Source organism: Colius striatus, chromosome 1 (genome assembly GCF_028858725.1).
Source record: "Colius striatus isolate bColStr4 chromosome 1, bColStr4.1.hap1, whole genome shotgun sequence".
Classification (NCBI taxonomy): domain Eukaryota; kingdom Metazoa; phylum Chordata; class Aves; order Coliiformes; family Coliidae; genus Colius; species Colius striatus.
The window spans coordinates 121,105,159-121,248,781 of record NC_084759.1 but is presented as its reverse complement, the minus strand read 5'-3'; the positions used below and the strand labels follow the sequence as shown (position 1 = coordinate 121,248,781).

Genomic DNA, 143,623 nt, shown 5'->3' with positions numbered 1-143,623 from the left:
GGTAGGGTAGCTTTCTGTTGCAATCTGTATGCAATTTATTCCCACAATTTGCTTTTCTTGCTTTTACACTCCCATGCCCTAAGGGGCTTGATGCTGTGTCAGCCTTGAGGCAGACCCGCAGACCACATCCCTGAGTATTGCAGCAGTAAGTCAGAGGAGAGGAAACGCTGTGGGAAAGGTTGACTGCCTCATGCTGCAAAGGAGTAAGCTGTGCCTCAGTGCTGCAAGCCTCCTGAGGTCCTGCTCCATCTGGGCTGAGTGGCTGCAGCTGCTCCTCACTCTCCTGATTCACTCCTCCTACTGCTGCTCCTACAAGCAAAGCACAGCTCACTGAGTGTTTGAGGCATCTTGGAGAACTGGGGAAGTGAGTTGCTCACGTTTCCTACCTCCCTTTTGCCAAAAGATTCAGCTACAGGGTAGCAGGGACCTTGATGATGTCCTCGTCTGTAAGCAGGTGTGTAATGCTGTGCTGTGAGTACCCATCTGTTAGCAACTGCGCTGAGAACTTGCCTCATTGTTACACTTAAGGCAGAGGAGGAGTCCGTAGAGCTGTTGCTGGTTCCCAGCTGGTATGGTGTATTTCACAAGCAAAAGGTGAGGAAGAGCTGCCAGCAGCCCTGGAGGAGAGGCAGAGAGGGGATGTGGAGGCAGGAGGGCAACCTACTGAAAAGGGTAGTCAAGAGTCATGCCAACAGCTGTCATGGTAAATGCTGTAAAGCATTGCTAGGAACTGGCATCACACTGCCTTGGAAAATACACATCTTGCGTGTCTAAGTACAAGCTAAATACAAACACCACACATGCCAAAGCAAGTGAAACCTTTCCTGTGAGCTGAGGCACTCCTTTTCTGCTGAGAGTGGGGGTGCATCCTGGAACAAGTGGTTCCCTCAAAGTCACCCCTGAAATCTGTGTCTGAGGTGTGCGATGAGGTGCCAGTGGTCTCGCTTGCCAAGCCCCTGGTCAGGGGCTCCAGCCTGGTTATATTTTCAGAAAACTTTCTGAGCTATCTTCTGCCCAGCCACTCCTCTGTCCCCAGGACAGGCCCCTTTCTCAACTCTTTTTTTTTTCCCCCCAGCCTTCTGGATGTGGTGAAGGAGTGAAGGCAGGAGGTGGGGGGAGGGGTCAGGTGTACCTCTCCCAGGATCCCAAGCTGCAGCAGTGCCTCTCTCCTCATTGTAAATTTGCCTTGGAAGCTGCATGACTGAATGAGCAGTCCTTGATCTAAAACCTGCCATCCTTTGAAAAGCCTGTGCTTCGGTGAAGCAGCCAGCAGTTGCTGCCTGAAGAAAGCTGAAAAGCCACTCTGCAAGCTCTGCAGTTTCATTTCTCTCCCCCTTGAAGCACCATCACTGTACACTAATCAAGCTATTTCTGCTACAAGCCAGGGAAGAAAGAAAAAGAGATTGTTAGTGTTAATGCTATTTTTAAATACTTTGCAGGCTCTTGAATAGAATGATGATGGGGGCTGTGTGAGGACCCAGACAGACACAGATTGATGTGTGGCAAATACATATGTTATTCTTCAATGGGGAAGCAGCTCCTTCAGCAGCACAGCTCCAAAGGCGTGTCAAGGAGCCCCTGTGAGGGCTCAGCTCCCAGCCTCTGTCAAGGCTTTGGCTTGGAGCTTCCAGGGTTCTCTGCCTCTTCCTTAGCCTGCTACAAGGCACTGCTACTGTGGGAGGGCTCCGAGCTTCCAAAAGAAAAGCCCTGGGAACTGGCTTATGGTTATGCAGTGTGTGCAACAGTCACTGTGTGTGTGAAGCCATTGCCTGCCTCTACATATACCTTGTACCCTGGGGATGGGGTCTACCCGTGAAAGGCTAGAGAGATCCCGAGTGACTGCCTTTCCCCAGATCCTACAAAACAGAATTGCCTCTACCCACCAGCTAAAGAAACGCAGAACAAAAGTGAGCCTCGAGCTGCCATCTCACCTCAGCAGCAGGGGATATTCCCATGTGATGAGGGAAGGACAGAGAGCGGGGGTTAGAAGGAGCGCTGTGCTAATGGAGAAGTTTAAAGAAACCTAAGCTCAAGTGACAAATTCAGATTGAATTTTCCCTAGCCCTAACAGTAGGTGAGAAACTTGAAGATCCATAGCTATCACCTGAAGGCAGCCAGCCCTTCTGTCTCCCTGAACTATTGAGCTTCTTTGGGAGATGGCACTTGTGGAAAATTTTTTTGCAGGGGGAAAATATGTGTTTACCTTTCAATCGATTTATGAGCCATCCTTTACTGTCGAGCAGAGAGTTATATGCTGACAGTTGATTTCTATAGGATGGCTTAAAAAAGAAAGTCGCTCTCTATTAAAATGTCAACTTTAAGAATAATTTCTATTCTATTCTGTCAGACTCATCTCTGCTAAGTTCAGTAAGGCTTTTCCTTAAAGGTAAGTAACTGCTTTTATAAGAAACTACATCTCGGGCTATCTGTTGAAAGCATGGGTGAGATCCTCCGTGCCATCACATGGAATTGATGCAGGAGTAGCTTTTGAAAGCAATGCTATGCAGACCTCATTCTCACCAAAACGATGCTGCCACTCAACACACACCAACCACAGAAGATATCTCTGTGCCACTGTTCCTAGCAGCCAATATTAATCTCGCATCCAGAAGGATGCTTAGGGCCCTGCTTTCCACAACTGCTCTACTGACAGCAACGTCAAGTCCTCCTTTTTCTAAAGGCAGATCATGACACATCCTTTGTCTGTTCCCTTTGGGGGGCGAAGGGAGGCTGGGGGTGGAGAACAGAGGGCAGTTGTCACCCAGCTCCTCGGCTATATGAGAAAGTGGCCTCTGTTTCCGAGCTTCTCTCCGCTTCGCGTCTTTCATCGACATCGAATTAAACAAGACTTTCTTTTGTACCAGGGGAATGAATGGTCTGCGTAAGGGTCAAATAGCACTGCCTGCACAGGCTGGAACCTGCCTCACACAGTATGGGCTTGTCCCAGAGACACACAATCACCGTCAGTTGTGTGTGCCCCCGAGGCTGGCTCCCCTCCTGGCACTGGACACATGGGGGCAGAGTCCTTACATCCAGGCGGGGAAGGAGGCAGATGCCAGGGCAGTGCTGCCCTCTGAGACAGCCAGTGCTGCGTCTGTGCAACATCTCGTGTCTGAGCAGGGCTGTTCTGCGCTCGGAACACCCTCCCCCCAGCTCTCTTGGGTTAGTGCTTGGATGTGAATCTGAACATGCCTGCAGTTTGGTGGAGTCACAGCCATGAAGTCCTGTATGAAAGACTTAATGCTTGGAGGTCAAATGGGAAATTTCCCTTGATGTGATGGTGTTCTGCTCCGAGCGACAGCTCCAGTTGTGATTTTTGGTCTTTAAATGAGAGGCAGCCATGAATCCCTATGGGTTCTCCGAGTCAGTTCCATGCCTCCTCCAATACAAGCATGCAAACAGAGCTCACAAATGTGACAGGAGCTTTTGATCATCCTCTGCTTAGAACAGAATCTGCTTCCTGTCATGGGTTATGGGCACACAGAAAGATGCATGCTGGTCTTTGCTGGTATGCAATGAGATGTTTGTTCATCTATTCTTATTGTGTATATGAGTCCCTCTGACTGTATCAGCTACTGACACAAGCCATATGAGTCTAGGGAGCTGAGTCTGGGCAGAGCTTTACCCTGTGGGTGATCTGAATCTGTTGATGACAGAGCAGAATTTGTCAAAGCAGAGAACTACACGGTGTGTAGTTTGCTTTGCAGCGTAGTTTCTTCTAAGCTTGCAATCCCTTCCTCAACGTGGACAGCTTCTACCACTCCAGTGTACTCCTGCTTAGGATTTTGCTTGGGAGATTGGATGTTACTGATTTAGTGCATTTAACATTCCTCGCTTGCTTTCCCAAACTCTCCTGAGCACTGTTAAGGCCAAGGTGGATTACAGCTGTGCTGAGTGGCATGGCCAAAACAAAAAGAGCCGAATGCCAAGATATGCAGTTTCTTTGTCAATCAGCAGTGAAGACATACACGTTCATGGGTAAAACCAGGAACTGAACAGGACAACAGACTGTAAATGTAAGGGTTTGCAGAAGAACTAAGGACCCTTGGTGATTGCTATATTGTGCTACGCTAGCAAATGGAAAGGCCACTGTGCCAGGCTTTTTGTTAAGGGCATCTCAGCCTTTAAGCTGTCACTTTTGAGTGCTTGTAATGCATGGCCACTTAAGTAATTTTTGCAACATGAAAATCTCCAGCCTGAAATACGGCTTTACAAAATGGTACTGGGACAATGTGACGTGACAATGCCGTAAGAGGGCTCAGAACACCTTCAGGACAATCCTCTGCACGTTTTTTGCTCGTGCTGACCAGCTGCTTTGAAGAGCAAAAGGAAGTCCCACCCAACCTGAAACAGATGTAAATACTCTACACAAAGAAATGGGATGAGCTCATGAGCACTGATATGGAATTCCCTTCCGCTCCATCCTCCTCCGTCTGTTGACCTAATCTCAGCACTGAAGAGGCCACTCTGTGTGGGAGACTCAAACGGCAGTTCAGACTTCGGGCTTGTTTGGCTCTCAGCACCTCACCCACACAAATCCTGCCAATAGTCATTATTGTGATACCTTCAGAGCTGCTTCCACTGAGAAATGTGGGGAGAAAAATGCTGGATGAGTGTAACACAATATGCTGACACTATACGCACCTTGTATCCCCTCCTTATTTCAGTCTCATCTGTGATGAAAGGCTCCCTTGTTATTTGTGTGCTTCCCATCTCAGAATCAGCCAAGGATCGAGGATTTCATGTCACAGATATGAAACAAGCATTGATGTACAAAGGCTTCACATATGTGTGCACACATGTGTGTCCAGTCATGAATCTGTGTGCACGTTGATATACCGCACAGCAGTGCTGCTCGAGAGATAAAGTCAATATAGACTCCTTGAACAGGTCATGGTTCATCCTTCACCTGTCTTTGCAGGTCTAATTTTGTCAGGCAAGATTAATTTTGTCAATAGGGCAGCTATATGTAACGTTGACCTAAGGAGAGCTAGTACTCCCACTAAGAAAAAGAGTGCACATGTACTTTTTTATCCTTTAAGACTTGAATATACTGGGAAATTGGGTAGTGTGGCAATAGAATAACAGTTATTGCTTTAGCTATGTTATTTTAACTCACTCATGTGCATAATCTATTCTGGAATAAGAGTAATTACTACAATGTAAGAGAATGCTTTTATTCTAGAACAGCATCTCCCTGAGGGTGAGTTATACTAAGAGCAGGGAATGAACTAGTTTTTCCTGCCTTACCAAACTTCAGGATGCGAAAATTGTTTTCTGATCTGCACCAGAATGAAAATCAGATTCTTTTGAGATTATTCAGGGAAAATAAATCACAGAAGTCAGGAACAGCTCCTTAGCAGCCCCCGATCAGTGTCTGCTATGGTTAGAACCACAATTTGAGGTCCTTTGACTGTGTGATTCATGGATGGATGTCTACTTCGAAATCTTGCTTAGAGAAAAATGTCCTGGAAACACTTCACTATATTGTATGTTCTGACTCCTATTGCCTTTTTCCTTTTTTTAAAAATTTTTCAGTTGAAAAGTGCTTGTCCTTGAGAAAAGTTTCATCTTTGATAAAATCAGTTGGTATTTTCCAATAAAATGCTGGTTTGTTAAAAAATTAATGACCAGCCTTAGTAGTATTAACATAGATTTAATGGTATAATTATCTAACTATAGTTATGCTGGTCAGTTCCCTGAGGTACCAAAGCTCTAAGCTCATTTTTTTGTGTGCATGCAAGCTCAGATGATAATAAAAGTCAAGTAATCCTCTCCCCTGAACATCAACATCTCATCTCTTCCCTGAAACTACCCTTGCTAGCGGTGCTCAGTCGCATCTATGTGATCCTGCCTGTGACTCCTCCTGCCCTGCAGTCCCTACTCTGCCCTTGCTGGGCTCCCCATGTGTATTCTAACGTCTATTGCAAGGTGGGATCCTCCTCCTGAGGCTTCAGCAGCATTTTCCCTTTCTAACATGCAAAATCCTTTTGCCTTGCCTCTCTTGCTCTCCCTTTACAGCATTGCTAACACCCAGGACTGCGTTCAGGCTGTTGACCTTGAAGCAGCAAGCTCTGTTATCTCATCACCAGCCTGCCTGCCCGCCAGCTTGCCTTTGCCTTCCCACTGCATCCTCCCCCTCCACCGGCACGCTTTGAGCTTGTTGTAGCATCTGCTGCCCTCTCATTTGGAGTCTCACAGTGAAACACTGCTGCCCTCAGCTAACTGTCAGTATTTATCATGACATCCCATTAGCACAATCCACACTAATGACTGTGAGAGATGCATCCATTTCCATTTTCTAAAGGGCTTCCGCTGGTTGAAATCCAGCCCCAGGGTGAGGCTGGGGAGGGTAGCAGGGGGACAAATCTTCGTGTTGACAGAGCAGAGCATACACATCATTACCAAGTGCTCTTCTCTCTAAAGGCTTGGCAGCTGTCAGGGGTGAGTGAAGGATTCCTCTCTTGGCAGCTCAGGCAAGGTGTGAGCCAGCTGGGAGGGACTGAAGAATCACCTCTTTGGACAGGATAGTTTTCCAGTTGACCAGACTGCAATTACCTAAAGCTGCCATTTTTCTCTGAAGCGTGAGTAAAGAGCTAAATCTGCAGTCATAGGCCCAATGTGGAAGAGCCAGGAGATCTGGATGAAAAAAATTAGTAGACAGCCCCTTGGGAATCACAGAAACACAGAATCTTAAGGGTTGGAAGAGAACTCAAAAGATCATCTAGTCCAACCCCGCTGCCAGAGCTGGACCACCTAAGTCACACAGGAATGGAGTGTATGTGGCGAGGAGAAGGGTCAGCATTAGGGAACCACAATGAAGCCTCTCCCTATCCTATATAGCACTCAGTTCACTTCAGATGTGCAGGTCCCTACTCCTGGGGTCTACGTCTATTTTGACTTACTGTGATTTTTCTTCTTCAAATGGCCACTGATGAGGAAGAATTCACCTCTCCCAATACCCTTCTCCCAACCTCTTTCCAATACCTTCTTAATCCAAATCCCGTTGTGGTCCCTTTCATCTGACTGAATGAGACTTTGCTGCAAAGAAACTGAGTGACTTGACTAACACTGTCGCTTAGAGAGAGGAAATGGATCTGTGAAAGACACTTGCAGCTCCTGCTGTGCTGTGTCATTCTAAGTAGAGATAAGTCAGTTCTGTTACAATGAGACTAAAAGATATGTGCCACAAGAAATCAGGTTTGTATTCTGAGCCAAACCTTGATCTCTTGCAGCAGTCATTGGTGAATGTTTTGATTCAGGGTAAGGTGGAAGAGCATATGCCAGGCAGCAACACTGGGCAATCAAACATAGTGACACTATTATTTTCTCCTTTCTCCTCTCATGTCCTGACTCCAAAAACTCCCACCCACTGCTGACACACATCACTCTTGTTTTATGCAGCACAGAGACCACCGTGTATGTGAAATGAAGTAGAGAGAGCTTCCATCTTTGACCACAGGAAACTTTTGCATGATCTAGTGCAGCTTTGGCCATGTAACTTCCCTGACACCAAGTTGGAAATATCTTCTTTTAATCCTGCTTATACCAGCTTGTCTCCCTGCCTCCTTAGCAGCCTTGCCCTTTAGCTACTGATATATAGTTGTGTTTGCTTTTGGTCATCTGTTATTCCACAGACATAGATTTAACTTCTGTAATACTTGCTGTAAATTTGACCTTCTAGCCCTCTGACTCGTCTGATCATTTTTTATGTGATCTCCAGATCCAGAAATACAAGCAAACAAGGGTTACAAGTAAACATCTGATATAAACTCCTGCTGGAGTCAGATGTTCCCCCATTTTGTTAGATGCCCAAAGCATCAAGGACCATTTTCAACACATTTTTATATTAATACCTTCTGTTTAGTTGGTGCTTCCTGTCTCAAGGAACTATGCTGTTACCAGAAACATTTCACATATCTTCTATTTGCTGAGTATGTGCTAGCAATATTTTAGCTTTGACTTTTTAAAATGAATTCCATCTGGACATTTGTTGCTGAGGTTTCCAATCTCTCTCGTTCTGTTCCTTTTTTGCTTTGGTATTCATTATTTCATCCCCAAGGATCCAAGAAATGGTTCTATGCTCCTCCTTTGATGTTTATCCTTGTCTCCACTGCCTGTATGCTATCCTTTTGCATTTTAATTCATTGAGAAGTTCCTTGTTTGTCTAAATGGGCCTTATGCTGAAATACCCAGTCTTCCTGCCCAATAAGGCTGACTGTTCCTAAGCTCTCAATAATTTTGATTTAAGAATCAATCAGCCCTCCTGCGTATCTTAACCCCTCATGGCAGCTTCTCAAGTGATTCTGTCTAGAAAGTGTCTACAAAAATGTAGTGTTTACTCTGTGAAAGTCCAGAGTATTAACTACTGTTTACCTTCCCAGCCATCCTCTACATTTTAAACTCAATTATTGTATGATTACTGTGGTTCAAACTACTCTCTGTGATCACATTCACCACCATTTTCCCCTGTTTACGAGCAGGAGGAAGAGCATTGCTTTGTCCCTGTAGCTTCTGAGCTTCCTAGGAAATAACTGGGTTTCCTGTTGCCCTCCCAGCAGATGTGGTTGATATCCTCTGTAAGGATCAGGGCCTGCAGTAAGGAGGCTTCTCTTAGCTATTTTCAGAAAGCTGGATTCCCTCCCTCTTCTCGATTGGGTGGGTTTTGGTGGAACCCTCGTACAACGTCTTCATGATTCTTTCTCTGCTGACCTTGATTCAGAGACTGACCACTTCTTTGCGGTTCTGTGTAGTCAAGGAGCTTCTTCACATTGGACTGAACTCCTCTTCTCCTCTGCCTATCCTTCCTAAGCAACCCATAACTCATCCATGACCATGGCTCCAGTTGTGCATAAGCATCCCACCACATCTCTGTGATCCTACATAATCCTTTCATGCTCACTGCAGTCTGAAAGATGAAGCTGGATCCAGGTTCACCCCATTCCTCCACATGACTTCCCTTTGGGCAAGAAGCTTCTGGTTCCTAGACATGTTTCCTTACTTTGTGATCATCAGTGTTGTGGCACACCGGTTCCTCCCCTGCTACAGTCTGAAAAGCTGTGCTGACTGACATTACTGAGCACCAGGAAGAGTTTTCTGAGGCATGGCAGTGAAAATCCCCTAAAACAAATACAGAAACATAGATATTGAGTTGTTCAGATTCAGAATAAGGATGAAAAGCATAACTAGGCCTTAGCAACAAAACATTTTACATCTATAACCTGATTTTATTTGCTACCCTGTAAGATGGGTACTATACATTATATACTGTGACAGGGTGGTCTTGCTAAAAGCAAATTGATACGCGATGTGAGAGAGGGATTCATAGTGCGTTGGAGACTGTCTTGTCTTGCTTGTCTAACTGAGCTTTGTGTGAAACTGATGCGTTCTGATTATCTGTGATAATATGACCTGATGGCCAGAGGGAGCTCAGTTACACAGCACTACAGCAGAGAGTGAGCTACAAGACTTGATTAAACATTTCTGGGTAGCATGAGAAACTCTGATGGAGTAGAGACTACTTTCAGGCTTTTCTCCCCCAAGAAGAGCTGTTTGAATGTCTTTTGATCAGCACGGCCACATCTGTAGAGAGGATGAATCAGACCCTAAGAAGAAACCTAAGCAGGTGATTTTTTGTCCTACCTTTTTTTTTTGTCCAGCAGGACCTTTTCCCTTTGATGTATTGAATGGCTGACAGCCTAAAGCCCCATGGAATCTCAGTCCAAAGCTAGATCCCAAACACTTCCATCATGGTTTAGAGATAAGAGATTGAAGCTTGTAGGGGAAAACCCCAGACAAAAGCAGTAAGGCAGGCTGGCTGATAAAAATAATTGGGCTGGCAATGAGGAAGAGCTTTGTTGTTACTACCTGCAACTGAAGGTAAGTGGCAAAGAATTGTTTAGGCTGGGCAGGGAAGGGAAATGTGAAGATTATGGAATGGAACAGTCTGAGGAGAATCTTTGAAGCTGATTTACTACGGCTCTGGCTTAAATGAAGCCAAAGGAACCTCTGAACTGGGAAAAAAAAAAAAAAGACCTTCATGGATTTATTTCTACAGCTGCAAGCGGAGGATATGAAACCCTGGTTAGAGGACATGATCTCTTATAGACCAATTGAAGCAATGTTCAACTCCAGTGAAATGAGTTCAAAAACTAAATAATCTAAGTGGGAATGACTATCAGCCATTTTCTTGTTTACATTCTCTGCTAAATGTACATTGTCTGTTTCTGAGAGCCAATACTTAAAGTATCTGATGGGCACTGGAAAAATCAAAACCAAACGGTTTCTGAAGTTGAAATTGTAGGGGAAGTGCTGAATTCCTAGCTTCACAAAGCAAGATGGTTTTAAGGATAGAGGGTTATTATCAAAGATCTATTTTTGAATTTTTGCTTATTACCATGTCCCTCTGACCAACTTGCTGAAAAAAAGCCATAAGAGGAGAGAAGTAAATTAGATGGAAGAATGTCAATGCACCTTTGATGCAATAAAAGAAGCCCGAAGCCCAGAGCCAATGTTGATAAGCTCCGATTTTAGAGGTTCATTTATAGCACAAATGTATATGACCAAAATAGGAGTGGGAGCATTAGGAAAGAGAAGGACATGAAGAATAGTGTATTTTATATTAGGAAGAAAATGTGCCCTTGGGAGCCATGGTACAGTACTGTAGAGAGTCTATCTGGCAATAACTCAGTTCTGCAGAGCCTTCAGGACTGTGCTTACTGTAGTGGGAGGCCAGCATCCTCTTAAATGCTTGCTTAAATACACAGAGAGATGAGGCTGCACATATAACAAGGTGCCACTCAGTTTTGCAGTCCTGAAAAAGCCAAAGCAGCAGACATGGAACAAATGGTTAATCATGAGGAGGATGTAATGCACACAGAGAGCAACTGTGCATGTGCACTGTTAGTAGAGTGATGGAAGTAGGACTGTCTGTCCATGGTGGCTGTGGTTTTTGCATCCCCAAAAGTATAACGGTTCTGCTGAGGAACCGGTGGGTTAACTGTACTGGCAGGCAGCCTGGTAAAAGTAAGCTAATTGCCTACCAGCTCCTGTGTAGCCTGCAGTGAACGAGTGAGAAGGAAGCACTAGTTCTGGGGTGGAAAATATTTGTGTTCTTTCCATGAGGAAATTAAAAGGACTGAGAACTGGAAAGTTATTCTATTTTATTCTTGAGATAAAGCTGATCATTATTCCTAAGGAAAAAAACACACCCCTCCGCCCAACTGCATGAAGCAAGATGTAACACCAGATTCTGACAAACATTACACACAAATAGATGCCTAATTGCTCAACATCGACAAAGTTTTTGCTCATAGCAGTAGCTTTAGGCCTTTGTCTTGCACTTAGCTTTGTCGCTGCCATCAGCTCTAAAATCAGCAGCAAAACAAGCTCAGCAAAGGGAAGTGGCTTGCCTGCAAGGGTCACAAAGTGAATCAGCCTCCAGTTTAATAAGAGAATGTGTGACTTTCTCAGTGCGTGCCCAGATCTCTGGCTATACCACCTCCCCAAACCCACCCTCAGGCGCTGGATGGGATTCCTCTGCTCAGGCAATGTGCTGTGTTTTAATAGAGAGGGGCCACAGCGAGTCAGTCATTTTACTGACAGGACACTGCTTCACTTGAAGGATGCCAGAATTTCCCCTTCCTGGCATTGATCTTTTCCTAAATGACTCGGGAAAGAAGCGGCCATGGAGGAAATGTCGAGTAGCAGTCTGGCAGCCTTGATGCAAATGTCCAAAGCAGCCAGGTCTGGATGTCATTAATCCTTTCAGTGAAAGACTGTGACGATAAATCTGTGTAAGGGGCATTGAGGTCTGATGTATGAAGACAGTTTAAAACAACTAAATATGTGTACTGTAGCTTGCCTGAACAATTCACACCTGCCAAGTGACACCCACACATCTCTTTGTGATTGTCAGTCTGCCTAAGTCCAGAAGGGGAAAAAAAAAAAGATGTGCTTTATTTTCTTTTTCTCACTACTCCTGTTATTGCACTTTCTGGTTGGTTGTGAGTCAGGTAACTTCCCTTCTCCTGCTGCTCCATTCACTGAGGTGCCTCTCATGCTGAGATACTTCATTCTCAAGAAATGAACCCAGTCAGGTACAGTGTATTTGGCAAATGACTAGGTGAAAGGTAATAGACATAAAGTGAAGAGCTGGTGTGCTAGGGATTCTCTGGAGCAGAGTAGATGGGAACAGTAGCTAAAGAAGCAGATCCTAGCTTCTTTATTGCTCTGACATCTTGAGGTCAAAACTCCATGCCAGAGAAATCATTTTTTTCTCAAGCCTCATGGCTCCTGTCTGTCTGCATGTCCTGCAGCATTGATGTCTGTCTGAACATAAGCCATGCCTGTGGCATGAACGACTGATCTTTCCCAATCTTGCCTGCCTCCTGGGGCAGAAAAGGCAATGAGGGCTCCAGTAAGAGGTGAGTTTCACTTCTGCCCCCATTCCTTACTCCCTACCATCCCATCGTCTTCTCTTAGGAAAGAAGGAGATATTTTTCAAGGTAAAGGTAGGAGACAAATAAAAGAGGCATCCACCTTCTCTCCCACCCTTCCAAGTATGGAAAATATGATGAGATCAGAACATGCCAAGAGCTACCTCTCTTTTAGGCTTGGAAATAGAAGGAGGCTCTTGCTGGTGCCTTCTCAAGATGCAGGATTTCAGAAAGGCGACTCAGACAGGAGCCACAGGAGCAGATCTGGAAGAATGAGATTGCTTTGGAGCTGGGGGTCTCCAAATCATCTGCAGGAAAAGAAAAGGTACACATACATATTTTGGGGGTAATGTGGATGAAGCTCTAGGGGGAAAGCTGGAAACTCTTTGTCTTCAACAATGGCCAAATCATTTTGGCTTTGTGCATTTTGATTCAATGAGTGACAAGGGTTTTTTTTAATTCCCCCTGCTGTGGATGCAGAGAGAAGGTGAAGTCCCTCTGAGTATGTGTGTGACTGCGAGAGAGGGAGTAAAAAGTGTACAATCATCTTCTTTGCTTGATCTAGGGATCTGACTCAGCATTTGGGGTTAGGCACTCCACCACAGAAAGAAATAACTCAAGATAAAAGTTGGAGGATGACACAGTTTCAGGAAATTTTAGCCTAAGCAATACAGGGGCTTCATAAATGCTCTTCCTATGGTTCTTGGATTGACAGCAGGTTGTGCTCCATCTAAAACCAAGGCAGCTCAGAGAGGTCTGGCTGGAGGGGGTGGTCTGGCAGCCTGGTTTAGCACTATATCATTTAAACAGGTCTCTGCCTTTAATTCTTCTCGGGAGACTTGATGCATCTGATTTAGCATCCTAAATAAGATATCAAATATTAATACAAAATATTACCTCTACCTCAGGGACTCGCAAGCCGTTCTTGCCATATACTCAAGGCTTTCATTAAATAGGCTGAGGCTGCAGCTGTATTATTCTTGTAGGAACCGATCCCTTTTTCTGTGTCAGGGTACTGCTGTTGTAGAGCTATGGGGGAAGGAATAGGAGAGAAAATGGTGTGGAGCAAAAGAGATGGTGGAAGAGAAGGAAATAAAGGGAACAGAAACTGGAAAGTAGGAGCTGTGGAAAGAAATATGAGAGGAAGGAATGAAGTTGTATGATGATGGAGAGGGAAAAAGAGGCAAAGGAATGTAAAAAAAGATGTGTCAAAGAGAGAGGAAGAGAAAAGCTTATTTCTGATTTGTCAGGCTAAGGCACAGTCTTGAAGGGATCAAGGAACCACTCTGAAAATGCTGGGAAACAGCATATGATTAATAATTAACTGCAGTAGTTTTCTTCCCTTTGTTATTCTTTCCCCTTTCCTCAGGTTTCAGGGATAAAGTAGACAATTTGGCCTGCAGGAACCAACCCTGTCAGACAGAAAAAGAGTACACATGCTTTCATACCTCAAACAGGACATGAGGTGCAGTGTCCTCCAGCTAGTGGACACTAGTGCTTGGTCTGTCAGTGGTGGAGATCCCTCATGAACCCAGAAAATTCTTACCCTCCTATGGTCTGTGTTAAGCAACCAGTCTGACTTGATGACTAAAACAGCCTCAAACTGTTTTGGATATATTATCTTGGACTGCAGTGCTGTATTGTCCTGGGAATTAAAGATGTTTCGTGGCTTTACAGCTGCCTCTAGCTGGTCCTGCACTGCGCGAATTCTTTCCCCACTATGCTACATCACAATCCAATGTTACTGAGTAATACCAAAGGGTTTTGGTTCAAGACAGTCTTCCAGATCAGAGAAATGAGTTCAACACTCTCCACAATGCTATGCCACAGGTGATCTTGTCCTCCTGTTTTGCTGATTTTTAGGGATTACTACCCAAGGCAACAAAAAGGAAGACAGATGAAGAAGCTGCACAGTGTCAGTTTGGAATCTCCAAGCTCCCCATCTGCTTCCACAGCGGCTGATCAGTAGAGAGGAATAACACATTCGCAGGTGGCAGGAGCAGACTCTCTCTTTATTTCTTGGAGATAGATTTTTACAGCATGGCTCATTTGACCAAGCGAACGCTTATGCAATTCCCAGGTCAGCCGAATCACAGTTTGATCAAGCTATGTGACCTTTTGTGCACCACAGGTCTTTCACATTCTTATTCCATTGCTACTGTAATGACAGGAAGAACTTGTGTTTGATGAAAGCATCTTTTTTTCAGATGAGTGTTTAGTCTTGATTTAAGAACAGCAGGGGATGGGACGTCTGTATCTTATGCCAGTGGCTGCTTCCTGGTTAACCACCCACCCTGTTGAAATTCATGCTTTGTCTCCAGCACAAATTTCTCCAGCTTCAGCTTCCAGCCAGTGCCTCCTGCTCTGTTTTTTTTTTTTTTTTTTCCTGCTAAATTAGAGATCCTTTAGTAACTGGCATTTTCTCCCCACGAAGGTACTTGTACATTGCAATCAAGTCACTTCTCAGTCTTCTTTTTGATGAGCTAAACAAGCTAAGCACTGAATTTTCCACTGCAAGGCACTTTTTCCAGTCCTCTAAACATTTTAGTGGCTGTTGTGTTTTCTCTTTGATTTTTCATCCTGCTTTAAGAGATGGACACCAGAACTGAACATATTACTCTAGACTTAGTCTCACTAATTCTGTTATACAAACATAAAATAACCTCTCTACAGCAGGGAAGTAAAAAACACTGTTTTGTGGGTTTTGTTTTTTTTTCTACTGCATTGAAGGTTCTTATTAGCCCCCTTTATCACACAATGATACAAAATGATCATTACTTGTCTGGCATAACATCTACTTCCTCTTCAAAGTATATATACTGATGCACTTTTGGTAGGAATGGCTTGCACTCTTTCTTCTTAGCTTTGAATTGAACCACACCTAAATACATTTTGTCTGTAAGCACCTGCTTGCTATTGATTGCAATTCAGGGCCCACAACTGCTTCTTTTTTTTTTTTCTTGCATTTACTACTCTGTCAAACATTATGTCTCTATAAACTTTACTGGCTGTGATTTTTTATTTACTTCCAGATCATTAGCCATCAGGCACAGTTCTGATCATCGGGCTTTGTGAGACACCACCCCCACTTGAGAAGTTGCTCTGACAACTGTTTTTAGAGGTCTTACAGATGTTTATTCTTAATTCATTTATGATGTGCTTTATGCATGCTGTAAAATCATCACAGGTCTATTTTTTAATCAGAATATCATGTGCTACTAAGTGAACAGAAATCTCTGTTATCTTCGTCAGCTAAACTTACAAATCCAAGAAAATTGCGACAGGTTTGACGTGTTCTCTTTCAGTGAGAACGTGTTGATTGGCATTAATTATATTTCTGCTCTTTACTTTGTCAGTAGCTGACATCTGGCTATCCAGCCCACCATTAACTGGAACAAGACCTTTGCATCTTTTGCTATTTTAACACAGCATTAGTGTTTTCCTAGGCTTCTGAGATTTTCACCCCATGACAATATTTGTTTGCTGCGGATTACTCTCTCCAAACAAATGCAACAAACACTTTAGGAAGTGGGTATAAGTCATTCAGATCTGGAAACAGTAAAATATCTAACCTTAGTAGGTGATGCTTAATATCTTTGGACACTAATGGACTGGAAAGTACTTCTTCATCCTCTTACAGTGTGTCTTTTTTTTCCCTTTAATTCTGAACAGAAGAAGTACTTAAGCCAATCTCCTTTTTTTTTTTTTTCCAATATATAATAAAATATTATCTCCAATAATGATGAATCCATGCAATTTATTCAGTTCCTAGCACACTTCAACTCCTTTTTGTTCTTAGTTTTACCAGTCACTCATTTTCAACTTTAGTTTCCTTTCTCAATTTTCTGCACTCGTGACTTCTAATTTATATTGACTGCCATCTATTTCTTGATAGTGTATAACCCATTTATCATACATGCCTTTCCAGCTTCTGATTGCTGCTTTGATTTTGCAGCTGAATAAGGATGATGAGCTCTCAGCCAAAGCATGCCTTTTGTTGATTGCAAAGCCATGCTTTTTTTCTAACAAAGTCTTCTGTAAGACCTGCCAATTTTCATTCATCTTTCATGCCTAATTTTTCCCCCATCAATTTCTCTTGTATTTGTCTTCCACAGTTGAGAAATTAGCTCTTTGCAACTGCCCTCTGTTTGCCCACATTTAATGTTATCATCTCGCAGTTATTATCATCTGCAGTTTTAGAAACCTTTAAACTCTATCAGCTACAGCATGTATCCTTACAATCAAAGCTCCATAAAACAGTGCTTTCATTTTTTCTTTCTGCAGTAGGTACGAAGAAGAGACAGGTGCTTAAAGAATAACTCACCTTATTTTCTGGTTTGATTTAGCAGTCTGGAACGTCCCTGTACCAGCATGCCTCCTGAGTTTTATTAGGTAACACATTAATCCATATGCATTCAACATCCTTTGGTCCCGGATTATCAATAACTCTAAATCAAGTGATGATATCTTTAATGCAGACTGCCACCTCCACTTCTTTTATCTACTCACTTATTCCTAAACTGGTTAAACCCGTGGATTTTAACATTCTAGTCATGCGAACTGTCCCACCAGGTTTCAGCAATGCCAGTTACATCAATGAGAATTTCTAATTCCTTTTGCTTGCTACAGAGTCTCTTTGCACTGCACCACAAGCAGCTGAAACATTTCTTCCCATATTATACTGCCACATCAGTGGAATTTATCTGTGATGAGCTGAGTTCAACGTCAGTTTTTCACTCCTGTGCTCTGTGGCTAAATTCTCAGGGTGTGGAGTATGTGATCTGATATCAGTATTGTATCAGCATCCTTATTTTATGACAGTACTAGAGGCTAGCTTTAGAGACGTCTTTCTCTTTTGCCTACAAGAACCTTAAAAACTACTGCGTTAGAACTGGACACCTGTCAAGTCTGTCTTCAGTAAGCTCGTGATATGATATTTAATGCCAAGACATACTAAATACAGGAAGGCAAAAATGTCTTTGCTTCACATAGTCACAGCTGCAGGGAGCTAGCGCAAATGGTATCTCTTGTACTTTGGTCCAAAGATGATGAGATAAAGAGTCCAGGACACAGCTGAATCTGTGCAACTGCTCTGGAGAGCAAGGAGTCCCTTAGCAAGTAGCCATAAGGCAAGACAGAATATTTCCCTCTGTGCTTCAGCTAAATGTTTTTCTTGCCTGAGTTGCTCTCCCGCTAGTTAAATATTGCACGATTCACTGAAATTAGGCCAGTGGTGTTGGTCATGTCACATGCTTAGCTCTTTAGCAATACACTGGGAATCAGTGACATCTCTCCATTTTGTCAAGGGTTTTCAGAGGGTAGTGTTTTAAATTGTGCAGGCAGGAGCTTCTGAGGCAGATGAGTAAACTGTCCATCATAACAGGATGTCATCTCTGTAGCCTCCCTGAGGCACCAGTCACAAGGACCGTTTGCTGAGTAAGGGACAGACAGATGGGAGTAAAATCTTTGCAGTGGAGGACATCAAATAACAAATAAATTTGAGATGGGAGATATTGCAATACTGAAAGTCATACACATAAAGATAGAGTAACAATACACATTAAAATTTCAGTATAATCCCTTGAAAAATATTTTTATAAGGCCCAATCCAAGAGGTGTTGTGTTCTCACTCATCAATTTCCAATCCTTGGCATCACCAGGAAGGAGAAGTTGACTCAACTAACTGGTGGTTTCCCAACACATAGCAGGCTTGTGGGTTCTCTTGGAACAGGCTGGAGGGAGAGAGACAGGTTTGCTTCTTCCTGAAGCAAGATAGGCATCTACCTAGCCAGCGTTCTCACCTCCTCTGTAAGCAAAATAACTGTTGGTTACATCGTTTGGTGTTCCTCCAGCAGTGGCTAACAGGGAACAAATCAAAGCAAGAAAACACAAATCTCCCTAGCACAACACATGCCTTTATCAGAAACTTGCTCTTGGACCATGCTTATCATTATTTTAGGCTCTTAGCTACAAGCTCTGACACTTTTATCACTAAGTGCAACACCAGACAGAGATCTTGTTTGTTCATACCCCTCAGCTTGCTCTTGTACAGTAAAACCAAAGAAATAGTAAACACTCAAGAGGGCAACAAGCTGTTTATCTGGAAATGCAGTGTGTAAAATGACTTTAAGTCTGAAATCTGATTTCAGTGTATGCTCACAACAGAGTGTCTATGCAAAAACCTACCAGGTATTGTTGTCCAGCTTGCTGTAAGCTATAGTTTCTGTTGACATTGTACAGGGGTAGGGATAGGTACCTTATTCTTTTGCCCCAAATGGCAAGCAGTTTCTTTGCCTGCCTGTGATTCACCTCTTCCTCTGTCACATTCAATGCATTGCAAGCATTGTCACCAAGTACAAGCACTTGTGTCACTGGGGTAAGGAAAGGCTCAGGTGCCTGCTCCAATGCAAATCATTCAGGAGACGCCTGGTCACCTCTTAGCTGAGTCAAGCATTTAAAAAAGAATACATCAGAGGAAGGGGAAGATCAGCTGGTTTTTTTTCAGCTTTTCATACTGCTGCCTGCATGATAAAATGAAAGAGGAGTTCAGCTCCATCTCAACAATGTTAATCATGGCTGTATTGTCAGCAGTGCTACAGGCAAAAAGGTTTAACAGCAGTGTGGCTGAAAAGAAATGCATTTGTGAGAAAAGCTTAGGACTCCCTGATGGTGGAAGGGGATTTTGGAGTGAAACCCTGGGCTGATGGGGGTATGGTGTCAGGTGGCTGTTACCTTTCCTGGCCCTCACAGTTGTGGGGTCCTGATGTACTAGTGAAGGGCACAGACAGAAACATTGTGGTGTTGCATTGCAACAGGCCTTGGTGGTGTTTAAAGAGTGATTTTGCAGGCAGCCACCTCAGGACATGGACACCACAGGTCCCAAGCTCTGAGAGAATTACGATTTAGAGCCTAGGCCTCCCTGTGCAGATGTGCTCCATGCCTTCCGGACTGAAGTGTCAGGATTTATTCTACCAAACTCTGAAATAATATGACAAAGTTGCATTTACAACTAGGTCTCAGGAATTCCAGAACTTCCCACAGCATGTAGCTGTGCTTTGCTCCATTACTAGAGGCGCTCTCTATTTCAGTAGGACAGCTGAGGGAATAAGATTTTGTTCATTGTAAAATAAATTAAATAGCAGATAACACTTAAGGAAACTGGGATGAGCAAACAGTCCTACGGGTCAGATGTTCATCCTGCAGCAGAGAAACCCAGCAGTATAACCACAAGTTTAGTTTGCAATGGAACAAAATACTGCAGGCTTTCATATTGGACACACTAGGCTAGTTAGACTGCTGGAAAAGTCTTCAACTAGATGTGCAATTATTTAAGAACTTACGAATGCAAGACTTCTCCAAGGTGACTTAATGTATCCTTTGCTAAAAAAATCCCAACTGTACCACAATGCTGCTTATAAACTGCTCAAGTCTCAAGTAGCTCTATGTCTTGGCCCCTCTCTCCTTTGAACCCCACAGAATATAAGACCAAAGACTGAAAGACTTTGAAGCATCTACACAAAGAGAGGCAAAACCTGCCATAAGTAGCAGAGAAAGTTCGTCTGCTGAACACGGACACATTCAAAGGAATCATCTCCCTGAGCCCTACATGTTACAGGACCTAAATTAGCTGTCCCTGATGACCAGCATATTGAAAACTTGTGCTTCATTGCAGCATTAGTTGAAAACCAAACAGAGCAAGGAAGAAGGGTACAGCACATCTGCTAATGTTGGTAGAGATATTTATTGAAACTTTTTTGTTTGTGATTGCAGAATTTTCATTCTGTGGTGGCTTATGCTGGCTGAGAGTAGTTACAACTGTTCTGCAGGATGGTGAGTCTGAATGCCAAGTGGATGCTGCTTCTCTTTAAGTCTGCTTATAAAGCACACAGTTTTAAATGATGCTGTATTAAACAGTAGTTGTAATAATATATAATAAATCACTTGCAAAATGGATCCTGGCTGGGAATTTTCACAGTGTTTGTCTTAATGGAACGAGTCCCAAGAAATGCTTACTCTACTTTTCCTGTTCCATTTGCTGTTTTATATTCCCCTAACCTAACTATTCTTATTTGTCTCTCCTTTAAACTAAAGGACTGCATCCTTCTCAATCTTTCTTTAACAGCAACCTCCCAAGCAGATAATCATTCATGTCACTCGTCCCTGAACTTCTCCCATCTCTACTGCAGCCGCTTGATGGCTGGTGACTAGGGCTGAACGCAATATTCCAAGTGAAAGCACAGTATTGATTTATTGAATTGTTTTATATTTTCAGTAATCTCCTTTATGCACACTTTCTTGCTACTGATGCTGGAAGAGTAAATGGGTAAAAAAATGTCTCTCAAATGCACTAAAATGGAAAATCTCAAGTATAATCTCTTCCTTCCCCCTGGAAAAGTAACACATCTGATACTCTCTGTGTTGCAGAAAGTACACATCCATCTCGGCTTTTCAGAGAGGTGAACTTTTAACTTTCAGTGTGACTCTCAAAAAAGTTGGCATTTGTTGTGTTACTACACAGTTTCAAAGTACGTGTCCCTTAATTATAGAGGTAGGATTTGGTTATCTGAAAATGTGAATATCTTTTATTGGGCTGAGATATGTTAAAAAAGGGGATACCAAAGGGCTTCCCTTTGCCAGTAAACGTTTCTATAAGTGGATTTTAGCATTAGGCATCTGTAACTGTTTAACTAAGGATTCTTTTTTTTTTTTCATATGAAATAAATGGGTCATCCATAACATAATGTCTTATAAAAATGATGGCATAAAAATATATGCCAAAACTGAATTCCTGAAATCAGTCCCAGAATATGTACAGAACCACTGAGATTATCATGGAATCTTAAGTGCTGGAAAGGACTTCGAAAGATCATCTAGTCCAACCCCACTGCCAGAGCAGGCCACCTAGAGTAGGTCACACAGGAACTTGTCCAGATGAGTTTTGAATGTGTCCAGAGTGTTACTGTTTGTATCCTTGCTTTTGATGGAAAGCCTAATTCTTCTGGATCAGTCCTGCTGCTGGACCATTATTTCTTGCAAAGGAGAAATTCCTTGGGTATTAGAAGCTTCTTTGGCTTTAAGGCCATTGCTCTGAAATTTTTATCTGTTTAAGAATCACCCCTATGATATATATATATATAGCAGCCCTTCTGAATGAAACACATTAGAAGACTAAAAATTTGTAATGCCCTAAAAAGTAATTTTAAGGGAGGGAAAATGCACACACAGAATCACAGACTTGTAGAATGGGAGGGGTTGCAAAGGACCTTTAGAGATCATCTAGTCCAACCTCCCTGCCAAAGCAGGTCCACCTAGATCAGGTCACACAGGAACACATCCAGGTGAGTCTTGAAAATCTTCAGAGGAGACTCCACACCCTCCCTGGGCAGTCTGTGCCAGGGCTCTGTCACCCTCTCACACACACATGGAGCATATCCTGTGGGAAACAAAAACCAAGAACTTTCAGGAGGTCAGGAGTCACTCATTCCTTCTGGCCACCTCTTGGCATGCTCTTCTCTGTTGTTGTGGTTTAGGCCCATCAGGGGACAAAAGACCACGATTAGCCTCAAGTACCAAAGACCTGAGAATTGCCAAAGGGCAGGGAGAGCTTAATTGCTGCTTATGATCCAGGACAAAACAGACCAGGCTACTCGGCTTGGGGAAGAAAATAGAAAATAATTTAATGCAACATCAACTAAAGCATAACCATAAAACCCCAAAGCATAACAAACATAACACAACACAGAGTGGTACAACAATGAAGAGTCCAACCAGCCCTTTAAGAATACCTTCTCCCCACCCCTCCCCTCTTCCCAGGCTCAGAGTCCTGATCCTGGTGTTTTTACCTCTTCTCCCCCTGAATGGCCCAGGGGGGCAGGGAGTGGGGGTTTCAGTCAGTCTATTCCTGATAGCTTCTGTGGTTTGTCTCTCCTCAGGGCAGATGGACTCTGCACCAGTCCTCCCTGCAAGTCTGTGGGGTACCTCACACACACGGCAGCCCTGCAAGGGCTGCTCAGACGTGCATTTATCCCAAAGGCAGCAGCTCCTCTTTGCCTCTCGTGTGGGGCTGCTCTGTGGCCAGCAGGCTCTCCAGCACAGCCTGTGCCATGGCCATCTCCCTACACAGTCCCTCTCCCATCTGCATGCACTCACTCACAAGGAGCTGCTGGTGGCTCTCAGTCCTGCCATGGCCCTGCATGGGTTGCAGGGGTACAGCTTGTATTCTCATCATGGCTTGCAGAAGGGTCTCTGATCTGATACTCCTCCTTCCTTCCTCCTCTGACTGTGGGGTCTGTGTGGTTGCCTCCATCTTGTACCACTCTTACACCTCCTACCAGCACTTCAAATTCCCGTCCCTAAATAGTGACAGCAGAGGCGCCAGATTGGCCCAGCCGGGCCGGAGGTGGGTCTGAACCCAGGAGCCGGAGGAGAGTCCAAAAACTCTTTACTGGGTCTTCATTGCAACCCACTCCCCCTGTTACCAAGCAAAAGCTGCTCCTTGCTAAACCACGACATCTGTCATCTCCTGAATCCCTAAAAGGTGCAGTTGGACTTTAAGAGTAGGACAAGCAGACTTCTGTGTCCCTAAAACAGCAGTGCAGATACCTTCACAGGCAGCTTTGGACTGAGTACTGGCAGTCTTCCTGCTGACTCTGTGATTTTTTTGCTCCTGTAAGGACTTAAGGATGAAACTTCTAGACATACAGGCACTTAGACTCTATCTATCTTGGCATATGCCAGTGTAGATAAAAGAGTATATGGCTGTGTGCTGAAGCTGTCTGCTAAAGCCAATTGACAAGAAATAAAGGAAAAAATATAACTGTTATCATTATCACAGAGTGTATTCTACACAACAAGGATCAGTCTCACTAACCAGGAGCTCAGTCTTACAGAGCATATAATGAAACAGGCAGTAAGATGACTTTGCATCCACCATTTCTCCTCTCCAATGTCCAGTACTACAGTTTCTCAATGTACAGATGCACTGCACGGTCCACTAATTGGTTCAGGAGTTAGTCCTATTAAAAATAGGCAGCTATGTGCATAAGAACACACCTGATTTCCTTTTTTTTTGGCTATTGAAAACGACCTGAAGTTGTTGATATTAGTGCAGAACCAATTCAGTCCTGGAGAGTAACCCCAGCCTCCATTATAGCTACATGGCTGCAGAAATGAACATTAGGAATTTGCAGAACTTCACCATTCACTGTGACGCAGCATGTGTTAGGTCTCACGCACAAAAATCTTCCCTAGGTGCTTATAACAAGCATTGAGCTATTATTATGGACTTGGAAGTGTGAAGTATGAATCTTGAAGACTGAGTGTAAGAATACTTGTGTCTCTGAATTTAACACAGCAGGTATTTGACGTCAGCCTACCTAGCAGCAAGCAGCACAGGTGATTAACAGACACGGATCTAAAACAGAAATGTCTAAGGAGGTTAGGAGTCTATGGAAATATCTGTAGATTAAAGAGCATCTTGGGTATTTTGCTACACATGATGCACTTTAAAGTGAAATGGAGAGCTGCTCAGTCTGTTATTTGATCTTGCTTATGTTTATCACCAAAGAATCCGAATATTTAACAGTGAATGTATGCAAATCCTGCAGTGAGACAGCAGGGAAGTGGTGGTCCATCACCAGGGAAATTATCTGCTAGAGGCAATTCCTCTCTGGACGACTCTTGGTGTTACATTCTCCTACTATGATCAGATATATTGCCGTGGTGGGAAGATGAGTGGATAAACAGATGCATAAAATGGATGATGTGTTTCAGGATGATACAGTTCAGGTCATTAACTATTAGTTTGATGGGTCAAGTCTCCATTTTTGGACATTTTCAAGAATAGAGTGGACAAAGCCCTGAAAAACTCAATCTGGTCTCATAGTTCATTCTGTTTTGAGCAAGAAATTGAACCAGATGACCTCCTGAGGTCCCCTTCAACTGAAATTAAATTACACTATTTCCTTTCCTTTCCTTTCCTTTCCTTTCCTTGCCTTTCCTTTCCTTGCCTTTCCTTTCCTTGCCTTGCCTTTCCTTGCCTTGCCTTTCCTTGCCTTTCCTTGCCTTTCCTTTCCTTTCCTTTCCTTTCCTTTCCTTTCCTTGCCTTTCCTTTCCTTTCCTTTCCTTTCCTTTCCTTTCCTTTCCTTTCCTTTCCTTTCCTTTCCTTTCCTTTCCTTTCCTTGCCTTTCCTTTCCTTGCCTTTCCTTTCCTTGCCTTTCCTTTCCTTGCCTTTCCTTTCCTTGCCTTTCCTTTCCTTTCCTTGCCTTTCCTTTCCTTTCCTTGCCTTTCCTTGCCTTGCCTTCCCTTCCCTTCCCTTCCCTTCCCTTCCCTTCCCTTCCCTTCCCTTCCCTTCCCTTCCCTTCCCTTCCCTTCCCTCAACATGAGTAATCTGCATTATCTACGAGCCAACCACTCAGTAAGTGCTACCTGACAGGTCTTGTTGCCAAGGTCCTAAATCAGTGCTCTGATGCCAGAACATTGTCACAGTCTGGCATGTTTTCTTAGATTGCAGTTGTGCTATTAGTTTCACTCTCTGCAATGTACACTTTGAAAGCATTCTGCATTCAGTGATGCCAAAGGTCTAGAAAAAGAATACCAACAGGGAGTCTGTGGCTGTGAAATGCACAAGCAGGGGTCGGACTAAAATTGATGAACAGTAACTATAAACTGCCATCACTTTACCCGAACACATTTACCTTTCATTAGGCTTAGCAAAATATAGTGGCTGTTTTCCACACATGATGTCATCCCAGAAATATACAGCTTTCATTTTTTTCCAAAGTTTCCCCCACCCCCAACTTGGTTTCAATTAGGAATGAACAGTAAATCACAATTGTGTTTCATTTAATGTGGACCATCTTTCTTCAGTCATATCAAGCAATTTCATCAGTCATCTCATGCAATTTCATCCTTTTTCAGTTTTAACAGAAAAATATTTGTTTGTTTTAATACCTCTTCCTCAGCCTAAACAAATAAAAAATTGGAAAAGGATCAACTGATTTCTTTTTTCTAAAGAATTAAAATCTCTAAGGGAACAAACATTTCTCATGAGCATTCATTCCTTTGAAAACTCAGGTTTTGTCCAGAAAACAAACTCAACCAAGCCTTTGATGAACATATTAGCAGCTCACTCTAATCACAATAAAAAATAAGAAATCCTCTGGAAGCAAAAAGAGCCAAATAGTCTCAAAACAGATAGTTGCTTTTGATGGCTTTTCATAGACTGACGAACTTGGCAGGGCAAACTCCTATACTGCTTCTGCAAGATATCCTCCCACCTTCAACTTGGGGCTACTCTGTAATAGAAATCCCTATACAGTGGCAGAAATCTCTTTCTGAATGACTGAAATGCATATAGGATCTATATATAGTCTGAAATCAGGTTAATTGTCTATAATAGTGACCTTCACTCTCTTTGTCAGTTTATTGTTGCTGAAAGATGTCAGCTTGACAACTGCTAAGACTGAAATTCCCCATCTTCCTCGGGAGAGCAGAATATTCCAAATGTAGGACAGACTCCAGCAACTTTTCATCTTTTCTGGTGAGACTAGGTATAAGGGGAACAACCGTGGGGACACTTTTGTGACCTGGGTATTTCCTCAAGAGCAGCAGGACAGGACAATCCACATGAGGTAGCCACTTCTGGTTGCTTTTGAGTGGAAGAGATTTGAGGTAGTCGTTTTATTTTGAAGTCAGAGGCTTCACAGATTTTGGTTGGTGCTGGTAGGAAGGTTTCAGTTTTTATGACAATGGAACCTTCTTTGGGGACTGTAATTTGATAGGGAGGGACAGAATACATCTCTCTCATAAGGGCAATGGAATATTTGGGAATAGGCTGGCCAAGCTCATCATGAGAGCTTTAAACTGAAGGACTTAGGGGGTGGCGGGAGAAATAACAAAGAACAAGCCATAGTGTCTATCAGGGAAACAGGGCAGGGCAGGGATTGCAATGATAAGTGCCCCTCAGCTGCATACCATGATGAGATGCAGAAGGCTGACCACCCTGAGGGAGTATCAAATCATGGGAGGATCCTCTTGTAACCATCAGGGAAACCTATGTGTTTGAGTAAGCCCCTGCATTGCCTCTACACCAATGCACGTAGCCTGGGGAATAAGCAGGAGGAACTGGAGATATGAGTGTGGATGTGAGACTATGACCTCATTGCAGTCACTGAGATGTGGTAGGACAATTAAGGTGGCTGGAACACAGTCATGGGTGTATCGCTTAGGAAAGATAGGCCAACAAGGTGAGGAGGTGAAGTTATTCTCTATGTGTGAGAGCAATTAGTGTGCATTGAACTCTACCTGGGTGGGGAAGAGGGGTAGGCTGAGTGCTTATGGGTGAAAATTAAGGGGAAAGGTAAGGTAGATGATACTACTCTAGGAGTTTGCTACAGGATACCTGATCAGGAGGAGAAAGTGTATGAGGCCTTCTACAAACAGCTGAGAGCCTCACAGACACAATCCCTGGTCCTCATGGGGAACTTCAACCACCCTGATATTTGCTGGCAAAGCCACTTAGTGAAGCCCATATAGTCAAGGAGGTTTCCACAGAATGTTGATGACAAGTTCCTGTCACAGATGATTGAGGAAACAACGAGGAGGGGTGTGCTGATGGACCTGGTGCTAACAAAAAAGGAGAGTCTGGTTTGGGATGTGAAGATTGGAGGCAACCTTGGTTGCAGCAACCATGAGAGACAGGAGTTCAAGATCCTGTGTGGACGAGGCAGGACACCAAACACAGTTGCGACCCTGGACTTCAGGTGAGATGACTTTGGCCTCTTAAAGACATGCTTGGAGAAATCTCCGGGGATAGAATTCTAGATGGTAGAAGTGCCCAAGAGAGCTAGTTGATCTTCAAGCACCATTTCCTCCAAGCCCAGGATGAGTGTGTCCACATATGTAGAAAAGCAGGAAAAAGAGGCAGGAGGCCTCCATGGATGAACAGAGATCTGCTGGGATAACTCAGGCACAAAGCAGCCATCTATGAGAGGAAGAAACAGGGCCTGACTTCTTGGGAAGAGTATAGGAACTTTGACAGAGCATGCAGGGCTGCAACCAGGAAGGCTAAAGCACATTTGGAATTAAATCTGGCCAAGAAAGTAAAGGAAAACAAGAAGGAGTTTTTCAGGTACATCAGCAATAAAGGAAGATTAGGTGGAATGTGGGCCCGCTGCTAAACACAAGGTGCCCTGGTGACAAAAGATGCAGAAAAGGCTGAATCACTGAATGCCTTCTTTGCTTCATTCTTTACAGCCAAGGCTGGCCCTCGGGAAGCCCAGCAAGGATAACAGGACGGTCTGGACAGCAGAGGACTTGCCCTGGGTGGATGAGGAAGAGGTTAAAGATTTGTTGGGAAAGCTTAACACTCATAAGTCAATGAGACCTGATGGGATGCATCCAAGAGTGCTGAGAGAGTTGGTTGATGTGGTTGCTAAGCCTCTCTCCATCATTTTTGAAGAATCACGGAGGGCACGGAAGGTGCCTGAGGACTGGAGAAATGCCAATGTCACACCAGTCTTCAGAAAGGGCAGGAATGAAGACCTTGGAAACTACAGGCCAGTCAGCCTCACCTTCATCCCTGGAAAGGTGATGGAACAACTCATCCTGAATGTTGTTAATAAATATGTGAAGCAAACGATGGTTATCAGAGGGAGTCAACATGGATTTACCAAAGGGGAATCCTGTTTGACCAACCTGAGAGCCTTCTATGAGTGCATAACCGGCTGGCTAGATGAGGGGAGAGCAGTGGGTGTCATCTACTTTGACTTCAGCAAGGCTTTTGACAATGTCTCCCTTAACATCCTCATCAGAATGCTCAGATAGTGTGGCTTGGACGAGTGGATGGTGAGGTGGATCCGGCACTGTCTAAATGACAGAGCCCAGAGGGTGGTGATCAATGGCACAGAATCTAGTTGGAGGCTTGTGCCAGTGGAGTTCCACAGGGATTGGTTGTTCAACAACCAACTGACTTGTATCAAGGTCTAAGTGGATCACCATCAAAAAGGCATTTCTTTCCAAAGTATACATGAAAACATGAGATGTGTCATCAGCTATTTTACATCTTAAAACACATCTGTCTGATCATTTTTCAGGAGACAATACTATGATAGATGATGAACAGAGCTGCTCTAGCATGAAAACTTTTGTTACTCCTCCGGCTCCTTTGGGTATGTCAAGCAGCATGCCTCAGGGAGATCAGGCTGGTAGAGCCTAAAACATAAAATGTGAAAGTGAGGCAGCAATGGGGATTATAGTAATCATAAGGATCTTTATTTCTGTCTGGAAACATTAGTAAGACTTACTTGTTAACTTTTATGGACCAGCCCCTAGAAAAATGTGGCATACCACTGTCTCCTCACACTCCCTGCACACACTTCATGTGTTATTTGCAGATGAGGAGACTTAGCAGATGCTGCAGAAAAGGGAATCAATGAATGTTTATTCAGATTCTACACAGCTGCTCATCTTCACTCCTCCCCCAGCCTCCTTTGTTTATTATTCATGAGGGCTGGTGTGAATGGAGTTCTGCCTGGCATGTAATGTTTGTGACACAGCTGTGAAAGGGGTATTTTCTGCGTGATGGCGGAGGAATCTGGTAATTAAAAGCATTTTGATATGCAGTTTGAGAGCAGTAAAGTGCAGCACATCAGCAAGAGAGCCACTTACACAGCCTGAACAGGAGGAGGGAGAAACTACAGACACCTCCCACAGACTGAAGTTTATTTGCATGAACCATTCATGAAATAATTACCAAGAGCAACAAAAAGCAAAGTCTGTTTGCTAATGATTCATGAGCTGGATAAGCGGTTGAATTAGTTGGATAATTTATTTGTAAAAATAATCTAGCCAGTTGTAATTAGAAGTCTGGATTGAGTGATCTAGAAAGAGAAGGGAAACATTCCCAAGAGCCCATCACCTTCCAGAAGGTATTGTTGTTTTTGGAACAGAAGCATTCCCAAGAGCCTGTGAATTTAGCTGGGTGGATCTGGTGGAGGTCTAGGAACCAGGATGCTTTTTTTTTTTTTAGTGTAGGGATCCTTTCCTTTCCTGGGTTTGGCCTGTTTGAGCAGTTGGTGCTATTCCCAGTGGCTTTTGGGTGTAGATCAAAGTGTTGCTAAAATCACTTTCTAGTGAAGCAGAGAGCATTTGGAATTAGATCTGCAACTAGTTTAATTTTAAAAAAGTTAGAGATTTCTTGCTGAGAAAAAAAGCATTTTTTTGAATCATAGTAAGACATCAACTTTCCTGGAAGTCTCTACATACAGTTCAGGTCTTCTCTCCAAGGGATGCCCCTCATGTGAAGCATCATCCTCTTGGAACAGTGCATCTAGCCCATAATGGATATCTACAGGCCTGTATGTGATAGATCCCAGCACCACTCATTTATCTTGCCAAAGGGTTTTGCTCAAGTGATTCCTTGTCTGCCAACTGTCCCAACTCTGACACCAGCAGTGGAGGCTGACAATTCTGCATTGTCCTTGGCCTTGCTGCATGGCTGTTTTATTCTCAGCTGAGTGGGAAGAGAGGAGAACAAAGAATTTGGTTGAGCAACGTGAGGAGGGCAATGGGGTCAAAAGCAGGTAGAAAGCTCTTGGCAGTGTCATGATATTATGGAGATGAAGAGTAACTCACCTATTGCTTTGTTCAGAGCCTTGGCATGTCCTCCTCACAGCCATCACACCAGAATTTGAATCTTAGAATTATAGACTTGTTTGGTCGGAAAAGACCTTTAAGATCATCAGGTCCAACCACTAACCTCACACTGCCAAGTCCGTTGCTAAACCATGTCCCTCATTACCTCATCAACACAGCTTTTAAATACCCTCAGGGACAGTGACTCCACCACCTCCCTGGACAGCCTGTGCCAGTGTCTAACAGCCCTCTCGGTGGAAAAGTTCTTCCTAATTGCCACTCTAAACTTTTTCTGGCACAACTTGAGGCCATTTCCTCTTGTTCTATCACCCATCACTTGGGAGAAGACAACGAACCAAACCTCACTACAACCTCCTTTCAGGTAACTGTAAAGAGCAATAAGGTCTCCTCTCAGCCTCCTCCAGACTGAACACTCCCAGCTCCTTCAGCTGCTCCTCATCAGACTTGTTCTCCATACCCTTCATCAGCTTTGTCGCCCATCTCTGGACACACTTGAACACTTCAATGTCTCATAGTGAAGGACCCAAAACACAGTATTTGAAGTGCAGCCTCACTAGTGCCAAATACAGAGGCATAATCACTTCCTTGGTCCTGCTGGCCACACTATTTCTGATACAAACTAGGGTGTCGGCCTTCTTGGGCACACTGCTGACTCATATTTGGCTGACTGTTGATTGACACCCCCAAGATCTGACCTTCCCCTGGGCACACACCTCCATCCACATCCACACACTAACAACCATGAAAATGGTGGAGCAGCTGCTTTGGATGTTATCTGCCTCCCTTGGTCCACTGAGGATTTCTCATCTGAGCGTTGTCTCCCTGTTCCAGTTGTGTGACTGGAGGCAGGACCCGCCTCTGTCAGAGGGAAAAATCCTCTGGATGGAAGACAAGCACTAGTTAACCTGAACTTCAGCAGTTATGTCAAGCTCACCTCAGCTCGTCTGTAGTTTAATCATCCCTGCCTGTTTTTGTTGGCTTGCTCTGAAGCCCTTGGAACAACACTCAAAGAGGCTTTTCCTTAAAGCCACAATGAAATGTTAAAGGGACCGTTGCAGCCCTCCATTGCATGATGAAGCAACACAAAAAGTTAATACACTGGCTGTGCCACTGGTTTCTCAACAAAGAGTTCTCATAAGAGTTCTCCCTCTAAACTGTGCCGAGTCCTCCCTTCCAGCTGGACAGGCAACAAAACTCTCTTTCATGCTCATGAGATGCTGCAGATCAAGCCAAGCCCTTCCCGATCTACCCATTGCTGAAGGGAACTCCGTTCTGCAGCCAGGGAGGGCCAACATCCCGTTGGTGTCAGCCAAAACAGGGAGAAAGCTTCCTGTAGGGTTAAAAAGACCTCACATAGGGGAAGCCTATTTTTGAACAGCTATGCAAATTGATGTAATAACTTTAAGGATATTGGAGATTGCTTTTGTAAGGTTTATCTGGGAGATACAGAGTACTTTTCATCTGTCCCGGGGAAAGTCAGTAACATTCAAAGAGAAGCCCTTAGATACTCAAAAGCAACTGATTGTTGCCATCTATGTAACAAATCTATAAAGAGGGACTTAAGAAAAGGGTGAGTGGGAAGGGTTTCCACTAGAACAAAATAAGGCTGTGAATCATCAGTGTCATACTGTTGTGAAAATGTGTAAAAACACACTAAGATGCATGGCTAGACTCCTGTTAAGTCTTGGGAAGTAATCCATCGGCACTAGTGTTGGTAGAAATGCAGCTCAACAACTGGCATCACACTTCAAAACATCTGTGGATCAACTGGGCAGAGCCTAGGAGGAAGGTGCCAACAAAGGCCAACAGTCAAGAAAACAAGATCTGTGTGAAGAGACAGAAAGTGCCAGGCTAGATTAATCAAGGGAAGATGACATTGGCTGTGGAGGAGGATGTGATATGCAGTCTTCAATACACAAAAGATCACTGCAAAGAGTATCGGAATAATCCTTTTTTCATGTCTATGCTGTGGAAAGGACACATAACAAACTGCAGAAATTGAAATTCAAGCTGAACATGAAAGTTCTATGGGTAAGGTGACAGACACTGAAGTAGATTGTCTGGGATGGGTGAGTTTCCATCATGGCAAACTTAAATATTTGCCAGGAGTTGCCCAGATATAGGTAATTCTCTTTTGTGCAGGAGGTGGATAGAATGGAGGTTTGAGGTCTCTTTTAGCCCATATTTTTTTATTAGTCTACAATCCATATCACAAAGCCTCACACTAGTCACACACAAGGATAGGATTTTGGCACTGGAATATAGAATCGTAGAATGGTAGGGTTTAGAAGGGACCTTCAGAGATCATCTAGTCCAGAGAGCTGGCTGAATGACAGAGCCCAGAGGGTGGTGATCAGTGGCACAGAATTGAGTCAGAGGCCAGTGGCCAGTGGAGTTCCACAGGGATCAGTTCTGGGGCCAGTCTTGTTCAACATCTTCATCAATGACCTGGATGAGGGGACAGAGTGTACCCTCAGCAAGTTCCCCAATGACACCAAACTGGGAGGACTGGCTGATTCCCCAGAAGGCTGTGCTGCCATTCAGCAGGATCTCGACTGGCTTGAGAGTTGGGCAGAGAGGAACCTCATGGAGTTCAACAAGGACAAGTGCAGAGTCCTGCACCTGGCTGCTGAACCTTGAGAAAGGAATCAGAGAGTTTTGGAATCAGTACATGAGATCAGAAAGGATTCATTTAATGCATTAGTATGTCAAGCAGAATGCTGTCCACACATCAGCATCAGTGGATGCCTACTCTGTGTGGGCATGGAAAACAAAATTTGGCCCAGTAGCCAGAGTAAAAAAAATAAAAAATAAGCTTCTCCCTCATGCCCAGCTGCAATACACTGGCTACTGAACATGATTTGTTTGTCACTCTCCAGCCCAGTGATGGTTGCCTTCCAGCAACACTGCAAGTACAGCAGAAAGGTGAGGATGGAAGCAGAACTTCAGGATGGAAGTTTTTTCCTACAGCACCATATGGCCACAAGCAGATAACTCTGCGAGCAGCATTCATTAACAATTTCCAAATCTGCAGCAGCTGGAGCGTGGGATCATTTAAAACATGACTGATTTACTTCCTGCAGCCTTGAATAGGAGGGATCGGTTGAAACCCAAATGCACCACATATTTCTCTGGACTTATCAAACAAAGCCACATGCCTCTCATTACCATAACACACACACACTCACAGAAGTTACCTCTTGGGAAAGGTACTGGAGAGGCACACAGGACGGATGCTCAATGGAGTATTGGCAGGAGACCAGGTACCCCCAAATGCTGGTGTGGCTCCAGAAACTGAGCAGAATGGAGAGAGAGGAAAGAATATCTGTAATAGTCCTGGTGAAAACAAAGAGTTGGGCTACTTTTTTCTTTTAGTTGCAGTAAAAACAACAATAAAAGCTGTCAGAGGCCAGGACAGTTCTTTCAGCAAAACTGTTCCGTGAAGGCTTGTAATGAGCTGCACTCACCTAAAAATAGTGCTCAAGTTAAAACAGAGTGTACCTTCATTTATGGGACAGTGATCCATCTTTGCGCCCACCAGATGTTACTTCATTAATTATTGACAGCAACGTGGCATTTCTGTAGCACATCCTCGTGTCAGAATAGTTTTATAAATAGATAGATGAAAAAAAAAATCAATCAATTTTGTTAGACAATTAACTAGCATCCATCGTTTTAGCCAGAGAAGATGCCAAGATGATGTGTGTGTTGTTGTTTTGCAGAGTGCAAGAAAGGAGAAACTGAGCTTGCCAGAAAAGAAGAGGAACGCTTCCAACCTAAAAATGTGGAGTAATTGCTGAATGTTAAGCAATGGGGTTAAATGTTTAAAGCCTCCAAAAATTTTGAGCACTGTGATGGAATTCATCTCCCTCAGCTTGACTGAATGCAGACGTTCGCAGCTAGGCTCATCATCATGAACTCCCCTTGTAGTCAGCAAAAACAAATGAACCCTGCCCTTCAAGTGCCGTTCCTTTTGGTTGACCAGGAAAAGAGAAGTTGTAGATGACAAGCTCTGACGTAGACATCGCACAACTCAGGGAGAAGAATCCTCCCCTGACGACTTCTTTGAAAAATCTGTCAGGAAACATGTTTTGAGCTCCAGCCTTGGAGCTGCTGTGATTAGGTTCTTTAAAGATGAGGTAAGATGGGACCTGAGGGGAAGGACCACTAGGGACATGGTAGGCACAGGCCTTGGCCAGTGCAGTAATGACAATTCCTCTGCAAAGGCAATGCACAACGAGAGTAGTCAGTGCATTGCAGCTGGGCATGAGGGAGAAGCTTATTTTTTATTTTTTTTACTCTGGCTACTGGGCCAAATTTTGTTTTCCATGCCCACACAGAGTAGACTTTAAGGCCTCCACTGACGCTGAAGTGTGGACAGCATTCTGCTTGACATACTAATGCATTAAATGAATCCTTTCTGATCTCATGTACTGATTCCAAAACTCTCTGATTCCTTTCTCAAGGTTCAGCAGCCAGGTGCAGGACTCTGCACTTGTCCTTGTTGAACTCCATGAGGTTCCTCTCTGCCCAACTCTCAAGCCAGTCGAGATCCTGCTGAATGGCAACACAGCCTTCTGGGGAATCAGCCAGTCCTCCCAGTTTGGTGTCATCAGCCAACTTGCTCAGGTTACACTCTGTCCCCTCATCCAGGTCGTTGATGAAGATGTTGAACAAGACTGGCCCCAGAACCGATCCCTGTGGAACTTCACTGGCCACAGGCCTCCAACTCAATTCTGTGCCACTGATCACCACCCTCTGGGCTCTGTTGTTCAGCCAGCTCTCGATCCACCTCACTGTCCACTCATCCAAGCCACACTGCCTGAGCTTTCTGATGAGGATGTTGTGGGAGACAGTGTCAAAAGCATTGCTGACGTCAAGGTAGATGACATCTGCTGTTCTCCCCTCATCTAGCCAGACGGTTATGCACTCATAGAAGGCTATCAGGTTAGTCAAACAGGATTTCCCCTTGGTGAAGCCATGTTGACTCCCCCTGATAACCATCTAATCCTTCATATGTTCAGTGATAACATTCAGCATGAGTTGTTCCATCACTTTTCCAGGGATGGAGGTGAGGCTGACCGGCCTGTATTTTCCTGGGTCGTCCTTCTTGCCCTTTTTGAAGACTGGCATGACATTGGCCTTTCTCCAGTCCTCAGGCACCTCGCCTGCCCTTCATGATTGTTCAAAAATGATGGAGAGAGTCTTAGCAACCACATCAGCCAGCTCTCTCAGCACTCTAGGATGCATCCCATCAGGACCCATTGACTTATGAGCTTTCCCAACAAGTCTTTAACCTCTTCCTCTTCCACCCAGGGCAAGTCCTCTGCTGTCCTGGCCATCCTGTTATCCTTGCTGGACTGGGCTTCCCGAGCATCAGCCTTGGCTGTAAAGACTGAAGCAAAGAAGACATTCAGTACTTCAGCCTTCTCTGCATCCTCAGACACCAGGGCACCCTCAGCGTTTAGCAGCAGGCCTACATGTCCCCTCACCATCTTTCTACTGCTGATGTACTTGAAAAATGCCTTATTGCTGTCCTTAACATCGCTGGCTAAATTTAATTCTAGAAGGGCTTTAGCCTTCCTAGTTGCACCCCTGCATGCCCTGGCAATGTTCCTATACTCTTCCCAAGAAGCCAGCCCCTGTTTCCACCTCTCATAGATGGCTGCTTTCTGCCTGAGTTGCCCCAGCAGATCCTTGCTCATCCATGGAGGCCTCCTACCTCCTTTTCCTCCTTTCTTGCACATCGGGACACACTCATCCTGGGCTTGGAGGAAGTGATGTTTGAAGACTGACCAACTCTCATTGGCACTTCTGTCTTCTAGAATCATATCCCATGAGATCCATCCAAGTAGATCTTTGAAGAGGCCAAAGTCGGCTCTCCTGAAATCCAGGGTCATGGCCCTGCTTTGTGTTCTGCCCCTTCCACACAGGATCTTGAACTCTACCATCTCATGGTGACTGCAGCCGAGGTTGTCTCCAACCTTCACATCCCCAACCAGGCCCTCTCTGTTCGTCAGTACCAGGTCCAGCAGCACACCCCTCCTTGTTGTTTCCTCGATCATCTGCAACAGGAAGTTGTCCTCAGCAATCTGTAGGAACCTCCTGGACTGCGTGTGCTTGGCTGTGTGGCTGTCCCAGCAAATATCAGGGTGGTTGAAGTCCCCCATGAGGACCAGGGACTGTGATCGTGAGGCAGCTCTCAGCTGTTCATAGAAGGCCTCATCCATATCCTCCTCCTGATCAGGTGGCCTGTAGCAAACTCCTACAACAATATCACCTGCCTTGCCCTGGCCATTAATTTTTACCCATAAGCACTCTACTCTCTCCTCATCCCCACCCACGCACAGTTCGGTACACATTAATTGCTCTCTCACATAGAGAGCAACTCCACCTCCAGGCCTTGTCAGTCTGTCTTTCCTGAACAATACACAGCCCTCCATGGCTGTGCTCCAGTCATGGCAGCTGTCCCACCACGTCTCTGTGACCACAATGAGGTCGTAGCCCCACATCCGTACCCACATCTCCAGTCCCTCCTGCTTATTCCCCAGGCTGCGTGCATTGGTGTAAAGGCAGCACAGGGGCTTACTCAAACACACAGGTTCCCCTGGGTGGGTGCAGGAGGTTCCCTGATGAAATGTTACTGATCCTTGTACGTATACTTAATTTGATGTTTCTGGACAGATAGAACAACTGCCTGACCACTATCTATCTGCACAGGTTGATTTTAGTGGTAAGAATCAGCTGTTGCAAGTTCAGAGGAGCTGCTCATCTTTGCAATCCAAGATGGGTTCCTCAGAGGTAGAAACCAGACAAACTGTTTTGAGAGAGTGTGATTTCCATATGAAATTTTAAGTGTAGGTTGAGCTAAAATCACTTTTCTGAAGGGATAGTGACACTTTCCTATTCTGGTTGTAGGAAATGTGGAAAAGTGCTAAAAAAGGAAGATTTAAATCTCTTTGCAACCCTTCAGAAGCATTAGTTTGGGTTGCTGCATGTGTCATCTGAACCATTTTGCCCTTCCTTACATTTTCTTTTATTAAAGACAACTCTACCTACGCATTCATTATTCAGTTCCTAGCAGCAGATCAGCTCCACAAGACTCTTCTAGTTGCAATCAAAAATTGTACCAATCAAACCTGAAGCTGAAATACCCCAAATTTCTTTAAACTCAGTCCCCTAGCAGACTTCAGAATTAGCTATTTGGACATCTTCTGTTGCTTTACTTGGGTTAAGACACTCCTGTTATTACTTCATTAGCATGGTAAAAGCATGTGTAATGATCCAAGAGATGGTAAACAAACAGCTCAAAACACGAATTTTAAAAGATATTGGTTTTCTGGGTGAAATACCTGGGTCCATTTCTTAGCTGGTTTTCTCCCTTAACCAAATGTCAGTGCGGGACAGAAAATGGATAATACCAAGGTATGTGACTGTACATGCAGCATACAAGGGTATCCTTGGCTGATGGAGACATCCTCCCTCAGGTCGCCTCATCTGCGACTGTGACCCTTGTACTTTCAATGTCGGCTCTGAGATTATACCACGCGTTACCACTAGATGTCAAACTGTGTCCCAAATCCCACATATGCCTCCAGTGTTGTGTGGAGGCCCCTACATGCTGTTCCTGCTGCAGCCATCTCAGTAACAGTGTCAGGGTGGATTTTAATTTCTCCTCAGAGCAGAATGATTGACATGTTTAAAGAGCTTTATCTGCTGCACACACACGGATTTCTAAAGAGGAACTTTGCACAGAGAGGCAGGCTCAGGTGCTACTAACAGCTACTAACTGTGATTTTCTTCAAAAATTAAACCTATATATTCATATCATTAGTGAAGAAAGCAATTAATATCAGTGTATAGAGAAAAGGTTAACTTATCAGCAACAGAGACTGTATTATTTCCTTGTTCCCTCTTGGCCAGTGTCAGTTGCTTTAAAACCAAAACCAGTAGGAGAAAAAAACTGAGGAGCCTTTAGTTTAGGACTGCAGCTCTAGCAGTACTTGTATGTGAGGCACAAAAGTCATGATCAGAGCTTGGATCAAGGGTGCCCCTGCACACAACAAAACCCACAAGAGCAGCAGATTCATTTGAGTGGCTTAATTTGGAAGTGGTGGAGACGCTCCCTTTTCAGATGAGCTGAATGCTGAAGTCCCTAGTGAAGGGTATTTATTAAAAGTCCTCAGTTTCCTTCTTCAGAAGAGGACTATGGTACTGTTACTCTGGCCAGGTTTGAACTTACTACCTTCTACATGTTTGATTTTTAGATCTGTGCTTCTTTTCATCAATTGTACAGTTAAATGACAGCCCTGTTACCACCCAGACAGGGTTGCTTCTCAGCAGGAGGTGAAGAAATTCCCATCTAATGCCTCTTCCATGAAAGCTATTACGTAAAGGATGAAATCTTGCCTTTACCATGTGTAGGAAAACACACAGTTTCTTAGGTGTAGGCTGCAGAAAGGACACCACTCATGCTCTTTTTAGCCTCACCAGCATCCTTCCTGTTTCTACCAAAAATAAACATGCCAAGGTTTTTCTTCTCCAGTACTTTGAATCTCTCTTGGCTTTGTCACAAGTTGTGTCACAGGATGTCCCACATCACCACAACATACCACATCACTGCAGCATGACATGGGCTGAAATCTGCTCAGCCTTCTTGTCTTGCCTGCAGATCCCTTGGTGGATCAAGGGTGATTAGGCACACCAGGTGCAGAGTGAGCACAGATGTATGCTTCCTCCACAGCTTAATCAGGAGGCTTCCATCACCTTGTTTTGACCTTCTTGTTTAGCAATAGTGCTAGCACTCAAGCTCCCTCCCTCCACACAACCACAATCCTTTATTTGTCCCACCTCCACATATGCTGAGTGTGCAGACAACATTTAGTCATGGCTCATGTATTGGTTCTCCTCTGTACCTCCTGTGGTCCTTTTCCATGACCAGCAAGCCAGTGAGAGTCTCTGAGGCACAGGTCTGTAAGGGCAGAGCATCTGTCAAATGCAGCATGGTGGTGGCTTGCCTCATTCAAGAGGAATAGAGGCTCTGACTGAAATAACACGTGAGAAGGGAAAGGCTGTCTTGGCCTTGGTCCTTCAGTCAAACTTGTGACGTTGTCTGAAAGCTCACAGTGGGTCCTCCTTGACAGTCCTGCTGTTGTGCACAGAGCAGCACAACTGAGAAGAGGGTCTCCTCAACCAAACAGGCTGTAGAATAAGAGCAGTTGGAAAAGCTGCTGTGTCTGGTTACTTGTCCCCAGAGCTATCTCAACAGCCAGAAAATTTCATCTTGACAGAAGAGGAGGGCCTCCTCAGCAAGTGTGATCTATCAAAACCAGGGAAGAAAGGGCCTTGTGCCAACAAAATCAGGCCAAAACTATGTGAGCAGACCTCCAGCATGTTTAAAAATATCTCTTGGTCCCTGTACATCCCACTTCTCCTGGCTTCCTTTCTGGCCTGCTTCTCCACACAAGGAAGGACTATGTAGCTAGTCAGGGCTTGGGATGTGGTTGAGACGTTTCTGTGGTAAAAGGGTGGAGTTCCCTTGTTTTCTTCTTTTTCCCCAAAGTACTCTGGCTCCCGCAGAGTGGTTGTTGAAATAAACCATCACTATTGCTCTCCACTCCCTGCCTCTCCTTCCTTCATGGAAAGGTAAATTAAGGAGTTCAGGGATGACGGATGCCTGCAGAAAACCTGTGCTTTCTACTAGTCCTCTCATTACAGCAAGGTGAGGCCAGCATAACAACCCCAGAGGTCAGCCAAGACAAGTACCCCGCTTCGAGGGCTCTCTTTCGTACTACACTAATGTTGGGACGCCGTCTCATGGGATTTCCCTACTATGTCAACCCACACCCACATAGTGTTTAAAGGAAAGATTGTTTTTTTGTTTCCCGTGTGACTACCTGCTCTGCTTGCCTTTAGAGTCACCTCCTGCAACCAAACAACAAATTTGCAGGAGCTGGGATGGGGACATGGAAAACACCAGGGTGTCCTGGGATAGCAAGGAAATGAAGCAACTGTTGGCAGCTTGACAGTATCATTTCTTTTTGGTCATAATTTCTCTCTCTGAATTCATATCTGAGGCTATATCCCATTCTGAATATAATGAAAAAGTTATTCCCTTTTGATGATATGCAGTCCTGTTTTAATTGATTCTCCCTTCAGCATCCTTCCGTCACATTCACTTTCCTTAATTGGAAGTTACAGGTGTAAAAATTGATAGCGACTTAAAGTAATAGTGACGATCTTTTCACAGTCAAACATCGACACGTGACTAAGTCCTTGATTTTTCTCAAGCTGTGCAGTCTCACTCATCACAACTGGCCCATATGCCTGAAAGCAGGACTAGCCAAATATCTCCCTCAAAGTTCACAGGATGAGAGGAAAAAACTGCAGAAAACTTGCCAGATAGCATAAGATAATAAAGAACCTGAGGAAATTGCAATCTGCTCTGGGATACTCCAAAAATGGAAAAAGAAGAGAGATTTGCTGAATAAACAGTTCATTGAAGAGTTATTCACTGGGCTCTAGGAGCCAAATAAAAGGAGGGAGAAAGATCCAGAATATGTTACAGTAATGGAAGGTATGATGATATTGGCACAGGAGGAATGAACTTCCTAGGAACAATGACAAAGAGGATCTGTCTCTGTATTGTGGGGTTTTTTTTCAGCAGTAGAACAAGAGGTAAGACTTTAGAAGAAAAAATAGAAGCAGTTTTAATCTACAGCCCATAGATCCTGGGGCCCCAGAGCTGAGCTGTCACTTCTTATTTTTATATCCTACTCTCAGTGTGTGAGTGTTTTACCAAGATGTTTTCTTTTCTCCCATTTTGTATTTTCACCAATTGCTATTGTTCTGCAGCCTACAAATGGGCTCTGGGAACCCACAGATTGCACAAAAAGCTGAAGTATGGGAAGCATTGTACCAGAGTGAGAGGACTGATGGCGTCACAGAGGCTCCAAGGTCATCTGAAAATGCAGTACCTGACTATCCCTGAAGCAAGAGCTATGGTACTTCAAAGTGGTACTTCAAAGCTTGGGCATCAAGTTAAAAAATTCTCTACAACCCTCAGATATCGACTAACTATGTTTTCACATGTCTATAATAAGCAGTAGATAGTGTTAGACTATAGTGAACATAAAAGGTGTTGTTTTGTAGGGGTTTTTTTTTCCCTTTTGTTTGGAGGCTACTAATCACATCTTAAGCATTAGAGGTCTCTGGCCATAAAGAGCTGGTGAAACCCCCAAACACATGAGGAACTGTGTTACTTTTTGCGAAATTTAACTCTAAAAGAGAAGATCCAACTCAAAGTCATGTGTGGGTAGCCCAGATAGTTTAAAAGGGAGACAGTTGTGAGTTGGCAGGAACTGGGGTATCTTAGAAAAGCATTTGTAAAGTTTCCAGAAGACTGCTGTATGATAATGTCTGTTCAAGATGGTGAGATTTAAAAATATTAGATAGGAAAAAAGAATGATTAGAGCAATCTATTTTAATTATGATTCATATTTGTAGTTATTTCCAAAACCTCTCAAAAATTACCAGAAGACAAAACAAAACTAAACTAAAAAAGGTTGCTTCCTGTCAGCTCGTAATTAAAGCATCCTGATTTGAAACTAAATATAGCCATTCCACTAAATTTGGTAACTTTTTGCTAGCCTGGGCTCTCTGCACATGTAAATAGAACAATCTAATTGCTCACATTTTTTCAGATCCATAATTTGCATTTAGTTATGTTAGAAAATAGTGAATGACTTTACTTATTTACATGATAATTATTTTTTTTTACTTTGATTTGTGTCAAGTTATTTTTGGATGAGAATTGGATTTCAATTAAGATGCAGAAAACCAGCATTTTAATTCTGCTTTTTATTAGATAATGAAGCTACACAGTAGCTGTGCAGGATGCACAAGACAAGTCGATCAAAACTGATTAAGCAAGGAAAGGACATATTATCTGTAGGTAGTGAATTGAATTGTTTCTTTTTGGTTGATATGTCTTACAAAGTTTTAGAGCTAATGCATCTCAGCCTTTGAAGCCTCATTTATACTGAGACCAAAAAAGGAAATCTAGTCTTCCTTCGTTTTCCAACTTGTTATGAATTTCTTAGTGCTGATCAGTAATAATGAATAACTTTCAGAAAACCTCCTAGAGCTTCCAGAAAGGGCTGAAAATTGTAGGGAAAGGAGCTTTTTGACTTGAGCAAATTTCCCTTAGACTTTGTTCTGGTGACCTGCTTTACTTTGCTGGTGTGAGATTAGACCTTTAACATACTGTGTCAAAATTTCACAATCAATTTTCAAACAGCATCGTTTTCTAAAAGGAAGATCCATGTATTTTAAAAGCTAAACCCACAACAACAACAACAACAATAATAATAAAGCAATTATGATTTCTCTCCCAGCAGTAGTCCTCCTAATCCATTTCACATCTAAAGAGAAATTTCTGCAAGAGGCTCCTCCCAGAACAGGGTCGACCATGCAACCGCCAAACACAGGTTTAGTACCACGTCAGCAGCCATTTCCTCACCATTCTTGAGCTTCTCAAAGTGTCATTAAACCAACTTCTTCCCTGATCCTCCCTGCTGGTAAGCTTCTCTGTTTCCTGTTCAGCTGGAGTTCAGGACTTCCTCCATCTGGCCTTGTGGCCACAGCAGGTCACAAAAGGAGCCCAGTAGTAAAATCTCCTTGGCTGCACAAATAGTTGCCCAGTGGCTTTCTAATAGGTAAGGGGCTGCAGCTCTATCCTGAGGAGAGTCAGAAGAGTGAAGTGGCTGCAGGCCAATCTCTCTTGCATCTCCTAAGCAACCGCTAAAATAGATGAACAGTCTTTTCAAAATGGCATCGTGATAAAGTGATTTGGCAAAACGAGAATATAATTTCCTGTTGACTATTAAGGCTCCACAAATGATCTTTAGTCACTGAGCACAGTAGATCTGTGTTCTGCAATAAATAGCAAGTATGAAATAACCCCCTTTATTACTGCAAACATGAACGGAGAGGATCTCAGTTTTCTTGGCCAACCTGCGTGCACCAAGTCAGGAGCTGCCATCCAAAATTTTCCAAGCTTTTAGGATTTGCATCTTTAAAATTTCCCTGTATACTAATGAAGGCTGTGGCTTTTTTTAGTACTAGTTTTTAATGAAAGCCGGGAGTCATACAATAAATTCCCTGACTCCAGGAGCTGAGACTTTTAAGACAGTTGCTACATGTGACAATAATATTACAAGGCAGAAAATGCAACACATATGAAACTGCCTGTTTCCTATGACAAGGACCATCTTTGGTCGGATCCTTCAGTTTTATTAGTGACCTTTGAGTTACTCAGATTACCTTCTGTGACATGTTGAAATGCAGCAACACAGGATCCTGCTTCCTGTATCATACAGATGCTGCTAGGAGTCAGTCTGAAATACAGCCTTTCCTTGCTGCCTTAATGTCTCCCTTTTTCCTGATTTACCCTCTCTAATACTTGAATTGCACCCTGTAGCCTCTACTCACACAGTTTCTGCCTAAGACTCCTGTCCTACAATGCCTGTAAATTGATGCTGTGTGTCCATAGTATCAAAATATTGTTATCTACTTATTTGTCCCCTAGCTGCATTTTTCCTGACAGCATGCATTCTCCTAAGCTGTTCTTAAAAGTCACTTCCATTTTGAAGCTGCAACTATTTGGTCTCATTGCAAAAAAACCCCAAACCAACAAAGGTGCTGCATAACCGTAACTCAAATCATTGATTCCATTCCAGCATCTCAAATTTGCCAAGGAACAATATGTACGTGGTGATCAGTGGATTGAGAATATGACCCTCTGGCACTGGGGCCACATGCATCCATGTTCATTCCCTCTATTCTCCACAGGAGATTTACATCCCTTTTCTCGGGCAGGACCAGTAGATATCTGTGTGGTTTGGGAAAATATGTTTTTAGATAGACTATCTCTTGCCCTGGATTTTGCTAAGGTACTTGACACCTTTCTCCTCTCTTTGGAAATGTTGTCAGGTTCTGACCTCTGTAATGCTTATAGTCCTAAAGGAAAATCCAAACCAGATCTGACTGAAGGATGCTCCTGGAATGTCCCCTGAGGATACACATCTCCTTTTCTGGCTAGACAGTGTTTGGCTCAGGAGGCCAGAAGAGGCAACAAATTGGAACTTAGGTAATGAAACAAAATCCAGTTTGGAAGGATTTCCAGGCTTTCAACATTTAGGCTGCTCTGGGTCAGGCAGACCCTTCTGTAAGTAAAAGTAATCTTAATGTAGTTCTTCCCCTGCACACCACTAGTGTTGGGGACACTTTTTCTGACTTCTTATGGTGCTGATGTTGTAAAAAATGGTAGCCAAACACCACAAAAGCACAGAAAAGAAACACAGAGTCACTGAGAAGGGCATCCAGCAGCACCTGTAACCCTATATGTACATAATCAGCTTCCACTACAATCATGGTAGATAGCAGAGGCTTTCCAGGAACAACCTACTGTTAAAACACACTCTGGCAGGAATACAGGATTAAGAGTGAGGGAGAACAGAGAGCAGATCTCACACTGCTCCTTGCCATCCTGATTTAATGCCTCTTGGCATTCCCCCCATGTCTTCTGACACCTCCTCAAAGATGGTCCCTGGGGCAGGGTCACACCACAGAGCTCTTCACATGGGGCAAAAGCCCATGCTTGAGGTTGAAGCAAGAAGGACAATTGCTTTCCATGTCCCAGTACAGTACGTTACAAAGGGCTGTTGCAAAGCTTGGCTGTCTGACAGTTTCTTTTGCAAGAGCATTGGCCCCTTTCCAAGCAATTCTTTCAGGTCTCATTGTTTGGTAGGAAACAAACAAGGGGAACAGCACTGGGTGGGCACACCAGAAGAGGGTCTAAATATAGCAGGGCAGCATTAGGGAGCCAGGCTTCTTAGCCAAAGCTTACTCTAAAGATAACAAAACCCCTCTGCTAGACTGCAGAAAAGACAACAGCTCTGCTATAGGCACCCCATTTACACAGAGGAGGGCTCCTCAGATGTCCCAGTCATGTTGGCTAGCTACAACAATGCTACAGTAGCCGTGAAAGTTGAAAGCAGTCTGTTAAACTGTGTTAAGTAATTGCAAAGAATAGAGAGAATATTACTGGCTCCAGCCTGAAGTCTTATGAGTACTTTCTGCTATAATTCACACCCAATATAATTTCAGCATGAGTCAGGAAATAATCTGAACTACAGATTTAGGCCATCAAGTGTCAGAGTGGAGGCAAGCCAAGCCCTTTTGACTTGTGATGGAAAGAAGACAACTTTGTGCCACCTTTGCCTGAAGGTGTAGAGACTCAATAGGATTCAAACTGAATAACGTTGCTGACAGCACTACAGGGCAGGTGACATTTCTGAAAGCAGAGGAAAAGAGAAAGCAAATGTGCCAAAGAATTTAAAAAGTCCTCCACAATCTGGCACATTCCCCACAGAAAACAGCTCCTGCTAGAATGGCTAGGGTGCAGGTAAGGAAATGTTAAGGTAAGGAGAAATGTGACTTTCCCTGAGGTGGTGTATGGAGTATATGGAGAGCTTTAATATTACACATCCTGAGAGAATGGGCACTCAGATCTCAGGCAGAAGGACTCTCCTGGTGGTATCTTTAGCATTTGAGAGCACAGCAGCAAGGCAAGTTGTTTTTCCACTTAGCCTAGGCACATGCCTGACATGGAGAGGGATGTGTTGTAAGGCAGGAAGAGAAAGCCTAGAAGAGAGAGAGGATGTGGTCAGCCTTGCAGAGAAGACAATAGGAGATCATTTGTGCAGACCCACCAGTGCTTTCCCTACAGGGACTTAGCTCAGAGAGTAGAAATAAGAAACAACAAATGTGACAGAGCCTGCCACTTACAAGAACACCTGGCCTTGCCTGCCACAGCTGCTAGCACTCTACCCATCACAGCTGACAGCCCTCTTGTAACATGTTTGCAAGGGATACATATGGCTTTTACAAAGTTAAATTTCCTCTCTTCCCCCTTCCTGCCACCAAATCCTGTTTTCCCTTGCTAGAGATGGAGAGAAGGGGTGAAGTAGCAGCATGTCCTAGCTGGAGGCCATCATCATAGCTGGCAATTCTTCATAGGAGCTCTTCCTTCTGGTGCTAGACATTCGGACACAATTAAAAGGAGTCTACTTGAAAGCTTATTCTAAAACAAGACGTAACTCTCTCATAGAAGAAAATGATCCTCACAAGTGAGCAGGAGAACACTCCACAAAAAAAACAAAACAAAAATTAGGCTTTAAATGACTTATAAAAAGAGCACATAAGAAGCCAGCTTTTATCCCTAAAACTGTGAGCATCCCCTGAGCTATTTGTTTGGGTTTTTGTTTTTTTTTTTCAACAAACAAGATTATTACAAACTGGACCTTTTCTTCTACAGAAAGTGATCAAAATAGATTATTATTTGAGTGACTATCTGAACTCCTTTGTTTCCTCTCTTCCAGCTTAATCCTTATAATTGAGATTCTTTCTCAGTCCTTAGCCTTGCATCACCATTAAAATAATGCAAGTGCAATGGACTACTGTTTTTATGCAGACAGGTTAACTCACAATTTCCTTCTCCCATGACAAGATAATTAGCAGAATGAATAAAAAGAGAGGGACGTCTGAAGATGGAAATACAGTCACTGGGGTAGGTGTTGTTGTCAACCTCCTCTGAGTGGTGGTGAGTTGGATTAATGAGAAATTATCCATGTATGGTCCTTTATAGTACACAAGCAGTGCTGTTTGGTAGAACTGAAAGCAGGAGAGATTAAATGACTTTTCCTTTAGTGATATAGGCCTCTGGCTCATTTCTGCAAGAACAATATGTATAGGGTAAAGGGTGGAAGAAACTCCTACAAAACCAGTGGGGTGTGAATGAAGAGGAACAGACACTGAAAGTCTTCTGCTGTCCTTTAGGCTGTGGTAGTATAGCTGCTGGACATCATGACTAAGCAAAGGTTGACTGTAATGATGGATTTCCACAGGATTTTCTTCCCCTGTTAAGTTTTCTCAGCTCCTAGAGACCTTGTCTGTGCTTGAGAATCTGGTTATTGCCTATGTTCGCAGACTAGTAAGACATAAGACACGAGCAATGGGCTTGAGACATTTCCCAAGTTCATAGGTGCTGTTGATTTGGCTTTTTCCTTTGCTATGAAGTGAAAACATAGGTTTAAGCAAGTTGTTAAATTTCTGTAGGTCTCTGTTTATCTGATCAGCGAAAAAAAAAAGGAGGTAAAAACATTTCCTGGTTTGGTGGGAATCCTTATTGTTGCTATTTGCAGTGAGGCAATGTGTTGAGGAAATCACCTCTCTATGACATGCTATCTTGCTTGTACTCAACACAGGGCTGCCAGCTGTCTCTTCCATGTTATCCAAAAAGCTTCTGGCAGGATGCTATTGAAAAGGTCTATGTGTTTGGAATGGCTCCACAGTGTGAGGTTTGTGGCCTTCCTTCTTCACCAAATGGGTCATCTAGCTGGTAAGGTGTTTGGAGATGGTTCAGAACATGCCTCTGTGATGAAGGAAGCCTTTGCTAGCTGTGTGGCTTGTCCGGTAGTTTTCCTCTGAATGTTTGTTTTATAATCCTATCATATATTATTGTGCTATCAATTGAGTTTTACACTGGGAGACATAAAGCCTTTCTATAATGATCTTTATGTTGTTTAAATAAAGAACAGTTGGAGTCCCCAGTCAAGACTTTGAATTCCTCTGTGCTAGATGCTGCACAAACACAAGATCAAGCAGCTGTTACTGTTCAGACAATTTTGTGCTCTAAGTAAGGGGAGATATGTTCTTCATCTGTTTTTCTGTATGCAAGACACTTCTGAAATGACTGTGAACAGTGGGAGTCTGACTAAAAAAGTAGTTGCATATTTTGTAGTTCTGGTGTGTATAGTCAATATCTGAGTATCATGCTATATGAGGCAACTTAAGTACTTCAGACTTCACTGCCTCTGGGACAATACTCGAAGAGGTGGAATGGGCAGGAGTATATGTCTGCTCCTATTATGTCCATGACTACACCTGTTCTTCCAGCCATAGATCCTCACCTTACCCCCTATGCCCAGCAATGTGAGTGGTGACATCACTTCATCATCCAGGCTCATAAGCATAGCCTTCTGGGCATAGGTCTGTTGTAACTCTTGGTTCTTCCATGGTGTGGTGTGTGGGCAGGTAGCAGTAAGGAGCCTCAGCAGTGTGAGAATCTGAGGTGCCCCCCTCATTTGTAGTTGGAGTGCTGAGGTCTGTGAAGTAACTAACAAGAAGCTTGTGTGGGGCAGACAGACAAGCAGGCAAAAGGAGGTGTCTCGTGGGGCAAGAGGGTCCTCTGGAAGGCAGAAAGGTAGGTGTGAGGTGGGGGAGATAGGTCTGGAAAAGGGTGAAATTAGGAACTAAGAGCAATGGGTGTCTTGTGACAAGGGGAGCTGAAGGGTAGCCACACAGTCAGCTGTCTGATGAGTACTCAGAGAAACAAAGCCTCCAGACCAGACTTTAGGCCTCACAGTGCACTCCAGCTTTGGCCATGGGGATGGGAGTTGACAGGAAACTGGGCCGGAGAGGGGCAGGAGAGGAAAGAGAGTATGTGGAGGGGTGGGGAGGGAGGGTGAACTGGCGTGTCAGGGTCTAACAATGAACTGTCTGTGTCAGGAAAACAGTCGTACTTGGCAGGGCTATTTTTAGGGGTTCAGATCCTCACTCCCTCCCTGGGTCTTCCAGTCCCCGCCCCTCCCCCCTCCAGCTCTTTTGTGCTGAGTGGCGCCTGGCAGATCGGTGCAGATTTTAAAACCAGTGATAGGAAAAAGCTCAAACACAATGAAGGAAATGCAGGAGGGAGGGGAGAGATGGGTGCCCAGAAATAGCCTGTGTGACGCCTCTACTTTGGCCCCTGTCTCATAGAAGGGAAAGAAATACTTAGGCCTGATGGCCAAAGCTGTTCCCCAGGCTCTCTGACTGTTTCTGGGGTCACCCAATATCTTGTCTGTGAGAATAGAGAGAACTGTGCTGTCATTATCTGTCCTGAGTTCACACACAAAGGCTGGCTTGCCATATTTTCTCTCCCAAGCTGAAGGGTGAGGCACCACAACTCAGCAGCAAAGGACAGGATGGGATGGTGCCCACCTTCCTGCATGAACCTGCGTGTCCCCTCTGACAGGGAGGCCTTTGGGACTAACTTCAAATCCTGACCTATTTTTACAAGTTAGAAGGGAAGGAATTAAAGTGTCATGGGCCATGACATCCTAATTCGGGCTGTGGTACAGTGAGGCAGCTGGCCATCACGTTGTTTGTATGGCAGCAGGGACAAGGATGTAATCTCTACAGAGAGATTGCTTCGGTGAGAGCTCTGGCTTGGCTTGGTGTTGCTCTTCTTCTGCAGACTTGCTTTTTTCTCTTTCTACTTTTTTTTTTTTTTTTGTAGGAGGGAGAGAAATTTCCCCTTCTTTTACAGCTGATTCAGCTTTGAACTCTTTTTTGCTTTCCATACTTCTGTCCTGAGCTTTTTTCCTCTCTGGCTTTGCCGGTTCTTGACTGTGAAAGCTTTTCCAGGTGGGACACTGGCTTACTCCTTAGCCCTGTTGCTCACTCTAACTATTGGAGAAACATTCCCTGTGTCCCAGGCTGTGCAAATCCAGACTTCTTATTTTTTCCTCTATGGAGGAGAACATTGGCCCTTTCCCTTGGAAAAATCTCCTGGCTCAGCACTGATTTCAGGCTCCGATATGAAGCACTTTGTTTGTAAAGCCTTCCTTGTTTGGTTCCCACTCACCTTGCCTGACCTCCTCCTCCTCCTCCTCCTCCCCCTCCTCCTCCTCCTCCTCCTTCTCCTCCCAGCCCCAGGCTTACTGGGCAATCCTGCAGTGACCACCCCTCTGTCCTTTCACTGAACCTTGTCCTGGCACAGGGAAAGTCATCCCTGTAGCCCAGCCTGCCTTGGCAAGATCTCTTTTAGAGCTCCTCAGACTTCCTTTTGCTCACTGCAGCACATGCCTCTTTCCACCAGCCTGCCATGCCATTTCCTTTCTCCAGCTCCCACTTCCCTTCACGGTATACTTGGCATGGGGTAACAGGGCACCAAACTGCAATGCCTGAGTGAACCTCTGTGGTGGTTTATCCGGGTGTCCATCAAGTGATAAAATCATTCTTCCCCCTAAACTGGACAGGAGAGAGAGATATAACAAGCAATTTGTGAGTTGAGATAAGGACAGAGAGATCGCTCATCAATTAGTGTCATGAGCAAAGCAGACTCAACTTGGGAAGAAAAAGGTTCGATTTATTAAAGTAACAATAAGAACAGGGAGATGAGAAATAAAACTGAATCTTAAAACACCTCCCCCCATTCCACTCTTCCCAGGACTCCCCTTCCTTCTCCTACAGCAGCACAGGGGATGGGGAATGGATGTTGCAGTCAGTTCATTACAGATGGACTTTGCCATTGCTTCTTTTCAGAGGAGGTCTCATCACACTTCTCACTGCTACACTGTGGAGTCCTTCCCCACCGGAAACAGTCCCTCACCAACTTCTCCAGCGTTGGTCCTTCCCATGGGCTACAGTTCCTCACAAACTGCTCCAGCATGGAGCCTCCCACGAGGGCAGCTCCTCACTCCCTGCCCCAACGTGGGTCATCCACAGGGAGAACAGTCCTTCAAGGGACAGACTGGTCAAGCCTGAGTCCCTCATCACAAGCCCTGACAGCAAACCTGCTCTGGTGTGGGTTTCTCTCTCTCCACAGGCTCCCAGGTCCTGCCAGGAACTTGCTCCAAGATGGGCTTCCCACAGAGTCACAGCCTCCTTCAGGCATCCACCTGCTCGGGCATGGGGTCCTCCATGGGCTGTGAGTGGGTCTTTGTTCCCTGTGGCCTCCATGGACTGCAGAGGCACAGCTGCCTAACCATGGTCCTCACCACAGGTCACAGGGGAGGCTTTCTTCCAGGGTCTAAGCACCCTCTTCTTATTTCTTCTCCACTGACCTTGGTCTCTGCAGAGATGCTTTCACATCCTCACTCCTTGTTGCTGCTGCAGTTTAGCAACTGCCCAGTAACTTCTTCCCCTTCTCAAATATGTTATTCACAGAGGCGTTATCTCCATCACTAGTTGGCCAGGCCTGGGTCAGCTGCAGGGTCCAGTTTAGAACTGAGTGGCATTAGCCCTATCAGCTACAGGGGAAGCTTCTGGCAGCTCTCTGTTTAAAGAAGCCACCTCTGTGGCTCCCCCACTACCAGAAAACCTGGCCCAGGCAAAAGCATTACTACCTCTATGAATAAACTGAGCATCCCTGCATTTGTGCTTCAAATACTGCTTTTTCTTGGCCTGGGGGTGGCAGTCTCTCTCTGTCACCCACTGTGGCACCACAGTGGCAATGGTTGATGGTGGTCTCCTAGCCTGGTCCTAGTCAAGCATCACCCACCCGTGGCCTAACTGGGGTCAGGGCAGCACAGCACAGCTTCCTCCCAGATAACTAAAATCAATTGGTGGCACTCAATTTCTGCAGTGTTAACCACTCAGCAGGAACCATCACTGTGGCTCCCTCAGCTGCTGCAGGGAACTGCCACAGAGCTGGCTCCAAGAAGTGGTGCATTCTGCCAAAAATGCCTACCAGCCTGTGAGAAACACCAGGGTGCAAGGGTGATGGGTTGAACTAGCAGCACTGCTGAGTCCCCTGGACTCAGGTTCACGCTTTGTGTCCATGGGCTACCAAGACCCCTTGGAGTGGAGCTGCGCAAGGGAGGGCAGAGGGCCCATGCTACACAGTGGTCATGCCAGGGTGCTCCTCACTGCACCTGAGGTTGGAGCTCCCTCATGGGTGACATGAGAAAGCTCTGTAGGTGCAGGAGTTGATTTTATTTATTGAATTTATTGTAGTTTTTTAAATGAAATCATCCTCTTCCCGATTCTATTTGGGCAGGCTTGCAAGGGAAGAGGGGTAAAATCATATCTAAGATGATGGAAGGCATGGACGTGAGGACAGGAGTGTGGTACAGTGGGCCACCAGTCAGAGAGGACAGGCAAGGGCTGTGGACATAAACCCTGTTAGTGAGGCTGTTGGATGTAGGATGATGGAGGAGACCAGCATGGGTAGTTTAAATGTTCTGTTCAGTTCGTGAAGTGAGTAAGATGTCTGCAGAGAATTGTTCAGGACTTCAAAGAAGATGGTGTGATTTCTTGCCATAGTGAAGCTGTTCATCCCACTTGTCTGGTGCTGAGGCTCAGCTGGCATGTGCTGGAGGACATTCCTCCCCCTGAGGAGACAAGAAGACAGTTTTGTCATCGTACAGAAGGGAGAGGTCCACCTGAGCAGTGGGAGGATGGCCTGGTGAGACATCCAGGTCTGAATATCCTGATGGCTGTCCAAACTGTTTGATGTCTGGCCCTTGGCACGCAGGCAGGATGCGCTGTGGCACGCGATGGGTTTGGCAGCACATTACTGCAGAGAGGGATCCCCTGTGCACATTCCACATCAAGGTGCTGTGAGATGCCCAGAATGAAATCAAGGAAGCTTAAAGTGTTTCATGAGCACCATGGGTTCCTGAGAACACCCACTGGTCTGGTGGCAAGAGCTCAGTTTTTCCCCTTAGCCTGGGAGCAAGACCAAGAGGCTGGAAGCCAACAGGCCAGACATCTCTCTGGCACCCTTCTGCAAATCATTTTCCCCTCAACCCATCAGCCAGTAAGCTGTGAAATGGGGATAATGATGATAATTGTGGTGATAAACTGCACAATAGGAGTTATAATTGCTCAAGGTCCTTCACTAGGTGTTTTTTCTTGTATGTGAAGTGATAACATCCAATACTTTTGAGGAAAAAAAATAGAAGTTACCATACCAACAGACATAACCTGAATTGCTTTTGGCAGCAGTTGGGTCACAGCTGGGGGCTTGATTTCTCTGAAAAACGACTCTGTTAAAATAAAAGGATGAAGTGGTGAGTTTGAAGAGATCTGGAGGAGGGGATGGCATTTCTCTGCTGTGTGAGGGTGTGGAGTCCAGGGTTAAGGAGGAAGGTGGGTTAGGGGATTTCTTTGCCCCATTTTCCTGGCCAGTTTTCTCTCCAAATAGAAACCACTCTCCTTGTCTTTGGTCTGCTTTTTGGTGAAAAATCTACAGTTTCCTGGTTTTCATTTGTTTGTTTATTTTTCACCCATACTCATCCAGTTATATCTGGTGCAGAGCAAGAGGGGGCAGTGAAGCCTTATCAGAGTTAAGTTTGCTTCCCTAGATGAAGTGTGTAGCCTACCATCACACCCAGCTCTGTAAAGAGGTTTGAATTTCTGGGATAAAAAAAGTGGAGTAAGTGCAAGTGACTTCTCTTACAGAGATATGCATGTACTGAAACTCAGACTAGAAAGGTGTTGGAGTAGGGAGAGAGAAAGACTGAGGTTCAGAAAGCAGGCCCATCCTATTTCCCTTCTTGCTGTTTGGGTGATTTCTATTTCTTATCTCTAAACTCCTTCATTGGTCAAGGGGAGCTTTTTTTTGGGAGCTGACTCAAAAGTATGTGAACTTAGATGCCCAGACAGCATCTGTTTCTGCTTGCCAGGGGAGAGGGAACTGAAGATTTTCCCCCACCTCCCCCCTCCACCTCCCCCCCACCTCCCCTCCTCTTTAGTTTCCCGAGTTTCTGCCCCCTTCTTGCACTTCAGTGTCTCCAGCCTGTACTCCCATAGAGGAAGGCAAGCCATGAAGTGACAGAGTCGTGTTTGAGGGCAGGAAGGTGTCTTCCAATGAAGGACTCTACTAACAGAGGCAGAGATTTACTGGAGCAGCTCCTGGTCTCTCTCCTCCTTGCCAGCCCCTCCTTGGGCCTTTTCAGAGCTGAGTGTTCGTAGTGCAGGAAGCGTCTGGCTGCGCAGCAGGCTGCAGCTCGGCTTGCAGTGATTTCCTCTCAGGCAGTCCGTTATCTGTTGACTGTCAGGGCAGGCTTTCCCTCTTCCTCCCCCTGTCCCCATCCTCGTTCCCCAACTCCTCTCCTCGTCTTCCCTCAGCCTCTCTCGCGCACATACACGCGCGCACACACACACACACACACATGCACAATACTGCCAAAAACTGTCCTCCACCCCCCTGCTCAGCTAACTTCCTTTCAGCATTTTTTTGAGCTGGATAATCCTAGGATTTGTGAAACAGGGGAAAGGAGAGTGCGAGCGAGCGGGAGTCAGGACAGGAAGCTGGTTTCTCATTCCTCTAACTGTCCGAAGGCAGGAGGAGGGGAAGGGGGGGAGCCAAAGAGGAGCCTTCTGCAGATTCTTCCCTGGTCCCTTTTCATTAGTCCGTTTGAACTTCCAGACTCCTCTGAAAGCCGAGAGCAGGACGACCAGACTGGGAAGCTTTCTGCTGGAAGTGGCCACGGCACAACTGATGAAATCCAGAAGGTGTCCAGGACCGTACTGAGGGAAAGACGTCCTCCCCCCACCATTGCCTGCCCCCAGCTTGCCAGCTCCAATGTGGGCACCCGTCCACCACCCACTTCCCTCTGATGAGAACCCTTCCGGGCTCGGGCTATGATCACTGCTGCTGCCGGCTGGAGAGGCTCCTCTTGCCCTGATCTTTCTCTGCCACGGGAGCAACCCAACATCTGGTGGGGATTAATGTTTACTTCTCTGACTGGACGCAGCACGGGACCCCCGATGTTGCTCCCTGGGAGCGGGACACGGGCGGTGGTCTGAGGAGAAAAGCGAGATTTTTGTCACCCAGCGTGAGGCTGGGGGGAGGGGGGCAAGGTAGGAGGGGGGAAAACCTCTTTTGGGACTAACCTCATGAAGAACAAGGGAGCCAAACAGAAACTCAAGAGGAAGGGAGCCGCGAGCGCATTCGGCTGCGACCTGACGGAATATCTGGAGAGCTCTGGGCAGGATGGTAAATGCCTCTTTATTCTCACTCTGGTTGCAAAGGAGCAGAGCGCGTGTGCCCTTTATTTTTTTTACTAGTAGGACTGCAAACCAGACCTTTCCCAAGGCTGAGGGCTAGACTACCTGGAGCTGGTTTATCCCTGGGAAGTGGAGTCACTGCCCAGTTACTCACAATGAATGAACGATCGGAAGATTGCTTTGGTGACGCGTCTGCATGACCCTTGCATGAGTATTACTGTGTGTGGGGAAAGGACTGGGCTGATGCTCTTGGGCTGCCTATGTGTGGGCAGAGGCAGCCAGCAATACGTCACAGTGCCCTTTCCCATCTGCCTGGCTGTGGAAGGGAGTAGCAAGCTTTTAGGAAGATAGGGTTGGAAATTAGAACTGCGCTTAGCATTGCCTCCTCCTGGACTAGGAAATCCTCCCAAAGCCAGCAAGACTCAAGTGCTGCAGGGCTGTAGGGAGGAACTGGGAACATCCCATCTGCCCCTCCTGGACTCCCAGTACAGTTCCCGTATTGTCCTTTCACTGCTGGATGGAGACAGGGTGGAGACTGGGGGGCGGGGTGGTGTAGGGATGGGTGTGAGGTGTAGAATGCAGCTGAGCTAATATTTTCGCTACCTTGCCTGTTACCTTTCTCTCCTCTCCTCCTCCCCTTGACCTCGATGCCCCTAGATATCGTGTGACAATACGGTAGCTCAGACAAGAAGTAACTGCAGTAAGATCAGAGGGTCCTAAGCTTGAAATGTCAGTCCTGGATGAGAGAAGAAGCAAAATGATTTTTCTTAAAGAGGTTTGGGTGACAACAGAAGCAGTTGAGAGTCTGGCATACAGAGATCCCTGCAGATTAGCGAGAGGAAAAATAAATGTGTGCCTGTTACCATCCCTGATGTGAGCATGATGTTCCAGTTTGAATTAACTTTTACCAATGTCAGGCTACTCCGAGTAAAAAAAGCTTCCAGCAGCAACGTCAGCTTTGTACGGGGAGGGTTGTACAATCGAGTCTTTCATTTGCTGATGAGTATGGCTGATGAAGCACAGTGTGGAACTGCATTGGCAGAGGGATGAACTACATAACAGTAGTCTTTTCCACTGAACAGTGAAGAGTGGAGTACATATATTACTGAGATAAAATGTTATATGTGTGCATTTATTCGAATGTGGGGGAAACCCAGTCGCTCAATTTTGTTGTGAGTTGTCCCTAACAATTACTCTCTTTTAACTTATATAGCCCTTAAAGGCAATTGAATCGAAACAGCAAAAATATCAGACTTAATGAACTGATACCACTTTGCCAGACCGAGGTACAGATAGATAAATTCCATCCACTGTTAACAAGAGCTGCTGCAGTGGAGGAACAATTTACAGCTGTTTACAAGAACGCTGAAAAACAACGCAGGGAAGGTAGGCGCTGGCAGTGTGTTCAGTTGCAGTTTTTAAAGTAGTTTTTTGGGGCATAAGAAAGAAGGACATTGTCTCAAGTGTCATTTGTGGGATGGTTCACAGTTCCAACCTACTTATCTCTCCACGCTGAGGAGTAGTGGGGGAGAATACGAAGTTCCTTTCCCTTTATGCAGTACTGCTATTTGCTGAATAGTACATCCCTTTGCCCAGTGCCGTGGGATTCAGAAATGAAAGACTTGGTTGTTATAGGTTTATTGGGAAGGATGTAAGTTAGGTCGATACAATTTGGTTAGTCAGGACAGTGGGATTAAAAAATGAGAGTATTACAGATACTCATTTTGTTGCCAGTAGGGCTCTCAGGATCAATAGGAATGTGGCCAAACTGACATCTTGGAAAGAAAAGAAGGTTCAGATGTCCCTAGGACATCACAAACTTGCAACTTGTAACTGTGAAACAAAATAAGAGCATTTAGGATATGAGAGATAGTTGGTTTGGGGCTAGTCCAGCTGTCCTGCTAAGAATTATTTCCAGTGACAAGCCAGTGCTCCTGTGAGCAGGAGCTTTGGTAGACACTAAAAGAAACAGCTTTCTCTGTGGTTTAGATAGTACTACATGTTTGACTAGTGAGATGCAGGGTCTGGTTGTTCTGTACTTAGAAACAATGAAGATGTAAAACGGTTCATGCCATTTGGCGGTGATGAGGAGGGGTAAAGCACTTTGGCTGCTGTCCAGAAAAGGATTTGTCATGGAAACTTTGTGATAGCAGGTTTTAAAACACACTCAGAAGGGTTAACTGGGAAAGAGGGGGCTGTAGGACAGGCAGGACATAAGTCATATCAATTGTGCTTTCATGCTCAGGTTTGCTTTACACCATCATCCATTGCCGCTTTGTGTGACTGGTCCTGCACACTCACGCAGATGAAGAGAAGCAGAGACTTGCTTTGCTGGTGCTGGGGATGGCAAAGAGAGTACAGGGAAGATCCAAGGCTAGTGTATACAATTTAGTTTGGCATTTTCCCCTCTGGATTAGTACACAGCCATTACAGTTAGAGGGTGTTGCACTACTCGAGTGATGCTTTGTGGAGGAGATGCATGACTTGAGTCCCTACATATTTGTGGCTGTTGAAGAGCAGCTTGTGCTTTCTGCAAGGACCTTGGTTCCTGTGTTGTTGCCAAATTCCAGTGGAGAGAATGATATTCTGCTTAAGGTATCAGTATTTCCTCTCCTGTTATTTAACTGTTTAATAACTTGCTACGGTCTGCTTCAAAGGTGGTTGCATTTCAGTGAAGGGTGAAAAGATGCCAGTATCTCATCAGACAGATGTATCTAAGGCTCTGATATGAAGAACTTTCTAATAATAAAATAAAAGCTGCTGCAGAACTACAAAGTATTTCAGAGTGTAGATGGAAAGACTTTAGCAAGTACAGTGGTGTAGCTCAGGAGAACAAAAACGTGATAGAAAGCTTTTATTCCTAAGTTGATTCTTCAGATCTGATTCAGGTCAATGGTGATGGACAGATGTTGCTGTCTGGTAGCTGGTTCAAAGCTCAGATGTGTTGAATTTACTGTATTTCAAGTCAGTTCCTGTAGCTACCACATTTGACCCAGCTTGGCCTTTTCCTGCTGGCAGTCTCTATACAGAGACTGGTCAAGCCCCTTACACGCTCAGACTGCTATCAGTGCTCCCAAGCATTTAAAACCATGACTCACACCACAAAAGTCATGAGATAAAATAAAAATCAGTGCTGGATTCTTTTTCTGCTTTAGGTTTTCTGAAACCTCAATGTGCATCTGAGTTTTCAAGTCTTTCTCCTGGCAAGAGGGGTAGAAACTTGGGGCAAAATGAGCTTTTCTTTCTTCCCACTAAAATTCCCAAACCATGACTTTAATAACATTTGAGCTGAGGAAAAGCTCACATAAAAGAATGATGGCTGGCAATACCAGTGAGTAAAACTTGTCTGATTTCACATAGTCCCTCTTCTGTTGCTGATAGCACTGAATCCACACATGGAGACAAGTGATAGTTTGGAACATCAGGAGCTTCACTAGACCACAGTGTCAGGCTTTGGGCATGCACAGGCACCCATGCAGGAGAAATTTAGTGCTAACACTCTCTACTAAAACATTTTCCAGTGTCAAAATTTATATTAAAGTGCTGACCGGGTGCAGGGGAGCTAACAGATATAAGCCTTGAAGGATTAACGTTAAAGTCGTATTTTGGCCTCTTGACAACCAGCCTGGTTTCTGGAGAAGAAAAGCACACAGTGCCTATAGTGAGGTCAATAGGAGCTGCACAACAGATCCCTGGCTCCTGTAAAAACAACAGTACAATTTCTAGTGGTGAATGGGCCAGTGGAGAAGACAGGGCATAAGGTTGTGCACAAACCTTTGTTGGGGCAGGACAATTTGAATTGCTTAAGAACACAGGCACAAAGAGTAGTCTTGCTTCTGGTTATATCACAGAAGTAATGAGAGGGAGATAAAAAGTAAAAACTATTAAAGCGAGAGGGACTAAGTCAAAACACAGTTTAATATTGCCAGTACTTCTAAACTGTGGGGAATTCAGACTTGGATTTCAGGTACACAACCAGGTATAACTTTCACTTTTTAAAATGGAAATGCAAACAAAATCTACAAAAATTGGATTGTGCTGGTAAAAGGTAATCCAGTATTTTACATAGAGACTGCTACTGATTCAGACCTACCTGTGCTTCATTTGCTTAGAGACAGGTAGGAACTTGGAGAAAAGTGGAATCATTTTCTTTCTTTTTTAATATGGTGGCGTCTAGATATTGGGATAAGAGGTGCTACGAGGGCAGCAAATAGCCAAATCTCAGATTAGACGCCTTCTTCTCAGGGTGATGGTCAGCTCTGTGTGACTGAGCTTCCCCTATTTGCTGGAGACTTAATTCTGCTGTTGCTGTACCCCTCTGTGGTTTCTTGCACATCTGTTTCCTGCCTGATGTTGTCTGGTTGGGATGCAATGAGCTCAGCTCTTCCCCTTAACCCCCTCCGACTCTTGCCACAGCTCCTGCAGTGGCTCTCATCCTGAGCCTGTAGCACCCAAAGCACTTTCTATCTGTCCAATGCTGCTTATTGGCTTTGTTTGTTATTTTCTGTAGAAAGAGATGTTGATTAATTTGAGGACGTGTGAAGCCATCAACTCCCTTGTGCTCTGCACTTGAAGGTTTTTCTTGCAATGATAGAAAGGGCCAGCCAGCAGCAATCCCTGAGGTCAGGGAGGGAAAGGGACCTGTTGTCTGCAAATGTAGCACAGGGGGAAGGGTGAGGAAACCATTACAGGGATTGTAATAACGGCAAGGAGATCACAATATTGGTAGCCCATGATACTCCTCTGTGTTGTGCAGCTGTGCAATGACTGCTCCTGCCTCATCACAACTGCATTGGAATGGAAGAGTGAATGAAGTTTTCATTTAGTGTTAGTAGTCTCATAGAAGTGTGGTAACTCTACCTTGCGCTGGCTCCCCAAGCAGGGTCTTAACCACTTTTGAGAACTGTGGTAGGTCAAGGCTTTACTGTAGGCCAGACAAGTATTTCTGAGGGAAAACTGTAACAACAATTCAATGGCAATATGCTCCGTACAAAGGAAAGATGACCTAGAATACTCTTTGGCTGTTTTGGTACAGCCCCTCAGCATGCTATCTTCTGCCTGATTATGATGCTATATGTTCTATCGTGAGGCTGCCTTGTTGGTACTCAGATAAGATACTTAGATTTGTCACTCAGGGAGAAAGTAGTTTGCTTTGAGAACAGACTCCCTTCAGAGCCAGTCCGTAAACCTGCTACCCAGATGTGAAGCAGCTTTGCTGGGTCTGTAGCTTTCCTTCCTCACACTTGCATATGCAGCTGCATGTGTTTCTGGGATGAGAGCATGCAGGGATGTACATGAGGGTACATGCAAGTATGTGGCACATGTAAGCATGTACCACACCAAGGTACATTTGTGTCTATTCAGTATCCTGTTTTTCGAGTTGCTTTTGCCATGTTGATGTTTCAAAGGGGCTGTGTGACCATATTTTTGGGTAGGTGCTTTTGGTGAGCAACTCATGTTGGAAGTCCTGGGAAAACTGCTGAAGGACCATTAATGGCAATGTGGAGGAAAAAGAGAAGGCCTTTGTTTTGTTTTTTTTTTTTTTTTAAAGTCCCCTTGGAAAAATGAAAATGCCACAGGCTCATTTAATCTGCTGCAGAGAAACGAAGAGCTGCATTCATCCCGCTCTCAAAATTAGACATTGTGGCACTGAGGATTTCTGTCTCCAGAACTGATCAAGCTGAAAAGAAACCTTTTTCTCTTTACGTAGCCAAATTGTCTTCAATCCAGATCTCTTTCCTGACCTCCCTCACTCTGAGGCTGTGCAAACGGTTGTCTCCCTGCAAGGAAGGAAGCGGCAGGGGCTAGAAGGATAATGGAACAAAAACAGCCTCTTGGGATTGCTTGAAATGCCTTAGTCCCTTTTTTTTTTGTTTGTTTTTTGTTTTTGTTTTTGTTTTTTTTTTATCTGACATGCTGCTGCAGTCTGCTCTACATTTTCACACAGATAGGATGTACTAGGAAGCCCCGTGACCTGCACTCTATGGGATCTACCCCTGGCTGTAGCCATGCAGCTTTTGTGAATACTTAAAACTGCATCCACTCATCTTTATGATGGTAGCAAAAGAGACAGTCAGACTCTGAAGTTTGGGGGCAAGAGAAAAAGACACTATTTTATTGTATAGTGGAGGAGAGATGGGAACTATATTACTGTGCAGTGGAGGGGAGCTGTGGCAGAGAGGCCCTGAAGGCTGAGTACATGAATTAGCAGACGGAGAAGCTGGGCCGAGGCTGGGGTTGAAAACGGCGCCTTGGCCTTTCAGAATCTGCCAAGGCATGTCCAGCAGAGAGGGGAGTGAGAAACTCTGCTGCCAAAATGGGTAATGTGGGGGAAATTATTAATAATGCAAAGGTTGTTTTTTCTCCATGCGCTCTCACAGGCAGAGCATCACATTGTGAGTCCCAGATATCAGCCTCTATGGCAACAAAGTGAGAGCAAAAAGATGCTGGGAACAACGGGAGCAGAAGCCATCTGTCTGCTTCTGTTACTCTGCTCTTCCTCCTTCTTTTGGATGATATTGTGTTATTTCCTCAATCTGTTTCTGGTTCCTGGGAGCTGGATTTTTGTGTTTCTTTGGCACAGTGTTACTGCCATTGAACATTCGTATTTCGAGCCCAGCTCCTTGTTCTGTATTGACTTTCCATTGCTGTGTGACTAGCAGAGAGCTCTTCCATGCAGCCTTCTGCTTTATAATTCCCTTACCAAGCACTGCAGGAGGCACACGTCATTTGCATGCACCAAGCCCCACTTTGATCCTACCTTCTCTCCCACCCTCTGTGAACAGCGTGAATCACGTCTTGCTGGCAGATTCTAGATTAGAAAATGTATTTTGCTTTAGCAAAACTTTTCTCTTTGTTGATAAGAGCTGATTTCATCTGAACTTGGGAAACCGAGGCATATGGACTTCACTGCTTTTGGTACCACGGCACTCAAAAGGTTCAAGGAAATTACTGCAGTGGCTGAAATGCTAGCACTGCACAGGGTGGATGTGTGATATAGGCACAATATAGAGGTAGATGTGGTGAACAAGTAGTCTGGGAGATCTCCAATTGTCTGCAATGCTTGGATCCAAGGTATTGGTGTGGGCTTGGTTCTAGTTTTGAGAGCTCGTGACACAAAGTACTAGCAAATGTGCATCTATAACTTGGGCTTTGCTTATGCAACACAGTTCTACAGCAGCAACATTTGCTGGCAGTCAGGCTTGTGACAAAGATTTATGTTCCAGTGTTTCTTCTTTAACACTAATAGAGGAAATGAAAACAGCCTGTCAGTAATGATGCAGCCAGTCCTGCTCTGAAAGGCCTGGGGTGAGGTGGCTGTCAGATTGACTGCCCACAGCATGGCTTGGACTAGATGCAGTTTTCCTATGTATGAAATATAAACGGAGAGTGATTAAAGGATAGAGGGCTATCACTGTTTGCCTCCAATCCTGAACCACCAACAGAGTGCCAGACAAGCTCAGAGCTTTGACCTGGAAACCTGCAGATACCTTGTTACACACAAAGGCTGTTAATTGGCTCCACTGATGCTTGTTTTAAGGGCAACAGGTGTGGCTATTTTCCTGCTAGTGTTTACCTTCCATACATGCCCAGAACGCCAACCTCCAGTTGTCCTTCATGTGTATGCCAGAGCCTTCAGCCTCTCTGCTGATAACTTCAGTTGAATGAGTTTTGCATTGTCAACAATAACAAAAAAAAATCTGCAGCAGGTTTGCAATGGACACAGAGAACAGCGTAACATAAGTTGAATTCAGTGTTAAATGTAATAACACGGGGCAATTGTGCTGACTGTATTGGTAACTTTCATACTTCAATAGTGTAATCCTGTTTTCTACATTTATCTGAAACTACCAGCAGACTTTCAGGTCTTCTGCACTTGTGTAATTGCAGATATGAAAGTACTTACCATGGGCTTGAGACCTAGCTTGTGGTTGATGTTTAGGTCCTTGCAATACAATGAAGTTATAGACACCAATATTAAACTTCACTCTCACTCAAGTGCCAGATCCATGCTGTCGTTTCATGTGAGAGTGAGGAGTTCAATCTCTAACACTAGAATTCTTCTGGCATACACCACATAAGCAGACAGGGAAGTCCCAGTCTTCTACTGTCTCACCCTTCTGACATGCACCTGGATTAGATTCCCCATTTTCAGTGAGTGGAAGCACTTTCAGTCTTAACATTGCAACAAAAGAAAGAGAGCAAAACCCACACTTTTTGCACGTGTCTTTTGTTCCTCTACCTCAACTGCTGTCCTCCCATTTGGGAGCAGCAGCCCTGCCTAGGCTCAAACCAGCCTACCCCCATCCTTGTGCTGTGTGCAACAGCCCCAGTTTCAAGCAACGCTGGGCTGACTGAGTGGCTGCTTCAGCTTGAGTAATTTAATATTTGTATAGGAAGAGTTACCTTAACAGTAGGAGAAAATGTTACAGGATCACAAAATTACTGAGATGAGCAGGAACTTCTTGAGATTATATAGACCAAACCTCCCATTCAAGCAGGGTCAGATGGAGCCATCTGCCCAGGACTGTGTCTAGCTGAGTTTTGAATATCTTCACAGATGGAGGCTCTACAACCTCTGTGAGCAACCTGATACAGGCTTTGGCTATGTCACAGTAAAAAAGTATTTTGTTCAGACAGAATCTCATGGGTTTTAATTTGTGCCTCTTATCCCGTCAGTAGGCAGCATTGAGAAGAACTGGGTTCCTTTTTGTTCCTTTCTTCCCATCAGGTATTTGTTCATAATAATAAGAATCCTCCTGATCCTTCTCTTATTCAGGCTGAACAATCCCAGCCTCTCCTCATACGAGAGAGACTCTAGTTCCCTTAATCATTTTTGTGGCCCTGAGCTGGGCTTGTGCCAGCAAGTCTTTCTTGTACTTTGGAGCCCAGAGCCAGACACAGAACTCCAGGTGTGGACTCACCAGTTCTGAGCCAGAGGGAAAGGACCACCTCCCTAAACTCACTTGGAAATGTTCTTCTGACATCCCTTGCAATTTATACAGTTTCTATCAGAAGTTTGCCTTTGTCTCCCAGGCTAGGTTGGCAACTTCAGTCCATAACTAAAAGGCAATTGGGACACGTAAAGAATCCTTTCTGCCCTGGTTAATGCTGAAAATGAATTGTCTTTTCATAAATAGCTCCTGTTCTTTAATGATTTCTGCCATCTTTCTACTGGCCAGCTCAAATGAATTAATGTATGCTTTATACAATACAGTGATATGCTGCATCTTAATGAAAGCTGTGTGGATTCTTGGCTTAACAGAAAGCCTACAAATAATGCTGTGAAGCAGCACACCCTCCCCAAGGTGCACAAAACTGGTGGGAGGCTTGTGGCCAGACACTGAAGGGCTGTGTTACACGCTCTTCTCCAGCTCACAAACTGGGAAAGGGGAGGGGAAATGTGCATCCCTTTGCAGGATTCTCAGCTGTGGCTGCTGCTCTCAGAAATATGCCCCAAGCAGCTGAGCTGAGTTCACAGCCATTTATCTCCAGCTTCTCTCTCTGCCCTCTTCTACACTCAAGGCTCAGCTAACTAAATGCCTTTGGAAATGCTATTATCTCCTGTGCTCTCTGGGGCCAGGAGCAGCTTGAAGATTTATCATCTGGAACAGAAAGCTTTGTTTAGTTCTGTAAAGCACAGAACAGTTAAAGAAAGAACAAAAACTAAACCCCAAACCAAATGCAAAGCTCTCTTTACACCTCATGTCCTTTCTTTGCTCTCTCTTATCTGGGAATGTGTATGCATTTGGTTTTGTAATTAAATGCTGTCACATGATGGAATAGTTAGGGGAGATATACCTGCATCTCTAAAATAGGGATTGAACATCCAAAGTGCCAAGAGATGTTTCTGCTGTAACCAAGTTGTGTAACTCGTTTCCTAAAGAGCGTTAGACAGGAGATCAGGTTAGATTTTTCAGTATAAACTTCATTTAAAGATACCACTGCTGGCTTTTACTCGACACAGCAGTACTAGTACTGCCTTTTTCTCTGAAAGGTGCTGACTTGCTCCTGAACTTTCTCTACATGCGGCGTGCAGGGCTGAGAATCCAGGCTAGATCTGTGCCTGATTTCACCATCAGTATTTGGTGGCTCATCAAAGAAAAAAAAGAAAGAAAAAAAGAGCTGATTTAGCAAACTCAGAATGGTGGGAGAAAAGGGAAGGGTTTGCTTATCTGGATCTGAGTATTTCAGCTGGGATATTTTTGATACTCTCAGTACTCTGTATTTGCCATCTCAGCAGTGAATGTGACTGTCGGTCCTGTTGCAAGCAGACAGCTTGGCAGCACAACAGGGCCAACCAGCATGTGGAAAACCCTTTGCTCCATGTGCAACTAGTGTTTGTTTTCATCTCTCATTATGGTGCTGCTGGTAGTGATGGCAGTGACATCTCAAGAGGCTCAGAGGTGTGATCAGGCAGGGCAAGCCTGCTTCTGGACCCGTTGTGTCTGCATTGCAATTTGTGTGAAATAAATAAGCTGTTGGCAGGACTGAATAGCTTGCTTTCCTTATGTAAAATCAGAGAGGGGAACAGCTTCACCAATTTGCTCTTTCTTTTTGTATCTTCCTAGTGTGCCCCACTTGGTATCATATTTTCCTTACCCGTGCTCCAGTCAGGTAGTTTTAGATACATGAGAGGCTCAATGAGACCAATCTCTCTTGTGAGATTTATTGCATCTTCTGCTTCTAATCAAGCCAGAAAAATAAAGCAACAGATTTCCTCGTATATTCCCATTCTCTCCTTTCCAGTCCCGGCTGGAAACCAGAAGTACAAGGTAGAGGAATGCAGCAAAAAGAAGTTAAAACAAATGTCCTGGAATCTCTAAAGGGAGCGTGGGGTTTGGCTTGAGGCTACAGCCCAAGGTTACAAAGGGGGCATGGGGGATTCTCCCTTCTCCCAAGTGTTTTCAGTTCACCTTATTTAGTTGGGTTGGGTTTTTCTGTGTGTATTTTCCTTCCATCCACTCCATTTCAATAAGTTTATTGCCAGGATGGCAGCATGCACACGTTACCAAAGTCAACACATCAAGTGCCTATGCCTGAGGCGGGCTTAGGAGGGGTAAATGTGAAGAGCTGTTTTTGATCTATTGAGTCCATCATTTTTCCTTCCTGGCTCAATAGTGAGCACCAGTCACACACTGCTGCCCAAGATTTGATGTGTCTGAGTCAGGAAATTCAGCTCTGAATCCCAATAGCTTCGATTTTGGGTCCCTTGTTAGACTTGCCAGAATCTGGATGAGGAGTAATGTCCTCCCGCAGCCCCCTCTGCCTGGCACTGCTTGCAAATATGCTTCAGAGGTAGGGAAGGAACCAATGTAATAAATGCAAGGAAGGGCTAGGAGTCCTAATTAGTCCTCATTTCTAGCCTGCTAAAATACCCATCTGTCACTCTGCTGCAATAATGAGATTTGAGAAGATTAACTGGATACTACTTAGGCTCCTAAAACGTGGCAGCTCAATAAGTGTGCCGCTGTTCAGCCTTAAGCTGTGCTTGCAGCCATTACACCCTAAGCAGGTTTCTGTCTGGTTAGCTCTTGCATGGGAGTTGCCCAAAAAAATCTGCTGCAGAAATGGGGTGAATGATTCAGAAGATGGCAAGCATAGCATCATCTCAGTCAAATTGCTGCCTTGGCATCATCGAGGCAAATGTTACCATGTGGGTACAGGGTAAAACAAGCCCCACTTCTACCCTCAGTTCACCCAGAGTTTAAAAAAAAATCCTCTGGTTTGTCAATTGTTTCTAGGGGATAGGCACTTTTTCACACATGTTCATGCTGTGCTGCATCTTTCCCTTTCCAGAAGCAATTTCAGCTGGAGCCATGATTTGTTTTTTTTTTTTTTAACTCAGTGTCCTAAACTGTCACGTAGTGTTGCTCTGCCCAGCTCAACAGCTGCCATCTCCCAGCTCAGAGGTGGGTGGAGTGAGTCTTGTTTGCACAGTTTGTGAAATATTTCAGGATGTAAGGCACTCATTAAATTATTGATGTGAGCTCTTGGGCATTAAAGACAGACGTGAGCTGCAGCTCTGGATCATAAGGGCTTTGGAGGCTTATCCCTGCCCTAATAATGGTTCCTTACTCTGGATTTTTCATGCATCTCGTACTACAGATTTGAACTCCCTGCAGGATGGTGGAAGGATTTAGCAGATGGACAAAGGGTAACAGCAAGGATTTTCTCTGCAACATTATATATCTACGAAGCAAGTTTAAGTGGGCATTGGTAGAAAAAGGGGAAAGAGACAAGAGTTTGTTTTCTTTGAGAGAATGCAAAAAGTCAGAAAAGCATTTTCCTGCCTCTTTACAGAGAACTTTTGCCAGATGTAAAAACATTTTGGATAGCTGTTATTCAGGGGACAGTACAGATGCACCTGATGTCAATGCTTGTGCTTAAAGATATTTTGGCTTGTAAAAGTGCCTCATTTCTATTCTTTTCCTCATTTCTGCCTCCTTGAAAAGAAACTGATAGCAATAGTGCTACTCACTTTACTTCATGGTGACTCCAGCTTGGAGACTGGGACATTTAGTGCAGTTCCGTCTCTGCAGTGATTTCAACTCTTTGGGCTGTGGTGGTGATAGGTGGGACCTCAGCTGATGCAGGAGCACGGAGAGAAGGCAGCAAGAGTGAGACTGCACCACTGAGTTCCCCAGGCAGGAGAGACTGCTCACAAGCTCACAGGGACCTGATTGCAAACAAAAACCTGTGTACAGCAGGAAAGCTCTTTCCCGTGTTAGGGTTTAAATGGGACATGTTTGAAGGGCTTCTCCCTTCCTCTTCCCTGCCCGTTCTCTTATGCCTCCTGTTTATTGTGAGGGAGAGGAAGGGGGTGAGGGACATCTCTGACCTCCGCCTTCCCTTGGCAGTTTGCGTGTTAATGGGCTTGTCCCTACAAGAAAAGCCCATGGCTTCACAGAGCAGCAATTCAGTTGCTGAACAATGTCTAATTATCCCATTCTGGGGAGCAAGAGGCCAGGCCCAGCACGTGGGCTCTGTGTCCCTGGCCAGATGGCTCCTCAAACTCACTTGGCTGGGCCAGCAATGCTGTTTGAGGGATTTGACAGGTGTCAGCAGTTTTGGGTGAGTGTTTTTGTGAGCTACTAGCAGCACAGTTGTCCGAAATATAGAGAAGTGCTCCACACGCAGTCTGGGAAGTGCAGTCCGCTCTATGTTCCGTGTCAAGGCAGTACCAGTAACTAAAAGGGAGCATGGACATTCACATGTGAAATGAGGTTTTGCAGTCTCAGCTTGGCTTCCTTTTCCCTTTACATACTAGTGTTTGTACACAAATGAAAGCTGAATTGTTCAAACTGGGGTCTGAATTTCATAGTGCAAAGGAACTGGCCGGCATCACACGGATGGCACATCACAGGCTATGAAAAGCTCTGCTCCTGACACTGCAAGAGTCAGTGAGGGAGATTAGGCCACTTCTTTTTCTATATTCTACTCCCCTCAGTGGGTAAATGATGCCAGTACCATCTTCTTTCTTGTACAAAATTTTCAGGATTAGTACTTGGTTTATTATTGCTATTAAATGTAGAAGGTCCTAGGTGTTTTCCTTACCCAGTATTGAAAAGTCAGCTCTTGAAATTGCAGAGCTATGCCATTTTGGTTGACAGTGAGGGCAGTAAAAGATGGTACTTGCCCAGCTAGCATGTCTTTGGCAGGCCTCATACGAGTAGCCTCAAAGTGTGATGTGAGGAACAAAACAGTGGTATTGCATACCTAGAGAGAAAGGTTGACAGCACTTCCTTTTGAGTTAATGAGGCCTCTGCCCCAGTACGTGATGTTCTAGCTTTGAAGAGAACATCACAGCCATTTACCGCCCAACCTCTGGGTCTAGGAAACGGAAAAAACAATGCAGCATCTATCTGAAACAGCAAAAGAGATGACTCTAAACTGGAGTTCGGCCAGGATGCTGTCTGTAGTTCTGCTAATCTTGCAAAAAAAAAAAAAAAAAAAGGCAAAAAGCCTTTCTGCAAGACTGCAATCTTCATTTTATAGTCTCTGATTTAGAAGGGAGAATATGCAATAACACAGCTTTGCCTCTGCACACTATGAGACGTAAGTCATTACTAGCTCATGGAAAGGTCTGCCCTTGACAAGTCACTAACAACAAGTTCAATTGATTCCTGTTTTGGAATGAGGCCCAACTTTAGATTATTGATAGAAACTAATCATAATGCACCGAAAGAAGTAGGTAGGAGGGAAGAAGTGTGGCAGAGAAATTTTAAAAGGGATTGGAGGGAACAAATGAGGAAAGGGAATTAGGGCAAAGGGGAAGTAGAGAAAGCATGTGAGGAAACTCTACTATACTTGAAACAGATTAGGAGAAGGTTGGAAAAACTAGTCTGAGAGCAAAATTGACTGTATTGGGACAACTGGAGACTGCCAATGAATGGTAGAAGAGGGACAACTATAAATGGGAGCAAATTGCATAATGCTAGTGGCTTTGGTAGTAGGGGTAGAGCATACGAAGAGATGCTTTTCCTGTGTACAGGCAGCCAAAGGATAGACAGGAACAGTGTTCATCAGAAACAGTGGAGAGTAAAGGAAGATACTCATAGTGCCAATAGCTCTCGTTATCCAAAACTCCTCTTCCAGATTCTTACCCAAAAGTGAGCCAGGACGAGAGGTGAGGGAATTCGTTCTGGCTTCTTTCAGCCCTTGAAACAAGCTTGGCTTTGGAACATGGAAGGAGATGCCATTGAGTTACTGCACTGCAAATGACGCCTTTTTTCATTAGCTGACTACATTTTTTCATTCCCCTTTTAGTGCCTAACTGATGTTAAAATGAGCTTCAGTCTCTGATCAGTTCCAGAGTCAAAGGGTATGAGCAAGAGAAGGTTTGTCTCACTTGGATAAACTTTCAATACTTAATGTTTAAATGTATGCAGCTTCATTACCTGCTGAGGGCACGCAGTGCCTCAACTTCCTTTGCTTGGGAAGCCTGTGCTATGAATCAAAACTTCTCTGATTTCACAGTCTCCAATAAGTTCCTGCTTTTAGGTCAGGCAGTTCATCTCTCTTTGAGATAGACTTGTGCAAGGAGATGAACTTAGCCTGGAATTTTTTCCTCTGAACATATCAGCTGTGTACTAACATCAGGATACAGGTCTCAGCCTGAAGTCAGAGGCTCAACTGTGTTGGCTGCAGAGAACTGCAAAGGCAAAGAGATGATTGACTTACGTGGCAGTACTGTAGCTCTCAAAATGTACGGAAGTTTGATTAAGCATGATCTCAATGCCCTTTTCCTGAAACACCCCTTCTTGTGTTTGCAATGTGTTTTTTAGTGTCTGAAAGCCCTTAGTACAGCAAGATCCAGAAGTCAGAAAGACAAAAGAAATACAGCCCAGAAACCAAACTTCTTGGCATTTGCCTTTGAAGAAACATAGTGAATTAAAGGATTTTTTTGTTTTGTTTCTTTCTCTTTCCTTGCGTCCTTCAATTTTTGTTACTACAAGAAACAACCATATTTATTTATTTGCCTCTTCCCAAACCACTGAACAGACAGGGGCTTCATCAGGGAATGGTTTAGCAGGACTGCTGGAGAGGGCAAAATAATGGTGCTTTAATTAGGATGCCTTCAGCAGCCACTACTGGCCAGAGGTTTCTCAGAATTCCCAACATGGAACAGTCACCTCTTTCATGAAGTGCCTGTGGGATGAGCACAGGATTGCTACACCCAAAGCATTTTCATGCAGCAACAGCTCTCTGAAAGGACACTGCCTGCAACACCCCAGGCTACTGGAGTGTCTAGTATGAGAGACTCTTTCTTCCAGACCTGGGCTGTGTTTACCTTCCACATACAATCTGTGAATAGCTCAAATCTGGAAAGTGTTTAGGACAAGCATCTAACTTTTCTCTTAAAGGAGACAAAAAACCAAAAAAGGAAGGAAAAAAAGAAAGAAAAGATCAGGGGTAATGAAATAGTTTCCAGTGACTCGATGCAGTGTGGCCAAAACATCTGTAATAATTTCCTTTAAATTCCTCCTGTATAGAAAGAATTAAATACGAAATCATGAGTCAGGAAACAGTCATCCTGCCAGCCAGTGACATGTACAGAGAGATCAGAGCAAAGTGAGAAAGAAACAGAGCAGCAGGAGGCTTGCAAACCCCCTTTTTAGCCCTCTCTTTTTCTTCCTCTTTTTGTTTAGTGTACACATCCACATAGCGCTAACATTTCTTACGTAAAAGAAGTTGCGGGAATCTCCTGCTGTTCCTTGTCTCTCCAATGGCAGCCCCGAACCTTCCTGTCTTGATGTGTCTCATCTGTCTGTGTTTCCTGATGGATTTTGCAGTCCCCAGATGTTTGGATACCTGATTCATCTCAAAGGAGACTGTGAAATATTAAGTATTTTTGAGTACATAGCTCTGTAATTGCTTTGTTTAACTTTGCAACATTCTGAACTTGTACCAGGCAACAATAAAAGTCACTGCTGTTTTCTTTCAAAGGATTTTGCTGTTACTGCTTCTAGGTTTGTGTGCATACAATAGCTTTTGCTTTTGTGCTAGCAAGGTTATAACATTCCCGTTTCCTGAATTCACATTTTTACAATCTTCTTCTCAAACCCTCCATAAAGATTCTTTGTCAGGAGTGCCCAGGCTGTTGTGTAAGAGACAACTGAGTTTACCTGAGTGCTACCAAACCAAAGTTAAGAAATCTCCCCAACAAAATCTGAAATCAAAAGAAAAAGACCTCATGTCTGTTGTCTACAAAGGCCTGCAGGTCTACAAAGCTGACTTGAGTTGTACCTGAATTTTGCTTATCTCAAGAGTCTGCTTGGATTACACTCTGGAGGTCTGGCTCTGGTCTTGACTGTCTCTTGCTGAAGCAGGAGATGAAGATGGCTGTCTGGAGCTCAGCTAATTTTGAACTGGTTCTTCTCAGGTTGCTCTGATTAGGTCTGAATTTGAAGTACAGATGCCTGAGTTCAATTTCCCTGAAATCCGGGGTGTTCAGCTGCAGGGTTTTTATCTCAGTCTGTCTCTATCTTGGCTCCAGGGGAAGGGAGAGTAAATGCTACAGGCCAAGAGACTACAGATGCAAAAAATTATAGGCTTTAAGATGTCACTAGCTGAGCACATAATGGATGTTCTTTGGATTTTATGATTAGCTGTTGTGTTCTGTTGGCCAATGCTACCTTCCTGATGTGATTTATAAAGGAGTCTCAGGTCGCAGCCAGGCAAGCCAGATTCAAAAGTGGATTCTCTGGCAACACTGCTATTTTTTGCAATGTTTCTTTCATTTCGTCCTGAGCAGGACAAGCTTGCTGGTGTACATCTAATTGTAACTCTCACCCGCTTTGCCATCTCCCCTTCCAGCCCAAGTCCAACAAGACATTACCCACTCAAACGTCTGTTGGCATACTACAAACCCAAGGGAGTGTGGCATTCATACAACTGACTTCCATCTCTATCCAAAGCCATCCTAAAACCTGGGGTGGCCTGAACATCTGATGGTCTATACTCCATGACAGCTATGTCTGCACTCCATGCATTTGTATTGATGTGCCACCCTGCAGCCCCTTTCCTACTCTGCTCAGGTGGTTCAGCTGGCCTGACTTAATGATCCCTGCCCAGATGTCCTCTGGTGTATGAAGCTATGGAATAGAAGGGAACATGTAGGGCTGTGTAGCAAAGTTGGATGGAGCAGGGCTGTACCAGCCAAGGGATCTGGTTAGGATCATACTCCTTGTCTGCATATTGCAGCACAGGACTTGCCTAGTATGTGGCTCTTGGTATCCCATCTGTCTTTTCAAGTGCTCCAATACACAGGGTCTTTCACACTGGGACACAAGAAGTACAAGGGATTCACAGGTTGACAGAGAAAGGATGTCTTCATTTTGTTACTGTGGCTCTGAAAAGCTTTTCCAGCACCTTGCAGCACTCTAACACCTTCCCTCCATTTCAGCATGTGGCCTTTTAGCGTTGAGCTCCTCCAGAAGCACAGCCTGCGTGGCATTGGGCCAGCTTCTGACCTCAGTGACACTAGTATAAATCTGGGATGCTGCAGCCAACTGCTGTGGAAGTACTTCCAATCTGTATATACAGCAAATGTTTCCAGCTGTAAAGGGGTTTATGATCTAGGCTGGTGAAACAGCAGAACAAAAGCAACGTCTGTGTGACGTGGGTACTAGCAAATCTCCCCTGTGACAAAGTGCTTCCACAACATCCTTGCAACAGCTTCAAACTAGCTCCAGGGAAGTCCAAGGAATGCACCAGAACACAAATGGTGTCAAGAGTGAAACAAAGAACCATATTTTAGGTGGGTTTGTCAACAGCAGGTAGCACTGTTGTAATTTAATGCAGTTGACATTGAAGACGGTGAGAGCATCAACTCAAAAAATGTAGGCTGTGGTGGCCTAAATCTCTTGAAAGACAGACTGATGAGAAAGTATTGGTGAGGCTGGGTATGTATCAGAGGAACACTCAAGTTGAAAGTTTCCATGACAATGGCTAGATGGGAGGTTCTAGAGACCTGGAGACAGGCCATTGTCTGTTTTGAGAGTGCTTGAGCACAGAATGACCTTCCTTAAATGCAGCGAAGCTGCAGACAAATATGATCTTTTTGGAGACACATCGCAAAATTCCTCTTTAGCCAGGGCCCTTGTCAGATGTAATTGGAGAAAATTAATTAATAATTAACAGTGTAGAAAAAGCATTGTAGTAGAAAAGGATTGACTGAACCTGAGAGGTGCAGAGCAGAAAGCAAGAAGTGCCTCAGCTCACTCCTAAATATGATCACATTATCAACATGATGGCTACCAGGGAAGTGCAGTGCTACTCAGGCTCTTCAGACTGAGGCCAAATACATTATTTCAGAACAGCTGAGAGGCTATGACTGATATTTTGCAGCATTTTGGCAGGCAGAGCAGAGAGAGCAGGACAAATGTCCTGGAAGCCCTGAGGATCCTCCTTGGTAGACATGCTTCAGGTAGGCAGACAAGTGATGCTAATGCAGTCCTTACTGGGCAGTGCAAGCTAAGAGTGGTTCCTATGATGAGACAGAGAAACATGGCCTGTGGTTGGTAGTTGAGACTTACCCCTATCTTTTCCACCATCCCTCCTGTGAACTGCCCTGTGATGCTGTGACAGCAAGTTGACTGTTTTGTGGGTACTTTTCATGGCTCAGGTAGGGCCTGCTGGGCTCTGCTCAGTCTCGTGTTACCTTGCAGGGTAACATCCTGACCCGAGTCAGGATGGCCAGTAGTGCTGACTGCCTCTTACCCTGCAGTGCAGCCAGTACTGGCCAAGGAACAACCAGTAGCCAGGGAGATCCCAGATCATCCCAGAGTGGCCCTGGAGGTGTCTGGGGCAGGATATAACAGTCCCTTCATTTGGACTTGAGAGTAACTTTTTCACCTTGGAAGCCAGGAGGGAAAGAGAATGGTTGTGAGGGCTGCATGCTCTAACAGCCCTGCAGCCTGTCACCTCAAGAGGCAGCAGTAATGCATATGTCTTGAGCCTTCCTCCAGACAAAATGAGGAATGTCTGAAGGGATGGGTATCCACCCCAAATCTGAGGAGAGCCCCGAGTTCCCAGCATGGTTTCCTGTCCTCCTGGCAGCATCTTCAGCCGCTGGTTTGGAACAAACAGCCTGCATGTCCCCGTGCAAGCCAGGGCAGCTGGAGGTGGATTTGTTTTGCGTTGATTTCATGGCAGTGTTCCTTCAGGCCACTGCCTTGGTGTGAGCAACAACAACAACATGCTAGAGGAGACACCCAGTGAATTGCTGACTGCTCCACAGTGACCCAATCTGCATGCCCAGCGTGGGAAGTGGTCAGACCACCCTGACAGCATCAACAAAGCCATCATATTTGCTGACATTTCGAGAGAACAGAGAAGGGAACAAAAGCTGGGAACAAAAGCTAGGAACAAAAGTCTTTGATCCGCTTTAAAGCTGCAGTTGGAAGATAGAGGCCTGAATCGTAAATGCCAGATCCAAGTGTCTTTTTGCTGGGGAGGGATTTTAAACCTCAGTCCAGGTCCAAAAAGTGAGGTTTGAGTTTGGTCTCCGTGGGAAGAAAATTATGCTGAAAACTGAGTGCTTTGTATAATGAAAATGAAAGGTGAAGAAATGAAACCAATGGACAGTTGGGGAGATGGTAGAAATCAAAAGACAGGGAATACAAGAAGTTTGGTATAACTGTGAATAGCAGAACATATTTTCCAGTGAATTCAGGCCTCCTCTCCCACCCCCTATCAACCTCCCTTCCCTGAAAGGATCAGAAATAATGCAGTTTCTCCACAGATGGCCTCTGGGTAGCTTCTTGCCATTATTGTGGTATTTCTTTATGAGAGAACTATTCAAGAGGGGAAAAAAAAAAAAAAGAAGAAAATAATTAGAAGTGAGACCAAGCCACAAAGCATGGAGCCAGTTCCAAACATTCCCAGGCACAGGGGTACTGAAGTCTGGTCTGCTGATAGTTTAGCTTTTAGGACAACCAACCCAAAAGTTCGCTCCAAGAATCTGATCAACGGTCTCTGACTCAAATCTCTTTCTGAGGTTTTATTCCAAGTGTCAAGATTTTGGCTAGAAGTTTGGGTAGACAGAGTCTTTCTGATTTGGTAGAAACTTGGGAAGAATTGAGCTTTTTTTCCCAGAAAAACATATCTGTGTGACGTTTTCAACTCAACCTTCTAGACTGGTGGTTCTGATAAGTCAATTGCAATCTCTGCATGCTTTACCAGCTTCTGGAGGTAAGTTTTTATTTACCAGGAGTTCAGACACAAGAAAACTGGCCATGTGATTTAGTTACAGAGCAGGAATCAAAGCCGTGGGCTCTAACTTTAGCTATTCTACTAACTCATTGCATGACCTCAGGCTGCCAACTCATTTCTGTTTCTCATTTTTTGCACCTATGGGATGAGAGCGATACTTATCCTCTGTTAATTCATGACTCCTTGCCAAGGGGTTTAGACTTTTGCTGATGGAAGCAAAGCACATTCTGTGAGTCTGTGCTTGGGTTTTACCCTCACAATGGGAGATGTGAGATTCAAGCAAGATTTCAATTGAGGGTTTTTTTTGTATCCTGAGGGTTGAAAAGGAAACCCTAGGACACTTGCCTCCTTTTTTTTTCTCGGTCATTGACGAGAAACACACGAATGTTCTGGGCTTCAGTTTGCAAGGAGTGGTGCTTCTGTCCTCAGAAGTGCACAGAGAGGAGCAAATACTGGTCAGTCAATGATGATATCAATTGATATCCATTAGAGCTGGTTCCTGTTTTGCACTGTGCTCCATCTTTCCCTACTGCAAGACTTTCTTTTGTCAGAAATTGGAATAAAGAAGTAGAAACTTCCCTGAAATAAAAATTCTCCAAAAGCTTATATTACATAGAAAATAATGATGTGGAAAAGAACATATTTCACCTTCTAGAAACAATGGTTGCAAAATCCAACCGAATCCCTGCCCTCCAGTGAAACATTTTGATTCTGTGAAAAGCACACTTTCCCACTGGAAAATCATTCTGCTGGAAGGTTTTCAAGGAGCCTTTCTTCCCGCATGCTTTAGTATCTGATTTAAACTCCAGCTGCTGGTTGCGATTGTCCCTTGTAAAGAGGTTCTGACACTATATGCTTTCCTTTAACACAGCGAGCTCGTCCAGGGGATCTGGCTGTGGCTTAAAAGGCATTACTTGATAATGACATGGGAAAGCCAGTAAGCTTGTTTTGCCTTTGTTGCAGTGGCCCGTGCAGGACTGTTGCCTAATTTTAAATATCCAGGCAGTGTAGCTCCCACTCCCTCCCTTGAGGACGCAATTCTACAACATGATACTACTACATCTTGCTCTTAGGAGATTTTTCCTACTATTCAACCTAAACTTCCCCTCATAACTTCATTCAGTCACTCCTCATTACAAGTCCTTGATCATCCAGAACAAGCCCTTTCCCTCGGTGCACCCTGTGCAGGCTGCTCTTGTGCATGTTCGTCTCTCCTGCTAATTTGGGACAGCTGTGCCTATTTAACTACCACCACCACCACTACCACTTTGTTCTTCCTTGCAAGTCAGACTCTGTAGATCATTAGAGTTTTTGCTCCTTTTCTCTTCCTCCTCCCCCTGTGCGGCATGTATCCTGTTTTCCTTGTAACTGTAGCCATGCTACAGGGTGAAAAGATTCAAGGATTTTTCCATTAATAATCCCCACGCCCTTTTCCTGGTCGGTACATTGCTTAAGAGGGATAGAGGTAATTCATTCACGAATGGCAAGCGGTACTGAAATAGAGGGAGAGTGTGATGGGAAAATGTGAGCTCAGTGGAGCCCTTTTCTTTTGTGTGCTCCTTCATCAAAGCGTGGTTTTGCTCCTGGAGCAGCTTTGGAAATAGAGTCTCATCCTGGAAAGTTCTCACAGATTTTAGCTGGTGCTGAGAGCTGATAAGCAGAAAAGCCACTGGCACTGCGTGAGCTGAAGCTTTCTAGAAAAGTCAGGGAGATCGTCTCTCCTATTCACCCATCCCACTCTTGTGTATGAGGAATTTAGCCACGCAGGGTGCATCTTCCACAGCTGGGAGTCCTTGCCTAAATGCCAGCCCTCTGAGTTTCAGCATCCCTGGCCAACTTCTGCTGTAACAATGTAGATGGGCTTTTTTTCCTTTGCATGTTATACTTGCACCTTGAGTAAGATTTTCTTCTTGTGAGGAAAGCGAAGTCCCAGCTCAATGTCTTACAACTCTAAGGGCTCTGCCAGGCTTGAGGCCACATTTGCTGCTGGCTACAGTTGCATAAAGCTGAAGTAATTTTGTCAACCTCTGTGGCAATTTATGCCCAGACATTGGAAGTGTAACCCTTTGCTTAGTTCCTACAGTGACATAAGAAGATGATCAGGCAACAGATAGGAAAAGAAGGAGAAACACACTTTACAGCAATATTGAAACTTATATGAAACTCATCCCCAGAGGACCATTAGAAGCATTAGTTGAGACTCTAGGGGAAAAGTCCTATTTCAGTTATTGGTAGGGGACATAATAACCTGCTTGCTTATTGCTAGAGACTCCTTAGTAAACCCCTTCTCCACTCCACCCATCTTGGGTGTAGTTTTAGGAGTGCTATAGAAAATCCCAGGGAACTCTTTTTTCCCCAGTCAAGGGAAACCTCTGCTTGCAAGGGAACATGTCTTAACTCAGTCCAGATCCTCAACCTACGCTGGAGGCTGTGGGAGCTGCATGGCTGCAGAGGGCGGGCAATGCCATTGCCACAGCTGGCTGTGCTCATGCTCTGTCCTGTTGTGTGTCCCCACCATGACAGAGCCTGTAATCACAGCTTCCTGGGCTGTTTCTTACACTGTGCAGCAAACTAATAATCTCCTGGTGGGAGCTGGGACAAGTCCACCAGCTTGTCTAACAGGACAAATGCAAACCTTGAATACCATAAGCTGTGGGGAGGTCCAAAATGGTGTATGGTTAGGTTTTCCCTTCTCTGCTAGGGCAGTGGCTCACGCAATGGCAGTCTGTGGAGCCAAAGTCTTCAACTTGGTGTAAGCGATGTTCCGTGATCATCGTCTGGTTCCTCCACTGTTGATGAAACAGTGCTGGCAGTGGTGAGATTCCTCTATTTGAAAAAAAAAAAATTAAAAGTGAAGGCAATGGTCTGGTGGAAAGGTCTTGGCATCTCCCACAGCTTATGGCAGCGCTGCTGGAGCACGGGGCCGTGTCTGTAGCTTTTCTTTTGTGAGCTTACATTCCTTAGCAGTGGGAAATCGGCAGCTCTAATTAATCTCTGACGTTCTCTGCTAATAAGTGATTTCTCTGGTACTTGCAAATACCAACATCTCTGAGACATAGCTCTATTGTTTTGACCTCTTATCTCTTCTCTCTCCTCGTCATTGAGAGGGGCCCCAGATGTTCTTCAACACTGCTAGGAATAAAAACCATCCACCCTACTCCTCCCCATTATATCCCTAGCTCCTTTTTTTTCCCCTTTTTTACTCTATCCCGGCTGCTGTGTAGGAAAATGGCTCCTGCTAGCCCTCATGGAAAAGGACACAGATGCTGGCAGGAAGGCCATTTGCTTTGGGAGGAAGAGAGGCCTGACATCAACAGGAAGCGCTGCGTGGTGGAGCCGCTCCTGCCTCCAAGCAAGGGGGTCTTGGAAACAATGTCAGCTTGCGATTTAGGGCCGGCCATCAGGAAACGCAGGCACGCTTGTGTTTGCAGTGCAGAGGAAATGATAAGCACTACCTGGCCTGACTTGGAGCAGAGATAGCACTGGGGTGGGGGGGGGGGGAAGATTGTGTTTTTTTCACACTAGTTTGAAGCCTGTCTTTTGCCAAATGGAAAACACAATAAAGAACAAAATATGGAATATGTCAGGAGTCTGTTGGAGGGCTTGGAAACTGAGCAGCTTAATTGCAAAGTGACTAGATTTATTACTTTAGTAACAGCTGGATATTGCTATTTTTCCCCTATTGTTAGCATTGGGAATGACCCTCGTCTCAGAATAACCCCTGGCATGCATATTTATTGAGATATGAAGTGAGAGAGAGGCTTGCATCCTATGTGGAACTGGGGGGATTTTCTGTAGGGGTGGAAAGTCCTGGGTACAACTGCTCCCTCTGAGGGCAGAAGGGCCTTGGCAATACAAAGAAGAGTAGTGTGTAGATAGATACCTCTCCTGACTTGTCCCTGCAAGGTGAAGGGATAGAACTCTGTCCAGGGAATACAAAAATACCGTTATGCTGTAATATTTTATCCAGCTTTGTTTCATTTCCCCTTGTATTAGGGCCTGTAAAAGCCACATAAGGCCTCCTTTCATCACCAACCTTCTGACAGAAGCAGTTTCAGTTTCTGATACCCTTAACCCTCTGGCAGGCAGCTGCAGAGGTACAGTCCCTACAGGTCAGCATGGAGAAACCATGCTGGACGCTCTGTCTGCATCTCACAGTTATGCGCCAACATCCTGGGGTGGAGGTAGACACAAACAGCAGGGCAGGAAATATTTTCTTCTAAACAATCCCAGTCCAGCATCAGCCTCTAGAAGGCTGGGAAGCTGTGCAACACCATCTGCAAATGCTGTTCTGCCTCCTCTGCTGTCCTTGATGGTTCTCACAGGCTTCGGAGAGGGAGTAAGCTGCCCTCATGCAACATATGTGAAGAGCTGATCTTCCATAAGGCTAGCAGATGGAGCAGGGCTGTATTCCCTGCTGTTTCTGAAAGAAGCCCTGAAGGTGCAGCACCACGTCCAGATGTTGGAGCCAGACTGCTTCGCAGCTTCTTTCAGAGCTCTTTACCCTCCCTGGTGTATGGAAAGGAAAATACCATCCCTGCAATCAAAGCTGTAAGATTTGCTTTAAAGGACTGTAGCCTCTGGAGATGAAAAGGTGTAGCCAAAATGACCCACATCCCATGGGCTACCCTTCTTGACTAAGCCACTGAGTGAAAACAATCCACTGAGACTGGTTTTGGACTTGCTGATGTAGAAATCCATGCATGCTTGAGGAGTTCACTCCCAAACCAACAGCTTTCCTTGGCTGAGAGTAAGTACTTCACCCAGGAAGGCCTTTCAGCACAGTAGCAGCATGCAGGGCTGCATGTGCTTTAACTGGGACAGGAGGCCATGGAAAAGTGTCTATAGCAACAGCTTCTTCTCTGGCTAGCTGAGCAAGTTTCAACAGGCAAGAAAACCAGCACATAGTGGTGTATCCCTCAGACCTCTGACATCAGCCTAACAAGGCTTTTGCAGCTTTTGACTCTAAAACCCACCTTTAGGTATTAGGCTTTGTGTGATGCCTCATTAAAAAAAAAATATATAGCTATTTGTCTAAGAATGGCCTGGTAATGTACATGAAACCTCTTTTATACACATATATACATACAAGAATGAAAATACAAATATACATACACTAATGAATATAGTTGTATGTAAAAATACAGGCTTACATATATATATGTATATATGCTGATACATACATGGATATATTTTTATCTGTGTATAAAAGTATATGTGTCTGACCAGGTGCTGTTTCTGACAGTCCACGCTGTTTGCACACAGAAACTAGGCCCACAGACTGGGACAACTGTGTGCCCTGGGCGTTAGGATGGGTAGAACAGCACCTCATTTTACTAAGCAAACATCAGCAATCTGAGTCACCTACAGCTTAATCCTCTTCAAATAAAGACTGACCTGTTTTCAGTCTCCTCTGAGCAGGGCTGGGAGGAGCATTTCTAGGTGACCTTCCACTGCCAGCCGCAGTCTCAATTCTCCAGTCTGTTAAACTCCACACCATCATTTTATGCTCCTGTAAAGTCAGTGAAAACGCTTTTGTCATTCCTGCACCTCTTTTGGTAGTATTTGCATGCTATGATGAGAGGTGAGAGTAGAACAAACAGAATTTTTTTTTCCTCTCTTGTGGAAAATACTGCTGAATTCAATGGGATTTTTTTGTATGAATGTGGTTCTTTGGGTCGGGCCCAGACAGCCTTTACAATGAAAACACTCAGTCTGAATATATGCTCAGCAACTGAGTCAAGATGGAAAGTATTTTATGCTGCTTGGCTTGAAAACGTAATGACTGATTATTGCTAGTGCCTTCGCATGTTTGTTTTCAATCAGACTGACATCATAAAGCCTTATTTACTTTTTCTCAAAAGTCTGTTTTCATTTGCCTTTCACTTCCCATTTGCAGCCTATATGGATTTGTTTTTAGGCTCCTCACCTCTCTGCTGTGATGTATAATGATCCTCAGTATTTTTCCCTCCTCTTTGCTCTAAGTTGTCGACTACCCGTAAAACAGCCCATTTGGAATAACCTCTGGAAATTGCTGTATCCACTCTTCACTAGAGAAGCCCTAGAGGCAAGATCAGTGAGAGGCTTGAGTGAAAGAACATTGCTGCATAATCTAGTGTCAGTCTGCATCAGTCCATCAGTGCAGCAGAGGGCAAAATAAAAAGAAGATAAAAGATATAAATATGTGCTGTGAGATTCAGACACACAATTTTTTCATCCATATGAGAACTTGGTCCAGGACCAGCTTCTTGGTTATTCCGTATCTTGCTATCAAAGTTTAAGCCAGGTTCTCAGCAGGATGGTTGGCCTTTGCCCTCTCCTTCGTACACCTGAGCTCATTGGCATTGCCATTCCACATTAGCTGGCACATTTGGACATTTGGGTGTGTGCTTTTAAGCTTGGGAATGTCTGTCACATATGCTTGGACAGCTGTGCAGCAAAGTAAAAAGAGAACTATAAGTGCTGACAGATCTCCAGCTTATCTTCACATCTTCATAATGATGACAGAAATTTCACGGGAAAGACCAGCAGAGAGAACTGCAGAGCAACCCACTTTGCTGCAGCGCCAGAGTCCATGAGACAACTGCCCAGCTCCTTGCTTCACCTTATCTCTTCACCAGAAGAATAACAGCAGCATCATTTTTTTCCCAAAGCCTCTCAAGAACATTTATTTAGTGTCTAGCTGCTTTGTCAGAAGCATGCCATCACTACCAAAGAGGACTAAGGATCCATGTAACAGTGAAAGAGTGTGACAGAACAGAACAGAATCTACAGACAAATTCTGCATCCTGTAGAGATTGCTATAGATTTTAGTGTATGGAGTTGGTATTTGCGAAAGGCACAGTACAAAGTACACAGTACACAGTACAAATTAACTAGTAGCTGGTATTTTTCAGATATACACAAAGATGTTAAGTACCTAGAGTTTCTTTCAAACATCCCCAAAAGGCTTCCTTATAAAGAGAAACCTGCAATTTCTGTTGCCTGGCATACTAAAGTCTGAGTCAAAAAGAAATAAGGAGCAAACTAACACTGACAGCCACGTAGACAGTATGCATTGATCCCCTTGAACCTCTCTTTCTCCAGATTCTGGGATCCTAAGTATCCTATGTAAGAGTTCCCCCATGTGCCAAGGGAGATGTTGGTTTCTACATTCTTTTTGTAGTCAATAAATGGATGTAATAGCTTACAGGTCACCTCTAGGGTAATTTTGGGACTGTAAGAAACCAAATCTGCATCAGCTAGCAGGCTCAGGTAAAGGATGGAGACTAGGCACAGTTTTTTTCTAGCTTGCTACTGAAGCCCTTGTAAATGAAAACATATAGGTCAAGTTCTGTTGCGAGGAGGAAAAAACTTATGAAATCCATATATTTTCTTTGCTTTGTTGCCAGCAGTTAGGTAGGTTAACATGAATTACATTGCTGTCTATGCTTAAGAAGAGAGTGGAGAAAGGAGGGAAAACATGATAGAGTGTGGCACTTGCAGTCTGTAAGCTTGTTTGTTGATATGGATGAAAGACACTGGGCACTCAAGAGACCTCAAATGGAGCCATCCCAGCACCAAAAACTCACCTGCATCCTTTTCTTGCAGGATGCTTCTCCTGAATCCCTTGAGCTACAGCATTGGCATAGCCACATTCACTCTATCAGTACTGATGCAACCTTTGGATTTGGAAGTGTTTTCAGTATGTGTCATCAGAAATGAGACTAACGGCAGAATTCCTGTCTTATAGCCTACTTATCTTCATAGTATCTGGACATTTATCAAGACAGAGCTTGGTTCATTATATGCAGCTTTGAAGCTATTCCAATCGTTTTTTAAACTTACACCTGAGTCTCTTTTCTAAGACAGCATAAATTGTCCCATTACTTCTACCCCTAGAATTCATTACCCCAATTACTTGTGCTGTGGTGAACAAAACGCTGCACGATATTCACCCTAATCTGCTGTGGATCAGAGATTCAACAGATCATCAGGATTCAAATGGCTAATTGAGGACTTGCACAGCTCCTTGACCTGCGCTGCAGAACCTAAGCTGCTGTTTTCCTAGGTGATTCTGCCACAGAGTCGTAAAAGTTAGGAGTGGAGATATCCTGTTAAGTTATCTGAGTGTTGAGTTTGTTTTTTTTTTTTTTGTCAGGAAGCTCATGGCAGGATGTTTTCCTAACAAAACTATTCTAGTATTTAGTACAACCTCTTTTCAAAAGTGCCTGCATGACAGAATTTGCCAGCTATGTCAAGGTACTGGTCACGTTTCAGAGGGACACAGTGACCGCCAGAGTTGAGAGTCAGCATTCAATGTCTGCTGGTGCAGTGCTTTCTCCTAGGCTTTCTTTGATATGTACTGTCAATGAGTTGGCCAGATCTGCTATGAGCTCTTTCATTTCTGCCTGTAACATCACAGTTTTCAGATCTCCTCTGGAAAATCGGGTGTTCCTGGATGTCTTATTTTGATCTATGCAAGATGTAAGCTGGGTATAATACCAGTGGGGGGGGAAAAAAATCCCTCAGTATTGGTGCTATTGGCTTTGTTCAAACTCACACTGGGCCTACAGGCTATGTTGAAATGCATTTACTTGAAATCAGGGGTCACATCCTCAATGGTGCTCAGCGATTCCATTTCCCACTGGGGCTGTGGAAGGTGATGGCTCACAGCATCTGACAGATTTGAGATCCCTTTTTCCTATGTCTGCCCACCAGAATCACAACTGTGTTCTGGAAGGTGCTTTCATCTCAGGGAACGGCACTGTTGTGCTAACCTCTGTGACATTGCAGAGACATTTCCCACAGAAGTAGACTGGGGAAAAAAATATAAAGCTTGTGACTTGTATGGTGATTCAGTTGTGCTGTCCATGCAGACAGGAACATCTCAGCACCAACTATTTGTCTGTTTTTAACTGTGTTTATAGCAGCCAAGGGAGAAGAGGTGAGGAAGACTCATCAATCAATGAGTTGATTTGTTTTTAAGTCCATTTGGTGGTGTGTAGCTATCTTGTACTGTTCAAACACAGAGGGATGTGTGTGTGTATCAGGGGATGTTGTGGTGGCTCAGTGCATGGTAGCTCAGTGCTAAAAGCCAAATTAAACACTAGAACATGATGGTGAGACAGTTTATTTTTTCTTTTTCTGCAAAATGGGTTTAGTGCTGGTGAAAAGTATGCATAGACATCATGGAGACTGAAGCCCTTTGTTTGTCCTTGTAGCAGTTATTCCAAGGCATAGCAAAGCCTCCCCTTGCCCAGCTCTACCAACCTAATCTCAGAGCAAGAGAAATCCTCTGCAGTGATTTCAGATGCTGTGGTTCCTTCCATCCCTGGCCACTTGTGAAAATGAGACAGAGGCAGGCAAAGGAGATAATACCTGGAGGCAAGGCAGGATTTATCCTTAGCTGCCATAGGTTAGGGCTAAGCATTGTGAGACAAACTGGAATCGTGACTGCCATGCTGGAGCAGGGCTTGGGTGAGTTGCAGGGAGGAGAGCACAGTTTGATTTCTGGAATCTGTTTTGCAGCCAACCTTGTACTTAGAAAAATCAGACAAGCTCATCAACTTTTTGATTTTTTTTTAAACTAATGAATCAGCATTAAACCTCGTGACTTAGAGTAAGAAGCCGTAGGAAATGCAGAAAAACAGCACATCAGAGATACTGACTTTCAAGCATGTTGCCATTTGTACAATGCTGTTTCTTTCCTGTGATTAGGAGACCGAGTTAATGTATTAGTATGGTCTAAAATGTGTACTGTTTTGTTGCTTTTGTTTGTACAAAATAACAATTCTTGCTTAGTACAGACCGAAACACTTTTTCAGAGGAAATATTTCCAAATTTAGTCATTTAAATCTAAATGAGACTGTTTTGACCTTTATTGTCGTGATATCGACATAGCAAGACAGAAAGCATGTACTACTATTGAAGTCAATGGAATACAACTTTAAAAAATACTAATACATAAATGGTGAATTAAAAATCACCCGAAAATGGTGAATTAAAAAATACCCACAACATATTTTATGGTGCAGGATTCATTTTGGGGAGAAATTAGAAACAAAGCAACCCAGACTATCTCCTACAAGTCAAACATCAAAAAGTTGGTGTTTCAGGTGAAACGAAAGATCTGCATTTATCCTCCCTTTACTTGAACTAAATTAAAAATAAAACTAAAGAGGGTGTGGAACCTCTTCCATGTGATATAAATCAACCCCCAAGGAAGACCTGTGTAGCTCTGTCACTTGTTTTTACCCTTACAAGCAGCCCTCTGAGAGATCAACAGAAGGATAAAGACAAAAATGAAGCCTTTTGCTGTTCAGTAGCCAGTTCAGTACAGTGTACCCTGAACACATGACTTTGGGTTAGCTAACTTTAAGAACACTATTCACACTGACAGGCTAGTGTGGATGACTCGGCAACCTCCTCCCGAGGATCATTCTGTAGACCAAGAGTTGCTTCTAGAAGGCAGCACTGAAGGCCACAGGACATTGTCTATATCTCCTGCTGGACCAAGGTCTTTCTCAGAGGAGACTGATGGGGGACTTCATTAACACTTGCAAGTACCTAAAGGGTGGATGATGTTAGGAGGATGGGGCAACTCTTTTTTCTCTAGTGTCCAGTGATAGGACAAAGGGTAATGGCATAAGCTGGAACACAAAAATTTCCACTTAAACACAAGGAAAATCTTTCCTGTGAGGGTGACAGAGCATTGGCACAGTCTGAACAGGGAGGGTGTGGAGTGTCCTTCTCTGTTTCAAACCCAACTGGTTTTGTTCCTGTGTGACCTGATGGAGGTGAACCTGCTTTAGCAGGGGCTTGGATTGGATGATCTCTAGAGATCCCTTCCAAACCCTACCATCTGTGATTCTGATTCTCACTCTTTGCTGGCTTTGTGGGAGGCCAGGAGGTCATCCTGATACTGGTCACTACCTGGCATGATTCCCTCTCTTCCTGGTGTCCCCTCCTACTTGAGCTGCTTGGGGATTTAGTTAGGTACATACTTTATGTTTGCCTGGCTTTAATTCAAAATGCTCAGCCTTACGCCAGATGTAGCCTTTACCAGGCAGGCAAAGAGTGAGCACCTTCCTTGCTGGTGGGGATGTTTGTGGGTGGTAGCATCATGGTTGAAAAGAGACAGGAAGAGAACTATCCCTCCCTGGGCCCCACTCCATCCCAGCAATGCTGGGACGTGAGAGGCTCAGCACTCATCCCTCGTCCTGGAAGACAGAGACATTAGAAGGAGTGAGAGGCATGATACATGACCTAGCAGGAGGAGAACACATTTGTAAAGGAGGTGGCATGAGCTGTGGTCATGGAAAAAACCCTGGTGAAGGTGCATGTCTGCATGCACTGAGCTTGGAGGTGATATCCAGTGAGAGTGGAATGAGTTACTGTGACTGCTGTTCTGGTTTATTTTTGTCTAGGGGAAGAGAAGTATTGTCTTTTGTGTGCAGTATGTTTATAACTCAATTTCCCTTCTGACTTGCTCTATACTCGCTTCTCCTCCTCCATCTGGTTTCTATTGTAATTTTAAATGAGGACAGTTTGGCTGCCTGGCAGAACAAGCAGGGTCTGTGTGACACAAGCCGCCTCTTCCAACTTCTAAGCTTCCATCACAGCTTTAATTATAGAAGTGTCAAGATTGGACACCTTCGCACCCACCCCTTTCTGTGCCTGCATGCACATGTACAGCCCCTGCTACAAGCCCGCATCTATGTCCTATCTTCCTTCAGGAGAGACCTAGCTCTGATTTACATGTGCTCTGTAACAATAGAATCTCAGTGTGAAGCACATGCTAAAGTTTGGACCTTCCCACACTCAAGGCTGATCACAGACTTTGTTTTGGTTCATCACGAGCCACATCTGAAACAATTGAACCACCTCAGAAACAGCTGGAAGTGGGAGGGAGCTGCTCATGGCCACTCTAACCTCATCTCCCCCAAGTGCCAGAAAGACTCAGCTTGTAGGAGATCAGAGCTGCTCAGGAATTTCAGAGCTGCAGGTTCTGCTCAAAGAAAAGAGTTATTGTGCTCCAGGTTCATACAAGCGCTTGCTTTGTAGGAAGCTGATGCCGGTCCCTTCACCTCCAGGGATCTGAGGTCTCAGTCTGTAATTTTTGGTTGCCAGTGAAATGTGCCCTATGAAGGATTTTTTTTGTTTTGACATCACAAAACCGCCACACATCTTGGTGTAACTGGCTGTTTCTCTTCGTAAGAGCCAAACATTTGATATGGCAGGAAATCATGTACACAATGAGTGAAAGGCACTGGTAGACATATTTCAGGAGCTCAGGACTGGAAAAGCAGGGAAGACTACAGGACTGGAGTAAGAGATACTGGCAGAGATTGGTGCATATTGTCTATCTGCAGTCAATAGGTTGTCTCCACCGTGGAGTCTTCATCCACTTTTAAAAATGGGTTGAATTCTATGCATTTGCTAGAGATTTTTCCTGTCAGCCCCTCCCTCCTTATTTTTGTCTTACCACTCCTGAAAAGATGGATCTAGTTTGTGTATAAGAGGTTTGCTTACTTGCCTCTTGACTTAATTTATCCCAAGGAAACTTAAAACTCAGCAAAAAAAAATAGTGTAATCTAATAGGTCTTACTTTCAAGAGGTCAAATAAATCACAACAAATATCAGTATGTGCATTTTCAATTGGTGTGCTTATTATTAACACTGAGGTTTTAAAAGGTATCTAATCAAGAGTGCTGTGGGTAGGGACCTAATTTTTGTGGCAGCTAGGCACCATCATGTGAAATTTGTCTATATGAGACATTGTTTAATTTTTAAGCAAACCTTGTCATGTGGCTGTCCTGATCAAATTCTTCTTTTTCCAGGTTGCATGTAGTGGTTCACCCATTCTCCTGTCCAAATAGACCTGAAGCAAGCAGAGACACCCCCTGCCCCCCAAGAATGAAAACTTAATATGCCATATATTCATAGCTCCTACCACAAATTTCGTATAGCCTGACAAACCAGAAAGGAGGAAGAGGCCTGAAGAATTTGCCTTTCTTTTATGTTGTTTGTAGCATGCTCATCATCATATGATCTGAGTTCCCTACTGCAGTTAATTGGACCTTATTCAGAGACAGGAAGGTCCTCTTTTTTGATGTATCACTTGGGCTTTTCTTGGCAAGATTTTAAGGAAATTTCATACTCTTCTTTTGCTCTTTTTCCTTCTACATCATCTAGTCCTCTTAGGAAGCAAGTGCTGTAAGCTCTGAGAGGAATGCTTCCCATGTTCTTTCTGGAAGGTACTGATTGTTGTTGTAGTAGGCTAGGACGACAGTCAGAAACTCTGCTATTGGTCTTAGTTCAACAACTTGAAGGTCTTAAAAACCAGACCAAGGGATCTAACTGTGTCACAGCATGACTAATGTACCTGCATTATAAGCCTCTTCTCAAAAACCCACAGAGTCAATTTTTCCCTGCTGCTTTGGAGAAGCTCCTTTAACTGAGGAGAATTAGTCTGTTTGGATCACTCAAGCTTCCAAGTAATTACTGTCACTTTGTGACACTTTGTGTGCTCCTGCATTTGGATTAGCCACAAGAGGAGAAACATACAAGAAAGACCTCTTTACCTCCCTTGGTAGGAGTTGGGAGGCAGAAGGGCAGCATTTCCCTGACTGGGCTCAATAGTAGTGTGTCACTGAGATAGGCACCAGCCTGGGAGCCCTCCTCACCAGACCCTGTGTCCTCGGCCCCTTGGTCTGGGCAAGTCCACTCATGAGCTCTCTCAAGCCTCAGTGGCACCAATCAGAAATACAATAATGTACCAGCTGCCTTTCTTTCAGGCTGACCTTGGAGTGCTATCTTTGGAAGCTGCCTGGTGAAGCACTTGTTAATGTCATTATGGTCCTGAACTTGGAGCAGAAGACCTCAGGGAAGGTCCAGCCTGAGGCAACATCTCTGTAGTGTTGCAAAGATGCAGTAATAGCTATGCCTGCCCTTCCAGTCAAATGTATGGCTTAGCCTGTTTTCTTCCATCCAGCTTCCTGGTTGTACAGTGCAGCAGAGTCTGCATTACAGCAGGGAAATTTAACTTCTGCATTTACTGACGTTTGTGCCTATGGCTGTGTGAAGCATTGCATGAAATATACAGTAGTTTCTAGCACCTAATAAGGAAGGACTCTCTTACTGTTATTGTTATAGTTAGGGTTGTTATAGTACTAGGGACAGGGAGGCTTGGTCTGACCAAGAGGATGAGGGTTTTCTATACCTATATAATGAGGAAAAAATAAACATACATTGTGGATCCAGGTCTGAATGTAAATGTTGTGCCTCAGGCTCCTCACAGCTTTAAGGTTGGTTAAATTTTTGGCTGGTTATGTTGATGGAGTTCTTTTGAAGCCAATGTCAGATTTTGTCAACGTGCAGATCTAGTCAATATTTAAACTTTATACCCCCCTCTGTGGGAGTTTATGAGCACTAAACTGTGGGTATGTAGGCTTATATGGAAGTGTGAATGCTTCTCTGATTTTTATCCAAGCCAATCAGACCTTTTTGGAACGATTTAGCAAGGCTGGAGCTCTAGCTTGGGGAAGGGTCTGTTTCCAAAAGCTTATGCTTTATCTCATGCTTTCAAATAGAATGAAATAACTCCTTTTTTTCTGGAAAGGAAAGAAAAAGAGAGACACAGAAACCCTACCTTTCTTCCCACAATGTTTCAGTGACTTCAGGATCAGTCACCGTTTCATGTCAGTGAGTGTGGTATTGCAGAACCATAGCATATCCTCACTTTGCAAAACAGCTTTGGTCAAATTGTGGGGTTGAATTTTGATTTACCCCATTTCTCCGATTGCTGTACCCTTCATTGTGTCTGCAGAGAGCCTCTGCTGTTGTTCCATGAAACTGCCTCCTCTGTGGTGACTTGTGGAAGTTCTCAGTGTGTATTCACTCGGCCTCTTGTCTTGCTTTCCTCTCCTAGTACCTTACGTGCTGAAGAGCTGTGCGGAGTTCATTGAAACTCATGGCATCGTGGATGGGATCTACCGCCTTTCAGGAGTGACATCCAACATACAAAAGCTGAGGTAAGGGCAAACTGAGCGGTTGCCAGAGAGATTCAGTCACATTGCTCAGTACCTTTTTGCTGTTAGTCCCTCAGGCTTAGACTGAGGCCAACAGAGCTCTACAGTGATGCAGAAGAGAAACTGTCTCTGAAACTCATAGAAGGGAAATATAAAATTTCAGAGATTAGTCTATGACAAAGGAAAAAAGTCTCTCCCTCTGCATGTATTAATGGGAAAGGCCCGAAGGTTCTCAGCACAAATGCTGCGTCGTTTTATCTCGCTTCAAGATAAAGCCATCTCTTTATACCAGTTTGAGATCCACTCATGGGACTGTTAGGGAAACCAAGGGCCAGTTGAAACCTTGGGGTCTGATCTTGGGAGACAATCTGGGCCAGTAAGCAGAGACATTTCTCCTTTCCAGTTTGCTTTTTTTTTATTCTAGCTGTAAAAGAGTACTTAGGGTAGAGTACTGGGATGCTACAGCTGTTACTTCCCTACACTTCTCCTACAGTTACGTTTCCATATTGTTTCAGACAAGAGTTTGTTTCTGACCAATGCCCGGATCTGACAAGGGAAGTTTATCTGCAGGACATCCACTGTGTGGGGTCACTCTGCAAGCTGTACTTCAGGGAGCTGCCCAACCCTCTCCTCACTTATGAGCTCTACAAGAAATTCACGGTGAGACCTTTTGCTGTTCTTGTTCCTCCCCAGCAGTGTGGATGTGCTGCAAGTTCCTCCATGACAGCTGTTTGGAATACACTTCAATATCCTGGCTCCTGGTGCATCTATCTGTATAAACACTTCTCAGTGCTCTTCCTTCTCATCTTGCCCTGGCTCCTTTTCCCTGTCCTTGTTTCTTTTCCTCATTTTGTGTTTATTTCTCTCGGTTTCTCTACTTTTTCCTCTCCTTCATCTTTCTGTGTTTTTTTCACCACTTTGCTTCCCTGCTGTTATTCTTTCTCCTCACTGTGCACCTCCTCCCAGAATTACTAATTCTCTTTCTTGTCCTCATTACTATCCGTCACTAAGAGTCTTCCTTGTCACCTGGGGCTTGTGATCATAATCACAAAGGAGCGGTTTTCTCCTCCCTGTCTCTCTGACAGTCCCTGACACCTGCACAAACTGTTGCTCAGCACGTGTATAAAGCACCAACTTTTTGGCATCTGTAATATTTTTCACACTGTTTGTCCGAGTGCAAATGATGACACAGGTTATGCCAACTATGGCATATCAGGTCTATCATCATCATATCACAAATAGAAAAGGCAGAAGGAAAGTGGCAGCTGACCAAGAAGAAATTTCTAACCTTTTTTTAACAGCGATTATAATTCAAAAAGTAGTTACTTGATTCTGCAAAACAACCATAGATTATACGTGGGTACTGTTGGAGCCTAGAAGAAGACTGCAGGGGAGCAGAAAAATAAGAGCACAAAGCCTGAATTTTTAAGAGAGTTGTCTAATTTTGGTGACAGATAATATTTTATTAAAAGGTGGCACAGCAAGCTATGCTTGTTGTTAAGGTTGTCTGCTTCTTACTGCTCTAAATCCATTTTCAGTTGTTCATGACATCAACAAATTGAAATCCACTCATTCAGGCTGAAATCTTACAGGCCAGAGGTGTGAATTTTCAGCTAAAAGAATTCACCATCTTCTGAAAACAACTGAGGTGGAAGGATGGGAAAGATTGCTTTCTCAGAAACATCCGTCCTTTGTTAAAAGTTTTTGTCATCCTACTCTTTCACATTTGCTGGGAGGTGGAAGGGACAGAAATTGTCCAAAATGTCAGATACTGCACAGAAGTTTTGCAAAATCATGCCCAAATGAAACAGGAAGTGGCAAGCAAGCCTACCCAGCTTCAAGTGTTTTTGTCTGCATTGCCTCTATCCTGAATCGAGCACTTCCAAGAGGTGCAGCTATGGCACAGGAGACCCTGTCCATGGGGTCCACACAAGAAGAAGACACTCTCCAAAGACTGCCTGTGACCCGCTATGGGCAGACACATCTGTGCTGGCTCACTGTGCTGCCTGAGAGATGTGCAACACTATCACTGTCTTGTTGTTTCAGTGCCAAATTTTAGGATTGGTCTCTGTTTCAAGGTGACATACAGTAAAAACTTCAGTCAAAATTTTGAGCAGATTTGAAAAATCAACCTATGTCCTCGGGGTTTAGGGATTCTGAGGGTACGGAATAGGATCTCTAAACTAGAGCAGTCGGGATGAATAAGATCTTGAAAATACAGGGTATTATTCCACCATTCACAATAACTGATGAGTGTCATTTTTGTTGGAGCTATTTGGCTGGTGTCTTTCTGGCTATCTCTACTGATTTATGAAAGAAAAATGCTCTGAAGGAAACATGAAGATTTAGATGGAAACTTTTTTTAGGAAAGAATGTTTGCTGAAAAGTGCAGTTTTGAGATGATGACATGCAGATTTTCAGTAGATGTATTTGGAAAATAGTTTTATTCAAAAACAAGTGGAAAGCATTTCTGTAACAAATGCTTCTAAAGGAAATGTTTCAACATTGAATCAACACATCTAACTCTTAAATAAAACATCTTTCAGAAAAGGGTTAAACATCCCCAGAATCTCAACGATAATTTATTTCACTTGTGCTTGAGCGTGATGCTTTGGTTAACCTCCAACAATTGTTTTTTAGAAATCTTGTGCCAGTTTCCAAAAATGTTATCATTTTGGGTTGACCTAAAAGGGATTTGTATTTTTTTTTTTTAATCTCTGGCTTTTTGCTTTGTCCGCTCAGCCACAAAATCCATTATTCACGTGAACTTACTCAGTAGGGATTTATAACGGGTAACCCAGCTGACAGGAAGCACAGTCAGATACAAGGAGGAAAGAAAGAAAAAAGGCCAATTCCCCAAGGAGCAGCAAAACTGCTAGTAGCGTGTGTATGTGTGGGGTGTCTGGACAGGGAACAGTGGCAGCTGTGCCTCGGCAGAAGGATGCTGGTAGGAGTAAAGGATGCATGCTAATCCCAGCCTGACTCAGTCAGAGCTGTCTCTGAGATGGGATAGGTTCCACTTTGAGTCATCACAGTGATTCAGACATTTGCGGCTAAGGAAAGTCAAATCCTTAATGAGTAGGGAGGGGTTGGTCATCATTTTGTCAAGTTCACAGATGTAATATCCATTCATGATCTCACTGGCTATCAGCTTTTGCAAAATGATGCCCTCTCACGCTCACCAGCTTGCCATCTTGTATCAGTGATGGATGTGTGTTTCACAGGATAGATAAATTGACTCTGCTTGGTTTGTTCTAGCCTGGACATAGAGGGACTGAGTATTCCATCAGAATGGATGAACCAGCTGTAAGAGGCCAAGCCTAATTTCTCTTTCTGAACTCTATTCCACTTGTTAACCAGGGCTTATGAATTGTGCACTCCCAGAATCATCAGTAAAAAAAAAAAAATCCTAAATGCCATGAATTTTTACTACTGTTAACAGACATGTAATAAATGAAGTTATTTGTTCTTTGAATTCTGTATTCTGCTGCTGTAATCCTGAGTTTTGGAGAGGGCCTCAGATTTCACAGAATCACAGAATCTTAAGGATTGCAAGGGACCTTGAAAGATCATCTAGTCCAACACCCCTGCCAGAGCAGGACCACCTAGATCAGGTCACACAGGAACTTATCCAAGTGGGTTTTGAATGTCTCCAGAGAAGGAGACTCCACAACCCACCTGGGCAGCCTGTGCCAGTGTGCCTCTTGTGTTCCAGTTTACATCCATTGCCCTTGTCCTATCACTGGACACCACTGAGAACAGCCTGACTCCATCCTCCTGACACCCACCCTTTATGTATTTGTAAACATTAATGACATCGCTCCTCAGTCCCCTCCAAGCTGAAGAGCCCCCACTTCCCTCAGCCTTTCATTATAAGGGAGATGCTCCACTCCCTTAATCATCTTTGTGGCCCTGCACTGAACTCTCTCCAGCAGCTCCCTATCCTGCTTGAACAGAGGGGCCCAGAACTGGACACAATATCCCAGATGTGGTCTCACAAGGGCAGAGTAGAGGGGGAGGAGAACCTCTCTCAACCTACTGCCTACAGCCCCTCTGATACACCCCAGGATGCCATTTGCCTTCTTGGCCATGAGGGCACATTGCTGGCTCATGCTCATCTTGCTGACCACCAGAGCAGCTGTTGTCCACATCTTACTGAAGATAATGGAGAGTGGTTTAGCAATGATAATTCACCAGCTCCCTCAGCACTTGCAGATGCACCCCATCAGGGGCCATGAATTTATGTACATCCAGAATCCTCAATTCATCTTTAACCCAGTCCCTAGCAATCAAACAGAAATCCTTCTTTAACCTGATTTCCTCTGGAGTCTGGGGCTCCTGAGGAGAGTCTCCAGCAGTACAGACAGAGGCAAAGAAGGCATTCAGTAACTCTACCTTCTCTGTATACTCTGTCACCAAAGGCGCATTTCAAAGGCAAAACACAAATGGGTCAGAAATGTGGCTCAGAGGTTTGCATGGGTTGTGACCTCAGAGAAACTGATATTCACTTGCCGTCTAGCATCATGTCTTTCAAATCTGGAAATGAAATATGGGAATGAAAATCATCACAGAGCAGAAGACGGACTATTTAAAGTTTGTATTTTCACTCTGTCTTTGGACAAGGCCTTTGTATGAAGTTCACAGGAGTTCTTATACTTAGTGTTTCTGGGATGATAGTAATAGGCTTATTTAAAAGAAAGAAGAGAAGAGAAGAGAAGAGAAGAGAAGAGAAGAGAAGAGAAGAGAAGAGAAGAGAAGAGAAGAGAAGAGAAGAGAAGAGGGGACAGGAGAGAAGAGAAGAGAGAAGAGAAAAGAGAAGAGAAGAGAAGAGAAGAGAAGAGAAGAGAAGAGAAGAGAAGAGAAGAGAAGAGAAGAGAAGAGAGAAAAGAAAAGAAAAGAAAAGAAAAGAAAAGAAAAGAAAAGAAAAGAAAAGAAAAGAAAAGAAAAGAAAAGAAAAGAAAAGAAAAGAAAAGAAAAGAAAAGAAAAGAAAAGAAAAGAAAAGAAAAGAAAAGAAAAGAAAAGAGAAAAGAAAAGAAAAGAAAAGAGAAAAGAAAAGCTGTAGTTGTGGGTAAAAATTGCTAGGACTTAACCTACCTTTAATTTGTGCAAAACGTGTCCGCATCTCATGTACACCAAACTAGTAAACCCAATTGTTTTTCTTTGGCATCAAACCAGTGAGAAGTTCAAACTAGAGGGCATAGATCTCAATTCCCAATGCTAGGGAATAAAACATGATTCATATTCATCTCTGGTCTTGAAGCTGGCAATGTTTACTTTGCTGGTGGTTGTACATGAGAAGCAGTCTGCTGGGAAAGGACAGTGACCAGAACAGAGATGACAGCATCATCAGTGTGGATGTTGTAGTGACTGCTAGGGGAAGATGCTTCTCTAATTGTGGCTGGTAATTTCAGGTTCATAATGTTTAAGCAACGGGTGGTTTGGGATGGGTTATTTGCTTCCTTTCCTTTCCTGGCAGTGCTGACGTCTGTCTGTAGGCAAAGCTTCTGCTGGCAGTGTGGGTCTCAGCATCTTTCTTTGAACTTGCTCCAAACTCCAGTGGCAGTAGGGTAGACAGGAGGTTCCCAGACAGACATGCATTGTTTGAACTAGCTGGTGGTTTATTCTCCCCCAGCACAAATACTGAAAGGGAATAGCTGAACAGACGATTGTCAATGCAGTAAACTCCTAAGAGTACAGACAAAATCTTATCATGGCTCTATAAGCTCTTAGTCTATGGAGTCTTGCTCAAGACCAAGGTGTATAACCTTGATTCTGTCTAATCTAGTCTAAGTATTTATTAATATATCTGGATAGGGATTTTGCTGAAGCTTCTCCCATCACAAAAGCGGCAAACTCTCAAAGAATTCCTATAGCTATCTTCATATGACAGACTAAAGATTGCTTATTTTGAAGAATATGGAAAAAGTATCGGAGAATCACAGAATCACAGAATGCTTGAGGTTGTATGTGATCCCCAGAGATAATCCAGTTGAATCCCCCTTCAAAGCAGGTTCACCTCGTGCACGTTACATAGGAACTGTTTTTGTAACATAGGGCTTGAAAGGCCTGCTTTACTTTTAATAGTTTCAGGGAGGGGGGAAGTGGCAATATTTTACTTTTTTCCCCATTATTTTCACTTCTCTCTTTCCCTCTCTTTCTATTCCATATATCATTGTCTGACTAAACCCAACAACAACAACAAAAAAAAAAGAAAATAATTGTAACTCCTGATTGACAATCTCAGTCCTTCAACATGCCTCTCCCCAAAACATTGACCACCATGTCCCAAAGCGTGAGGGGGAAGTACCGAGACGTGAAATAACAGTGAAGCAAACATCTGCTGTGTTGGGAACACAAAGCAACTGCTTATACCAGTAGTTCTATAAAGTAACAAGAGAGCATTCCCTCTGAGACAGGCTGTCTTATGTGACCCTCCTTATCCCTTTTCCTTTTCCCCTGAGTCTATTGCCAGGGTGGACTGTTCCCTTATATCTCCACAGGAAGCAGTATCACGCTTCCCCGAGGATGAGCAGCTGGCACGAATTCAAAATGTCATCCAGGAGCTCCCACCATCGCACTACAGGTGAGAGAGTGTCCACCAAGGTGCTGAGGAACAGTGTGATGACACTCACTATTAAGGAACGTTGCCTGAAATAACACTGGAGTTAATTTCCAGAAGTCGATTTCCAAACCCTGACTCACCATTTCCAAATCTGACAATAGTTTATCCGTCATTTAAATACCATTGAACAAACTGTTGTTAGAAATTGAATAAGTTCTCCTTCATCCTTCAAGTCAATCATCCTCCTTCCCCAATTACGACACCCGTGACACCCTTGGCCTAGGTGTGGTGAGATGATCTGCTGGAGGTGCTTGAGCAAGAGCTAAGCCTTCAGCCTTTGCAGAATCCCACTCCTTCTCCCATTTGTCTGCTCTCCCCTTCACACTCATCACAATGAGGATTTATAGAATCACAGAATCATTTTGGTTGGCAAAGACCTTTAAGATCATGGAGTCCAACCACTAACCTCACATTGCCAAGCCCATTACTAAACCATGTCCCTCAGCACCTCATCTACCCAGCTTTTAAATATCTCCAGAGATGGTGGCTCCACCACCTGCCTGGGCAGCCCCTTCCAATGCTTAATAACCCTCTTGGTGAAAAAGTTCTTCCTAATATCTAATCTAAACTTCCCCTAGTACAACTTGAGCCCATTTCCTCGTATCCTGTCATTCATTACTGGGGAGAAGAGAGTGACTCCCACCTCACTACAACCTCCTTTCAGTTAATTGTACAGGGTGATCATGTCTCCTTTCAGACTCCTCTTCTCCAGACTAAACATCTTCACTTCCCTCAGCCACTCCCCAGCAGACTTGTTCTCCAGACCCTTCCCCAGGTTTGTTGCCAATCTCTGGACACACTCAATGTCCTTGTAGTGAGGGGCCCAGAAGTAAAGAAGAACACAGTATTCAAGCTGTGGCCTCACCAGTGCCAAGTAAAGGGGACAATCACTTCCTTGGCCCTGCTGGCCACAATATTTCTGATACAAGCCAGGATACCATTGGCCTTCTTGGCCACTTGGGCACACTGCTGGCTCATATTCAGCTGACTGTCAATTAACAGCCCCAGGTCCTTTTCTTCAAGACAGTTTTCCAGCCACTCTGCCTCAAGCCTGTAGCTTTTGTTGCTACCAAGAGAGATTATTTGGTTCATGCCCCATCCTTGGCCACCCCAGAGCACAGTTGTTCAGATGTTCACTGCCATCCCGTACAAATGCTGGTGCTGTACATTCTCTGCGTCCTGTTGTGCCATTGCAGACACTGTCTTTTTTGAGGAGGGACTGACTGACACTGGGGCTGTGTTTGAGCCTTGCTGTCCTGATAGGCAGGCATCAGTCACTTGATACATTTTTCTTTCTTCATGTGAAACCACTGCAGAACACTGGAATACCTGATCAAGCACCTGACTCATCTGGCCTCTTTCAGCAACATGACCAACATGCACACCAGAAACCTGGCCTTGGTGTGGGCTCCCAATCTTCTCAGGTACAGTATAGAGTCCTCTCATCCAGACCACCATGCTGAGCATCAAAAACTGTACCAGCACCTGAACTTGGAGACCCTGAGGGAAATGCAAAGACAGGGACAAGCAGAGCAACTGAGGGGAAGAGTAGCGCAGAGCAAACTGCTTTTTAAAAGGAGGAAAAATTCTTCCAGGTTGAATAATCTGAGGTTTTACTGCCAGCATCCAAGGAAGCCTGTGGTTTTGTGTGTTTCTTATAATGAAAAAGTTGTTATTTGCAAGTTGAGCACATTGATTTAAAAATGAGAAGTTAGCTCATCACTGTGGAACGGAAATGACATTTCTGACTGTGCCAATGCTTCTGCAGCAGGGCAGTGAGAGACAGCAATGCTCAGAAGGAAGGGCAACAGGGCAATAATAATACAGCCCCGTGTCCACATCTGCTTGAGCAAAAGTGGGATGGCAGTGGGATGGCAGCTACTGTCAGATCTCAAGACCATCAACTAGTTTGTCTCAGATGAGATGCAGGCAGAAGCTTGGCTGATACATTATAGAGGTAAGCAGAACAAGAAAAAAAAAAAGTATCTGGAAAAAACCCACACCAATATTTTGCATCTTGTTTAAATTCCATTGTTCCATGCCCACGCCCAGGGCATGTTCTGTCCAGGACTGTAGTTGGACAGAACAGAAGTGATGACAAAGCTTGTATGGGGAGCCCTGGGCTACCAGAAGGCAGGAGGGAGGGACATTGGCTAGAGAGGTACAAGTTTGAAAAGCATTCTCTAAAGAGTTATCTCACTCTTTAAAATCACAAAACAGGCAGAACAGGTTCTGAAAGTGAATCAAAGTGTTGTCTCTATTGAATATCACAAAGTGGGCCTTTACTGAGACATTTTCATTCCAGCATCTGTCCTTGTAAAAGAAAACCTGAAGTCTGTTTCCTTTTGCAATCTTTTCTAAGTGCAAGTCCCAGGAAGGTAAAAGAAAGGAGCAAGCAATGCAACTGCAGTCTCCTTACGTGGTTATCCTCTTGGCAAAGCCCCAAACTATTATCTAACACGCCAGTCATTAACTTTACAAAGGATCCATTGCCCAGAGATAATTTCTTCAGCAACACTTTGGCATGTCAAGATAAGGAATGTTTCTTTACTGAGAGCAAGAGTGAGAATGTGGGAGTGCAGGGGAGTAGAGAGGAGACTATGAGGGCACATGGCAAAGCATTGAGAAAATTGGCATGGGAAAGACCTGAGCAGGGTTCTAAATTTCACCGAGAGATGATTGAAGCATTGATGAGAGACCTGGAAGTGGTATTTGAAGGCACTTGTGTTGTCTTGCAGGCCCAGTTTTGAAATAGCTAAAAGAGGAGCAAGGAAGGAGAAGAATGGAGTTTGAGAGTGATGGTTTTATCTACTGATGAAGTATGTAAAAAGCTAAGTAGGGAAAATAACACAGGCAGGAAAGAACATAACAGAGGTTGCAGAGAAAATGCAGTTAAGAATTTTTAAGAGTGGAAAAGCAGAGAGAAGATGAGGGCCTGTAAAGGAAAGTGAGCAAGAGGTACAGCAAGAGTGAGGGAAACATTCCTGTTCCAAGTCTTGCAGGAAGAAAGCTGCTTTTTCTTTCCTAGGGGCCATGTGTGGCAACGATGGCTACTAGTATACCTCTTTCCTCATGCAGGTCAAAGGAGATTGAGGCAGTTGGCTGTAATGGAGATGCAGCTTTCCTGGAGGTGCGAGTACAGCAGCTGGTGATTGAGTTCATCCTGAATCATGTGGATCAGATCTTCAACAACAACAGAAAAGCCAGCTCTGCAGACAGCATTGGTAAAAAGCTTCCCAAATCACTCCACATGTCACTTGCCATGAAATCCAGCTCTAACTGTATCCCCTTCAACTAATATTTCAACCATATCAACCCTTACCGCCTTTACAGACTCCCCCAAAGACATCTTGAGCCCAGTCCCTCAGTAATCTTGTCCTTTCACTCCTACTCCATTTTCTTTTTGAATATTAGACTCCTTCAGCGTGCTCCCACGTTGCTCATCTTTTTACATGATCTCACCTGATGTAACACTTCTCACAAAATGAAGACCACCTGATTGCTTCTCAATTCTGGTCTAAGCTTTCTCTCTAAGCCCATCAGCCACAGTCTCAGTTCTTTTCTCAGGCTACTCCAGTTAAAACTGCTCATACCAATGATACCTGCCCCGCAGCCATCACATCCACCCAAGTCATAGGCCACGCTGCTGGGATTAAACTCAAGCTTTAAGTGTTTTAGAACACTTAAACATAAGTGTTCTATAAACTTATGTCTTGTACCTGGAAACATTTTATAAGAGATTTATTTTTTTTTCCTGGGACATCAACAGTTTCCAGAGATGCTAATTTTGTCATTTAGTGATGTGTTTGTTGTCAAAATGCTTTAAAGTCTGGGAATTGAGAGGACTTGTATTCACAGTGACATCATATAATTTCGGAAATATTAATCTTTCTGTCAGCTTGTCTGGTTTGCCTTTGCCTTAACACGTGGCATTCTCCTGTTAGTCTGACCCTGGATCCTATATTTCCAATGTGGTGCCCTCCATGGCATGTTACACTTCTGCTCTGCCAGTGTGGGTGACATTCCTATTCCCTCGTTTATGCACTGGCAGAAGGCACAGAGTGAGGAACGTCTTCCATACTGCCTTAAGCACTGTTGGAAAACATTGGGTTGTAAATCTCAAGGCTTCTGGTTGTACTGCAGGTCACTGGCCCAAGTTTGTCAAGTTCTGAACAACACTGGCCTTTAAGAGTCATATAGAGTCATGAGAGGAACACCCTGATTGTCCCAGCTGATTTTTTAGTGGGAAAGTGCCCCTTCATCCAGCACCTCTCCACAGACTGTAGCTTGCACCTTGCTTCAGCAATAGGGCTAAATACTGAGTAGATTCCAGAGCTTGTGCTTCCCTCATGCATGCTGAAGTGGGCCATTGAGGAGAGGGCTGTTACTAGGGTGACATATGGCAAGCTGGGCTTGCCGCTGCCCATGTAAACAGATATCTTCAGTTCACAGGGCTATTGGTCAATCTGCTGTCTGTAGCCCTGAAATGCATTAGGAAGATAAATCAATGCTGGTTTTTAGAGTGATTCCCCTTCTTGGCACAAGATAATGAGAAAGATGTAGAAGTAAGATAAAGAATTAGACACCAAGTTTGAACTAGGGACCAAGCTACTCCAAACTCTGGGGAGGGGGGGGGGGGGGAGGGGAGGAAGGAAGGAAAGAAACAAGGATGGAGGAGAAAGGGGAATGTGTGATGGTTTTCAGAGACACATCTTTCATGAAGTGTCTACAGCAGAGGTTGCAAGACTGCGCAAAGCAGCCTTTGGCTGGCAAGCATGGTCCCTGCTGGGAATGCACTCAGATGGATAAGGTTGCTGGGGAGATGGAAGAGTTATCTGACAAAAAGCCTCTCTCCATCCACGTGCCACTCCTTTCCTTGCTCCGCAGGAGGTGTTTCGGTCAAATAAGGACATGAAGTTCTCGTCTCTCCTCACCCCAGGCTGGAATGCATTTTCTTGTTTTTCAGAGAGCGCATCAGTTGTCAAAAGTCTGACCCTGCCCTCAGCCTCCCTGCCGATGAAACTAGTGAGCCTGGAAGAAGCACAGGCACGGAGCCTATCTGCCTCCCACCCTGCTCGGAAGGAGAGGAGAGAGAACAGTCTGCCTGAAATTGTCCCTGTAACTGGGTCTCTCTTCCACACAGTTGTTGACCTCCCTGACAGCAAGTAAGTGTCAGGAGGAGTGTAAAGTGCAATAAAAACAGTACAGGCTCCCCAGTGTGATAGGGAGTGAGACTTTTGTTAATGTGATACTCCCACACCTGCACACATGAATCTGTAGCCACCATCAAGAGCAAATGCCATGCCCTTCTCAAAAGAGACACAGCTGCTCTGGAGAAGCATTGCATTTGCTGGTTCATAGCTCCACCAATCCTCATCTCTCTGTGAGGGCAGAACCTTGCAGATCTCATGAAGGGGGAATTAATTATCTTTGCATCCCTTTGCCAGCTCAGGATTCTATATGTCTATATGTGGGCTGAACGTGGAGCAGGTCCAGACACAGCTCTCCTATGAGTTCTAGCTGCTGGTGGCTGGTCCATGCTCATCTGGAGGCATTGACCTGCTCAGCTTCATTGTTCTACAGATTCCTCTGCAGTCATAGCCAAGGAGTAAGACAAATTTGTCACACTCCTGGAGAGATATTTACATGGTGGCACCTTTGCCACCTATGATTATGCCAGGAGAAGAACTTGATTTCAGCTGAGGTTGCTGCAGTTGCTGGCACTGTTGCCCAGCATAAATATTTATCTACTGGTCTATCTATCTGTTAATATATGGCCACTTTACTGCCTGGTTCTGAGATATTATAGCCTCTGCAGCTAGAGTCTCATTAATCTACTGACCCACAAGGCACCAGAGCAAAGATATTTCTTTGCACTTGATATGTTAAAGCAAAAAGTGGACATCCACGGAATACTAGCAAGAGGATAACCAGCTTAAGACAAAAGGGTGTATTGCTCCTTTTTTCCTTTCTTGCTTGAAGAAAACAGTCCTATCCTCAAGATATTAATCCTCTTTGCAGGACTGATTTGTGCCCTTTTTAGTAGGGCACAAAATCTGATCTGAAAGAAAAGCTATGGGGATAGAGATCCTGTTACAGAGAGCGAGAGAGGGAGACAGGAGTGCACTTGCTCGGGAAGAGGAGAGACTAAAGGAGGAGTCAGAATGTGTATGTGAAGGAACTGAAACAGAGCTTCATGCAGCAATATGCACAGAATTAAAATGGCTTCTGGAGTAGCAGCTTCTTTCTGTTTAAATCTCGGATTTGCTTTAAACAAGAGATACAGTGAACTGGTGTCCCACTTCCTCTGTCAGTTATGTGAAACTGATTTAATTCCCTTAAGCCTCCTCCTGTTTGATTAGTGCATTATACTTGCATCTGATCATGTAACATCTGTGATTAAATTAATACTGGCCTGAGAAGCATTAATAGCTAGCTTATATTAAGGTGTCCTTTTATTTTTTGCAAATTGATAAAAGTTATATGGCTTGTGGACTTTAAAGGATGGCTCTGTGCACCAAGCAACAGTACAAGTTCCATCAGTTCTCAGATATTTATCTTGCAGTCTGTCATTAAAATCTATTTCAAAGGCATTTTTTCTTTTGTGTATCACAAGATAATTCTGGCCTCAGAAACCTCTCCTTTCTGGAGACAAGCATGGCTGATTGCTCACTCAATCACAGTTTCTGTAGCCTGGCCAGAGCCAGCTCTCTGAAGAGTCGGCTTAGGTGCCTTTCCATCCATGACATGGTTAAATCTGCAATGCAGATAAATCCCTTACAGAAAAGCAAGAGTTGGTTGTGTAGCTATGCCTTGCATGACTTAGAATTAAAAGAGGTTCAAGAAGAAAAGAGGGACAGTGTTAAGCTCAGAGACTTCAGAGGCTTTTGTGGAATATTAAAAGGCAAAAGTTTCTAGGGTTTGGTAACTTCCTGAGCCCTTTTTCCTTACAGGAGAAAATTATCTACCAAGTCCAAGAAATGGAAGTCGATATTTAACTTGGGCCGTTCTGGCTCGGAATCAAAGTCTAAACTGAGTCGAAATGGGAGCGTCTTTGTAAGGGCACAGAAGCTCTCTGGTAAGAACACACTTTTCAGTTCAGTATTTCTCTCTGCAGTTTTCTCCTGCAATGTTGATAACACGGGGCAACCCTTATCTACACGACACTAATACTTTTAGATTTCAGATAGACTAATAGGGTCGTGTTTGTTGCCTGGCTTCATGGACATCTCTTTTTCACATGATGTGGAGAAGCACTCCTTCAGGAGGATATACCAGACAGCTAGAGTAAATATTCCATTTTGGTATGTGATAAACAGGCTCCCATTGCCCACCTGTCAAGCTTGGGGAGCGGGAAATGCCACGTATGTTTGGATTAGTCCACTTTCTAGCCCAGCCAGTCCCTGTCTCTTGATGTCACGCACATGACACTGTGTTAAATACTGTCCTTACAGAGTGTTTGTCCACTAAAGGGCATTAAAGATCCAACTGTGCTTAGTCTCTCTGTGAAAAAACAAGGTGTCAGGAATTCTTATGACTCCTGGCTCCCAGCACTTTGAGGGAAGCTATTAGTTTTGCAGAATTTACAAGACAGAACTTGTCTTTTCTCCTGGCTGTAATCCTGAGTTCTAACCCCTCTTGAGCTGCAATCTCTTAAACATTCTGCCTCCTAGAAAGTCACATGTCAGTGCCAGTTCCCAGAAATGATGATGCAAGTTCTAAAAATCGTGAAGCTGACTGAAAAGTAATCACAATTTTTAAAAGAAAGTATACTCCTTTTTACCTGAGTTCATAAAGAGGTGTTTCAGGTTTACATGTCCTAGATTTTTCTTGCTACCTCCAAGGAAAGAAATCTATTTTTTAAAAAGAAGATGAAGGTGGGTGGTTTTTTTAGATAATCTCGTGACTTCAGGAGCTGATGTTTGGAGGACCACTATCAAACATTGCAAAACTTGGAATAAAATACTCAATGTTGGCAACTTTACCTACTAACACATATAAGAACGGCTGTATTTGGATCAGAAGGGAGTGTGAAGCCAAATGCCGGATCCAGCTCTTTTTGGACCCCTGCCTTCTCCCTTGTTTCATGTATACAGATGGCCTTGCATAGGGTGCCTGTGGCAGACCTCAAAATAGCTCTCCATCCTATTTCGATCATGGAATCGCCTTCTTACTTTGATAAGGAATACTCTGTCCCAAAATAGTGCTAACCTAAGGCTGCCCAGGAATGACAGGAGCCTGGAGATCATGGAGGCCAAGCCTTGTTCCAGGCACATTGTTGGGTAATAGGAGGCTGTACATTTTCAGCAGCAAGACACAGAAATGCACAACTGTGTGCAGAGATTTAGACACTGAAATAGTGCTTTTGAGAAACTGCCATGTTGTATTTTTGTGTGCTCTCTGCTTACAGCCTAATGGGAGGAAACAGTTGAATCTGCTGTTGAAACTCAGCACATGCTTTCACGCAGGCTGTGTCCATGCACACAGATCTGCAAGGCACATAAAACACAAGCTCTACAGCTTGAATTCTCTTCCTTCGGGAAAGTGAAGCCAGTGCTCAAGACATATGCTACATGAACGTAAAAGGTAGCCAGGGCTCCATATAAATGCAAAGAGTAGCTGGAGATTCTCCTATGCTTATGTGAAAGGCAGTTCCAGAAGCCTCAATTATATAAACAAATGAAGTCCAAAAAGCCTCCTGACTTTCTACCTTACCTACTTTGTGCAAAATTTTCAACAGCAAACTTTGCTGCCAGACATTTTCCAGAGCTCCATGGATCCTTTTTGGGCTGCCAGAGACTAACTTGTCTTCCTTGCCAGCTACATTTCCCTTCATCTCCCCTTTTCAGAGTAGTAATAGCTACATGCTTCCAAAACCTCCTGGAACAGATCTGTAAAGTGTGTGGTGACAAATGGCAGCTTGTTTCTGGAAAAGTGAGTCCAGCAAGGATGACCAAGAAAATAGGCTGCTTACTGCCTTCATAAATTTCCCAGAGTGGTTGCTAGAGGCAGGGTATGCTCATGCCATAGAGCCTGGGAGTGCAACATAAAAATAACCTAACATTTGCTATCAGAGATGAGAAGTGAGGTGGCATTTGTGTCAGTTTAGTTAAAAAGTCCTCACAACCAATAGCCTGAGTTGAGCTGGGAGGGCAGTGGCATGCAACAGCTTTGGGGATGCTTAACTGCTTCACAGTGGAGATGGTGTTGACTGGCTGGGTTAAGTATAGCTCTCCACATGTCTGGCAGGTGCAAAGCTGTTGTTAACGCTCGCAGATCCCAGCTGTGTGGACAAGTGTTGTGGGTAATCAGCTGCGTGATGTGGATTCAGAGTGGGAATACTTGGAAATGGAAAATAACTTTCATGTCTGCCTGGCATGCCTGCCTATATGTAGCCTTTGGTCTTCATGGGCTGAAACCTGCAAAGCTGCAGGATCTGAAGCCTGCTTTTAAAACTTGTTTTTCCACAGAAAAAGCAACTATTCGTCCAGCGAAGAGCATGGACTCCCTATGTTCCCTGCCAGTGGAAGGTGAGACATCAATAGCCTGTGAAGGATTGCAACTGCATTTCCAGCTTTCCCCTCGTCTTTGCATGAATGCGGTGGTCTGCTTGTTTGCCTACCTCACTGTATTGTCTGTCTTTGTATGCTTGTGTCCATGGCTGATGACATGTGCCCCAACCTTTGTATGCATGTATTTATAACTCTTTTCTGTTTCTTATGGTGGTGCACGCACCTGAGAGTTAACCACTGTGCCTAGCTGCATCTTTATTAGCTGTGGGATTACCTCAATTTCATTCTTGGCTATTTGGGGCATAAAATTCCCAGTCATAAGTGAAAAGTGGTTGCCATAAGCTAACAAAGCCTGGAGCTGTGATTTGGGTAATGCATGCTAGCTCTAGATTTGACTGCATCTGATTGAGAAGGGCCTCTAATAAAAATCTTAGATGATTACCACTGCAGGGCATCCTGTCCAGCCCTGTCTACACAGTTTGAAGGAGGCCACAGGGCTAGAGCCTGGAAGGTCTTCAGTGCCTGCTGTGCTGATCTCTCTGGGGAAATGTGATGTTCATCAGGGCAGGATTCATCCCTGGAGGGATGGAAGAGGAAGGTTGTTCACTAGTGCTTTGCTTCCCACTGACTGTTTCCTGTCTTCCCATCTGTAGGGGAGGATGAAAAGAGCAGATTCAAACGAACAGTGACTACTGGAGGGTTTTTTGTTCCAGTAATGAAGATACGGACAGGTGGCACAGGTAGTTCATACGACCTCAGCAAGGAGAATGAATGGGAGCGGGAAGGATCTGCCATGGGAGCCAAAGGAAGCTCAGAGCTGAGTGGGGAGAAAGGTCCTCCCCGGACACCGCAGGCCAAGTCACCCCCTGAGCAACTGAAGGTCTTCCGGGCAGCAGAGAATGCTGAAAGTGAGCAGACTTCCCCCAAAGGTGGTCGCATGTTCTACACTTCGGAAACAGCCACCAAGTCAGGTTTCCCAAGCAGCCTTTTTCCCTTAGAGGCCTCCCCTCGTCACCAGAGGAAAGCCCTGAACATTTCTGAGCCTTTCGCTGTCTCTGTCCCGCTGCGGGTGTCCGCAGTCATCAGCACCAACAGCACACCCTGCCGCGTGCCCACCAAGGAGAAGCTGTCCCTCTCCAGCCTCGAGGAGCTGTCTTCTCTGGTGACTGAGAGCACTAGCCCTTCTGCCCTGGAAGCTGGGACCCACGCAAGGACAGAGCAGGCACCAGAGTGGAAGGAGAAACAGCTGGGGCCCACCCTGCCAGCATCAGTATCCAGAGGTAAAAATGTGTTAAGGAGGAGGATTTGGAGCCTCCGTTGGGCTACTGAAGGTGGCCTGCAGCTGAGTGGTGTGGAAGTTACTCCAGCTTGCTCTTGCGGCAGGATAGAGACCAAGCTGTTGCAGGGTTGTGTGTTGATGGTAGCAGGTCAGGTTGGTGCTTGTTGTAGTAATGAGACTTGGGGAGGGAGAGAGGAAGATGGCCTGTCAGAGACATCCTGTTGTGCCCAGAGAGAGCTCTTTAGCTTTGTTAGTTAGCATTGCATTGAACAGAACTCAGAGTCATCACAGTTGGAAAAGACCTTGAAGATCATCAAGTCCAAGCACTAACCTCACACTGCCAGGCCCATCACTAAACTAAACCATGACCCTCAACACCGTATCCATGCAGCTTTTGAATATCTCTAGGGATGGTGACAGGATGGTGGCACTGCCCTGGGTCTGTTCTACAACACTGCTTGATCTCAGGGCACAAATAACTGCATCATTCATTTATGTTTCTGATCCAGGCCCTCACCCTGAGGAGCTGGTAGCAGCCAGGAAATCTGAGTCCTCAGACACTCCACAGCCAGCAGCAGAAAACCCGGAAATTTTACACAGGCAAAGCAGCTGTACAAGCAGCAGCAGCGACCCCCAGCAGTCCTTAGAGCAGAATCCCACCTTGGAGCAGACATCAGCCTCAGAGGTTCATCTGGTGCCACTCCCTGCAGACAAGACACAGCAAGGACAGCACAAGAACAAGGATGTCTCCTCAGAAGGCAGCTGTAGCCAGCAGGAGATTGAGAAGGTTAAGACAGAACAAGGGTCACACTTGAGAGATGTGGTAAGTAGGAAGGTATGAGAAAAAATATGGGGGACAATGTCATGGTGGTGACTGAGAGGTTGTTTAATGTTTCATTATGTGTCCATAGTCACAAAACTCTATGATTTAGGCTAAGCAAGGTCAAGAATTGACCATGTCCACATCACCATTTGGTGATTTACCTTTATACCACTACCTACTGTCCCCTTTTGGACTTCTTTTTCTGTAACTGTATGATTGCAGTCAGTACCATCTGTCTGCTCTGAGATGTGATACTGCTCCAGATGTGACACTATCTGATGTCTGAGCATTTTGACCCATGATTTCCGAATTCCCCTTCTGTTTTTGCTGCCTACTTGTCCTGGTCAGCTTGAACGGTCTTTTTTTTTTTTCTTACATTCTATACACATTATTTTTTAAATTATTACTTGCCTCCTCTCTATCTCTTTTGCCTCCTCTCTACCTCTAGCAGAGCTTTTTCAGCAAGTTTCTTACAGCGATACTCATCTCTGGAGAGCTATTTAAAGATCTGTTGGCATAGCTCCTTGAATAGATTATTCATCCTAGTTCATGTGAGATTTGGGAATGCAGATCCTCTGGCAAGGCCAAACAGGCCTGAATGGGAAGAGCTGAGAAACAGGCTGAGACATTCCAGTTGCTCATTCACCTCACTCTTTCAGTACATCTGTCCAGGCCTCATTTTGGCTGCACCTCAGTTCTTCTCCTCCATAAACTCACTTGTTTATAGACATACTTCCTTCCTTGAACTGGTAGCAGTATGTGTGTCTGTGTTTCTGTATCCATGACTGTCCTCACCAAGTAGCCTGTGTATGCTAAGAGGGCTGTTTGAGGAAGATCGAGGGGTATTTACTGGAGTATTTATTTAAGTTGTGAGCTGCCAGGTCATGGCATTTCTTCTGTTTTTCAGGCTGAGGAAGATGCTGCGAATGCTCTTCTAGAACCTCTGTGGCCAGAGATACAGCAGGAACTGAAAATTATCGAACCTGAAGAGGAGCTCTTGCTCTTGCCAGCAGCTGTCCCCAAGGCTGGCCTAATTTCTGAACCCTCTGCTTCAGTACAAACAGATAGCTCTTCTTCCGGCCCAGGGCACAATCCAACACTATCTGAGCAGAAATCTGCAAGCCAGACACCACAGACACCAGTTCAGGGGCCTTTATTTGGTGCCACTGGCTTGGAACGACAGGACAGCCTCCACAGTTGCCAGTCTGATGTGACTGTACGGCAGAGCTGTGTTGCAGTCCTACCCAAACTGGGTACTCTTCCAACCAGCACAGCTGCTCCAAAGAACCACCATCAAGTGGTGGAGAGCATGAGTGAATGCATCACTTCTTCCCTGGACTGGAAGCTTCATAGTCAATCAGAATTTAATGAGGTTGCCCCAAGAGATGAATTTTCTTCTTCCAAAGGATCATGTACAGAGTTAGGGAGAGAAAAAGATAACACTTGTAAGCTGCAGAAGGAAAAGGAAAGTCTTACCAGAGTCCAGACTGAGAGGGAGAAGCCTGAGATAATAACTGCTGATGAAAGAGACACATTATCCTTCAAGGCACTGAGTGGAGCTGGAATCCAGGAGCTGAAGGAGGGCAATGCTGTTAGTAGAATCCATGATGGTGGTGAGCAAGACGATGAGGATACCTGGACAGATAATGTGCAGAGCTTAGAACTTGTGGAGCCATGGGAAGATCACCAGTGGGTTACAAGCCCACTCCATTCCCCCATCTTTAAGGACATTCAGGAGAAGATGATACAGGAGTTTAAGCCACAGAAACAAAGAAAAGAGACAGGTCTTTTGCTTAGACCTCGATTCAGTCGTAGCCTGTCCCTGGACAGTAAAGACACAGTGATGAGTCTGTGGACTATCCCATTCTCTTTCATAGATGCCACTGAACCACAGCAACCTTGCAGTGACATTCTGTCAATGACTTGTGAGCTGCCCAAAACACAATCCATCTCCCCTTCCAGTTTGGGCAAAGCTAAGGAAGATGAGAACAGCACAAGTCCTCCAGAAGAACCTTCAAAAGCTGAGGAGCTGAGGTATCCTCTCAGCAGGGAGGAGTCACCAGCTCAGAAAGAAGGACCCTCCAGAATTCCTCTTTCAGAGCGAGAGGAAAAGAAAGTGGATGTGAGCAAAGAAAATGCTTGGAGCTCAAAGCTTGAACTGTCTTTTCCATACCAAAATAGCCCAGGCAGTTCAAAGGCAAAGAACACAAAGGAGGAGTTATTCATGTCCCAGGACACTGCCGTGGGAGAAGAGACTGTTACTAAAGCATTGTGCTCTGCCGCTGAGTCACAGCTGAGTAATAAAGGTGAAGAAACATCTCGCAAAGTGAAGACTAGGCCATCATCCCTCAACTTGGATTCACTCCTTCCAGGCCCAGACTTCTTCGCCTTTGAGAGTCTGTCCATGTCCTCTGCCTCTGGAAATCTCCTGTGTGGGCAGAAAGAAGTGAAAACCAGTGATTCTGTCCCATCTCTGCCGACTGCCTGTCCTATTGCCAGTAAAGGTGTTCCCTGGCCATCTCATTTCAATGCCCATGGGGATCTAGACTTGGATTATCTGGCAGTGGCCCATGCCACCACTGGCCGTCGTAATTCTGCCCCCGTCAGCGTGTCGGCGGTCAGGACCTCCTTCATGATTAAGATGTGCCAAGCTAGAGCGGTGCCTGTGATACCACCCAAGATCCAGTACACCCAGATCCCTCAGCCCTTGCAGGCTCAGAATGCTGCTCTGCCGGTTGAGAAAAAGGAAGCAGAAGCCAAGCAAGCCATCAGGCAGACTCAACGTGTGGCCTGGAGCCACCTGGAAACCCCCAAGAGCCCACTGTCAGAGAAGAAAGCCAAAGCAGAGAAAGAAAACAGTGATCCAGCTCAAAAGGACTCAGCCTGCCCTTGGCACAGCAGCCTTGGTTCTCCACCAGAGCCATCTCAGTCCAGTCATTACCCTGCTCTGGATGCCCCAGTTCTGCGCCGAAAGCGCACCTCTGAGGGGGAGACAGCTGGAGATAACCCACTGTCCTCAAAGATGGAGAGGCCGTCAGGATTCTCCAAGCCTTCCTATAGATCTAGGCCTGGGAGGCCCCAGAGTCTGATTCTCTTCAGTCCCCCTTTCCCCATTATGGACCACCCTTCCTCTTCAGCAGACTCCAGGGTGTTGTTATCACCCATAAGGAGCCCCACTCAGACCACCTCTTCGAGCCCCATTTGTGGTGATCTGTCCGAGACTTCGCGGACAACGCCTGATGGGGTGATGCTGCGGAACAAAATGACCATCCCCAAGAATGGCCAAAGACTGGAGACTTCTACCAGCTGCTTTTACCAGCCCCAGAGGCGCTCTGTGATTCTGGATGGACGAAGCGGGAGGCAGATAGAATAGCAACTGCTTCTCATACTCCTTTTCCGTGGTGGATGAGATCAGAGTGTCCAAGACCAACTCTGTTGCCATTTCACTGTTGTTATAACTGTTTTGTGTAAGATGAACCTGAATCCTTTAAGGTTTCCTGCAAAGCATTTTGCTATGGAGGATGTTTTTGTCATGCTTTTCCTTCCTTTTCTCACCACTGCCTAGTCTCTCACTGTCTGCCTCTTTTTTTGTAAGCCAGTCCCAGGGAACTTGCATTTCCTCATACTCATTGTCTAATAAGCCCTGTAAAAATCTCATCCTCCCTTTGGAAAAAAAGGAAAAATAAATTTCAGTATAATTGGAAAATAGAACTAGGAGGAAAAACTATTCCAAAGCACTGTAGTCCAGAGTGCAGTGGCACATCTGCTGAGGAGGTAAGCCCCAGTGTTAGAGAACTCCTTCCATTGTCTCCCAGCCACCAGTGAAGGACCATGTTTGAGTTCATCTCTGTTGTCTGATTTAGGCAGTGTAAACAATCAGGTGAAGGTGAAGCTGAATCACACGGGGTGTGAGACAGCCGAGGATGTCTGTGACATCCACAGTCCACAGTGATAGACAAACAACCTGAAGGTTCTGCCTCCAGCTCTGTCCTAGCATCAAAGACGTGCTCTTTCCAGCATGTGCAAGGGCTGAGATGAAAGTGACTGGACAGGAAATACCTAGTTGTTCTTCTATTCTTCCAAGTCCTGCTCATAAGTTTTGTCATGCTCAGCTACACCTTCCTTGGGCAGACAAGATTCTTGTGGCTGGGGAATAAGTGTGCATCTGGCAGCAAGAGCAACTTCTTCTCAGGCTGATATCAATGAAAGCAAAGATATGATGGTAACAAAGGATGCCATTAACTATTTTCTTCCATGCTTAAAGCCAGAGGACACCTCTGTAACTGTGTCCAGCTGTGCTCCACACTGTCAGCAGCAAAGTGAGAGGATATTCTGATCTTCATGTCCTCAGGCTGTTGCCCTCTTGCACCCTAACTTATCTTTGACCCTTCAGTCTTTCACTGCTACTGTGTGGCATGTTCCCAGGTGCTTCTTCCTCCTTTAACTTTCCTCTCCTTGTGATTTTACACTGTTTCTTTGAGATCGTGGTTGGCTGTCACCTCCCTGGCCCTCAGTGCCTTCAGATTGATTAAGAGTACGGTAAAGAGGATGATTTGTGAGACTGCAGAACAGATCATGAACAAAGTCCTGAGAGGAGGATTTGAAGTGAATTAAACTCTCTCCTGAAGGACCATTACTATTACAGGCAAATACACATTCATATAAGCAACAGCTGCCATGGGAATAGAAGTAAAGATTCCTTTATAGAACCTCTAACTTTACATTCTCTGCTGGCTCATCTGTTGCCTGATATGTGACTGTGGGTGACTGCAAAGTCAGGTACAGCCTGTGCTGTCTCTGCAATTAAGTGTCACCAGTGACTATGGAGGAGACGGGAACACAGGTGTTGTTGCCAGCACTGAGCTTGTCCCTGTAATGGTGCTTGCAGGGGCCATCATTCATGGAAATGTCTGAGCCCGTAGGCCTCTGGGTAGGCATTATGGACTATAGTTTAAGCAGTAACTGAACATCTGGTAGGAAGTGCTACAGCTACCACAACGAGTGTCAGTCAGAATTTCCCAACAGATGTATGTTTAAAGCTTTTTTCTTTTCTGAAGTACTCACATTTTCAAATTCAACTCAGCCCATGAGTTCCTGGTCTGTACTGAATGGGTCGCTTAGTGCTGTTTTGGCTGGAGGGCCCAGAGCCTGTATGGTGCTTTCTCTGCCGTCTTTGACTGCTGAAGAGGAATTTCTGGGGCCATAAATGCAAGGAATATATCTTCAGCAGAATTTTCCCTTGCCACATCCAAAGGCAGCGTGAAAAAACAAGAGGGCTTTTCCCTGTCACCAGCTGTAGTCTTTGATCCTCCCCACCGTACTCCTTATTTGTGCATACTGCCATATAAGGGGCAACAGAGCAGAGAACTAAGTCTGTGCTGCCAGTTTTGTTGAGGGAGAGTATTAAGCCAGATGGGAGCCTGGAGCTCTTGTTTGGATCCTTATTTTCTTACAGATATCAGCCTATGCTTTACCTGGGCAATCCTTGGACAGCAGGTCCAAAATATGTAGCTTCATGGCAATTGTATCATCCTTCTCCCACACCACAAGATGCCTGTTCATCCCTTCATTAAAACTAGGGGGCTGCCAGTCCTCCATGCTCCACAGTTACACAGCTCTGAGCTGCATTTACATGGCACCCAAACACCTTTTTAATGCCTCATGGCAAAGTTTTTAACCACCATGGCTGCATCAAAGGCAAGTGTCTTGGGAAGGTGTGATATGAGGCACGGTGCTAAGGCTTTGGAGGAAATAAAAGTTGTGGAAATGATGCCCAGGTTTTTTTGGCATCAACAAAATAGTTTACTTTGGACAGAGATTTATATTCTCTCAATTCCTAGAAGTTTTGACTGCCAAGGAATCTGGAACAGAGCCAGCGAAGCTCACCAAGTAAGGTATCAAAAGAAAAAGAAAATGTGATGAAATCTTGGCACCTTAAAATAATTTTCTTTTTTTTTTTTTTTTTTTTTTCTTCTCATTATTCTCATGTAAGCTGATCTATGAACAAGAAATGAGGTCAGGCAATTTGTATATAATACACTGTCTCAACTCCTAACTGCGTTCCAGTAAGTAATAGTGCTTTTGGCATAAGTGGTAAAACTCCTGCGAGAGAGAATTATTAGAAATCTTTATTTGATATTAAAGATCAGCCTCAACTAAAATCTGTATCCAGACTATACTTTCTAAGAGTGTTTCAGAATCTGAGCTCAGATCTAGGTCCTGGATTTTAATTAAGCAGAGATTCTGTATTGACATCTATATTTTATGGCTTAATCCCATCTCTATCTATAGTTTAATTTCCAGTCATCAGCTGACGTGTCAAACTTCCAAGACTCCATCCGAGTCACTTAAAACAGGCACATCACTATAGCTGTATGATCATAAGTCATCTTGTAAGAGGAATCTTGAGAGAAAGCCCCAGATCCTGCATAGCTGAGAGTCCTTGTTTAGTTGCAAGGCGCACTACTGCAAAGGGATCACCATTCCCGATCCCAGGCCCAGACTTCTGCTGATTTTGTAATGCCTGTTGATATTGATTGTTGCAGTCAGCTTCAAGAACCAGAAGCAGATAGTTGAACAGAGACAGAAGTCAGAAGGCATCTCCTGTTGAATGGTGCTGACTGTGTGTTTGGAGCTTCCTGAGATCCAACTTTGCTGAGACACTGCTGAGGTCAGCTTCAGAGCTAGACCTGATGTCCTTGCTTCACAGCCCTTAGATTGTTCTCTGCCACCCTGCAGTGGTCAGTTGAACCTGGGACTGGAAGCTCTTCTGAAGTTCAGGGTTTTGCAGTGGTACATTATAGCTACCAAGGTCCTGTCCTCCAACACATCTCTTCAACATTAGAGACTTTAAGAAAGAATTTGAGATTTTTTTGTTTGGTTTTGGATTTTTGTGGTTTTGGTGTATCTCCTTTTCTCTGAAGCAATATGGAGAATGGGAGATGAGTCTGGCCTATAATCTAAAGTTTTATGTATAGGAGAGCTATGTCAGTTTTTCTTGGCATTGTAGAAAGGACCTTACCAAATTGTCACATCATTTGCAGCTCTGCAAAGATTGTTTCAGAGACCCTGCAGTACATTTCCATTCTCCCGAGATCATGAAGAGCCATTCTGGAGGCCATTCTCAAGTTTGCTGATGGCCCCAGTACCAATGGGACACAAGTGACTAAATTTTATTCTTCCCACACAGTGAGGGGGTTTGTGCAGCTTCTCTTAAGTGTAGCTTAACAGCTCTGAGTGAAAAGGTTGGGCTGGAAAACGTGGGAATCCTCTGATGGGAAGGAAGGACATGGATAATATTAGCTCACGTGGGAGCTGCCTTTTAGGCAGGAGAGTAAACAGAAAGCAGGATTGTATTTTACCTTATAAACCACATTGCTCTGGGCTGTTCATCCCATGATATCAGTTAAAAAAAAACAACAAAGAGCTTATTTTTTCACCTTTAGAGCTTCAGAGGAACTTAAGTGTGTGTTAGGGAGCATCCATAAAGCCCTGCAACGTTTTCCCTCATCCAGAGTCCAAATGGTGCAATCAAAGTTTTTTTTTCTTTCTTTATGAATTCTGAAATGCCTGTAGTGGTGAATATTGTGTTAAATTTTTTTTATATATATATAAAAAAGAACATTCTATATGAATATATTAAAAACAAAATGTAATTATAATGAAGGAATTGCCTAAATAGAATCCTGCACATCTGTGAAACTTAGGCTGATGCATGGAACAGTTTTCTGCTGCAACTTTTGTAGCATCAAGGGTATGAGAGAACTGGCTTTCTGCCCACAGAGGAGAGGCTGATGAGTTCTAGCTAATCTGTAGTGGGCAGAAGGCCTGAATCTGCCTTCCTGAGAGGAATCACATCCTGGGAGAGGAGGGAGGAGATCAGGAAGGACCAGAGCGCAAGGACTGATTTAGCTTTCCACCACAAGCTTTTCCCCAGTCCTTAAAAATGCAAACAATGTACTGGAGCATATACTATCTTTCAGACATGCCCAGGTTTTGCAGTTAACCCTTTTGCTCCTCTCCATCTCTAGAAAAAAAAAATCTCTAAGACTGGGGGAGATGCTGGAGCTAATCCCAATTTGGTTTAGCTTTTGCTTGCTTCTAATCAATGTAAAGGCTTGGTGATAATTAATTTTGCTCCAAGCAAGGAATGGGAAGCTTGCCATGAAGTTCAACTGGAGATAGAGCAGGACTTTAACAGCCCTGGAAAGGAAGGACAGAAGGAGGCAAGTGTATCCTGAGGGCTCCATGCAGCAGCCCATATCTTAGATTTGTTCTTGCAGGCACTGGTCCACTTTGATTTACTATTTGCTGCCAGGTCAAGGGAAGGGCTGGAAGTCAGACACTGTGAAAAGGACTGTCCCCATCCCACTGGACTTGGTTTGTGACTATTTCTCCTGCTAGCTCTAATGGATTTTATTTTTGTTAAGCTTTGTTCTCTGTGTGGGCTTGCCTGCCTTTGTGCCTTATTGCTTTAAAAAAAGAAAAAAACCATAACAGCTATTAAAAAAGAAAAAAAAAAAGATGTTTTGCCAGGTCTCAGCCATGAGATTAAACTGGAGTTTTTATAAAAACAGACCTGTGCCCTAGTGATGTTTTGAAACATTTTATTCTTCCGGATTCAGTTCATGAATGCAGTGCAAGTGCATTTGCCTTCCTCTGACATGGAGTTTGAGCCTTTCTTTTGTTGTGTGAATGGCCAGGGCACTAAGCTATGTTTGTCTGGGTTTAGACTACAGGAATGAAAGTCTCTGATTGGAGGTTATGAGGGCTGCAGCCGCTCTGCATCTCTGAAAAGAAGGTAAGCGCTTGGAGACTTCTGTAGAATTACCATTACCTGAAATGCTGTAACATTTCCAAGGGTAAAAATTAATCTTTTTTTTTTTTTTAACCCTCACCATTTTCAGTTCTTCCAAGCTGAAGTGCCAGTAATGCACAACCATATCCTCCCATTCAGCACACCTCCTGTAGAATTTTGCCTCACCTGTGGTAGTGTAGAGCAACACAGAGCAGAGTAAAGAAGTACTTTGAGATCCCGATGCTTGTAGAGGGAAAGCCAAGGTGGAGCAAGAGAAGTTATTATCAAGTCTTTGGTGCATTGTGTATGCACTTCTGTTGATTTGTATAGGACAAGCAAGAACTTAAAAAAAAGAGAAAGAGTTAATAAGTTTCCTAGTTCTCTGGATTTTTACAGTGCCCTCTTTGGCTCAGTCTCTGAACCGTAGTGTAGAAGTGAATATTATTAGTATCTGTCCATTAATTTTGTTATTACCAAAAATAACAATGAAAAGAGAGGTTCTTGTGGTTGTAGCATTAGTGGACATACCTGCAGCTCAGCCTGCTTTTTGCTCTCCCTAAAAAACACATAAATCCTTAGATTTAATGAAACATCTTTTTTTTTTTTTCCTACTCAGCAGCCGAATTCAGAGCTTGATTCCTTTTCATGACTTCAATTTCCCTTTAGGAAAATGCCTGGGTTGTGCTTCCTGCTTACCATGGCAACTGGCACACAAAATGGGAGAGAAAAACATGTCTGTTGACCTCTGTAATTGTTGTTAGCCATAGGCAATTATTAGTGCTGTACAAGAAACAATGTTTTTGTATTCTTTGTGCCACAGAGACTAGCAATGACTTGGCCATAAGACAAGAGGACAATCTCAGACTATCTTCCAGTGTTCCCATGGTTATGAAAATCAAGCAAAAGGCACACTGCATACCCAGCCATGTTCCACTCAGCACTGTGCCCTAAAATGGGGTGCTTAAACATGTGGAAGTGCTTGAAAACAATTTCAGCCAATTCCTTTTGCCTGCTTTCCTCTCCCTTTGAGTCTGAAAGTTTGACTCAGGGCAAACATTTGAGTAGTTTGTATTGGAAACACCAGCTATAACATCTTTGATACTTCCAGCTAAGTGAAAACCTGGATTAAACAAGTTCCCAACCTGGCTGCTAACCAGGAAACAATCTAACCCAGCACCAAAGAGCACACAATAACAGTGTGTCACGCACCCTCTTTGCAACATAGGAGTCCAGCAGCTGTGGGACACAGGACATGTCTAGTTGGTATCCCACTGGATGGAGCTAAAGGTCAACTGGCAGCAAAAGAAAGGCAGGCAGTGCATGGAAGAAAATTTATTCCATTGTGAGAGACTTAAATCAACCTGGCACAAAGTGTCAATGACAACAAAAAGAACAGGATCTTATTAAACTCTTATTAATATTAACAAATATCTAAATAGTGAGTGTCAAGAGGTTGGGGTTTCCCTTTTTTCCTATGGTCTCTAGCAACGAGACAAGGGGTAACAGGATGGAGCTGGAACACATGAAGTTCCGTTTAAATATAAGAACCAACTATTTCACTATTCAGGTGAGAGAGCAGTGGCACAGGCTGCCCAGGGAGGGTGTGGAGTCTCCTTGGAGGTCTTCAAGACCCGCCTGGACATGTTCCTATGTGACCTGATCTAGGTGAACCTGCTTCTGCAGGGGGATTGAACTAGATGATCTCTAAAAGTTCCTTCCAATCCTACCATTTTATGATTCTATGATAATGGCCAAATGGAGAAAGGCAGAAAGGCCTCTAAGTTCACTTTCTGTGTGAGCAGGGTAAACTTTTTAAAGAACATGTCTCACTGCAAGGGTAAAGGATGAACAGTTTCAGAGCTAAGGATTGTGAGCTATGAAGCTTAGGCCTTGCAGAGTCTCAGTGCCCACAACAGTTAGTTAGAGCATGAGTGTTGAAACAAAAACATTTGCTTCACTATATAATGAGAAAGAGTAGCTATTTTCTCATCTTATTTACAAACGATAGTGCAAGATGAACTACTTTGTATAAACCTGGAAAATTCATAGGAATTATGTGGTACATTTTTAGGTCAAAATTAATCTTAAAGCTAGATCTTTTTTCTCCTATAGCACATCTACTAAGGGGAACACACATCCCTCTATCTCCCTTATCTGATAAGACCAGGAAACATTACAATTCAATGATAGGAAATTAATTCAAAGAAAACTCAGTAGCTGAATGAGTGAACTAGAAAGAACAGAAACATGGGAATGACCAGAGCTGGAAAAAGAAGAATAATATGCATGATGATTATTAAACAGGGGAAGTTTCCAGATAAATAAAACCCAAAAAGGAAAAAGAAAAATATCCTAGCCCTAAGATAGAGTGGAATCGATCTGAAAAACATCAGGCAACTACTCCATTCCCTCCTCCTCCAAAAAAGTCAGGAAGAAGTTTAGATCAGAAGAAAATAGGTGCTCACCTTTTATTTTTTTTTTTTGATTGTGATATAATATGCTTTAAATGGTGAGGGTCAGACAGTGGAGGCAGAAGACAGATGTAAAAAGACTAGGCTGGTTATTTTCAGGGATTATTTGAAGTGGGTTTGGCTTTACCTTTTCCAGCCTCTGTGCCAGACACAGTACTCTGCTAATTGTGTTACCTCAGAAAAAATAGGGAAATTTCTCAGTCCTGTATTCACTCACAACCAGTAACAGCCCTGAGTAGCCAGAGTAGCTCACTGTTCATCATTTAGCTCTCTTGTAGAGTTTATCTCGACTAGTGAGCATGCAAGAACTGCAGATGACCTTGCCTATGCTGGAATTTCACCTCTCATGCAAGTTAACATGGTCAAAAACACCCTCACCTTTTTTTGCTGTTGAGAATAAACCCTCAACAGTCATTCTCAACTCCTCACACAGCAGGATCTGCTAAAGATAGATGCCTGAGATAACAAGGAGATTTCTTGCAGGAGGTTCCCAGCATACCACACATTACAGAGGCTTTCCCTAGTTGCCAAACAGGGCAGGGCTGCCAAGGGCTGGGAGAAGGAGGATTCATTTATGAGCTAGTTTTAGGTCGTACTTGGTCCCAATAAACATTTGTTTGGCACAAGTCTCTGTTGTAAGGAATGTGGAAAACTAAGATGCCAGGGCAGCGAACGGACTGGAGAATAAATCATCTGAGTCAGAGCTTACTCAACACCACAGACAGCCTGGTTGCTGGTTTTCACAGAGAAATGGGTAGTCAGAGGCAATCATGGCACATAATGGGCATTGTATGTTGTATAAGGATCAGCAAGGTAAGGAGAAAAAGAGCCTTAGAGAGTCTGTGCAGAGAGATCTCGGACAGAAGAATTAGTGAGGGGAAAAGAGAAAAGGGTAGGAAAGCTTGTTGGAAAAATAGGGGCAGCCCCATGTTACCCTGCTTCCTGAAGGAACAGAGACCTTCAGCACTGCCAGACACAAATATTCAACAGCAGCAAACACATCAGGTTATGTTTATGTGTGCACAGGAGGGGAGCAGCTGAGGATTTGGGATTCTTGTTGGCTTGGAGGCCATGCTGCTCCAACAAGGATGAGCAAAGGATGTTTCTCAGAGAGACTCTGATTTCTCAGAGCTGGGAAAATTACAACAAATTAATAATCTAAAAGTGCAGTTGGTAACTCCACAGGAGAACTGAAACGTGATTTATTTTTGCCAAGAGAGAACTGAGAACTGTGAATATTCACACCTACAGAGAAGAAATACACAGAACAAATCTGCAAACAACCCACACAGCTTCCACCTGGAGAGGTTTTTTTCCTTCATCCTGCCTTAGTCCAGCAGCTTTCCTACAGATATACATACTGCCTGCTCTGAAGGCCACTTACAGCCATACATTTGGGCAGCTATCCAAACAGCTGAGAATGACCAGGATTTCTTTACAAGCCTTAGCCAACACATAAACCAGTTGACCACCATTCCTGTCATAGACACTATCCGTTCCTCACCCTTCCCTGGCATCCCAGGTAGGCAACTTGCAAAGATTGGATTCAACCTTCAGAAGTTGAGAAAAAACCAGAAAAAGCTGTGCAGGATTTTTTATGACCCTTCCAAATATCATTCTGCCATCAATCCAGTCTTCTTCCTCCTTAGTTCAGGCAGATAAAGCTGGGATTTTCCAGTTGCATGGTAGCATGCTTGGCTCTTCTGCATAGATCTGCCATTGCCCAGATGACTTGTACATCACAGCTTTTGTTGTTTTAAGAACATAAATCATAAAGTGCAACACAAGGGACAGGGTTATGATGCAGAAAGAAAATTTTAAGAACACACACTTAATTGGCTTAAGCCGCTGTTTATGCAATAGGTCAATGGTATCATTTGCAACTGGTCGGAGCAGTTATTACTGCAATATTCTGTTCAAAGTAGTCACCAAATCCTGCCAAACCCTGCAACATTGAGTGCAGTGTTATAGTCACACCAAATTCAGATGTAGCAGGAAGGAACAGACCTTTGAGTCTGAGGCAAGAGACCAGAGAAGGAAAATAATATTTGAAATTTTTTGTTTCTCTAATCCTAAAGTTTTTTCCAGGCCATATCTCGGGCCACATCCATATGCAGAAGGCCTTGCTAGTCTCTAGAAAGTCCCATTGCCCATTGTTTCACACATTTTCAGAGTTACTTGAGTTTCAGCAAGTGATCTTTTCACAAGAGTGCAGCTATCCACGAATACTGTCATGACTGAGGTATTGGAGGGATTTGGCCAAGCAAAGGCAGAGGCTGTGTGTCTTCACCGTCCTTCCTCCCTCATTTCCCTCCTCTCTGCTGTTGCACTTGGCAGGGGTTTACAGTTCATGGCAAGCAACAGAAAATCTAGTCTTTGCTGGTGCTTACTAACTTAGGTAGACACTGTTTCTCTTCAGATTTCTTTAGATTTTGGTATTGTAACTTTCAATAACATGCACACAAAAAACAATCCCTACCACCAGCTCCCTCCTCTTTAAAAAACAAACACAGGCCACTGACATACATGGGCTACATGGTCCATCCATGCCTCAAGTCTCTCAAAACAGTGCTGAAGACTAATTTCATTATGGAAATTGCTGAGAGTCCAAGATCTTTAAGACAGTCAGTACTTCACTGAACCAGTGGAGTGGCTGACCCATGGGGATTTTCCTTTCTGAGGGTACACATACCAAAAGAACCTTCTGTGTCGCTGGGACCCATCTCTTCCTCAAGTTACTCACCCTTATAGCAGCCTCTCTCTCCCACCCAGCAACCCAGGAAGGGATCATTCAACTACGGTTTCTGTAGCACTGTGCATCATGGTACTTTTCACTCTGATCTTCAAGATGAGATTACAGGAATTTAAAGTCTGCTTTGGCATTGCTCCAAATGTCCCAGATACAGACCTTTATCATTTCCCCTTCCCAAACATAGCCTTGAACAAGAAACAAAAATTCACATCTAAGTCTTTTTAATTGATATTTTGGTGAATATACAAAACCAAAGAATCAAGACAGGAGGCAAGAGTCAGGTTCTGAACCAGTACACCCTGGGAACAGGCTTCACCTTAAAACACTCTATACAGGAGCATATTTCACATGATTCATGTAACTACTGAAGTAAAGACAGCAGATCCGTCTGGGCCAGAGTAAGCAGCCTGTATGGAACTGAGTGAGAACTGCAACTGCTCATGCAAGGATTGGATTTGGTTCAGGTGCTTTGTTGCTTGTATTATTCACTTGTTGCCATTATTTGCCTTTTGTCCTACTCGATCCAGGGATGTAGATGGGAAAATACACAGGGAATATGCAGGTGGCTGAAGCAAGAAGCGTGGTAATCTAGAGGCATAGGACAACAACTTTCACAAAGCCAACTACAGCATAGGACCTCTCATGTTCTGCACAAATTCTAGCCTGTAGGTGTGTGAAAGCTTGTGTGAAGTGCATAACAGCTTTTTGAAGGAGTCGCTTGTTAGCAAGTGGAGCTTTTCCTGGACTGGCACTTCTGAAGTTAGGAGCACATGCAGCAGTTTCATTAGTGACAGGAGGTAGGCTTGAATCTAGGCAGCATATTGTTGAGGAGTGAGCTAGCCTTTTATGGGGCTTGACTAGCAACACACTTTTTGTCTGTGACATGTCTTTGCTTCTGTCACACTTAAACTCTTAGAGAACCTGTCTTATTCTAAGGCAAAGGGTGATAGAGACTAGGAACAGAAGTTGAATGACAAAATACGTTAGAGAGGTCTGCAGTCTTCTCCCTTGTAGCATCCATCTTTATTGGTCACAGAAGGTTACAGTTTTGCTCACATTTTGCTCTTTGCCGGAGCCTTTAACATTATGATTTACGTTCAACCTATTTTTAGAGAGAGATTTTTTTCTGAAGCAAGTGTATATGGACATTTCTTTTTCTGATGTCATCATTTCTTATCTTATGGCCCAAGGATTTCTTGCACAGTGAAAGGATTGTGCCTCGGTCAGGAGGCATTAGGGCTGGAGAACAAGGGGCAAAGAAGGGACAAGAAGATCCTTTCTTGGAGTTACCAGCTCAGTTTGTCAAGTTTTTGGACTGGGCAAAAGTAGATATGAGAGAGGTAGTGGGAAAACCTCAAATCCTCCTTGGCACAAGGAGAATGAAGCGGGAGACGAACAAATCAGTTTCACGTGGTACTTCAGGACAGTGCTGAGGACACTGGGTCTTCAGTACTCAAGTCTACTCCAGTAGAACATGGTACCAAGGAGGACGCAGAACTGAAATGACAAGGCTATTAAGTTTCTCTACTCCCCATTTCCTTCTGCCCACCTTTCCCCGAGCCCCATTTAGCCCTACCAGTAGGAGCGAGCAACAGAAATTCTTAAGAAGAAGAGTCTGTACGAGTAGGAGAAGCTTAAAGCTTGTTATGTGCAGCTATAAATATGTGACTGGACCACTCAGCTTGCTGAGTCTGTCACAAAGCTGCCGAACTTTGAGTAGTTAAAACACTTAAACAAAGTCTTCAAACTAGAAACCAAATTAACTGTCATGATTACTGTTTAGATGGTGCAATAGCCTTCACAAACAAGTATCTGAAAGCTGTGTTCTCTGTGTTGTATTGCTGACATGGCAGCAGACCACAGCAGGCCTGGAGGCCACCTAACTCCTCACCTGTGGAAGCCAGAATGGAGAGGAATTTGTAAATGTAGCCCTGTTTGTGGAACAGGCCACAGGCAGATTGGTGACGGATGAATAACTATGATGTACAGACATTTTGAATGCGTCAGTCCTGTCATCCACCTCCACCCAAATGGGTGCGGAATAGCAAGAAAAGAAAAGAGGAAACAAAGGTAAATATTAAGTACTCACAGTCCAGCAGAGGATGGCAAAACCAAACCAGGCAACACCCCAGGCATGTGTGTTCATTGGTGCAGAAATAACGTCATAGCAACCCTGTAAGATGACCGTGAGTGAATCAACACCAGCTTTGAGCTTGTGCTGCACAGCAACAAGCTTATTCACCTCTGAGAGAGACTGAAGTGGCACACTCTTACTACAGTTTGGGTGGCTCATAGGGTCTCAAGAAGACAAGCCAGAGCTACTCTGCTTACTGACAATTTGCAGATAGCCTACCCCTTCCTAGCTCCAAATACAAAATAGACCCGTTTTGGACACATGAAGGACAAATTCCTGTGCTATCCACTTGCCAGGTATATGTATATAACCAAACACCGTCAACACAGAGTCAGCCTCCAGAATCAGATTCTTGATTTAGCAAACTTGGAAGCTTGAATGTCTTCTAGAAATGCTTGCTAGTGCTGGAGTTAATGTTCATGACCCAGAAATCTGTTTGAATAGGACAAGCTGGTCTACTGAAAAGTTCTGCCTCGAAGAGGAGAACTGCTGACTTGCTCACTCATATTGTATACATTTATCTTTGGGCTAACTTTGATTCAGCTACTGTTCATGTACATGTTGATGTCACACTTTTTACTGGTGGCATTGGGAAAGTTCTCTCTCCATCAAGAAAACCTTTATTGCTATCTATCCTGTGTTAAGCAATATGATCAGGACTCTACAGGCATTGCTTCTTCTCCAGAAAGTTTTTTGGACACCTGTAGCTTACAGTGGAGGAGGAAGGCCATTCACTGTTCTCTTCCAGCAAGCCACTTCTGACCAACATATGTTAACTGGAAAAGGCAGAGAGGCTGCACCTCAAATACTGTGTTGAGTTTTGGGCCTCTCACTACAAGAAAGACATTGAGGTGCTGGAATGTGTCCAGAGACAGATAGTGAAGTGGGTGAAGGACCTGGAGAACACGTCTGATGAGAAGCGGCTGAGGGAGCTGAGGTTTTTTAGTCTGGAGAAGAGCAGGCTGAGGGGAGACATGATTACTTGCTACAACTACTGGAAAGGAGGTTGTAGTGAGGTGAGTGTTGGTCTTTCTTCCCAAGGAACAAGTGATAGGGCAAGAGGAAACCGCCTCAAGTTGGCCCAGAGAAGGTTTAGATTGGAAATTAGGATATAACTTTTTCACTGAGAGGGTCATTAAGCATTGGAATGAGCTGCCCAGGGAGATGATGGAGTCGCTGTCCCTAGAGGTACCTAAAAGCCATGTAGATAAGGGACCTAGTTTAGTTGAGTGATGGGCCTGGCAGTGTGGGGTTAGTGGCTGGACTCAATGATCGATCCTAAAGATCTTTTTCAATTGAAATGATTCAGTGATTCTATGATTTTATGATCTTACGTTGCTGTTATAGTAGCCAGGAACTCCAAGCTTGCAGCCATCAAGGTTGATGGGAGAGCCTTGGGCATCCAGGACACAGCAGTTGCGTGGCCAAGGGTAGTCAGCATCGCTGTGATTCTTGCGGAAGGCAGACGTGTAGTCTTGCCAGTCAGAGGGGCCCAGCACCCCGCAGCACTGGTTCTGTGAGGGGGAGAGAAGGGAATGGTCTTTATGGGTCCAGATCACAGTCTTGCACAATGCTGGACCCAACACATGGCTGGTTAGGCATTAACCACAAATTTATGGGGAAGATTTTTTGAGTGCCTGACTTTGACAGCCTGCCATCTGATAAATGAGCAAAATAGGGAGTGTGGCAGGACTTTTGTTAAGGTTCAAGGCAGATGCCGTCCTCTTTATTACCAAGCAGCCCCAAGGAGGAATTGAAATTCCAGGGCTGTGGAGCATTTAGTAATTAGTGAGAGTTTTGGGTGTTATTATTACCTGAAGCATGAGTCTATTCCATGTGGCTGTGACCCCATCGGACATCCACTTGTCATTGTTATTGTCTGTCTCTGACTTCTGATACCTCTCCAGCATTTGCTTTAAGAAGAGATTTGGAGTGAGCTGCAGAAAAAAAAAAAAAAAAAAGAAAAACGAACAGAAGAATGCAGAAACTTTATAAATAAGTGGCCATGTAAAGCAAATATAGGGTTATTTAGGGTGTGTGTTTGCTCTTTTCAGTGTCTTTCTGGAGAACTGGAATGCTGCTTCTCCCCCCAGTTTTACACACAGGAGAATGAAAAGCAGGTTTTAAGGAGTGGGAACAGCAAACATCTTGAGCATGACTCTCAAGCGAGCTCTACCAGATATCAGATCACAGGATATTTGCAGAAACTATGTGTTACATCTGATACATTCTTGGAACTAAAGCATAACAAGTAATTTCCCTCCTTACCAGTATCTCAGATAGCCCATATAATCTTTCCCTCACTAATAATACTGCCTGGGACAATGTCTTCTGCATGTATGATTGACTAATCATGCTGTAGCTGAAAGACTAAACACTTTGTATTGATGACTCAGCTAACCCATGCTGTTATTTCCTTAACTCCAAGGTTGTAAACGTTTTAAAATGCTAAAAATAAGAAAACTATGGCAAAAGGAACAAAGCTATTTTCTTGATTTGAATAATGATGTCAGAGACTTTCACCATAGGGTCTTATTCTAGCTCAAAGCAGTAGTGCTTTGAGTTTACACTGTAGCACCACACAGGGGGATTACTATACTGAGCAGGACTGCTGTGTGCCCCAGAACTGCAATGCTTCCCAGCATGGCTGCAAGAATGAATGAGGAAAGAAATACTCACAAAGTCTCGCTGAGTCGCTGCCGTGATGCAAGAAGCCATTTCAAATGCATAAGTTATCAGCATCAGAATAATATACTATGGGAGACAGACAGCAGAGTTAGCTCTTGGAGAAACAGTTACCACAGATTTTTTCAAGATTAAGCCTAAAACGTTGCTCAACGAAAAGGACACCAGGCTCTCCTAATGCCCTCAGTCCTCTCTGTGACCCTGAACATTCATGGAGCCCTTCCCTGTGCTTGTTTCAGTTTGCAATCTGCTTTCTTGAAGGTGTATGCCTGGAATCATGTCACAGACAAGATTTCATCAGAATTCCATGTCATTAATACGATCCTGCCTCTATGGAAAATACTTTGATATGCTCTAGAATAACATCTGCCCTTTGTTGCATCTCACTGTCAACTTGTGCTTATGCCATGTCTCCTCCTTCCACTTGCCAGCTATAAGCTTTTCAGCAGGTAGCTGTTTGAAGAAACAGAAGGTGCAATTTAGGTTGTCATTCAGATCCTCCTGACTTTGCACTGTCAAATTTCCCCAGCACTCCCGCTTTATAAGCAAAGATCCTTCAGGAAAAGGACCACCTCTCTTGGTCTACTTCATGACTTCTCTTGTCTCCTCAGCATAACCTCTTTAACCTTTGCCATACTCCCTTCTTCGTGCCTCTGTTTCTCTCCATATTTTGTAATGTTTTCAGATTCAAGGCATTTATTTTCTTCTTACCCCATCTTCTGTCCTTTTTACCCTGTCTCCTCCCGTATACCATAGCCTTGGGTTTCAGCCAAGACACCAAAATTCAAAGTGAAGGAAATTCTTCTCCATCAGATAGTTGCGGCCAAATTCCCTGGCATAGAAGTTCAGATCTCTGTTTTTTGTTTAAAACAGACAACATCATCCCATATTAAACCAAGAGAGAGCCAACTCCAGAGTTTTCAGCACAACCCTTTGTTAATGCAAGCACCAATTAAGTTTTGCCACTGGCAACCTAAAGGATTAAGTATGAAAATGTAGAGAGATTTGTTCATGTCTTAACTTTTTCCTTGACTTATCAAAGCTCTCAGTCCCCACCCCTGTAATTTCTGCCTGCCTGCTGATGTCTAATGTTCTTGATTGCACTCATATTTAGTGTACTAACACATACTAATGCCTTGTAGAGCAGTCATTACTTATCAGCTCTTAAACTCAATAGTATATGACAGGTGAAAGGCAGTAAGGGGTGTGGAGAAACAAGGATTTAAGCTACATCCAGGGTACATCTGATTACACAAGTGCTTCTGCATTGCTTCAGGGCAAGGTCAGAGTCCAGACAGTCAGCTTAAACCTCCGTTGTGACATCACAATTAATTTCCTTAACCTGGTTTGGAAGCTTCTCATGCATGTATCCTTACAGGAGTCACCCGATGGGACACCACAGCCATAATCAAGAGGAATCTTTGACTCCTTATCAGTAATAAAAGCTGGTTTTGCTCAGTGGGTGATTACTAAGATGAGCAAAGAAGTTAAAGTGACTTTTTTTTTTTCCAGTTTGGCAGCAATAGGTGAGGCAAATTTTGCTGTACTTACCACCAGCAGCAAGGTCCTGCTGGACTTGATGACTGCAATGATACCAAGGATAGACAGAGCAAAGAGTGCAAAGCCAACAAAGATGCCAATCCAGGCAGCAGCATAGATGTCATCATTTTCTGTGGCTTCCAGCAGTGGGTAGAGACCATGGGGATCAGACACAAAGAAGATGCACTCTGCTGTCAGGGCAATGCCACACATCTGAGAAGAACAAGTTTGTGATATGCATTAGATTAAGCTTCCCCAAAGAAACAGAAGAGACAGAAAAAGATGGAGACCTTTTATTTCTTTCATCTCCTGACAAACAAGAGCTACTCTGCTCCATCTCTGCCTGAATCTACAACCTCTTGTATTGTGCCTTTAGGCAAAACTCACCCAGTTTAGATCTGAAGAGGTCAAGCCTAAGACTTGAGAATGTTAAGAAAGAATTAACAGAACCTTTCCCATTGTTATATGGAGGAAAGTGGCTGGAAAGATGTTGATCAGTAGCAAAGGCTCTTCCCCTGCAACTCATGTTGGTCTTGTGAATCAGCCCCAGCTGTCCATTGCTGTCCCCTCCTCACCCAACTGATCAGCTCTTCTTTAGTCCTCCTTTCATGCTTTACTGGTCAATTTACGTGTAGACTTCACATGAAGAGGAATTTCATGGCTGGGGTCCATTGTTTTAAGAAGTCTTATACTGCAAGGAAGCTTCCACCTATATTTGTCCCACTTCACTTACCCCAATGACCACATTCCCAAAGACTAATAGACCCTGGAAGATGCGTATGCCATCATCACTTTTTGCCATCTTTAATTGCTCATGCAACCTAGGAAAAAACAAAGTCCATCTTCAGTTACACCAGTACAATAGACTTCACTGAAAAATAGATAGGATAAGGATGGATGTCAGCCTGTCTGTACAGCTTCCACTCCTTGTTTCATAGTAGTTTCAGAGAAGAAACTTCCCCAGGTGTGAACTTGGTAACTCAAACTCTCCCTAGTACTTGAGCTACAGAAGACTGGGATGACTCTGGGGGCAGCCAGTGTCTTTGGCCCCCTTCTGGTTAGGGTTTTCATCATCACAACAGCACCCGTGCAAACCTCAGCTCATGATGTTGCATTTCCACATGGCTGGAAACACCAGCTGCACCTAGGTGGACAAGGGACAAGTTCAGTGCCCTCACCTTGCTCATCTTCCAAAGAAGCCAGCTTTATCTCAGGGTATGCTATTCACCCTAAGAGCTGTTTCATTTTGGCCAGCATTACCATGGGCCCATGCCTATGGCATTTTAGCTGTATCCCACATGGCTTGGCATGGTTTGGCATCACCTTGCTAAGAGTAGCCCCATGGGAACTGGAGCTGAGCCCCCCATTCTTGGTCAGGTGTGAGGGAGGGAGCAGCTCAGGCTGCAGTTGGCTCACAGGAACTAAGTCAAGGAACATTTCCACCAAATTCCTGAGAACACTACATCCTGCAGGCTGGGGCCAGGTGCCCCGCATCAAATTCACCCCTTACAGAGAGACTGGCATAACAGGGCACCTCAGAGGTGTGAGACCTCTTGGAGAAACAAACCCATATGCCAGCACCAACCAAGTCCTTTCAAAGAGACAGAGCGCATATGTGCATGGAGAGAGGGAGGGGAAAAAAACCCAACCCTGAGACAGCTGTGTTTGCCAGGTGATTAAGAAAATATAAGCTGTGAAACAAAGACTGAAGTGGGCCCAACTTGAGCAGAGAATTACAAAAAGCAGCTTGAACATCCCTCTTATTCCAGAGTACCTGTACTAGTGCCTTCTCTTGCTGGAGTTACTGACTCAGATTCTTCAAAGAAGCTGTTGGAAAATAAGAGCAAACATGGATGTCAATGAAGAGGAGTTTCTTGAGGAACAGAGCACTGTGGGACCTCTCTAGCAATGCACCTTCAGCATCCTCAGCAGCGGTCCTTTTAGGGTAGGAAGGACTTTCAACAGTGACAGTGGGAAAGCAGAATTTTCTACCATCCTTTGTTTGAAGGTTAAGCGTGAGAGATCTCCAGTGCTCTCATCCTTCTACCAGAAGCAGCGTGAGTGGAAACAGCCTTTATTTCCAAGGTGAGAAGCCATTTTTATAACCAGACAGGTATTTGGAAGTCAGCTCACACCTGAAGCTTTATGGCTCTATATTTAAAATGTCAGGCTCACGAGGTCAACCTGAAGCTCTGTCCCTGTCAAACTTGTTGGCCAGTCAGCGTGCCAGGCGGGCTCACAAAATTTCCTTGCAAGTCATATCTGGGTCTGGGCAACCTTTAGCCATATGTCATCTACAAACCAACTTTGCAGAGTCTGCCAGACTTGAGACAGACGCTGGTCCTCTACTCAGCTAAAAGATGGAGGGACCACTGACTGGCTCATGGATCTTTGTGCAGCAAACTTTAGAGATTTTCAAAAAGCCTTTGGTTATTGGCATCTAAGAGACATCATAAGTCAGAGGACAGTTCAAAATGTAGGGAAATCTTCCCTGCTCAAATGCAAGCCCCTGAACTTGGAGTACTAGGTGAGAAAGCAGGTCTACTCCATCTGCCCTGTAGACAGCAGGATTGTGTGCATCACGTGGCTAGCGTGACAGATCACGCCAAGTGTGACTAATGAAGTGACGACCCTTTGCTTAACTTTCCAGGAACTTCTTTCTCCCTCCCTTTCTCTCTTACAGGATCCCCTGCAGTGTAATGACAGCACTCGCCTCTTGTATGGAGGCTGTCCATCCAGCCCATGTGCTTGCCTCCCCACAAGCTGGCTTTCTTTTCTTTCTTGGCATGCAGGACTTGGCTCACTCTTGCCTCTCCTTGGGCAAATATTACTGCAGCCATGCCATTCCAAGAAAGGAAGACTCTTCTCCTGAGGCAAGCCCATCTCCTAGGCTACTGTAACTAGGAGGAAAGCTAGACATGGTCACCACCACACAGGTATTAGCTGGAGAGTGGCAAGCTTTTAGGCAACTTAGGGCTCTCTAGTACCTTACTTACAGTGTAGGGCAATGGGAAGCAGAGACAGAAAAGAGAAAAATGGAAAGAGGAGCCTTTACTGTAGACCTAAAAATAAACACTGTAATGATGTTGCCATATTAGTATGAACTCTCCCTGTGCCTCCAAGTGGAGTCCATTTCTCACTTCATTTCTCTGTGCCACATGTAGCAACTCCTTGTCTGGCCCCTACACTCTTGTAGAGGGTCTGATGGCATTTCAGATGAGAGACTGGGGAGGTGCTCCAAGGCTGTGACAACAGCTGGGCAGCTGGAAAGTCCACTGTCCAATATGCCCCAGAGGAGAAGCTGGGAGATCTGAGGCTTTCTACTCGCTGCCCACCCCTCACACCTCAGAGGTTAAGCAAGAGCAGCTTGCACAGCACTTGGTGAAGGTGCATGACTACAGAGGCATGAGGCAAACCTTGGCCAGCTTGCCTGAGGCAAGATGCATGCAGGTATGACTCACAATCACCCATGTGCTGTAACACAGGGGTAGTCCTCCTCCCAGCCCCAGGAGACAGGCACTAGTAGCTCCTGCCAGAGGACATGAATCAGGTCGGAAGCAGAGGAGCCTTCTGCGTGGGCTGCTTAAGATTACTTTTATGACCCAAATACAGTTTCCTGAGCCCCCAGGGAAACCTCTGAGGAAACTGCAGCTTCAGCTGCAGCCATTATCCAAAATCTCCACATGAGAAGGTGGACAGGTCCTAGGATTTCAGCCTTGAGATTGCACAGATTTGATGTTCCTCAACACATCCTAGGTATCTTGCAATTTAGCTGTGGCACATCTAGGTCCTAGGTATTCAATTATCACTACCACAGACTTTGTTCCATGCAGCTCTGGAAAGGTGTCTTGTTTCTCCCATCATACCACAAAAACTTCTCGAAGCACATACTTCCTCCTTTTCCTTGAGTCCTGGTCACAACCCGGACTGCAACTTCTCCCCTCTCTCTCTACTCCACTCTTTACACTCATGACGGTCCAGTTGAGCCTGGTGGAGCCCAGGCACAGTGGTAGCCCTGCTTCCACCTGTTCCTTCCCCAGTAGCCGACAGACCTCATATTTCCACGTCCTTGGAGCTTTCTTGATGTCTATTCCTCTGCTCACAATGGCTCTGTGAGACCTACATCACAACTGCCAAAAAGTGTGAGCCAAAAAGTAAGCACTTTTCTGCTGAGGCTGGTTTCTGCCCTTTCATTTTAGGTGACAACCCTATACAGGCTTTCAAAGAAAGCCTTACTCACTTCACTTGCTGGATTTAGTCAGGATTCAGTCTATGTTGAGCATCCCTTGCACACATTGGGCTAGTTGATCTCCTGAAGCCTCCACATTGTCTTTCTGTAGATTTGGACTAGATTTCAGTAGCCTTAAAGACAAATGCCCCTATGCTTAGCCTAGTCCTACTCCATCTATAGCCAAAATAACCAACAGATGAGAACTGGTTTGGCATTGCCCCACGCTGAAGCAGGTCACATTTTGAATGCCTTACTTTTTGTGCTATTTGTGGTGGAGTCATGGCACTGTGACCTAGGGGTGTACAAAACACTCCTGTGAGCATCATTTGCTTCTACAGCCAGTTCTTGGAGATCTCTCAGCACAGCAGAGGAGCTCACAGGGGCTTTGCCTCACTCCTTGCCTACCCTTCCTTTGCTTCAGCGTCTCCGTGCAGGGAGTTGTGCTCTCAAGGGATGCATTTGTTTTATTACTCACGGGCTCCACGTGTCTTTGGCTGAAGGGCTCTGTGCCGCCCAAGTGCAACTAAACAAACCCAGCCTTTCAACAGTTGAAACCTGCTCCCTGCCCAGATCCTCCTCCAGTGCAAGATCCTGGGCACCACACCTCTTGTCCCTCATGCTGGAGAGCATGTCTCAACAGGCAGGACAGAGTTGCCTGGGCTGGGGTGCTAACAGAGGGAAGCCAGGGAGGTGGCATTGCTGCTGGAGGTGCCATGACAGTACTGGGGGGAAGCCTCCATGAGCCACAGATGTACTCACAGAGCCCTGACCTGCCAGAGGCTCTGATTCATCAAGGCATGACAGGTCAAACAGCAATAAATCTACTTTTTTTTTTTTCCCCCAATAGGTTTTAGTGGAAAATGTAGCCCCTAAGGGAGTTAAAAAGAAGGTAGTTTCCAAGTATGTATGACACCTTCAGAGTTACACGTTTTTTAAGAGGGTGCAATTAAATACGTTATTGGAGAGTTACTTGGACTCTGCTGTAAGAAACCAAATGCTTTCCAAATGTCAATTCATCATTTGTTTACTTATTTTAAAGCAAACACCTCCAGCACACACAAAGCCGCTCACTCCTCCCGCCCCACCGAGCTTTCCCCATCGCTCCACCTGCCCCGAAAGACAGCCACTGCTGACAAGAGAACAGCCTGTGCCCTGAGAGTCAGCCACACTCAGAAGAGGAAAAACCAGCCAGCTATTTTGTGCTACCAGGAGAGAAAAAAATAAAGGAAAACCAAAGCTCAGCATCAAGCAGGGGTCATAGACTAATTAAGTTTCCTTTCAAGAGAGATTGCTATGAAATGAAGCCTATATGAACAGTGGAATGGCTGGTAAATCATCATCAAGCATAATTACCTCGGAAACAGAGCTGGGAGGTAGTTTTTTCCTCCCCCCGATTAGCTCAACACAGACAAAACAAGAGGAGCTGTGGGTTTTTTTGTCTTTCCTATTTTCACAAGTAGGAGAGAATTACAGGATTTGTCTTTCTCTGTAACATTTCTTTTTTTTACACTCAGATATATTTGCAATAGATTTAATTTTCCCATTGTCTCCTCCCCAGTCTTTAGGAGAAAATGTGAAACAAATTAAAACAGCCATATAGAGAAGACACAGCCTGAGGCAAGAAAAATGAAATAATAATCTCCTGCATTTAACCTTATCCAGGTACCAGACTCCCACATACTAAACACAGCCCAGGGATTAAAAAAATAAAAAAACACCCATTAAATACAAAAACTTCCTTTTTCTCCCAACAGACATTTGTAACTCACGTGCCTCATGAAGAGGAAGGTGATGACCGAAGCAAGGCACTTACCCTTCCCTTCCCTTCCCTTCTTGTGATGCTTCCCAGCAGAAATCCCTAGCCACCTGCAAAACTGAAAAAGCCCCTTTCTCCCTCCCAGCTTCCCTGGGCTTTAAAGAGCGCAGGTGCTGTGTGATTGGTAGGGTGCCCATCACATGAGGAAAACTTTTTTTTCTAGCCAAACCTGTTCCCTGATGGAGGACCTGGAGGGTGTCTCTGTGATTCTTAGATGTTATCGGAATGCAGTTGTGCCGAAAACACAAAGCTTTAAAGAATTTCTATTATTAGACTCACGAAAAGGGTGGATGAATGACTCACTCCTACGAGATACTTGAACTTTAAAAGAGCACGGGCAAGTTGGAAGGAAGTAAATATATTAGGATTGTTGGACTGCTGATGGAACATGGGCATGGGAAGAATGTACTGACTAGATTTTTCTCTTTTGAGAGTAAATTAATGTGTTCATTGAATTATGCTGCATGGGGAAAATCCAGTGGTTTGGGCTGAATCCATTTAAATTTTATTTAGCTTGGAATTTTTTTGGAAACAAAAGTGTTGGCTACTTTGCAAGAAATTATGGATAACATGAAAAATGGGGAGATTATTATGTTTCGTTGAGCCCTCTGGATTTTTAACACGTTCCATCTTATTGAGACTGAGTAAAAGTCAAGCACAGACATTTATATTAATTGGCTTGTGATGAATAGAAAGGGGCTGAGGCTGAGGAAAGCAGTGGAAAAAGAATGTCTCTTACCTTCCTCTCCCTCAGCCATTCTAGTACTATTCTGCCAAAATTGTGATTCCCATTACTGGAGCCTTGAGGAGGTCTCTGGCAAAAGCACAGGTGCTTGATGTTCTTCATCTGCTGGTGCAAAAAAAATACCCAAATGAATAATGGGCTTGGGAAAGGTGATGGGAGATCCATGCTTTTTGAGCCCTTCATAAGTCAAAAGCAAACATCACAAGAAAGTCTCGCTCTCCCTCTCCTTGGTAGCCATTCTTGCAAATATCTTGTGGGAGATTAATGAGAACTACAATTCATGTTTTATGATCCCTTTGGTACCTGGAGACAACTGGTGAGAGATTCAGCTCTCCCACGAGACCCCCATGAGATTTCACCTTGAGGAAAGGTAAGAGCTTTTGGCATTTCCAGCTCCATGGAGTATCACAGCAGTATGCAAAAGAAGACATGATAATTCCAGCCAGCCTGATCTAGTAGACAGAGACAATAAATTTGTCACTTGAGTACTCAAGGGTAGGGATGCAGATTTGTCTAGGCCTAAATAGCCCAGACCTGCTTGCCCAGTATTTGTGATTCCCACAACATATGAAGTCTATTTTGGTGCAATTGCCACTCCATGCTTCAGCATTGCTGGGGACACTGGGCATTTCACACCAGCTGGTGTGCTGGGGCCAAGGAAGGCAGGCTCCTGTCAGCTGGTAGGGGGAGAAGCAGTGCATCTCCTGAGCATCCCAGCCTGACCAGTCACAAGGCAGTGGTTGGATCCAAGCCTGCCATGGTAAGACACGCCAGCACATCTCAGCTGGGAGGAGAAAATAGGTAGCAAGTGTGGCAATGCTCTTTTGGGAGAAGAGGATGAGGCAAGAGGAGAGAGGAAAGGGAAAGCTGTTAGTGAAATTCACAGTCTTGCCAGTCACCAGCACTGAGACTGGCTGTTTGGAGAGAACTGTGGTGTGACTGAGCTCTTGCTGCTCTGTAGCCATGATCAGGAAGCTGTAAAAGGGCATTAGTGTGAGTTCTGCTTTGGGCAAGTAAATCTGGGAAGTATGATGTTCAGTTCCAAGCTGCCGTCACCATTTGGCTGCTCACAGGTTGTTTAGCTGGGTAAAACTATGTTTTGGTGATATCTAGAGGGAAACTTGGTATTGGGAAGAAAAGAGTTGGAATGGAGTTTTTGCTTGCACTTTGGTTTTGTGTATGTTTTCAAGGGCAGACTCTGAGTTTGCATGAATTTGTGTGCAAATGCTGAGGGTCAGAGACCTTGCCTAAGCAAGGGAGTGCAGTGGGGCTGGCAAACCATGCGATGGGAAGCCCAGATGTCACCATGGGTACTTCCAGTGGGGTGCATGTAGTTGCTTTAGCCTCTTCTGCAGGTCTATGTCTGTGCTGTCATACCTCAGATGAGAACATGCTGGTACCACTATATAGTCAAACCCATACAGTTGTGTAAGCTCTTGCATTTGTGAATGCTACAGACTCGAGAGCACAAACCTCTTCACAGAGTTGTCTGTACAAATCCACACATGCATGTGTTTTCCTCATGTGTATCCAGACACAGGTTCACATGTATGCACACCTCTGTTGCAAAGTGCTGGCTTAAGAGCAAAGACACTCTGAGGTTTCATCTGGAGTCACGGTCAGATGCTGAGGCCACAGCCTGGCCAATTGTCAGATGGAGGTGGAAAATGAAACTTCTCAGGAGATCTATCACTTGATGTCATAGTTTAACCCCAGTGAGCAATCAAGCACTATCCATCTGTTCACTCACTCCTCTCCCATCCCATTGGGGAGGAGAATCAGAAAAGAAATACAAAAGTCGTGGGCTGAGAAAAGGACAGTGTAATAACTAAACTAAACTACAATACATTAACAATATTAGACAATTATAACAGCGATTGTAATAGGAAAGAATATAACAAAAAGAGAGAGAGAAGCAAAACCCAAGACAAGTGCTGCTTAATGTAATTGGTCACCACATGCTGACCGATGCTTGACTAGCGATCAGCCCCTCCCTGCCAACTCCCCCTGGGTTTATATGCTGGGCATAGAATCATAGAATCATAGAATGGTAGGGGTTGGAAGAGACCTTTAGAGATCATCTAGTCCAACTCCCCTGCAGAAGCAGGTCCATCTAGATCAGGTCACACAGGAACGTGTCCAGGCAGGTCTTGAGGATCTCCAAGGAAAGAGACTCCACACCCTCCTTGGGCAGCCTGTGCCAGGGCTCCCTCACCTGAACAGTGAATAGGTTTTTTCTTATATTTAAATGGAACTTTTTGTGTTCCAGCTTCATCCCGTTACCCCTTGTCCTGTTGCTAGAGACCATAGAAAAAAGTGATGCCCCAACCTCCTGACACCCACCATTTAGATATTTGTAAATATTAATGGAATCCCCCTCAGTCTCCTCCAGACTAAACAGCCTCAGTTCCCACAGCCTTTCCTCATAAGGAAGATGCTATCCTACACTAGTTCAATCAGCTGTCCTTGCCATGTTCCTTCCCAGTTTCTTGTGCATCTCTTGTCAGGCAGAGCCTGGGAAACTGGGAAGGTCCTTCTCTTAGAATAAGTGCTACTTAGCAACAGCCAAAACATCGGTGTGTTATCATTACTCTCACACTAAATCCAAAACACAACACTGTACCAAACACTTGGAAAAAAATTAACTCTATCCCAGCTGAAATCAGGACACTTGCCTATGGTAACGTGCTCTATGGCTGACAGGGTAATGTGAGAACACATCTGTCCCAAGCGTACCATAGTTTTCAAAATTAGAGTGGGAAGGATACTGGAGGATGCCTGAAGAGATAAAAAAGATGCTGAAAAGGGCTGATTAGATGCTGTAGGTAGTTCCAATGGGTTAGCTTAGCTCCTAACCTTTGAGAATATTTTTTCATGTTCCTGTGTCCTTTAAATTTCCTCTCTTCATTGCATGGAAATAGTGATTTAAGGCAATGTGAGAGGGAAGAGTTAGGGAAGGAGAGAGAGACAGAGCATGCAAGGAGGAAAAGGAAGTTGTGGACAAAACAGCAGAATCCCTGGAGTCATTTATTTGACTGCCTCATTACAGCATCACAAAGGAATCACCCCCATCCATAAACAGGATACTCCTTACGGCATTTGCAATGTGCCACAGGAAGACCAGATCGCATGGTTAAGGGAGAAAGCTCAGAAACCCCACATTCCTAGCAGCGTGGCTGCAGTGTTAGCTGAGCCCATGTATTTGTGCACAGGATCAGCTTGAAACATGGTGTCTGTTTGTCCTAGGGAGGGGGCTTTTTTGAGGAGCATCCCTGCAGTGTGTGGCAGCGTACATCCCTTCCCTTAAGGACATCACCTTTGGCGGCCCCAGCCCCAATTCCTGACACTCAGCTTTGCTCCCACATTCCTGGGAGGGCTGTAAACAACTACTTCCCACTTTGCAGTTCAACCTTCCCTCCCTCAGCCATGTTTGGGGTTGAGGCTCGCGCCTGACGCCCAAACCCTCCACGTGCCGTGGCTGGGAGCCAGCTCCTCCTCGGAGGAGAAGGGAATTCCTCACAGCCGCCTCCTCTCCCATCTCAGTGCATCCGCACAGGGGATGAGGATGTGGGCCACGGGAGACAGATGTCTGCTGTGCCTCTTGGGTTTCCAGCTGGCCTGGCCTCAAGCCAGCCTTGCCTCCTGCCTCCCCAGCCAGGTCGTGGCCTTTGCTACGTATGCCTTCCCCTTACAGCAGAGTTTTTGCCCTTTGTTTTTGACACTTCTATACCTTTCATCCTCAAGACAGAGGAATAACTGTGAGGTGCAGAGAATAAATAAATGAACACCACCTAGGGAGATCAGGGGAGAGCAACTCTGTCCCTGAAATTGTTTACCAAACAGTGCTGAGTGTGGGGAGACAAATGACATACTGTTAGCAACAACCATGAGCTAATTATAGTGGGTTAGGATAAACCACTGGGTCGCTGGGCTACCCACTCCAGCTAAGCCTGCAAACATATAGACTGAAAAGCAGAACTATATGTATATATTTAGTATATTGTGGAATGCAGTAACTAACCTCTTTCTAAAACCTCAGATATCTTGGTAAGGAGTGTTACAGAACACTCAGACACCTTCGTGAAGAGCGTTACAGAAAACCCAGATACAGACATCATTGTGACACTGGTAATCCTGGTATTTTTCATTTGGCAATGCATAATCCACCCACGAATATGGCACTGCGCTCTTAATCCCTAAGAAGAATGCTATAAAGCACACTCTCAAAGATTGGGGTTTCTTAATATTTTGGGGAAGGAGAGGGCTACACCTTGGTTTTTTTTTTTTGTTTTATCAGGTAGTTTTATTCCGGAGTGTATAAACACAGCTGTATTTTGGTGGTGTTAAGACTTGCAATTTTGGGTGTTTGCATAAAGCCCAAGCTACTGGAATCACGTGATTGCATAAACATCTGTAGTTTTCAGCCTTTCAGAAGAGACCGTTTCTCCTCCTGACAAGCGAGCAAGCAGAAAGGACAAACAACTTGGAAGAAGCTGCTCTGTCTAGTAAAGAACTAGATTCAGGCAGGGAGCTGCTTCCCCAGGGAGTTTTGGGCTTGTACTTGAAGTGAAATTCGCACATGTGGGTAAAAGCAGTGACAAATTAAATTTTGGTACCCCACTGCTAACAATTAGGCCAGCTGCTGTGGCTCCCTTCCTCAGTGGTCTCAACCCAAAAATCTTAGAGAAATAGTGAATGTTTATAAAAGCTAATCTCTACTGGCTGCTACCACTGTTAATAAAGACAACCCTCAGGGTGTCTTTTTGTACACACTGAGAGAGATTTGGACTCTAAATCTCCCCCTAAGGATGCCTCTTTTACTCTGCAGACTATGAAATAAACTAGTAGGAGAGCCTCATCACAGGCCCGAGGCCACCTTCTGCAAAGGCAAACCCAGACCAAAATATCTGCATCTTAGAGCTGCTGATTTCACCTCTAGCAGCCTACAGGTCACATTTTTGTACACACAGAGACCAGAAGATAAAATGAGCACAGAGGAGCCTGGGAGAGCCCCAGGTCAAGCCCTGCCCTAGTTTTTCTCAGATCATCTGGAATTTCTCCGTGTGGAAGGGAAGCTCAACCCTTCAAGAATGGCACTCCCCAGCCAACACCCTTAATGGCGTAAAAAGGTTAGTAAATGGAAGGTGGCTTTCTCTTGAATCTCCACTTCTAGTGAGGACAGGCCAGCTGACTCTAAACAGCAGCCTCTAATCACAGGGAAGGCTTGCAGGTGGCTTAGAAATCTCACCATGCCTCTGCAAATTATTGCCCAGGATCTTGGACATACAGAGCAGGAGAAAGGACTTTTAAGAGGACAGAATTTTTCTGCTTGTGTTTTATATAGCTTCTTTAAAAAGAGTGACAGTGTCTATGAAAGGTCTGCAAGAAAGTGTCTCCATATTGCTCTTGCTTGTGAATTTGAAGGCTTTCTGGCCTAGGACTTTCTGGCCTCTAAAAAACTGCATGTGTCAGTGTCAATATATCTATTAGGATGGGGTCCCAACTCCTGATGGTACTGTGATGGTCCTTTGGTGCTAGTTGTTCAGTCGAGTTTCATCTAACACACTGGGAACAAGCTGTTCTTTCCGAACCTAGTGACTGTATTGCTCTTGCTGATGGTTAAAAAACCTCTCCTCCAAAATCTCGTGTGTGAGTCACGAGCCACAGCATGGCAGAAAAAAGAGGTCTTGTTTGGGGACCTTTACTGCTTGTTTGCAAGGTGACAAAGAAATTTATTCACGCTACTTGTTCAAGATTGATTATTGAAGGATGTTTTGGGATACCTCAGTCCTCCCAAATCCATCCTGCTTGCCTCCTCTACATTAGCTGCCTCCTCTGCATTAGCTGCTTCTGACCTGGGAGGCTGCAATAGGCTGGCAGTCGAGCACTGCCATCTACATACGATTGTCTGTCACTATCCAGCTTCCAACAGCCTCACTGCAAGCCAAGTGCTGCAAGCATATGTCTGATTTCTCTGAGCATCTCTGCCATCCACCTTGCCAGAGGGCTGGAGAGCATCCAAAGAGGGAGGACAGTTGAGCTAAAGCTGCATTGCAAGAGTCTGGGCGGCAGGAGAAGGAAGAGCAGAGGGGTGTTGGCCGGTGCTCAGGAGCACTGGGATGGAAATGAACAGTATGTATGCCTTAGGCGAGCCTGTAGTGCTCCTGAGGTGACAGCCTCAGCCTTGGCACGGGTGTGGTTGATGTTTCACGCCGACTCATCGCTTTGGCAGAACTGCCCAATACGCATTGTCCAATATTCTTCCCCTGAAACTCTCTTTTAAGGTCTCAGCAACTAACTGGAATCTTCCCTGTGAGAGTCTTGCCTGCCAACCCCTGTTGTGCAGCTGGGGTTTGACACAATCAATTCTGTACCCACTGTACCTGGGTTTTAGTTGCAGGTGGGCGACGGATGGAGCCGTGCTTCGGGCCATATAAACCTTTGGTCCTCTACTCGTACCTACTCCACGGCTGGACACAAACTCTCGAGTTAGTTTCCCTGCCTCTTAATACCTTTTAGCAAAGGCTCAGCCGGTCTGTGCTGCCCTCTCATGGGCACACATAGGAAAGATTAAGCTTTATGCTGCTTTTTCTTCAAGATGCTTTTTAACCTACTACTTGAGTGTAGTTTTAAAACACATCATTTCTGAAAGCCAGGAAGGCTTATAAACAGCTTCTAAGATGCCTGTGAAAGGTAACTATGAAAAGTAATTCTACCCATAGTTGTGCTGGACCCTGCCCCGCTCTTAGCTTCTAAAGAGCTTTGCTGTTTATTTGCAAACATTTAGACATCCAACAGGGCAAAAAGTAGGGACGTGTTGCTCCCAACAACACCCTGACCCTCTCCCATACGAACTCGTATTTGACATGTCAAATATATATCAGCATCATGGCATCCTACCATGGTAAAAGAGTCTCTCAAGATAGTTCTGTTATACTACCAAGGATTTAGACAACAGCCAAAAGCTGTATTCTCCAACCAGTAGTATTTGCTTTCAGTACTGTGGGGCTTCAGCAAACCGGCAACACTACCCTTCCCTGAATTTCTTTGCAAAAAGGTGGGATATTCTGCTAGACACCAAGGGGGTATTTAATAATGGGACAGAGCAGGCATTGCTGGGTTTGTCAAAGGGACTCCTGTGGTGTTCATGATGTTTATGAAACTTTGAGTCACTGTTAAAAAATTTTATACCTCTGATCACTTTAATATAGCTTGCTACCTAATGCCTACTCGTCTGTCCAAACACCAACAAGCTCTGCAAGGTAGGAACTATTTTTCTTCAAGGGCTGGTATGCCATGCATTTTTCCCATTAATGTAAAAATGTGCTATTCTACTTGTCTTTATTCACCTTTATTTCCTGTTTTATTCTAGAAGATAAGTTGAGGGATGGGAAGGAGGAAGGATAGAGGTCACCTCTTGTTCTTACGAACTCCCTAAGCCTAATATGGATCCTGGCTCCTAGTTTGTAAGAAGAACTTAAAGTGTTGGACCAGGTGATTCCAAGTAAGAGGTTTGTCTTAAAGGCTTGTAAGTTTATGGTGAAGTTTTCACAGT

General features: G+C 44.4%; 2 protein-coding genes across 4 annotated transcripts; one reads left to right on the top strand and one right to left on the bottom strand.

The window, feature by feature from the left end:
* The first annotated feature begins 53,980 nt into the window (after nt 1–53,980).
* ARHGAP31 (Rho GTPase activating protein 31) lies at nt 53,981–117,473 on the top strand. The gene is made up of 12 exons (XM_010207322.2): nt 53,981–54,921; nt 90,562–90,664; nt 91,177–91,321; nt 97,163–97,245; nt 98,601–98,708; nt 100,363–100,508; nt 102,251–102,449; nt 104,238–104,362; nt 106,755–106,814; nt 107,450–108,076; nt 108,585–108,898; nt 109,806–117,473. Exons 1-12 carry the CDS (start codon nt 54,822–54,824, stop codon nt 112,269–112,271), a joined length of 4,476 nt encoding a protein of 1,491 aa, XP_010205624.2. The 5' UTR covers nt 53,981–54,821; the 3' UTR covers nt 112,272–117,473.
* Nucleotides 117,474–123,159: 5,686 nt separating this feature from the next.
* UPK1B (uroplakin 1B) lies at nt 123,160–135,528 on the bottom strand. 3 transcript variants are annotated; one of them, XM_061988728.1, is made up of 9 exons: nt 135,493–135,528; nt 131,051–131,103; nt 130,010–130,097; nt 129,289–129,489; nt 127,732–127,806; nt 126,867–126,989; nt 126,387–126,566; nt 125,008–125,091; nt 123,160–124,415 (listed from the first exon to the last, which is right to left on the bottom strand). In XM_061988728.1, exons 3-9 carry the CDS (start codon nt 130,076–130,078, stop codon nt 124,365–124,367), a joined length of 783 nt encoding a protein of 260 aa, XP_061844712.1. In that variant the 5' UTR covers nt 130,079–130,097; nt 131,051–131,103; nt 135,493–135,528; the 3' UTR covers nt 123,160–124,364. The 3 variants fall into 3 exon arrangements, with proteins under 3 accessions (XP_061844712.1, XP_061844711.1, XP_010205622.1); XM_061988727.1 differs by lacking the exon at nt 135,493–135,528 and adding an exon at nt 135,321–135,377; XM_010207320.2 differs by lacking the exons at nt 131,051–131,103; nt 135,493–135,528 and adding an exon at nt 135,321–135,378.
* Nucleotides 135,529–143,623: the final 8,095 nt, after the last annotated feature.

Excerpts from the sequence above, each read along its gene's own strand:
- ARHGAP31 (XM_010207322.2), top strand. The coding sequence starts at position 54,822 with ATGAAGAACAAGGGAGCCAAACAGAAACTCAAGAGGAAGGGAGCCGCG. Across the intron at positions 91,322-97,162 it reads AGCTCTACAAGAAATTCACG|GAAGCAGTATCACGCTTCCC; the intron begins GTGAGACCTTTT and ends ATATCTCCACAG. Across the intron at positions 106,815-107,449 it reads ATGTTCCCTGCCAGTGGAAG|GGGAGGATGAAAAGAGCAGA; the intron begins GTGAGACATCAA and ends TCCCATCTGTAG.
- UPK1B (XM_061988728.1), bottom strand. The coding sequence starts at position 130,078 with ATGGCAAAAAGTGATGATGGCATACGCATCTTCCAGGGTCTATTAGTC. Across the intron at positions 126,990-127,731 it reads CAGCGACTCAGCGAGACTTT|CTCACTCCAAATCTCTTCTT; the intron begins GTGAGTATTTCT and ends TTTTTTCTGCAG. Across the intron at positions 125,092-126,386 it reads CTGGCTACTATAACAGCAAC|GGTTGCTATGACGTTATTTC; the intron begins GTAAGATCATAA and ends GTCATCTTACAG.